The sequence below is a fragment of the Suncus etruscus genome, chromosome 4 (assembly GCF_024139225.1).
Source record: "Suncus etruscus isolate mSunEtr1 chromosome 4, mSunEtr1.pri.cur, whole genome shotgun sequence".
NCBI classification, from domain to species: domain Eukaryota; kingdom Metazoa; phylum Chordata; class Mammalia; order Eulipotyphla; family Soricidae; genus Suncus; species Suncus etruscus.
Genome location: NC_064851.1, coordinates 163305897 through 163450075, shown reverse-complemented (window position 1 = coordinate 163450075; position 144179 = coordinate 163305897). Strand labels below are relative to the sequence as shown.

Genomic DNA, 144179 nt, shown 5'->3' with positions numbered 1-144179 from the left:
AAAAAAAAAAAAAAGCAGACTAGGGCAGTAGCCACAAACTAGAACTCAGAATTAAAGTCTGGCCTGAAGAACTGTGCAAATAAATTTAATTACACTTTGTTGTTTTTAAGCCCTTGTGATGCTTTGTTTAAATTATTTTGGAAGATTGCAAAGTATGCTCATGTTAAGAATACCAGTCCTTGAGAAAACGATCCCATTCACATTAGTGCCACACAAACTCAAATATCTTGGAGTCAACTTGACTAAAGACATGAAAAGAAAACATAAAAGACATAAAAGACATACAAAGAAAAATATAAAACACTGCTCCAAGAAATACCGAGGACACACAGAAATGGAAACACATACCCTGCTCAGAGATTGGCAGGATTAACATCATTAAAATGGCAATACTCCCCAAAGCATTGTGCAGATTTAATGCGATCCCTCTAAAGATACCCATGACATTCTTCAAAGAAGTGGGTCAAACACTTCTGAAATTTATTTGGAACAATAAACGCCCACGAATGGCTAAAGCAATCCTTGGGAAAAGGAATATGAAAGGCATTATTTTCCCCAATTTTAAACTGTATTACAAAGCAAAACAGCATGGTATTGAAATAAAGACAGACCCTCAGATCAGTGGAATAGGCTTGAGTACTCAGAGAATGCTCCCCAGACATACAATCACTTACTTTTTGATAAAGGAGCAAGAAATCCTAAATGGAGCAAGGAAAGCCTCTTCAACAAGTGGTGTTGGCACAACTGGTTAGATACATGCAAAAAGCGAACTCAGACCGTCAGCTAACACCATGTACGACAGTAAAATCCAAATGGATTAAAGAACTTGATATTAAACCTGATACCATAAGGTATATAGAACAACACGTAGGTAAAAACACTCCATGACATTGAGTTTAAAGGCATCTTTAAGCAGGAAACAGCACTCTCCAAACATATGGAAGCAGAGATAAACAGATGGGACTATATTAAGCTGAGAAGCTTCTTCACTTTAAAGGAAATAATGCCCAGGATTCAAGAGCCACCCACTGAGTGGGAGAAACTATTCACCTAATACCCATCAGATAAAGGGCTAATATCCAAAATATACAAGGCACTGACAGAACTTTACAAGAAAAAAAAAACCTAACCCCATCAAAAATTGGGAGAAGAAATGAATAGACACTTTGTTAAAGAAGAACTACAAATGGAAAAAAAAACATATGAAAAAAATGCTCTACATCATTAATCATCAGGGAGATGCAAATCAAAACAACTATGAGGTTCCATCTCACACCACAGAGATTTGTGCACATCACAAAAAATGGCAATAAGCAGTGCTGGTGGGGAAGTGTAGAGGAAGGAAGTCTTATTCACTGCTGGTGGGAATGTCCCCTAGTCCAGCTTTTATGGAAAGTGATATGGAGATTCCTCCAAAAATTGGAAATTGAGCTCCCATATGATTCAGCTATACCACTCCTAGGGATATCCCTAGGAGTTGTATCCTAGGAATACAAAAATACTGTACAAAAATCCCTTCCTCCACCTATATTCATTGCAGCACTATTTATAATAGCTAGACTCTGGAAACAGCCAAGATGCCCTTCAGCAGATGAATGGTTAAAGAAATGTGGTACATATATACAATGGAATATTATGCAGCCGTCAGGAGAGATGAAATCATGAAATTTTCCTATACATGGATGTACATGGAATATATCATGCTGAGTGAAATAAGTCAGAGGGAGAGTGATAGACGCAGAATAGTCTCACTCATCTATGGGTTTCAAGAAAAATAAAAGACATTATTGCAGTAATTTTCAGAGACAAAAGAGAGGAGGGCTGGAAGGTCCAGCTCACTACACGAAGCTCACCACAAAAAGTGATGAGTGTTATTAGAGAAATAACTACATTGAGAACTATCATAACAATGTGAATGAACGAGGGAAGTAGAAGCCTGTCTAGAGTACAGGTAGGGGTGGGGTGGGGAAGAGGGAGATCTGGGACATCGGTTAAATAAATAAATGAATAAATAAATAAATAAATACTATCTACACTGGCCCAGTGGGGCCCGACTGTGAGAAACTGTGAGTGCTGCCTGTGTGTGTTTGTCTCCTAAACTCTTGGGCCCAGAAAATTTGCTCTCCCAGAGGCTCCAGAAAAGCACTTAGCTCTGCTTTGATATGTGGCCATGCGCTCTTTCTAAGGAAAGAATGCCACTGCAACAAGAAGGAAAAAACCACATTAAGAACTGAGCTGGGCACTCTGAGGACTACAAGGGAAACTTCTCCTACCAGTGCCTGTCTGCCTGTGTTTCTGAATCCCTGAAGATTTTCTCAGAGGCCTAGGGAGCACACCCCCAAAAAACTGGGTCTTGAAGCTGCCCAGTAAGTACATTCTGGCTGCGGGAGTCGCTGTCCAATAAGCTGAGGTCTCTGGCCTGTGGAGGCTCTGCCCTGCTGTGCCTTTGTTCACTCTGAGGACTTCAAGGGAAACTTCTCCTGCCTGTGCCTGTCTGCCTGTGTTTCTGAATCCCTGAAGATTTCCTCAGAGGCCTAGGAAGCGCACCCTCAAAAAACTGTCAACTACAGGCAGTAGAAGAGCGCGGCCGCTTCTATTCACGGCCGTGCACTCTTTCTAACCAATGAACCCACCACAACACACAGGAAAAACCGCACTACAAGCATGACAATGGGGAAACCTCGCAGGCAAACACCATCCACAGAGAATGAAGATGAAAGCTTGGATGACCTAATAAATTTCAACCACCTGATTAACCTCTCAGATAAGGAATTTAGAATAAAAATATGGAATATGTTCGTAGAACTCAAAAAAAGCATAGATCGATCTGAAGAGAACACAAAGACAGAAATCAGAAAACTCCAAACCGAAATAACAGATCTGAAAAACACGGTTGCTCAACTGAAAACCTCAATGGATAGGCTCGCCAACAGGGTATCAGCTGCTGAGGAGAGAATCGGAGTACTGGAAGATGTGATGCAGAAAAACTCAACACAACAGAAGAAATTGGAAAAGAACCTTAAGACAAACAAACAAGCAATGAAAAAAGTACTCAAGGCATGCGAAGAGATGAAAGTAGAAGTCTTTGATAAACTCAACAGAAACAACATAAGAATCATTGGAGTCCCAGAAACCCGAGAAGGAGATTTCCAGGAAGAATCAACTGTCAAAGACATCATCAAAGAGATACTCCCAGAGTTAAAGACTACATGCAATCAAATCCTGCATGCCCAAAGAGTACCAGCTAAAAGAGACCCAAAGAAAAATACCCCAAGACACATCCTCATTACAATGATAAATCCCATAGAGATAGAATACTGAAAGCAGCAAGATCAAAAAGGGAAATTACATTCAAAGGAGCATCCCTAAGACTTACAGCAGACATGTTACAGGAAACTCTCAAGGCCCAAAGACAATGGTGGGATATTGTGACAAGACTAAATGAAATGAATGCCTCACCGAGAATACTGCACCCAGCCTGATTCATGTTCAGGTTTGAAGGAAGAATACATAGCTTCATGGATAAACAACAGCTCAGAAACTTCACAGATGATAAACCAGCCTTAAAGGAAAAACTGACAGGTCTACTCTAAGACAAGAGAGACCAACAAACACAGCAAACTTATCTTCAAAAATGACATTAAATGCTATGACAATCATCTCCCTCAATGTCAATGGACTAAATTCACCAATTAAAAGACACAGAGTGGCAAATTGGGTCAAAAAGATGAATCCAACCTTCTGCTGCCTACAAGAAACACATCTGAATAGTCAGAACAAACATAGACTCAAAATCAAAGGCTGAAGGAAAATCATCCAAGCAAACAACACTCAAAAAAGCTGGGGTGGCCATATTAATATCTGATGACACCAACTTTATACTCAGAAAAGTGGTAAGGGACAAAGATGGACACTATGTACTAAACAAGGGATATGTGCAACAGGAAGAAATCAGACTATTAAACATATATGCAGCCAATGAGAGACCAGCAAATTATCTAATACAATTACTGACAAATCTGAAAGAAGAAATCAATAATAACACAATAATTGTGGGAGACCTCAACACGGCCCTATCAACACTTGATAGGTCAACCAGATTGAAACCCAACAAAATCATACTAGCCCTGAAAAGAGTTATGGAAGAAAGAGGACTAGTAGATATATACAGGACACACCATCCCAAAAAACGTGGATACACATTCTTTTCCAATGTACATGGGTCATTCTCCAGAATAGACTACATGCTGACACATAAAACATACCTCCATAAAATCAAGAGGATAGAAATCTTGCAGGCTACCTTTTCTGACCACAAGGCTCTGAAATTATTTGTGAACTATAAATCCACACAGAAGAAAAACTTTAACAATTGGAAATTAAACACCCTGCTACTGAACAACCAGTGGGTCTGAGATGAAATCACAAAGGAAATCAAAACTTTCCTGGAAACAAATGATAATGAAGACATGAACTGCCAGAATCTATGGGACACAGCAAAAGCAGTCCTGAGAGAAAAATTTATAGCTCTACAAGCACACATCAGGAAGGAAGAAGGGGCATACCTGAATAACTTAATGACGCAGCTCAAAGAATTAGAAAATGACCAACGAAAGGAACCAAAAATAGGGAGACAGAAGGAAATAACAAAGCTGAAAGTTGAACTCAATGAAGTGGAAAACCAAAAAACAACCCGAAAGATCAAAGAAAGCAGAAGTTGGTTCTTTGAAAAAAATAAACAAGATTGATACACCATTGACAAAACTCACAAAGAAAGAGAGAGAGAGAAATCTGATAACCCGTATTAAAAATGAAAAGGGGGATAATCACGACAGATATTGCAGAGTTACAAAGGGTAATCAGAGATTACTTTGAGAAACTTTATGCTATTAAACATGAGAACCTAGAAGAAATGGAAAAATTCTTGGACACTTATAACCTTCCACCATTTAAGTAAAGAGGATTTAGCATATCTAAACACCCCCACCTCTACTGAGGAAATTGAAACTGTAATCAAACATCTGCCCAAAAAGAAAATCCCAGGCCCAGATAGATTTCCTAATGAATTTTTTCAAATCTTCCGAAAGGAGCTACTACCAATCCTAGCCAAGCTCTTTCATGAAATTGAAAAAACGGGAACACTCCCAAACAGCTTTTATGAAGCCAACATCACCTTGATACCAAAACCAGTCAGAGACACTGCCAAAAAAGAAAATTACAGACCAATATCTCTGATGAATGCTGATGCAAAGATCTCAACAAAATCTTGGCAAATAGGATCCAATGCATCATCAAGAAGATCATACACTACGACCAAGTAGGTTTCATCCCAGGAATGCAAGGATGGTTTAACATCCATAAATCTATCAACATCATACACAACATCAACAACAAGAAAAATAAATTTCACATGATTATATCAATAGACACAGAGAAAGCATTTAATAAGGTCCAACACCCATTCTTGATCAAAACTCTCAGCAAGATGGGAATAGAAGGAACCTTTCTCAATATAGTTGAAGCCATCTACCACAAGCTAATGGCAAATATTATCCGCAATGGCGAAAAACTAAAAGCCTTTCCTCTAAATTCGGGTACAAGACAGGCTGTCCGTTCTCACCACTCCTCTTCAACATAGTACTGGAAGTTCTTGCTATAGCAATCAGGCAAGAAAAAGATATCAAGGGCATCCAGATAGGAAAGGAAGAAGTCAAGCTCTCATTGTTTGCAGATGACATGATACTATACTTAGAAAACCCTAAAGGCTCTACCAAAAAGCTCCTAGAAACAATAGATTCATATAGCAAGGTGACAGGCTACAAAATCAACCTACATAAATCAATGGTCTTTTTATACACCAATAATGATAGGGAAAAGATGGAAGTCAGGAAGGCAATCTCATTCACAATAGTGCCACACAAACTGAAATATCTTGGAGTCAACTTGACCAAAGACATGAAGGACCTATACAAAGAAAACTATAAAGCCCTGCTCTAAAAAATAAGAGAGGACACACGGAAATGGAAACACATACTGTGCTCATGGACTGGCAGAATTAACATCATTAAAATGGCAATACTCCCCAAAGTATTATACAGATTTAATGCAATCCCCTTAAAAATACCCATTACATTCTTTAAAGAAGTAGATCAAACACTTATGAAGTTCATCTGGAACAATAAACACCCTCGAATAGCTAAAGCACTCCTAGGGAAAAGGAAAATGGGAGGCATTACTTTTCCCAACTTTTTTTTTGGGGGGCCACACCGGGTAATGCTCAGGGGTTACACCTGGCTATGCACTCAGAAGTTGCTCCTGGCTTGGGGGACCATATGGGATGCCGGGGAATCGAACCACGGTCCGTCCAAGGCTAGCACAGGCAAGGCAGGCACCTTACCTCTAGCGCCACTGCCCGGCCCCTACTTTTCCCAACTTTAAACTGTACTACAAAGCAATAGTTATCAAAACAGCATGGTATTGATATAAAGACAGACCCTCAAATCAGTGGAATAGGCTTGAGTTCTCAGAGAACGTTCCCCAGACATACAATTACCTAATTTTTGACAACGGAGCAAGAAATTCTAAGTGAAGTAGGGAAAATCTCTTCAACAAGTGGTGCTGGTAGAACTGGTTACCACTTGTAAAAAAGCGAACATAGACCCCCAGTTAACATCATTTACGAAGGTAAAATCCAAATGGATTAAACACCTTGATATCAGACCTGATACCATAAGGTATATAGAACAACACGTCGGTAAAACACTCCATGACATTGAGACTAAAGGCATCTTCAAGGAGGAAACTGCACTTTCCAAATAAGTAGAAGCAGAGATCAATAGATGGGAATACATTAAACTGAGAAGCTTCTGCATCTCAAAAGAAATAGTGCCCAGGATACAAGAGTCACCTACCGAGTGGGAGAAACTATTCACCCAACACCCTTCAGATAGGGGGCTAATATCCAAAATATACAGGGCACTGACAGAACTTTACAAGAAAAAAACATCTAATCTCATAAAAAATGGGGAGAAGAAATGAACAGACACTTTGATAAAAAAATAAAGAAATACAAATGGCCAAAAGGCACATGAAAAAATACTCCTCATCACTAATTATCAGGGAGATGCAAATCAAAACAATGATGAGATACCACCTCACACCACAGAGATTGGTGCACATCACAAAGAATGAGATCAGTGCTGGCGGGGATGTGGAGAGAAAGGAACTCTTATCCACTGCTGGTGGGAATGTCGTCTAGTCCAACCTCTTTGGAAAGCGATATGGAGATTCCTCCAAAATCTGGAAATTGAGCTTCCATTCGACCCAGCTATTCCACTCCTAGGGATATACCCTAAGAACACAAGAATACAATACAAAAACCCCTTCCTCACACCTATATTTATTGCAGCACTATTCACAATAGCAGGCTCTGGAAACAACCAAGATGCCCTTCAATAAACGAATGGCTAAAGAAACCATGGTACATATACACAATAGAATATTATGCAGCTGTCAGGAGAGATGAAGTCATGAAATTTTCCTATACGTAGATGTACATGGAATCTATCATACTGAGTTAATAAGTCAGAGGGAGAGAGAGCGACTCAGAATAGTCTCACTCATCTATGGTTTTTAAGAAAAATAAAAGTCATTTTTGTAACAATCCTCAGAGACAATGAGAGGAGGGATGGAACACCAGCTCTCTTCATGAAGCTCACCACAAAGAGTGGTGAATATGCTATAGAAATAATTACACAGAGAACTACCATAATCATGTGAATGAATGAGGGAACTGGAAAGCCTGCCTGGGATAGAGGTGGTGGTGGGGTGGGGTGGGATGGAGGGAGATTTGGGACATTGGTGGTGGGAATGTTGCACTGGTGAAAGGGGGTGTTCTTTACATGACTGAAACCTAATCACAATAATTTATGTAATCAAGATGTTTAAATAAAGGAAAAAATGAAGAAAAAAAGAAATAAAAAAGAACAAGTCACAAACAATTAATATGATTTATTAGAGGCATGTGGGATGATGGGAAGAAATAAGTAGGGAGGACAGGGGAAATAGAGATCCTTAGAAAAATGTAGGAGAAGTACAAAAAAAAAAAAAAAAAAAAAAAAGAACTGAGCTGGATCACTGAAGCCCAGCACCTCTCCCCTAACTGTCTTCTCTGCTGCGTGCTCGGGCCTAAGATTTGATCCTGCATGAGGCTTCATCCACGGAGAGCTCCCCTTTCTTGGAGGCAGGTCAACCCACCTAGAAAGTGCAGAGCCTGAGGAGCATGGCCACACACATCATTTAGCCAATGAATACCACCACAACATGTAGAAAAACCCACAATACAAGTGTGACAATGGGGAAACAATGCAGGCCAGTGCCAGACATAGAGAATGAAGATGACAATTCTAATGACCAGAAAATGGCCAACCAACTAATCAATCTCTCAGATAAGGAGTTTAGACAAGCAATATGAAAGATGCTCAAAGAACTCAAAGAAACCGTGGATTGACTTGAACAGGCACTAATAAAAACCAAGAAAATATAAAGACAAAAATCACAAAACTCCAAACTGAAATAACAGGTCAAATAACAGGCCTGAAAAACTCAGTAAACGAATTGAATTGCAAAATAGTTACACACTCCAACAGGCTAACAGAAGCTGAGAATAGAATTGGTGCTGTGGAAGATGACATAACTAACAACTCCATACAGCGGGAGAGATTGGGAAAAAAACTTAAAACAACTGAACAGACAATGGAAAAATTAGTTAGAGAATGGGAACAGATGAAAATAGAAGTCTATGATAAGATCAACAGAAACAACTTAAGAATCATTGGAGTCCCAGAAATTCAGGAAGAAAATTTTCAGGAAGAATCAACGGTCAAGAATATCATTCAGGGGCCGGGCAGTGGCGCTGAAGGTAAGGTGCCTGCCTTGCCTGCGCTAGCCTTGGACGGACCGCGGTTCGATCCCCCGGTGTCCCATATGGTCCCCCAAGCCAGGAGCAACTTCTGAGCACATAGCCAGGAGTAACCCCTGAGCGTTACCGGGTGTGGCCCAAAAACCCAAAAAAAAAAAAAAAAAAAAAAAAAAAAGAATATCATTCAAAGAGAAACTTCCAGAGCTAAAGAATATATGCGATCAAATCCTGCATGCCTGAAAAGTACCAACTAAAAGAGACCTCAAAAAAACACCCCAAGACACATTCTAGTCACAACCACGAATCCCAGAGATAGACAGAATTCTTAAACCAGCAAGATTAAAAAGGAAAATTACATTCAAGGAAACATCCTTGAGATTTACAGCAGTCCTGTCACCAGAAACATTCAGAAAGTCAGAAAGCAGTGGTGAGACATAGTGACAAAATTCAATTAAATAAATGCTTCACCTAGAATACTGTACCCAGCAAAACTCACTTTCAGGTTTGACGGAAAAATACATGGTTTCACAGACAAGCAACATCTCAGAAACTTTACAGACTCAAAACCAGTCTTTTTTTTTTTTTTTTTTTTTGGTTTTTGGGCCACACCCGGCGGTGCTCAGGGGTTACTCCTGGCTGTCTGCTCAGAAATACCTCCTGGCAGGCACGGGGGACCATATGGGACACCGGGATTCGAACCAACCACCTTTGGTCCTGGATTGCCTGCTTGCAAGGCAAACGCCACTGTGCTATCTCTCCGGGCCCCTCAAAACCAGTCTTAAGAGAAAAACTGAAAGACCTGATTTAAAGACTGACCAAAAGACACACCAAATTTTGATATGAAGATGGCATTAAATCTCAGGACAATTCTTTCTCTGAATGTCAATGGACTAAATACACCAGTTAAGAGACACAGAATAGCTAAGTGAATCAAAAAATCAATCCAACCTTCTGCTGCTTACAAGAAATGCACCTGAATAGTCAGAACATAGACACAATATAAAAGGCTGGATGAAAATCATCCAAGCAAACAACACCCATAAAAAAGCTGGAGTGGCCATACTAATATCAGATAATGCAAACTATATACTCAGGAAAGTTGTAAGGGACAAAGATGGACATTTAGTATTAATCAAGGGATATGTACAGCAGGAAGAAATCACTTTCCTAAACATATATGCACCAAATGAGGGGTCAACAAAGTGTTTAATACAATTGTGGACAAATCTGACAAATAATATCAATAACAACACAATAATTGTGGGGGACCTCAACACGGCTTTTCAACACTAGATAGGTCAACCAGACTGAAACCAAACAAGAATATACTAGACCTGAGAAGAGAAATGGAAGAAAGAGGCCTAGGGTATATATAATAAGACACTCCATTCCCAGAAACCTGGATACACATTTTTCTCCAATGTACATGGGACATTCTACAAGATAGACAACATGCTGGCCCATAATACATACCTCCATAATATAAATAAGATAGAAATTTTGCAGGCTACCTTCACTGACCACAAGGCTCTGAAATTATATGTGAATTCCAAAGGGACACAAAAGAAAAAATTTAACACCTGGAAGTTAAACAGCCTCATACTGAATAACCAGTGGGTCAAGATGAAATCAAAGAGGAAATCAAAACTTTCCTGGAAACAAATGATAATAAAGACACAAACTATCAGAACTTATGGGACACAGCAAAAGCAGTACTGAGAGGAAAATTTATAGCTTTGCAAGCACACATCAGGAAGGAAGAAGGGGTCTACCTGAATAGCTTAATGACGTAGCTCATAGAATTAGAAAGTGCTCAACAAAAGTACCCAAAAATAGGGAGACAGAAGGAAATAACGAAGCTGAGAGCAGAAATCAACGAAGTGGAAACTCAAAAAACAACCCAAAAGATCAACGAAAGCAGAAGTTGGTTCTTTAAAAAAATAAACAAGATTGATAGACCACTGGCAAAACTAACAAAGAAAGAGAGAGAGAAACTTGATAACTCGTATTAGGAATGAAAAGGGATAGATCACTACTTATATGGCAGAGATTCAAAGTGTAATCAGAAACTACTTTGAGAAACTCTTTGCCACTAAAAATGAGAACCTGGAAGAAATGGATAAATTCTTGGACTCTTATAGTCTTCCACGGTTGAATGAAAAGGATGTAGCATATCTATACACCCCATCACGATTGATGAAATTAAATCAGTAATCAAATATCTGCCCAAAAACAAAAGCCCAGATGGATTCACTAGTGAATTCTTTCAAACTTTTCAAGAGGAACTATACCAATCCTGGCAAGACTCTTTCATGAAATAAAAAAAAAAAAAACAAAAAAAAACGGGAACACTTCGAAATAGCTTCTATGAAGCCAACATCACCTTGATATGTAAATCAGACAGAGATACTACGAAAAAAGAAAATTACAGACCAATATCACTGATGAATGCAGATGCAAAGATTCTCAACAAATCATGGCAAATAGGGTTCAAAAGCTCATTAAGAAGATCATCCATTACGATCAAGTAGGTTTCATCCCAGGAATGCAAGGATGGTTTAACATCCTCAAATCTATCAACATAATACACATCAACAACAAGAAAGATAAAAATCACATGATCATATCAATGATCATATCAATAGATATGAGAAAGCATTTGATAAGGTCCAACACCCATTCTTGATCAAAACTCTCAGCAAGATGGGAATGGAAGGAACCTTTCTCAATATAGTTAAGGCCATCTACCACAAGCCAGTGACAAATATTATCCTCAGTGGAGAAAAACTAAGAGCCTTCCCTCTAAATTCTGGCACAAGACAAGGCTGTCCTCTCTCCTATTCAACATAGCACTGGAAGTACTCACTATAGCGATTATGCAAGAAAAAGATACCAAGGGAATCCAGATAGGAAAGGAAGAAGTCAAGCTGTTGCTGTTTGCAGATGACATGATACTCTACTTAGAAAACCCTAAAGACTCTACCAAAAAGCTTCTAGAAACAATAGACTCATATAACAAGGTGGCAGGCTACAAAATTAACACACAAAAATCAATGGCCTTTCTGTACACCAATAGTTTAATAAGGATGAAATGGACATTAAGACAACAACCCCATTCACAATAGTGCCATACAAACTTAAATATCTTGGAATCAACATGACTAAAAATGTGAAGGATCTATACAAAGAAAACTATAAAACTCTGCTCCAAGAAATAAGAGAGGACACGTGGAAATGGAAACACATACCCTGCTCATGGATTGGCAGGATTAATTAACATCATCAAAATGGCAATACTCCCCAAAACATTGTACAGATTTAATGTGACCCCTCTAAAGATACCCGTGACATTCTTCAAAGAAGTGGATCAGGCACTTTTGAAATTCATTTGGAATAATAAACACCCTAGAATTGCTAAAGCAATCATTGGGAAAAATATGGGAGGAATTACTTTCCCCAACTTTAAACTTTACTACAACGCAATAGTTATCAAAACAGCATGGTATTGGAATAAAAACAGGCCCTCAGATCAGTGGAATAGACTTGAATACTCAGAGAATGTTCCCCAGAAATACAATGACCTACTTTTTGATAAAGGAGAAAGAAATCCTAAATGGAGCAAAGAAAGCCTCTTCAATAAGTGATGTTGGCACAACTGGCTAGCCACTTGCAAAAATTGAACTTAGACCCCCAGATAATATCACATACAAAGATAAAATTTAAATTGATTAAAGACCTCGATATCAGACCGAAACCATAAGATATTTAGAACAACACATAGGCAAAACACTCCAGGACCTTGAGACTACAGGCATATTCAAGGTGGAAACTGCACTCTCCAAACAAGTGAAAGCAGAGATTAGCAGATGGGAATATATTAAGCTGAGAATCTTCTGCACCTCAAAGGAAATAGTGCCCAGGATACAAGAGCTACCCACTGAGTGGGAGAAACTATTCACCCAGTACCCTTCAGATAAGGGGCTAATCTCCAAAATATACAAGGCACTGACAGAACTTACAGGAAAAAACATCTAATTCCATCAAAAATGGGGATAAGAAATGGACAGACACTTTGACAAAGAAGAAATACAAATGGCCAAAAGACACAAGAAAAAATGCTCCACATCACTAATTATCAGGGAGATGCAAATAAAAACAACTATGAGGTACCACAAGGAATGGAGAGCAGGTTTTATCCCTGGTACAATGTGGTTCATAAACAATGCCAATTAGCCCCAGAACCAAAAACATGGGGAAAAATCTCCAGGTTGTAGCTGGAGCTACGGAAGGGACTTTCCTTTCTTTGCAATTCCATTTTTTTCACCTGTAAAGTGAGTATATTCAGAGTGTCTATCTCCACTTGCATAAAGCATTTAAATAGCTTGCCTAATATATATCATCATTAAGTAGGAATATCAACATTCAATCTAATTTTTCTTTGGAGGTTGTGTGTTGGAATGGTCATATTCAATCCTTGCTATAAAATTCAGAGTCCAAATAAATGGAAAGCACAATTCTCTAAAAAGAGGAGGCTAGAATCATTAAACATCTCTAGGATTTGTATCTAAATTGTTTAGTAGAGCAGAATCTACATACAGATAATTTCTTTATGTTCCATGAAGAACCAGATCATCTAGTGGTGTTTCTCCTGCTCCATTTTATTTTATTTTATTTTATTTTATTTTGTTTTTTGGGTCACTCCCGGCAGCACTCAGGGGTTACCCCTGGCTCTGTGCTCAGAAATTGCTCCTGGCAGGCACAGGGGACCATATGGAATGCTGGGATTCGAACCACCGTCCTTCTGCATGCAAGGCAAATGCCCTACCTCCATACTATCTCTCCGGCTTCTTTTTTGCTCTATTTAAGGCTACTATAAGTTTCCAGTGACTCTCCACCCAATGGAAGTAAGAATTTCTGCTAAACTTTTACCTCATTTAGGCAGTTACAAGAGTACAACAGCAATCTCCAATTCCATCCAAATGAGTCTGTAGTATTCTAAATCTATGCTGTGCATAGATCTATGCTGTGCATACAACTATAACTCTTCTTGTCTCCAACACTGTCTATGGGTAGGAATTAATTTACATTTTACAGACTGAGAAACTCGGGCTCCGAAATGGAAAAATTGATCAATAGCACAAAGCTAGGATGAGTGGCTGGAGAGGATATTGTGGCCAGACTACCTGATTCAGAGTCCCTGTTTTTTCCCCACATGTATTGCTCAAGTATAGTAGGGCTGTCCTCAGGCAGTTAGTCTCCCAGCACCAAGTTTGTTCATTCAAAGTCTAGACAAGCCAGAGAACTCATTCCTAGTATTTGTGTAGCCAGGCTGCTATCCACCGCAGGCGGAGAGTGGGCTTTCAGGACAAATGCAGATCATGGCGGTAGAACTGAATCACTGAGGAATAAGGAATCTTTCCTGGGAAGCGTCTACTCCCCTCTTCACTTGCTACTGTGTAAATGTGGAGGTGCCTCACTGTGGAAGCAAAAGTCTCTCCTTTTGAAAGAACCAGCCTCTGATTGTATGTGATTAATATGAGAAACATATGGGAGGACAAAGTGTCCATTCTTTGTCAGAGCTAAAGCTCACAGGAAAAGTATACTACTTACCTGAAAAACATGTTTTTATTTTATTTTTTGATAATATTTCTTTTTTTAAAATATAAAGGGAAGATTTATTATTTTGTCCCCCAATTCACAATACAGACCAGGCAAAGGGCCTGGGTTGAGGTGTATATGGGTGCATTTACTGTACCTCCTCTTTCTATATAGTCAATGTAAAGAATGATAATAGTTTCTTAATTTAAGAACGGTGGTTACAAAAATATTTGTAGTGTGTTTCATCATTGAATGTATACTACCCTTCACCTGTGTAACTTTTTTTTACTGCCAGTGTTCCCCATTTCCCTCCCCCACCCCGCCTGTCTTTGGACAGGCATTCTATTTCTCATTCTCACTATCACTGTCATGGTAGTTGTTAGTGCAGTTATTTCTCTAACTGCACTCACCATTCTTTGTGATAAGTTTCATACAATGGCTGGTCCTTCTGGCCTATATCTTTATTGTTTCTGAGTATTACTAACCATACTTTTATTTTTCTTAAACCCCACTGATGGGTGATACTATTCTGTGTATATCTCTCTCTCCTTTTGACTCATTTTACTCAGATAATAGTCTCCATGTCCATCCATTTATAGGCAAATTTCATGACATCATTTTTCCTAACAGCTGTGTACTATTCCATTATGTAGATGTACCACTGTTTCTTTGGCCACTCATCTTCTGTTGGGCATCTGGGCTGTTTCCAGATTCTGGCTATTATTGTAAATATTGCTACACACGAACAAAAGAGGCGAGCCTGTAGTCAATCCCATGACAATATGCTTCAGGGTAGAGAAACCCTGTATTTATTAGGTCAAAGGAATTTCCTTTTAATTTGCCCAATGCTTGCTGTACCTATGCAAAAATAAAAAAATATCTTGCCACATCAGTTTCCCTCTTCTCTCTTTCTCTTTCTCTTTTCTTCTCTTCTTTCTTTCTTTCTATCTCTTTCTTTTTCTTCTTTCTTTCTTTCTTTTCTTTCTTTCTCTTCTCTTTCTTTCTTTCTTTCTTTCTTTCTTTCTTTCTTTCTTTTCTTTCTTTTTTCTTTCTTTCTTCTTCTTTCTTTCTTTCCTTTCTTTCTTCTTTTTTCTCTCTTCTCTTCTTTCTTTTTCTTTCTTTCTTTCTTTCTTTCTTTCTTTCTTTCTCTTTCTCTTTCTTTCTTCTTTCTCTTTCTTTCTTTCTTTCTTCTTCTTTCTTTCTTCTTTCTTCTTTCTTTTCTTTCTTTCTTTCTTTCTTCTATTAAATGTATATTCATGGCCTCTTGATAGGGGCTCCTCCATGCTTTTATTTCTTTTTTATTCTCTTTCTTTCTTTTTTTCTTTTTCGACAGAATCTGCTTGTTCTGCCTCTTAAATTAAGGGGAAAAGTGGATGGTAGTAAGATAGCAAACAGCCCCATGAACATTGAGTGGAAGTAAAAAATGATCAGATCTAAATACCCAACCCAAAGTCAATGATAATAGAATTAAGAGACTCAAACCACAACAAGTTATACAAAAAAGAGACCTATTACACTGCATCCAGGGGCTAAGGGTGGAGTAAGTGTGGTGGCTAAGGGAAGCATGCTGAAACAGGGTGTTTACTCCACCCTGGATTTACGTGTAGCGACCTGAGACCCACCCATTTCTGGGAGGGGTCTTGGTACCGGATAATAGTGTGACTTTACCTGCAAACCCAGCCCATTCCTGGGAGGGGTCTTGGAATAGGTAGATAAACCCGGTAGCCAGGGGATTTAAGGGCTTTTGCCTTTTGGCCCTGCTGGGCTCTCTGAGGGAGATGGCTGAAAGAGGATAGACGCAGGGCAAGCCTAGAATGGCTGTATGCTTGAAAGGTTATGAGTAGGCCACACACATGTGGTGGCTAGGGCCTAAATAAAGATGATGCTTCCTGAAGCCTGCCTGTGAGTGAGTCTTGATTACGCCGATTACCTGGGCCTGGAACCCGCCGGCTGCATGGGGGTTGCTGAGCCACGTGGCCTGGGATGGCAAACAGAGAAATCCACCTCCATCCATCGCCATCCAGCACCATCCTTAATTATTTAACTCACACAGGGCAGAGGGCGGTCAACACTGGTGGTGGAATTGCCTTCATTCACTGTCACTATGTACATTAAATATAACTGTGATAGACTTTTAATTCATATTGATCTCAATAAAAAAGAAAGGCTGAGAGGCCATACTAATATCAGCTGACACAGACTTTAAATTTAAAAAAGTTATAAGGGACAATGATGGGCATTTCTTAATAATCATGGGTTAAATACAGCAGAAAGAAATCACATTCTAAACCAAATGAGATATAAGCAAAATATTTAAAACAGCTGCTGACAAATTTGAAGGAAGACATCATTAGCAACACAATAATATTGGAGACTTCAACACTGCCATGTTTGCTTTTTTTTTTAAAGTGAATATTTTACTCCTAAAATTTCTTTTCTTTCTTTCTTCTTTCTCTTTCTTTCTTTTCTTTCTTTCTTTTTCTTTCTTTCTTTCTTTCTTTCTTTCTTTCTTTCTTTCTTTCTTTCTTTCTTTCTTTTCTTTCTTTTTCTTCTTTCTTTCTTTCTTTCTTTCTTTCTTTCTTTCTTTCTTTCTTTCTTTCTTTCTTTCTTCTTTTCTTTCTTCTCCTTCCTTCCTTCCTTCCTTCCTTCCTTCCTTCCTTCCTTCCTTCCTTCCTTGCTTCCTTCCTTCCTTCCTTCCTTCCTTCCTTCCTTCCTTCCTTCCTTCCTTCCTTCCTTCCTTCCTTCCTTCCTTCCTTCCTTCCTTCCTTCCTTCCTTCCTTCCTTCCTTCTTCCTTCCTTCCTTCCTTCCTTCCTTCCTTCCTTCCTTCCTTCCTTCCTTCCTTCCTCCTCCTTCCTTCCTCCTTCCTTCCTTCCTTCCTTCCTTCCTTCCTTCCTTCCTTCCTTCCTCTTCCTTCCTTCCTTCCTTCCTTCCTTCCTTCCTTCCTTCCTTCCTTCCTTCCTTCCTTCCTTCCTTCCTCCTTCCTTCCTTCCTTCCTTCCTTCCTTCCTTCCTTCCTTCCTTCCTTCCTTCCTTCCTTGGTGTTTGGGTCACAGCTGGCAGAACTCAGGGGTTACTCCTGACTCTACACTCAGTATTCGCTCCTGGCAAGCTTGGGGACCGTATGGGATGCCGGGATTTGAACCAATGACCTTCTGCATGAAAGGCAAACGCCTTACCTCCATGCTATTTCTCCGGCCCCTCCTAAAATTTCTTGTTCTAAAATAAAAACTGGCAATGAGAGCCTTCAACCACCCTAATCATCCTTGAACTTTCCCTATTATCCATGATAGTCATCTGGGATTTTTTTTCTTTGGTTTTTGGGCTATACCCAGTAGTAGTCAGGGGTTACTCCTGGCTCTGCACTCAGAAATTACTCCTGGAAGGCTCGAGGACCATATGGTATACCAGGTCCATCCTGGGTTGGCTGCGTGCAAGGCAAACGCCCTACCACTGTGCTATCTCTCTGGCCCAGTCATCTGGGATTTTTACTGGTGTTATTAGATGTCATTGCTTTGTCTCGCAGATATAGATTTTTTTAGAGTGTGTGTGTTTTTGTATGTGAATGTGTGTGTGTCCATGTGTGTGAGAGACAGATTGGTCACAGAAACTGAAACCAAGTAGACACTCATGCTTCTTTAACATGGCAGTGACAAGTGTATGTGGTTGCTGATACACTCAGGGCTACCGCACTGCATGGTTCCAAGAACATTTGCACTACATACAAATATCTAGCATTCACAGGAAGCCAGGTTTTGGGGAAGATTAGGAGGGAATTGAGAGGGAAGGGCTAGAAAGTGGCTAACTTTGGACAGATTGTTTTCTCTTGGCTGCTCTCAGTCCATTTGTTATGATTTTTAATGACCCATTGAGCTTCTGAGGATCTATTATATTCTTCATGGAGGCAAAACAATAAAGGTATATTGTTGTGTTACTGATCCTACCCTAATCAATAATTGTGCCCCACCCTAGGGTGTGACCTGGTGATAGTATATTGGATTATTCATTACCTGATTCTTGTGTATAAAAGCAAGGGTCTGGGGAAGGCTGGGGCTCATGCTGGGGTGAATTCTTCAGCCTTATCCACTGAATAAAGCTTGTATCTGCTAAAGCCTGACTGCCTGTGAATTTTCTACCTGCTGCTATCCTGAACCCTCAGACCCACCGGCTGAACAGGGTGGCAGACGCTGGTCTGACTGGAGGACAAAGGCCTCTCACCCTCCATCACCATCCATCACCATCCAGCCCCATCCAGCCCCATCCAGGGCTATATTCTACAGTATATGTGACTCCCTTGGCAGCAAATATAGAATGCTTCACAGTGGGGAAATCCATGATCTTAGCTGGAATAACTCACATAGACCTTGATGTGGTGATTTCCTAGCCTGGGTGCAAGGGTAGTCTGTTTCTCACCAACTCTTGACCTCTTAGAATCTAATGTCACATGGCTACTAATAGATTTCCAGGTGGGAAGGAACATAGATGTGTGGCAGGAACATGCCTTTTTTTTTTTTAAAGTTATTTTTAATTGAATCCCCATGAAGTACATTCATTTCAACACTGATCACGTCACCAATGTCCACTTATCTCCACCAATGTTCCCTTCCCTCCACCCTGCCCTCATCTCATTAAGCTTCCATAACAGGCATTTTCTTTTTTTCCCCATTTAAGTGCTGTGGTTTACAATATTGTTACTGACAGAATATCATAAATATCACTTTACCTCCTTTCAATACCCAGCCCTTGTCCAGAACGACCAATTCTCTCATTTTCATATTTGTCTCTTTCCTACTTATCTCCCCAACTTCCAGCATTAAACTTTATGCTAACAACCAGGGAGAGGAACAAGAGTTTGGGAATGAGTTGGAAACCCGAATCATTTCCTAATATGTAACAGCAGAGAGGTGCTGTCGACAGCATGGGGTGGAAGCAGGGGTGATTATATCATGAGAACTTCTGGATCTAAAAGATGCAAAGGTAATCCAATATTTGAGAGGTGTGAAGTCTTCCAAATTGCAACAAGCTCCCCTAAGCTTATGAGGTGACTCTAACATGGGCCTAGTCATGTTCTTTCATCAGCCAGCTGTATGTTGTCATGGCACAAGACAGAGCCTTCTCCACTCATTCTTCATGGAGGCATCTTGGTTTTTGTGTTTTCTTTCTCCTGTCTTATCTCCCATTCTCACAGTTAAACTATTGTGGTTTTGTCAAACTCTGACCTTTTGCATTTGATATACACTTTGAACTCTGAGAAGAAAGACTAGTTAGTAGAAAAAAATGGGAGTATACAGCAGATGCCTTGGGATTTTCAGTTTTGCTTTCTCAGATTGAAAACTTGTGCTAGGAATCCTGACTATTAGTGTAAACCAGCTTGGTCTCAAGAAGCCTCTTTCCATGGCCACAGGCAAAAACTCTACCCCATGTGTCCACTCCTTCCTATCTTTGTGTCTACCATTGTGCTACTGGCTACAAGCATCTGGCTATGAGAGAAAGCTCACAGCTTTACTCCTCCTCCTCCGCAATGTTGTTGATTAAGAGTTTTGAAATTTTATAATTTATATTTGGCTTTTGGCTCACACCTGGCAGCACTCAGGGGTTACTCCTGGCTCTGTGCTCAAAAGTCACTCCTGGCAGGCTCAGGGGACCATATGGGATGCTGGGATTTGAACCAGAATTCTTTCTGTGTTGTGTTGGCCACATGCAAGGCAAATGCCTTACCGCTGTGCAATCCCTCCAGCCCCTCAATTTTTTTGTGTTTGTTTTTTTGGATCACACACACCTAGTGGCGCTCAGGGGTTACTCCTGGCTCTGCACTCAGAAATTGCCCCTGGCAGGCTCGGGAGAACATATGAGAGGCTTGGAATTGAACCGTTTGTCCTGGATTGGCTGCATGCAAGGCAAACACACTACCACTGTGCTATCTCTTCGGCCCCCTAGCATATTTTGATTTTTAAAAGTATTACATATTGATGTTTTAGGCAGTATTACTCTCCATTCTGTACTTTGCTCTGTCTCCTGGCAGTTCTGGCCCTGCACATTAGACTGTTCATAATTTTTTTTTTTACTGCTCAGACTATTCATAAATTGATTTATCATTCTTTTTCCCAATCTGTGTTAACCAAACCAAATGCCTGTTTGGTCATTAGGTATGTAAGGTACATAATCTCCAGACTCCGAGACTTCCGAGTTTCCCCAGGCCCAGAAGATTTGGGAATAGTAGTATTTATAATTTTTTTATGTGTGTTTTTCCATGAAAGACATATCTTCTGAGGCTCAACTTATCTCTGCTGGGTGCTTATGCTTGTCCTTACTGTCATTCATCTTCCCACTTTAGTGCCAGGATAAAATAACTGAAGTTGTTCCTTTATTGTTTGTTTTATTTTGTTTTTTGGATACACCCGGTGACATAGCCAGGGGTTACTCCTGGCTATACGCTCAGAAATCGCTCCTGGCTTGGGGACCATATGGGACCCCACCGTCTGTCCTAGGCTAGTGCGGGCAAGGGCCTTACCCCTTGCGCCACTGCTCCGGCCCCTCAAGTTGTTCTTGATTGCTAACCACAGGCGTTCTCACAATGGAGTGAGATTTGGGCTCTGGAATCAAATCAGAGCACAGAAAATGGCACCTCGTGGAGGGTACCACAGTGCTGAAACCTGCTTCTGTGTGAATCATGCTCAGTGCCATCAGCTGCACCTAGTTCTAGTTTTTCACATATTTGTAGAAATCTGAAGATATTAACCCTCACCCTGCATTTTGTGGGATGAATTACCTGGATTTATTTTCTTTGGATTATTATTATTAGTATTTTTTTGAAATATATTTTTTATTTAAGTAACATGATCATAGTTGGGTTAGAGCAAGAATTACCTGGATATTTTTTATGGAAAGCGATATGGAGATTCCTCCAAAAACTGGAAATCGAGCTCCCATACGATCCAGCTATACACTCCTAGGAATATACCCTAGGAACACAAAAATACAATACAAAAACCCCTTCCTTACACCTATATTATTGCAGCACTATTTACCATAGCAAGACTCTGGAAACAACCAAGATGCCCTTCAACAGACGAATGGCTCAAGAAACTGTGGTACATATACACAATGGAATATTATGCAGCTGTCAGGAGAGATGAAGTCATGAAATTTTCCTATACATGGATGTACACGGAATCTATTATGCTGAGTGAAATAAGTCAGAGAGAGAGAGAGAAAAACGCAGAATGGTCTCACTCATCTATGGGTTTTAAGAAAAATGAAAGACACCCTTGTAATAATAATTTTCAGACACAAAAGAGAAAAGAGCTGGAAGTTCCAGCTCACCTCAGGAAGCTCACCACAAAGAGTGATGAGTTTAGTTAGGGAAATAACTACATTTTGAACTGTCCTAATAATGAGAATGTATGAGGAAAATGGAGAGCCTGTCTAGAGTACAGGCGGGGGTCGGGTGGGGCGAAGGGAGACTTGGGACATTGGTGATGGGAATGTTGCACTGGTGATGGGTGGTGTTCTTTACATGACTGAAACCCAAACACAATCATGTATGTAATCAAGGTGTTTAAATAAATTAAAAAAAAAACTTTTTAAAGTTTTTAAAAAGTTTTTAAAGTTGTTTTTAAAAACTTTTCTTTTGATTATACACTTTAGTAGCAGCACAGGGGGCTTAAGAAATTGATAATATAAACTGGTATGTCATGAGCACATTAAATTTTTTTTCTTGTTTTTTTTATTTTATATATATATATTTTTTATTAAATATATTTTTATTTAAGTAACATGATCATATTTGGGTTACAGTCATAACCAGAACACCCCCCTTCACCAGTGCAACATTACCCCTTCCCCCCTTCCCATCCCCTACCTGTATTCGAGACAGGCATTCTACTACAGTAATTTGTTTTTAAGTTCAGTAAGTTGTATTTTTTTCCTTAAAGGATAAGAGTAAAAAAATATAGTAAAGGTGTGATAGTGGCAATCGCCGTTGTTTGCATAGGTCCAGAAAAATGGGGAAAATGGAAAAAAAATCCTTGACCTGATTACAAAAAGGCCTCACCCAAGAAGTTTCTTGGAAAAAGAGTTAACTGGATTTTTAAAAGAGAAAGAGTGGGGTTTTAGATCTGTTCCCTCGAATGGGAAAACGAGGAGAATCGCCGTGGCTCTGTCTCTCTCTAGTGGCGATTTGATGCCACTGTCTCCAAACAGAAGCTGATGCTATTTCAACAGATTGCCTGACTTGAAAACTGGGTTGGTAAAATGTAAATGAGCACTGGGCCTGAGAGAGCACAGATAGTAAAACAAAAGTAGAGCCAGACTACAGCAGATAGGGTGCTTGCTTGCTTGCATGCAGCTGACCTGGGTTCAATCTCTGACAACCTTATGGTCTCCCAAACATCCCCCTACATATGATTCCTGAGTGCAGAGTCAGGAGTAACCGCTGAGCATCAGGGGGTATAGCCCTAAAATCAACAACAACAAAAAAATTAAAAAATTGAAAAGAATTATTAAAGAAAATGAGCATATAGCTCACTCATCCCTTCAATAGATTTAGATACTAAATAGGCTAGAGTGGAAATTGAGGATTAGAGGAGAAAGAAGGCCAACATTTCACCTCCAGCTGAGTGAAACAAAATCAAAAGTGGTATCTCAAACTATACATTCCAGTGTTTACAACATATATATTGTATATAATAGATGTAAAATACATTTTGTATTCTATATATCCTCTCCTCTCTAGTGCTTGGAGGAGACCAAATGCCAGTTGTTTATTTAAATTTTTATATCTTTTATTTAAGCACCTTGATTATAGACATGACTGTAGTTGGGTTTCAGTCATATAAAATACACTCTGCTTCACCTGTGCAATATTCCCTTCACCAATGTTTCCCATTTTCTTTCCTCTTCCCTCACCTCTCCTGTATTTGAGACAGGTATTATAATTCTCTCATTCATTAACATTGCTATAATAGTTGTCAGTGCAATATTTTTTTTACTGGCACTCAACACACTCTTTGTGGTGAGCATCATATCATGAGCTGGTCCTTCCAGCCCTCATCTCTATTGTCTGTGGGCATTGTTAAATATTTTTTATTTTTCTCAAAACCCATAAATAAGTGAGACTGTGTCTATCTCTCTTCCTTTGACTTCATTCAGCATAATAAATTCCATGTACAGGCCATTATAGGAAAATTTTTATGACTTCATCTCTTCCTGATAGCTTCATAATATTCCATTGTGTATACACAGTTTCTTTATCCATTCATCTGTTGAAGGGGCATCTTGGTTGTTTCCAGAGTCTGGCTATTGTAAAATTACGCATGCATTGAATATAGTGTGAGAAAACATTTTGTATTTTTTTGTGGTGATGAGTGATCCTAGGGTATATCCATAGGAGTGGTATAACTGGATAATATGGAAGTTCAATTTCCAGGTTTTTGAGGAATCTCCATATGTTTTCCATAAGAGGCTGGTCTAGCCGGCATTTCCCACCAGTAGTGAATGAGAAGTTCTTTCTCTCCAAATCCCTGTCAGCACTGATGGTTTTTGTTCTTTGTGATGTGTGCCAGTCTCTGTGGCGTGAAATGGTACCTCATCATTGTTTTGATTTGCATCTTCCCTGATGATTAGTGGTGTGGAGCATTTTTCATGTGCCTTTTGGCCATTTGTATTTCTTCTTTGAGGAAGTGTCTGTTCATTTCTTCTCCCATTTTTTGATGGGTTAGATTCTTTTCCTCTGGTTAAGTTCTGTCAGTTCCTTGTATATCTTTGATCTTAGCCCCTTATCTGATGGGGTTATTGGGTGAATAGATTGGGTGAAATAGTTTCAGCTTAATATAGTCCCATCTGTTTATTGCTGCTTAAACTTACTTGGAGAGTGCTGTTTACTCCTTGAGATGCTTTAGGCCTCAATGTCATGGAGTGTTTTACCTACGTGTAAGGTATATAGACCAAATGTCAGTTTAAACTTGAAGTTCCCTTTAAAAATATTCTGAATGGATGGAGTGGTATGCAAGAAATGTGCCAGAAGTACATTCTGGTTTTCAAGTCAAAGAATTTGACAGAAAAATTTAAAGTGCCATGCATAACTTTAGGCTCATTCTCATTAGGTCAGTTGCAACAACTGTGTTGCTTAATAATTCTTGTGTTTGGATAAATTATGGTACTTCAGGGTTAGATGAGGGTTTATGGGCTGAGCACATGCTTTGTTTGGTAGAGGCCTAGTTTCTATCACTAGCATTGCATAGGAACACTGGGAATACCCTGAACATCAACCCTGGTGGTAACGCCTGAGCACTACCTGGTGTGGCCCCAATTACCTAATTCACCCTTAAATTATGGTGTTTCAAAGCAAGAGTTAGATCCTTTGCAGGTACAGAGTCTATAGGAAGTTTCTGGAACTGGCCTGCTACTTGGGCATAGTCATTAATGGTGAAACGTCTAATGTGGTAGTAAGTAGAAATCTCTAAGGCTTCAGTCTCTTCTGACTCTTGATGGAACAACAATCATTTCTTCATTTTGAGTGTGAACTGCACTTATTCACTTGCTTCCATTGAACTAAATGTAATTGAAACAATGGCTCTTACCTTCCAAGAATGGCTAACAAAATTATTTCCATACCTGGAAGCAACCAAATTTTCCTCTTAGTAAATGAATATACTGCAGTATAGGCAGACAATGGATGAGGTGACATTAAGCCAAAAAAAGAGACAGGAACAACTCTAAATGCAGATTAGTAATATGAAAAAAATGATCTGAAAAGGTTATGGGACTGCATGAAATTCCGGTAAAAGGGAGAAGTGTAGAGATGTAAAAATCATTACTGTTGCTAAGAGCCATGGAAGAAGGAGGGGATGAATTAGGCAAAATATGGCAGATTTTTAGCATGTTGAAACTATGTTGTATGATACTATGAAATAATGTATTTTTTATATTGACCCAAACACAGAGAACTTTAAGTTTGTTGTAATGGGGTAGGGTGAGTGAGTGAGTGTGTGTGTGTGTGTGTGTGTGTTGTGTGTGTGTGTGTGTGTGGTGTGTGTGTGTGTAATACTAGAGGGGTCAGTAAATTCTCTGAGCTTTCCACTCAGGTTTTTCTGTAAACCTGTAACTACCCTAAAAAAATAAAGTTCATTTTCAAAAAGACTGAGACTTCTCTCTCAGATGTCCTTATGCTTTTGTTTGCTTATGACTGTGAGGGACCTTCTGGAAAGGCTCATATGCCAATTGATATCTCTAACCAGCCCCAAAAAAGGAACCAGAATAATCAGCTGAGGGGCCAGAGGAGTGCCTGGACGTGGAACATCACCCATCTGATCCTGAGAGAACTGAGTCACAGTGAGCCCCAAATTCAGCCTTGTGGACAGACATTGTGAGAGGCTGCACTCCAGGTTCCCTGCCAAGTATGGTCCAGCTCTTCAGGAGCTGAGGTTGATGTTTGTGATTTTAAACTGTCAAGGTTTTGTGCTAAATTGTTGTGTCAACTCTAGATAACAAAATGTCTATAAAGCTTTATTAGAGACATAAAAATATAATATAATATAAAATATATATTACATAATATAAAATATAATATAATCCTGTGAGTTAGATGAGATGTTCTTAAATTAAGTTGGTTCCACAAAACTGACAACCTAAATATGGTTCCAACAACTTTCACCTATCCATATACCATTCAAGTTATTGTATGTATTATCAGCACAGAAAAATGAGGACAAAGAACTACTAGACTGATGTCAAGTAACAACTTTAGAGGGTCTCCCTTCTGCTTTTCCATATTTCTATCTTATAAAAAACAGGTCCATGTTACTATTAAATGAGGGCTGAAAAAGAAATGGGGGGGGGAACTAGATGAATTAGAACAAAACCAGTGTTTCCTGCTGCAAAAGTAGATTGATGAAGCTGGATACTCACCTAAAGAAATTAAAAGAGTTTGTATAGATATATTCAGAATGAATCAGGTCCACCACCGTATGGGCATGTGTGCAAGGCTCAATGTCTTCTCACAGGCAAGCTATTTTTAAGACCATTGCCTTAAAAGTCTAGAGCATTCCTCATGGATTAGTCATACAGGGGAATGTTAGGCTTGGGTTATTGTCTGGACTCCAACAGTTACAACTACTGCTTCTAGAGTAACCTGCTGATATTCCTTAGAAAGAGGGGCCGGAGAGGTGGTGCTAGAGGTAAGGTGCCTGCCTTGCAAGCGCTAGCCAAGGAAGGACTGTGGTTCAATTCCCCGGCGTCCCAGATGGTCCCCCCAAGCCAGGGGCAGTTTCTGAGCGCTTAGCCAGGAATAACCCCTGAGCATCAAACGGGTATGGCCCCCCCCAAAAAACAAACAAACAGAAAGAAAGAAAGTTAACTTATGGTGCACACTTATTTCCTATGCTTGAAGATATATTTGAGGAGAAAAGTAAAGAAGATTGTCTCTACAGAGCTAGAGGAGATGGGATTGAAACTCAAGTGTCAATTTCAATTAAAATGTGCATTAAGTCACAACTTTCCCTTACACTGATTCCAATCTGTCATAAGCCATATAATAAGTATACAATCCTTTACATATTTCATTGATATGTATACTTGTCTCAGAAACTGATAGAATAAGCAGGCAAAAATTCGAATAAAATAAACTTTAATGTGATCTGCAAATTTAACCTAATAACAACATATAGAGTCCAAAAGTAAATTATTAGGTACCACAGCTCTTTACTAAGTAAAATTGGCAGTAGAGCCAAAATGACTCAGACATTTTGTCATACAAAAAAGCGACTGAAAATTAGTATGTGTAATCTAAACAAACGGAACACATACCCTTCTTTCCCATAAATACACAGAGTTTAGACCCTGCTTGCCCCTGACCCTGGATATCCCACTTCCCATCAAAAAAAAAAGTTCTGTTTCCCCACAACACTGAAGTGTCTCATAGATGGTTTTGGAATCTGTCAGTGCTCCAGTCCACCTTGAAATCTGACCTCACCAGTGACATTTACAAATGGTGCCTGGGAATAGGAACATGAGAACAGGACCTCAACACTGGGATGAAATGATGTATGAAATACGACAGGGTTCTTTGGTGGATAATCGCCATGATGGCCCCTTGTGCTAGAGCTGAAAGTTCCTGTGCCTATTACTGGAGCGAGTAGCATACATGAGCCCCCTTCTGAGCTGCTTCACATTGGTGCATTTACCTCCATTTTCAACTCTGGACAGTAGTGCCATGCCCTCTAGAAATTCTCTCATGCACATGCTCCTTGAGGGAAGGAGTGCGTTCCCAGTAGTGATGTGTTCTCAGTCTAAAGGCCTTCCTAAGGCCAATAATTTATTATTCACTACTGGCTTCATACTGGAGAGAGTTACATCTCCCAAGTATAATAGCCTCCAATACATCAGATGAAAAAGATATATATGGTGAGTCGACTACTGCCTCTTTTGACTTAGAGTCTGAAAACAGTTCAATAGAAATGCTCTCATCCCTTCCCCCATAACTTCTCCACAGAGACTATCCTAGATGCAGTTCCACGTAAAGCTTATGATTAAAATGCATATCAGTCTGTACTAAGTAGTAGGCTAGATACAGAGGGGACCACATATTCTAGCAGCCCTGGGGGTGAGGGAAGAGAATATGAGAGGTAGGACAAAAACGGAGGTGTAGGGAGGACAATTTGGGTGATGGGAATACCCCCTAAATTTTAGTGTAAATATGTACCTAAAATATTATTGTCAACAATATGTAAGCCACTATGATCAAAATAAAAAGTATATTAAAAAATGCATATCAGTCTGTATTCTGCCTAGGCCTCATGAGCTTTGCCTTTTCTTCCCCAACCATCTGGAGGATAATCAGCCTACATCTTATTAAGATCTGAAAATGGACTTACTCTGCCACTTTAAAAAGTCCTGTTCTAGATATACAAAGAACTGATGGAACTTAGCAAGAAAACATTCTAACCCCATTAAAAATGGGGAGAAGAAATCAAAAGACATTTCCTAGAGAAGAAATACGGGTGGCCAAAGACACATGAAAAAATACTCCACATCAATAATTATCAGGGATATTCAAATCAAAACAACAATGAAGTATCACCTCATACCACAAAGAACAATAAGAATCAGGGCTGGTGTTGATGCAGGGAAGAAAGGGACTCTCATTCACTGCTCGTAGGAATGCAGAATGGTCTGCCTTTTAAAAAAAAACAATGTGAATATTCCTCAAAATCTAGAAATTGATGTTCCCATAAGGTCCAGGAATACTAGGAATATACCTAGGGGACACAAAAACACAATGCAAAAATGTCCTCTGCATATCACAGCACTATTACAATAGCCAGAATCTGGAGATAATCCAGGCACCTGACAACAGATGAGTAGCTAAAGAAGCTTTGGTATATCTATACAATGGAATGCTATGCAGCTGTTAAAAGAATAAAGTCATAAATTTGCTTATAATGTCTGCATATAAAGAATATTATGCTGAGTGACTATGAGTTAAAGGGAAAGGATAGCCATAAGATTAATCTCACTCACTTGTGGGATATAAGAAAAAACAAGAAATAGTATGGTATTAATATTTAGATACAATAGAGAAAAGGGTCAGGAGTTCAACCCAGGGTAAGAAACTTAACACAAAGAGTAGTGAGTGCGTTAGAGAAGGGGGTCTACTATGACTGGTGAGTTTGAAACTATTCACTCTCAGTTCAAACTGAGAGTTTGACTATCAAACTATGATAAGAATTAAGAACTCAGTGCTGAAAGGGGAAAAAAAATAACATGCAGGGCACCCTTCCAATAACAAGAGAGCAAACCATGGTGTCAAAAAAGAAAATGGAGTGAGAGAGAGAGAAGCAAGTTGTCTCCCTAGAGACAGGTGGGGCTTGGGGGGTGTGGTGGGATGAAAATGAGAGACATTGTGGTGGAAACGGGTGCACTGATGAAGACTAGTATATTTTTCTATGATTGAAACCCAGCAATCAACACTTTTGTAACTATGGTGCTTAAATAAAACAAACAAAAAAAAGGCCTGTTTCTTCATATGGACATACATCTCCACGCCTGTTATGAATACTTTATAGGGCTGGATTAAAAGTGTTCTCTGGAGTCCCCCAGGATTTTCATGAGGGTTGCTGAAACATACCTAAAGCCCTTCTTCAATGTAAACAGTGTAAAACGTAGTTCACTGATGAGACCAAGACAATTCTCCATGCCTTATGTCACTCTGGGAGAAAATTTTCAAGGTTTTAATTGACTCATGAGATGCTCATAGTCAACGGAGAGTGGGAAGATACAATAAAGCATGCTACCTTGCCTTATGCTTTTTAAAGTCATGTCTGTGAGGCAGCATTGTGGGCTTAGGAAAGGATTGATGCTGATGCTGAATTTAAAGGAAGTAATACAAGGATTTTTTTCAGGGAGTTTCAGGGCCATAAGCAGAATTGTTGGGAAACTGATGGATTTGATTCAGAACAGGTTACTGTAAAGACAACACCTGTTGAGACAAAACAGCTTTGAGAATGTTAATAAAGATTGTAAGGCGATCTTGTGCCATATTAGAGAAAGGGAAGATGTCATGGGTTATTTAAAAGCATGTCAGAACTTGGTTTTATTACAGATCAGGTATAGGTGAATACTGTTGGGGCCTATGCAGATCAGAGACAAGCTCAGGAATCAGGCTATTGCTGCAGAAAATACAGAGCCCCTTCCGATGATGCCATCCCTTCTAGAGCACTATGTAGACCTTGTCTGAGGTGTGACAGAGGAAACTATTGGTCAAGAAATTGTTGCTATGCCTCTATCTCTAGACACCATAAGAGAGGCCCGCCCCAGACCTCACAACTCAAATCACGGTAGATGCTTTTGGTTGCGGTGAATTGGGCCATTTCTGCAGGGAATTCAGGTCCTCTTCTGACACTGCCCTCTAGAAACAGCCATTCATAATCCTTTCGTGGGAAAACTGGGCAAGAGGCCAGCCCCAGTTCCCAAAGAAATCAAGGGACACTCCAGACTGCACCCCCTCTCCTTGATCTGAGCTTACAAAGCTACAATCTACCGTATTTGCTGGCTTATAAAACGACTGGGTGTATAAGACGACCCCCTAACTTTGCAGTTAAAACATAGGTTTAGGCCTATATTCGCTGTATCAGACAGAACGTTCCTGTGCTGCAACTGTATGCACCACAGTGAGCCAATCACAACAAGCAAAGGTTCAAAGATTGTACTGTAATAGACTCCCTCTCTGACTCTGGTCAATCTGAGCCGGCTTTTTACAGTGTAGATTCGGGTCCAGAGCATTGTCTAATTTGCATGCATAAAAAGCCTGCTTGGATTGGCTGAGTTAGAGAGGCAGTCCGAGGAGCCTTGCAGGTACATATTAACGTTGAATCAGGGAAATTCTCATCACCAAATTGTCCTCCCCCACCCCCATTTTCATCCTGCCTCCCATATCCCCCACCTTCACCCCCCCAGGCTGCTAGGATGATTGGTCCCCTCTGTGTCTAGCTTACTACTTAGTGATCGTACAACTGTTTGGTCTTGGTACCCTCCATTATTTCCCCCTCTATTTGAGAGGCGGGACTAAATAGTTCAAGTTATGTGTTTTTTTTTTTTTTGTTTGTTTGTTTTTTTGGAAGAGAAAAGCAATAAAATGGGGGTAAAAATCAAATATGCCGACAATGGGCGAAATCCTTCTAGAGGCTCTCATCCTTGGTTTGAGAGATGAAAGGGAAAATAAAAGTGAAACACCACAACAAAACAAAAAGAAATATCATATAAAATATTCAGTGAACACTACAGCAATAAAGATAAGCACCCCATAATAGCAATGGTCTTGAAATAAAGAATATGACAGAGTGCAAAAAGGAAGAAGAGAAAAGAAGAAAGAAAAAAATAAATAAAAAATGGAGACAACAGGGGCCGGTGAGGTGACGCTAGAGGTAAGGTGTCTTCCTTGCAAGTGCTAGCCAAGGAAGGACCACGGTTCGATCCCCGGCATCCCATATGGTCCCCCCAAGCCAGGGGTGATTTCTGAGCACTTAACCAGGAGTAACCCCTGAGCATCAAATGGGTGTGGACAAAAAAAAAAAAACAAAAAAAGAAAGAAAGAAAGAAAGAAAGAAAGAGAGAAAGAGAGAAAGAGAGAGAAAGAAGAAAGAAAGAAAGAAAGAAAGAAAGAAAGAAAGAAAGAAAGAAAGAAAGAAAGAAAGAAAGAAAGAAAGAAAGAAAGAAAGAAAGAAAGAAAGAAAGAAAGAAAGAAAGAAAGAAGAGGGGCCGGCGGTGGCGCTAAAGGTAAGGTGCCTGCCTTGCCTGCGCTAGCTTGGACAGACCGCAGTTCGATCCCCCGGTGTCCCATATGGTCCCCCAAGCCAGGAGCAACTTCTGAGCACATAGCCAGGAGTAACCCCTGAGCGTTACTGGGTGTGGCCCAAAAACCAAAAAAAAAAAAAAAAAAGAAAGAAAGAAAGAAAGAAAGAAGAAAGAAAGAAAGAAAGAAAGAAAGAAAGAAAGAAAGAAAGAAAGAAAGAAAGAAAGAAAGAAAGAAAGAAAGAAAGAAAGAAAGGAAGGAAGAAAAATGGAGACAACAGCTTCAATATCCACACCAAGACAAAGACTTCAACAAAAATAGATATATAAATAAAAAGTTTTTTTGTGCTTTTTTCCCCCTCCTGCATAGGCACAGTAAATATTGGGGTCATTAGAAAAGAAATCCCCTTGCCTAAGAGTACAGGGTTCATCAAACTTGAAAGTATACTATCATGGGATTAACTATAGACTCCTTTCATGTTCATTACTCTCCCCTTGGTGCATTTGTGATGTATGGAAGACTTATGCTCCATCCTAAGTGATAAAATCTGACCTGTGTATCTAGAGCTCTCAGTATCTTTACAGGTCAGGGATGGGAACTTATGATGAAGTCTTTCTTTGTGGCTCTAGAAGTTCTGTTCCCTCAGTGTCATTTTAATCCATCTCATGTAGTTGATTGTCTTGGTCATTGTGCTGATCCTAGGATGGAGCCTGGGACAGTCTTTTTTTTTAATTTATTCAAACACCTTGATTAACATACATGATTGTGTTTGGGTTTCAGTCATGTAAAGAACACCACCCATCACCAGTGCAACATTCCCATCACCCAATGTCCCAAGTCTCACCTTCGCCCCACCCGACCCCCCGCCTGTACTCTAGACAGGCTCTCCATTTTCCTCATACATTCTCATTATTAGGACAGTTCAAAATGTATGTATTTCCCTAACTAAACTCATCACTCTTTGTGGTGAGCTTCCTGAGGTGAGCTGGAACTTCCAGCTCTTTTCTCTTTTGTGTCTGAAAATTATTATTACAAGGGTGTCTTTCATTTTTCTTAAAACCCATAGATGAGTGAGACAATTCTGCGTTTTCTCTCTCTCTCTGACTTATTTCACTCAGCATAATAGATTCCGTGTACATCCATGTATAGGAAAATTTCATGACTTCATCTCTCCTAACAGCTGCATAATATTCCATTGTGTATATGTACCACAGTTTCTTTAGCCATTCGTCTGTTGAAGGGCATCTTGGTTATTTCCAGAGTCTTCCTATGGTAAATAGTGCTGCAATGAATATAGGTGTGAGGAAGGGGTTTTTTGTATTGTATTTTTGTGTTCCTAGGGTATATTCCTAGGAGTGGTATAGCTGGATCATATGTGAGCTCGATATCCAGTTTTTGGAGGAATCTCCATATCGCTTTCCATAAAGGTTGAACTAGACAGCATTCCCACCAGCAGTGGATAAGAGTTCCTTTCTCTCCACATCCCCGCCAACACTGTTTATTCTCATTCTTTGTGATGTGTGCCATTCTCTGGGTTGTGAGGTGGTATCTCATCGTTGTTTTGATTTTGCATCTCCCTGATGATTAGTGATGTGGAACATTTTTTCATGTGTCTTTTGGCATGTGTATTTCTTCTTTGTCAAAGTGTCTGTTCATTTTCTTCTCCCCATTTTTTGATGGGGTAGATGTTTTTTTCTTGTAAAGTTCATTCAGTGCCTTGTATATTTTGGAGATTAGCCCTTATCTGATGGTATTGGGTGAATAGTTTCTCCCACTCAGTGCGTGGCTCTTGTATCCTGGGCACTATTTCCTTTGAGGTGCAGAAGCTTCTCAGCTTAATATATTCCCATCTGTTAATCTCTGCTTTCACTTGCTTGGAGAGTGCAGTTTCCTCCTTGAAGATGCCTGTAATGTCCTGGAGTGTTTTGCCTATGTGCTGTTCTATATATCTTATGGTTTTGGGGCTGATATCGAGGTCTTTAATTCATTTGAATTTTACCTTTGTACATGATGTTAGCTGGGGGGTCTAAGTTAATTTTTTGCAAGTGGCTATCCAATTGTGCCAAGACCTTTTGTTGAAGAGGCTTTCCCTGCTCCATTTAGGATTTCCTGCTCCTTTATCAAAAATTAGGTGGTTGTATGTCTGGGGAACATTTTCTGAGTATTCAAGCCTATTCCACTGATCTGAGGACCTATCCTTATTCCAAAACCATGCTGTTTTGATAATTGTTGCTTTGTAGTACAGTTTAAAGTTGGGGAAAGTAATTCCTCCCATATCTTTTTCCCAATGATTGCTTTAGCTATTCGAGGGTGTTTATTGTTCCAAATGAATTTCAAAAGTGTCTGATCCACTTCTTTGAAGAATGTCATGGGTATCTTTAGAGGGATGGCATTAAATCTGTATAATGCCTTGGGGAGTATTGACATTTTGATGATGTTAATCCTGCCAATCCATGAGCAGGGTATATATTTCCATTTCCGTGTGTCCTCTCTTATTTCTTGGAGCAGGTTTATAGTTTTCTTTGTATAGGTCCTTCACATATTTAGTCAAGTTGATTCCAAGATATTTGAGTTTGTGTGGCACTATTGTGAATGGGGTTGTTTTCTTAATGTCCGTTTCATCCTTATTACTATTGGTGTATAGAAAGGCCATTGATTTTTGTGTGTTAATCTTGTAGCCTGCCACCTTGCTATATGAATCTATTGTTTCTAGAAGCTTTTTGATAGAGTCTTTAGGGTTTTCTAAGTAGAGTATCATGTCATCTGCAAACAGTGAGAGCTTGACTTCTTCCTTTCCTATCTGGATTCCCTTGATATCCTTTTCTTGCCTAATCGCTATAGCAAGTACTTCCAGTGCTATGTTGAATAGTGAGTGGTGAGAGAGGACAGCCTTGTCTTGTGCCAGAATTTAGAGGGAAGGCTTTCAGTTTTTCTCCATTGAGGATAATATTTGCCACTGGCTTGTGGTAGATGCCTTCACTATATTGAGAAAGGTTCCCTCCATTCCCATCTTGCTGAGAGTTTTGATCAAGAATGGGTGTTGGAGCTTATCAAATGCTTTCTCTGCATCTATTGATATGATCATGTGGTTTTTATTTTTCTTGTTATTGATGTTGTGTATTGTGTTGATAGATTTACGGATGTTAAACCAGCCTTGCATTCCTGGGATGAAACCTACTTGATCGTAGTGGATGATCTTTTTAACGAGGCATTGAATCCTATTTGCCAGGATTTTGTTGAGGATCTTTGCATCTGCATTCATCAGTGATATTGGTCTGTAATTTTCTTTTTTGGTAGCGTCTCTGTCTGGTTTAGGTATCAAGGTGATGTTGGCTTCATAAAAGCTATTCGGAAGTGTTTCTGTTTGTTCAATTTCATGAAAGAGTCTTGCCAAGATTGGCAGTAGTTCCTCTTGGAATGTTTGATAGAATTCATTAGTGAATCCATCTGGACCTGGGCTTTTGTTTTTCGGCAGACATTTGATTACTGTTTTAATTTCATCAATGGTGATGGGGGTGTTTAGATATGCTACATCCTCTTCCTTCAACCGTGGAAGATTATAAGAGTCCAAGAATTTATCCATTTCTTCCAGGTTCTCATTTTTAGTGGCGTAGAGTTTTTCAAAGTAGTTTCTGATTACCCTTTGAATCTCTGTCATATCAGTAGTGATCTCTCCTTTTTCATTCCTGATACGAGTTATCAAGTTTCTCTCTCTCTCTTTCTTTGTTAGGTTTGCCAGTGGTCTATCAATCTTGTTTATTTTTTCAAAGAACCAACTTCTGCTTTCGTTGATCTTTCGGATTGTTTTTTTGAGTTTTCACTTCGTTGATTTCTGCTCTCAGCTTTGTTATTTCCTTCTGTCTTCCTATTCTTGGGTCCTTTTGTTGAGCATTTTCTAGTTCTATTAGCTGTGTCATTAAGCTACTCAGGTAAGCTCCTTCTTCCTTCCTTCTCTTAAGACTGGTTTTGTGTCTGTGAAGTTTCTGAGCTGTTTTTTGTCTGTGAAACCATGTATTCTTCCATCAAACCGGAAAGTGAGTTTTGCTGGGTATAGTATTCTGGGTGAAGCATTCATTTCATTCAGTCTTGTCACAATATCCCACCACTGCTTTCTGGCATTGAGTGTTTCTGGTGACAGGTCTGCTGTAAATCTCAGGGAAGCTTGCTTGAACGTGATTTCTCCTTTTGATCTTGCTGTTTTCAGAATTCTGTCTCTATCTGTGGGGTTCGTCATTGTGACTAGGATGTGTCTTGGAGTGGTTTTTCTGGGGTCTCTTTTGGTTGGTACTCTTCGGGCATGCAGGATTTGATCACATATATTCTTTAGCTCTGGAAGTTTCTCTTTAATGATGTTCTTGACCGTTGATTCTTCCTGGAAATTTTCTTCCTGGGTCTCTGGGACTCCAATGATTCTTAAGTTGTTTCTGTTGATCTTATCATAGACTTCTATTTTCATCTGTTCCCATTCTTTGACTAATTTTCCATTGTCTGCTCATTTGCTTTAAGTTTTTTGTCCAATCTCTCCTGCTGTATGGAATTGTTATGTATCTCATCTTCCACAGCACCAAGTCTATTCTCAGCTTCTGATACCCTGTCCCAGAGCTTATCCATTTTGTCATTCACTTCGTTTACTGACTTTTTCAGTCCTGTTAGTTGACATGTTATTTCAGTTTGGAGTTTTGTCATTTCTGCCTTCATATTTTCTTGGTTCTTATTAGTGTTCTGTTCAACTCGATCCATGGTTTCTTGGAGTCTGTTGAGCACCTTCCATATTGCTAGTCTAAAGTCCTTATCTGAGAGGTTGATTAGTTGTTCAGTCATTATCTGGTCCTCAGAATTGTCATCTTCATTCTCTATGTCTGATGCTGGCCTGCATTGTTTCCCCATTGTCACACTTGTATTGTGGGTTTTTCTACGTGTTGTGGTGGTATTCATTGTCTATATGATGTAGGCAGCACACTCCTCTGGCTCCTCCCTTTCTGGATGGGCTGACTTGCCTCTAAGGGAGGGGAGTCCTCCGTGGATGAAGCCTCACACTGGGTCAAATCTTAGGCCCGAGCATGCAACAGAGAAGACAGTCCGGAGAGAAATGTTTGCTTCTGTGATATAGTGCCGTTCTTAGTGTGATTTTTCCTTCTTGTTGCAATGGAGTTCTTTCCTTAGAAAGAGTGCACGGCCGCGTAGTGAAGCAGAGCGGCCGTGCTCCACTGGAGCCTCTTTTTGCCCCACTTGCAAGAGTTTCACGCAAGAGGACAGTAGACAGACATAGACAGGTCACACTCACAGTTTTTCACAGTTGGGCCCCACTGGGCCGGTGTACTTTCGCGGATTTTCCCCGCCTGGTGTCACACACAGGGAGCCGGCTTTTGCAAAGCTTTGCCGGTTTTCATGCTCTGTAGTCCCTCCCTGAAAAAGGCGTCTGGGCGAGCGAGGTTTCTGGAGCTTCTTTTGCCCCACTTGCAAGAGTTTCACGCAAGAGGACAGTAGACAGACATAGACAGGTCACACTCACAGTTTTTCACAGAGTGAAAAAAAAAAGAGTATGGCCCAAAATCGCTATACAGTGTTGAGTTACTAAGACTTTGGAGTCATAACTCATCTTGGACTTTGTATGATTTTAAAAGAATTGCCAAAAAAGCCTCTCGCCTTCCACAGACCCTTGTTTTTATCCCCCAGAATCAGGTACCACCCATTGGTGGGATCAGATACCACCCAATGGTGTTAGCAGAATCAGGTACCACCCTAGGGTGGGGGCAGAATGTCAGGTCACACCCTAGGGTAGGGCACAATCACCAATCAGGGTAGGGTCAGTAGCATAATAATCCCATAAAATGTTTACATACACAACAGTAAGGTAAAGAAACTTATATATCACCTTTTAAATACATATAGGTTTTGCATCTCGTGTACTAAACATTGTGTTTGTGAGGTCTATCTATATATTTGTTCACCCTATGTAGTATTGTCCGTGGCACCTTATATATCCACTTTTCCTTCCTAAGGAGGAGATAACAGTGTGGTTTTTGACAGGGATTGAATTAATGAACATGAGGAGAAAAAGGTAGAAGAAAAGGCAGGAAATAAGAAAAAAGAAAATAAGATTAAAAAAAGACGTAGTGAGAAGAGAGGAGAAAAGAGCAAGGGAATGTTTGTTTGAATGTGTTCGATGAGTAGGCCCTGTAGTACAAGTCTGTAGGTCACAGTTGCTGCTTCGGTGGTCTGGCTAGTCACTAATTTGTTCATCCATGTATTTCTTGTACTCGGTGACTAGTGTTTTTTTCATTTCCTTTACCTTTGCTTGATTTCCTTTCTCATGGCTGCTTTTAAATCTTCTATTGGATCTGTGCATTTTGGTGGGCTTGGAAACTTGCTAGGTTTTCTCTCTGTATCTCCAGCTGTTAGGGTCCTCCTTAGTTTACCCATATTTCTTTGCATTTATTGGTGTGGCTTGGTGTGCAGTGCCTTTCTATTTCAGTCTGCTTTTTCCCCTTGTGGTGTGGGGCTGGGACTCTTCTCTGAATTGCAGCTCTGGTTGGGGCAGTTGGGTTGGGTGAGCTCTGTGAGGTTTGGCCTCTCGCCCGCCCTCTAGTGGAACTTGGTCAGTTGTTCTCCCTTCTTACTGGCCACAATGGTGGAGGGTGCTTTGAGCATAGCTACCTAGCCCTCTCCCCTACCTGGAAGTCATAGGAGCTCCGCCCCCTCCAGGCCTTCGACCATAGATCTTCCCTTAGCCCGGCAACTTCCCTCTGCCCATGGGAGTTCCAGGTCTTCTTTTGGGGGGGTGTTCTAGGGTACCCAAAGGTCAGGGGTGCTTCCAACACTCCCCTCCGTTCTACAGTCTCCAGCCCATCCCAGAAGCACTGGGGACCCGGGCATGAGGGCAGGCTGGGCTGGGGAGTGTAGTCACTCACCTTCCCTGTCTACACGTGGCTGAGGCTCAGGGGACCTCGGACGTGCAAGGGGGTGAACGGGTGCTGCAGACACTCCCATTTCTTGTCTACACACGGCTGGTGCTCTGGGAACATCTTAAACTTATATTTTAAGGAAGACACTCTGGGTCCAGAGTGATAGCACATTGGTAAGGCATTTGCATTGCACATGGCCAACAAAGAAATTACCCAGGTTTGAATACTGACATCCCATATGGTTCCCAAAGCCTGCCAGAAGTGACTTCTGAGCACAAAGCCAGAGTAAATGTAGAGCAACAAGTGTGACCCCAAAACAAAAACAACAATAAAAGGGAAGATAACTTGTGCTTTCTTTTGTTTATTTTTAATCATATTTTGGTTTCTGGCTCACATCCACAGTGCTCAGAGCTTACTCCTGGTTGGGTCTGTACTCAGAAAATACTACTGGCAGTGCTCAAGGGACTATATATAATATATATTTTCATATGCCCTAGATCAAGCCCAGGTTAGCTCCACACAAGTCAAGTAGTTGCTGTCGCTTGGCACGTTGCTTGACTCCAGCTTCCCTGAACTTTCTAAGACTAAAATTTTGTTTCTTGGAAACTGTCTATACTGGGAAGATTATTGAATCTCCATGTTCCCACCTCTTTCTTTCTTTCTTTCTTTCTTTCTTTCTTTCTTTCTTTCTTTCTTTCTTTCTTTCTTTCTTTCTTTCTTTCTTTCTTTCTTTCTTTCTTTCTTCCTTCCTTCCTTCCTTCCTTCCTTCCTTCCTTCTCCTTCCTTCCTTTCTTCTTCTCTTTCTTTCTTTCTTTCTTTCTTTCTTTCTTTCTTTCTTTCTTTCTTTCTTTCTTTCTTTCTTTCTTTCTTTCTTTCTTTCTTTCTTTCTTTCTTTCTTTCTTTCTTTCTTTCTTTCTTTCTTTCTTTTGGTTTTTGGGCCACACTCGGTGGTGCTCAGGGGTTACTCCTGGCTCTCTGCTCATAAATAGCTCCTGGAGGGCTCAAGGAACTAAATGGGATGCCGGGATTCGAACCACTATCCATCTGTATGCAAGGTAAACACCCTACTGCTGTGGTATCTCTCCTGCCCCTATGTTTATTTTTATATGTATTTTATATTTATTTTTATAATTTATTTATTTAAACACCATGTTTACAAAGTTGTTTTTGATAGTTCTTTCTGGATTTTAATGTTCCAAAACCAATCCTACTGTCCATGTAACATTCCTTCCATCCGTGATTTCTTGTACTTGGTGGCTAACGATTCTTTCATTATCTTTACTATGGCTAGCATTTCCTTTCTCTTTTTTTTTTCTTTTTTACAATTATACTAAATTAAAGTTACACTTTTTTTTTTCTTAACACCACCCATCACCAGTGCAACATTCCCATCACCAATGTCCCAAGTCTCCCTCCTCCCCACCCGACCCCCGCCTGTACTCTAGACAGGCTCTCCATTTTCCTCATACATTCTCATTATTTGGACAGTTCAAAATGTAGTTATTTATCCAACTAAACTCATCACTCTTTGTGATGAGCTTCCTGAGGTGAGCTGGAACTTCCAGCTCTTTTCTCTTTTGTGTCTGAAAGTTATTATTGCAAGAATGTCTTTCATTTTTCTTAAAACCCATAAATGTGTGAAGACCATTCTGCGTTTTTCTCTCTCTCTGACTTATTTCACTCAGCATAATAGATTCCGTGTACATCCATGTATAAGAAAATTTCATGACTTCATCTCTCCTGACAGCTGCATAATATTCCATTGTGTATATGTACCACAGTTTCTTTAGCCATTCGTCTGTTCTCATTCTTTGTGATGTGTGTTGACAAATCTGAAAAATAATATCAATAACAACACAATAATTGTGGGAGACCTCAACACGGCATTGTCAACACTAGACAGGTCAACCAGACTGAAACCCAACAAGAATATACTAGACCTGAGGAGAGAAATGGAAGAAAGAGGCCTAGTAGATATATACAGGACACTCCACCCCCAGAAGCCTGGATACACATTTTTCTCTAATGTACATGGAGCATTTCCTTTCTCATGGCTGCTTTTAACTTTTTTTGTATTGGATCTGTGCGTTTTGGTGGACTTGGGAACTTGCTAGGGTTTCTCTCCGTATCTCCAACTGTTAGGGTCCTCCTCAGTTTACCCATTTATTGGGTGTGGCTTGGAGAGCAGTGCCTTCTGATTTCGGCCTGCTTTTGCTCCCTGTAGTGTGGGGCTGGGTCCCTTCTCTGGCTTGCAGCTCTGGGTGGGATTTTTGGGTGGGCTGACTGAGGTTTGGCCCCTCTAGTGGAGCCTGGTCAGTTGCTCTCCCCTCTAGCTGCCAGCTGGTATAGTACCCCTCCTGGCCACACTGGTGGAGGGTACTGTTGAACCTAGCTCCCTTGATCTCCACCCCTACCTGGAAGTCAGTGGAGCTCTAACCCACTCCAGGGCTCTGCAGGAAACCCCTCCCACCTGTAGTTCCTAGCCCGGTCCAGTGGCATTGGAGACCTTGTGGATGCGTGCTGGGGAGAGGTGAGGGAACAGATGTTCCCCCACCGCTTCTGCCTGTTGGGAAGCTTCAGAGTCATGTGTGGGGGATGGCGGGGACAGCTGAAGTTCCCCTACCATCTGCCAGCCTGGGAAGCCTCAGAGACACGCCAATCTGTGCTTTTTTTAGGCAGTCCTGCTGAATAACATCTTCAACATAAAATTCAAACATTATAATGATCTTCTGAATCTGCTTCGTATTGAAGATTTAATATATTCCCTCTCTTAAATAGAATATTTTCATATTTCCACAGCCAACAACGTTTTTCTTTATTTCAGAGCTCTCTTCATGTTTTTATTTATTTATTTGGCCACACCTAGTGGGGCTTAGGGGTTACTCCTGGCTCTGTGCTCGATCATTCCTTGTAGTGCTCAGGGGAACATAAGTATGCTAAGGATTGAACCTGAGTTGGCTGCATGTAAAGCAAAGGTCCTACCCAGTGGTATTATCTCTCTGATCCAACAGAGCTCACTTCTTAAGGTCTTTTATTAAACTCCTAGAGGAAAGTTTCCTTTTCTGTAAAGAAGGGAGAGAGGTAGTTTATTTTGACTTTATTAACCTACTTATCACAAGTGTCAAGACAAATACAATCTCCAAGTCTACATACAACCAGCTCTAAAGACTCACTCTGTTCTTGAAAGACATGTAAACCAAGCCATGAGAAATTATGGATACTCAAACCACAAAGCTGAAAGCTGGCAGTCTTGGGAGGAAAGCGTGGACCAGGTCTCTGCCCAGCTGAAGCCATGCCAGCTGTACCAATCACCCCCAGTGGCTGCTTCTCCAATGGCCTTCTTCACCACTCCTCTAGGGCCTTCTTCAGAGACTCCAATCTGACCAAAACTCCAAGTATGGTGGTATTCGGACTGATACCACCAGAACTTTTTTGGAGTGACTGCAGGGACCTTCCTCCATCTTGTACTTTTGGAAGCTTTGGCAGACAAAACACACCCCACAAAAGCCTTACTAGTGCTTGGAATTCCTACACTGTGCAACAACTCCAATTTTTTTTTTAAATACTCCTAGGAACTCACCAATTTAGACACCAATGCTTACCTGCAGCCACGCAATGTTCTGAAACAAAAGAAGCAACAGAATGATAAACTAACGACCAAGAGATTATTAAAAATTTGACAATGATTTAATTTTAATCATTGCAAGATAGAATAATTTTCACCAATTTTTTTGTTGCTGTACTTTTTCCTATTTTTTTTTCTTTCTCCCTTTTCTTTTTTCTTTTCTTTTTTTTTTTTTTTTTAATTAACTTCCACTTACCTGGAAATAAATGTATTACTATGTGATACTTGGAGAGGAATCAAAATCTAATAAACAAAAAGCAAAAAGTCTATAACACAGTAGAAAACTTTAAATAAAAGGAGTAGAGCAGATCCCCATGAAGTGATTGAATTAACCTGAAACATCTCAATGTAGCACCAAGCTACACAAGTTCCTCCTCCACACTTGGAACACAAACTTGCATAAGAAGTGAAAGGTGAGTGTTGTGCTGGGGTGAGGAGCACAGTGCATGGAGCCATTCCAGGGCTTCTGCAATCAAAGCAGTCCTACGAATGAATTACCGCATGATCTCAGTATTGCAAAGCCAAACATCATATAGCTAAAAATCGAGCTACTTTTTTTTTTTTTGTTTGTTTGTTTTCCACAAGTATTTTTCCCTCGTGCGAGTATTTTCTGGAAGTCGATGTGGAGGCTCAGATCTCTGCATTTTGGAGATCTTTCTTGAGGACCTTTTGAATTTTGCATTTTGATGACTTTCTTGCAGGAGTTTGGTCAAAGGATTACATCAAAAAATCTTTAGCTTAATTGTGCTATTGTAGGTATTCCATAGCAAACAGGCCAAGGGAGGGAGGGGGTGGGGCGGCCAGGAAGGGGCGAAGTCTGTTGTCAAGAGAAGCCTTCAATCAGGAGGGGTGACATGGAGAAGTGGACACTAGTGGAGGGCTGGGTGTTGCAACACGGTCGGCCTGAAACGTCATTTCCTGGGGACTCAAGAACCCAAAGAGTCACCTAGCATCAGGGTCCCTTCTCATTTTTAGGGACTTGCGTGTTGTTTCTCCTAGAATCCCGTCCAGGCTTGTGGACTGACAAGAGGCCACCCGCCTGCAACCTGGAGCGCGTGCGCGCAGCAGCAGCGGAGGCCGGCCGGACTACATTTCCCAGAAGCCCGCGAGCGGGCTGACGTCTGCGCAGGCGCACTCGCGGCGCTACGGCGGCCGCCTGGGCCCAGACGCCGTCGGGTCATGCCGGCCCCGCCCCGTCCCGCCTGTCATCGCCCTGGTGCCTGTGCTACTTCGCTGCCGAGCAGAGCTGAGCGATGGCCGCGCCGCTGAGATTCGACGGGCGGGTGGTCCTGGTCACCGGCGCAGGGGGAGGTGAGGCGGGGTCTCTGTGTGTGTGTGTGTGTGTGTGTGTGTGTGTGGGGCCGGCTGGGCCGGAGGTCGCTTAGGCCACGATGATCGCTGTTGCTTTGCGTCCAAGCCCGGACCTGCTGCTGCTGCTTTGCAAGGACGACAAATGGCCCCAAGAGGAGCTGGGCTGGTGCGGCTGGACTCTTGCTCCCTTGCCCGGCCTGCCCGCTGCGCCGGACCCTGCTGCCCAGAGGTGTAGAGGCGCCCCGAAGGACCCCCAAACCCACCCCCTGCTCAAGCCAAGAGAGTCCTGTCGCTGCCAACAGCCACCAGCAAATCCAACCGACCAGCCAGTCGCGTCCAGGTTGTGCAATGCGTTGCTGCAACTCCCCCCAACTCTGTGGGACCTTTTGCCTCTTGAACTGACCGGGATCAGGGATCCTTTCAGCTGCAAGTGCCTACCTGTGTTTCTGCACAGGCCTCAGAGCCCCAAAGCCACAGCGATCCAATTGGTGCCAACTGTCCCAAACCATGAGCAGTGGACAGTCCCCCGGACCAAATGGGTTAGAGTGACACCTTGTCGAAATGCATTCGTATTTAATAACCCAAGTAAATGTATATTCTTATCAGGTTCTTTTCTTTTTTCTTTTTTTGTTTTTTGTTTTTTGTTTTTTTTTTGGGTCACACCCGCGGACGCTATCTCTCCTGCCCTTCTTATCAGGTTCTGAATGAGGTTTTTCTAACCTCATTAACTTTGGAGAAAAAACTTTTGTTTATGCTTCACTTTTGATGGCAATAACTGGTTCACTCAAGCTTTTTGTTGTGACAGTGGTGGTGGTGGTATAGATTCCCTGCCAGTAGTGAGACTCACCGGGTTCGATTGCTGTGGCAGATTGAACCCTGGGCCCTGTTCATGCCTGTCATGTGCTTCAGCACATTGAATTGTCTCCTTGGCCCCCATTATTATTTTTTTGTTATGAAATTCAGTCTCCATCAGGGCCATCCAGTGTACATAGATAGTCTCTATATTTGAAATGGTTACGACTTGTTACATACTACAGTGTTCCCCACATTTTTCTGATGTTTTGAGTAAGCAAATACAGATTGCAGCTCTCTTTTGAAGAGCCGTACTTGCAGACTTGACTCAATGCTGAGCACCCCAGGAGTTTGCTCATGAATCTCCTCTGGGCTAGCAGTACCTGAGTGACTCCAACTTGCTCACATTCTAGAAAGGAATAGAAATATTTCTGCACTGTTCAGTTGCCGGTGTTTAGCTTGGGGTGAACTTGCGTGGCTGAATCAGATACCTACATGCTAGGTGTAGAACCACAGGCGTTTGAGAAACAATTTTTCTATGTTTGGTGGCACGGAAATAATCTCTTAGGTGATTATGGTTGCCCATGCAACTGGCAGAAGTGACACTAGGTAGTGTGTCACTAGGTAATGGGAGAGAGGAATTTGGCAATTTTGAACTTGAGTTGGCTAGAGAGTAACAAGGTATGTCTGGATGTCGTGAGAAGTGTGTAAATAGACTTGGAAGACAGGGATTTGGAAGTAGTTTGAATTCCTTTGATTGGCAAACTATTAAGTTGGAGTACAGAGGAATTTAAAAATTACAAGGAGTAACTGCTAAGGAAGTTATTATAAAACCAAACGGAAACAGAGGACAGTTGATAATTTCAGTGTCGAAGAGATTTAATATAGGGTTTAAGACAAAATAGCAATGGGATTATGTGCATGAGAAACCATTATTCATAGCATTGTAAACTACAGAATCTCATTTAAAAAAAGGCAAAGGGAGAAGGCTAGGGAGATGGCTCAAAGATCTAAAACGACTGCTTTGATTGCAGAAGCCCTGGAATGGCTCCATGCACTGTGCTCCTCACCCCAGCACAACAGACGACACTCACCTTTCACTTCTTATGCAAGTTTGTGTTCCAAGTGTGGAGGAGGGAGTTGTGTAGCTTGGTGCTACGTTGAGATGTTTCAGGTTAATGCAATCACTCGATGGGGATCTGATCTACTCCTTTTATTTAAAGTTTTCTACTGTGCTATAGACTTTTTGCTTTTTGCTTATTAGATTTTGATTCCTCTCCAAGTCCCATATTTAGAACAAGTGCTTCATCTTGGATTTAATAAAACTGTGAGAAAGGTTACTATGTTGGCTGAGTTCTTTTGTTCATTCAAAGTGGATTAAATTTTAACCGAAATTATTTGGCATTATATGTTGAGGGAGTGCTGTGTGTGTGTATGTATGTATGTATGTATGTATGTATGTATGTATGTATGTATGTATGGTGGTGAGTTGCTCCTAAGCTGTGTTTGGGATCCAAGAGTCCCCTCAGCATTGCTCAGGGGCCACATGAGACTTAAATCAGCTCAGGTGTATGTTCACTAAGTCCTTTGCCCTATTTTTTTTTTTTTTTTTTAGAAAATTCCAAATAAGTTAGGAAGTTTTGTTTGTTATTAGTATACTTATATATATATATATATATATTTAAAGATTTAGTTTTTTAAACATTTATTTATTTTGGTTTTTGGGCCCACACCTGGTGGTGCTCAGGGGTTACTCCTGGCTATGTGCTCAGAAATCGTTCCTGGCAGGCTCGGGGGACCATGTGGGATACTGGGAATCAAACCCTGGTCTGTCTTGGGTTGGCCATATGCAAGGCAAACACCCTACCACTGTATTATTGCCCCGGCCCTATACACAATTTTTTTTTAAAGTGAGAACTTTATGTAAGAACATTATGTAAGAACAATTTTTTTTTAAAGTGAGAACTTTATGTAAGAACATTATGTGCATGAGAAACCATTATTAACAGTATTGTAAATCACAGAATCTCAATACAGTTTTTTAAAAATCTTTTTCAAACACTAGACATGTTGGAAAATTTTAAAACAATTTAAAGATAAGCCTCCTACCTCTGGTTGCTAATTACACTATTCTATTTCCCACACATAATCACTAATTGCTAATCTCTTGTCTAGTCTTCTGATATAGTTTATACCTATAAGTCATGTTTATATATTTATTCATACACATTTATTTTTAGATGTATACACTTGTTCCTCTTACCTTTGAATCAGAATGAAGTGTTTATTGTTTGTTTTTGTCAAGGTTCAGCTTAACATTTAGAAATCATTGGCTGTTCAGAGGAGGAAAGAATTTAATGTGCCATTTTTCTCCTGGAACGCTATGGGGAGCAATACAGACTGAGAACACCTTTATTTTTCTTTCTGATACTTCTAAGGCCCACACAGACTTTGAACACCAGTGGCCTAGAGAATGGAGGATGATGACCAGGGACTAGGGGGCGCTAGTTCAGAAGGTGTCACCACAAATACCATTTGTGAATATTGTGAATGCTTCCAGAAGTTGGTTTGTTTATTGTTGTTGTTTTTAAATAGAAACCAGTAGTTGGAAGTTGTAGGAAACTAGCTTCTGCCTCCTCCCTAGATTTTTTTCAAATGGACTATTCACATGTAGAGTTCTGTTAGCTCTGTGGGATGCATAATGTGATAGGGGGAATAGGTGGAAATATAGGTTTCAGCATGCTAGTCTGCAGAAAGGTGAAATGGGACATGAGAGTACCAATGAAGACTTTATAATATAATAATGTTATTATAATGTGTTATCAGTTACCTTAAAATAGCGACCTTATTGATACTTTCTCCTTCTCCAATTATGCTAACATTAATAGTTATTTAACTGTATGGTTATTTTGTTTTTCATTAGGATTGGGCCGAGCGTATGCCCTGGCTTTTGCAGAAAGAGGTGCATCAGTTGTTGGTAAGTTGACTTAGGTTTATTTTGAATTAGTAACTGGGAACTAAATTCTAATCTTTGCAAGCCAGTTGCTTTATTACATCACACAACTAATCACAGTCAAATTCTATCAAAAATGTTGCTTTGCAGACTGGAGCGGTGGCGCAGCGGTAGGGCATTTACCTTGCATGCGACTGACCCAGAATGGACTGTGGTTTGATCCTCTGGCATCCCATATGGTCCCCCAAGCCTGTAGCGATTTCTGGGCTCATAGCCAGGAGTAACCCCTAAGCATCACCGGGTGAGACACAAAAACAAAAAAAAAAACAAAAAAAGAAATGTTGCTTCTGCAAACAATTTTTACACCCTTCCTACTAGGCTTACCTTATCACAAATTATTTTTTAGGGTGTGGGGAGGCTTTCCTATACTGTGCTCAGAAGGTCTGGGGCATCTCCCAGCAATTCTTTTTAGCCAATTGGACCAGCATGTGAAGTCCCAACGATGTATTGCTGCTTGGTACTTATACTGCTAGTGCATTCCTGTGCATCTCTCTTGGTGCTTAGAGATCTCCAGGGCTAAATCCAGAGATGCTTGGGGGACCATGAAGTACCAGGATCCCACCAGGGTCAGCTGCATGCAAGACATTGTACCTGAAGTTCCCAGATTGTAATACATTATAATATTTTTTAGCACACAAAGCAATCTAAAGCCATAAAACTTATGTAACTCCTTAAACATTAAAGGCATAGTATTTTTTTACATTTCCATGCACATGCATATTAGTTTAAGTTAACCTAAAAAGTTTAAGTGGGATTATTTTTTAAGGATTAGAGTCAAAGGAGCACAGTAAAAAGGTGTTAGAGTGGCAATTATTATTTGCATAGGCCCACCAAAATATGAGGGACATGGAAAGGAAAAACCTTGGCCTAAATACAAGGAGACCATACCCCTGAAGTTTCCTGGCATAAGACCAAATCTAGGCTCCAATCCAAGACATTGTCTGTAGTGCCAACACACTTTTATTTTTCACACAGTCTGTTGTTGGTATCATGTTTCTGTATTAAAGATCCTGAAATCTGCATATCCTACATTGAAGTCAGGATGTGGAGCATCCTCTCGTTTCCCCTCACAATTAAAGGGCAATGCAGAGAGCACTGTCATGTAAGCAGGTCGTTGTTGTTGTTAAGTCTTCTCAGTGTTAAGGGAATCTCTTGTGAGCAGGTCAAAGTTAGAGCAGCGGTAGGGTCTTCCCTGGTAGAGGATTGCTTCCAGGTGGTGTTATAGACAAACTTGGATGTTTCGTGGGTTCAGGGGTGAATGGAGAATGCCCATTCTTCTGAGGCATGTGCCAGGTCATTATGTCAATGTTCAGGGTGTAAGGTCCCGTTGCACTACAACATTTGTGTGTTCTAATCTCTATTAGATAAGATCTTATTTGTATGTATAGTATTTTCCCATTTTAATGTGCCTATGCAAACAAGAACAATGCCACGTGATGTTATCGGCGCATATGGGGGCCATAAGAATAAGTCCAACAATCCCATGACATGGTTCAATCATAAGCATAAACTGGGAACTCTCACCAAAATTCCTTATTAAACAACTCACAAAGAGAAGAAAAGATAAAAATTTGTTAGAACAGTTACTGTATAAGAGAATATTTAGTAAGACTTACAGCTTTCAGAGAAAAAACACATACAATATTCAAAAGACATACGTGTCCATTTTATGTCTTTTGAAATAGTTGGGGGTTGTTAGTTCCAATGCATGGCTTTGGTCTATGATTAGGATTTTGTGGTACTGAAGTTAAAAAGAGTAATGTTGATTACTAATGGTGGGGGGGTGAGAGAGTTAAGGAGTAAAAATTAGCTTTGTAGGGGTGTGCAAAAGGGCAGAATAAAAAATGGACATTCTGCATACGCAAAACATAATTTAAGGATAGGGAATACTCTTAATATATATATATGAACATGTAGACTGGTAAGAAATTGCCAGTGACAACCTTAGTGCAACCGAGCAAATCTCAGCACACCCCAAGTTAGGACCTACCATCCAGGAGGGACCACTCGACACCCACCTTGTCTGGCCGCCTGGGCTGGCACCCAGGGAAAGAAGGCCTGGAGACCGGGGGCAGAAGAGGGGACGGCTGGGGGCCTATCAAGTCCCTCAGCAACCCAAGTTAGGGAGAAGGCCTTCAACATGGGGTCTCCCCAAATCCCATGCCGGCAAGAGCTAGCCTCCAGATCAAGACAGGATTCCTAAGAGCCGGAAGCAGGATCTGCCCACCCTCCACCCTGGGCCCTTCCCACCTCAAAAAATTGTATTATTATTGAGATAACATGGTTATAATGTTTATGCTTTCATTGTATATATCACAGTACCTCCACCATAACTGAACTGCCAAAGATCCTCCACCACTGTTCTTGTTCACTTCTAGTTTGGCCTCTCTCCTTCAACTTGGTACTGTCTGTTCTGTTGTCAGAGTCTTTGATACACTGTCCATTCCCTTGCTTGACCTCTTTATGTCCACATATTTGTGTAATCACTCTGCATTTATCTTTTTCCTCTGGCTTGTTTTACTTAACAAGTTCACCAAGTTGTAGTGAAAGGTAAGATTTTATCTTAGAGCACAGTGTTTTCTATATTTCATGTTGCTTTTATTGGTTTCATCATGGATATCTGGCTTGTGTCTAGATCTTGGCTTTTGTTAATCGAGCTGTAGTGAATACAGATGTGCATGTGTCTTTACTGGTTAATATGTTCTTGTTCTTAAGATGGATGTCAAGTACTGGAATCATTGGAAGATATAAGGGCATTATTTTTAATTTTTTGAGCAGTCCTCATACTATTTTCTATAGAGGGACAAGGACAGATTTTATCATGTTATTTCACCAAGGTGTGTATAGTATACTTTGTCTTGTAAAATTTTCTAAGCACAATTCATATCAGGGCCTAAAGACCTACTCTTCTTCCCCTCTTTTCTCTCTCATTCCTTTCCTCTCTTCTTCCTTCCCTTTCTCTTTTCTTCCTCTCTCTTTTGCTTCCTTCCTTCCTCCTCCTGATTTTTTTCTTTATTTACTTATATTTTGTTTTGGGGTCATACCTGCGGAAGGGGCTACATTGACTCAAAGGCAGTGGTCGCTCCCAGTGTGATGGGTGGGGGGATCATGCAGTACTGGGGATCACACTTAGGCCTTTAACTATCTCTCTAGTCCTTTATTTTAAACATTTTTACACTAATTCCATAAGCATAGGGATTTTATTTTATCATTTTACTCATTTTTGGTTTTGGGCCATATCTAACAGTGCGCTGGGATTACTCCTGGCTCTGCACTCAGAAATCAATTCTGGCAGGGACCATGTGGGATGCTGGGGATTGAACCTGGGCTGGCCATGTTCAAGGCAAGTGACTCTCCCCACTGTACAATCACTCTGGCTCCTATCTTTGTCCCTGGGGGAACCGTATGGGACACTGGGGGTTCGAACGGCGGTCCTTCCTTGGCTAGCCCTTGCAAGGCAGACAGACACCTTACCTCTAGCGCCACCTCACCGGCCCCTAACTTTTTATTTATTTATTTATTTTGATTTTTGTTTTTTGGGTCACACCTGGCAGTGCTCAGGGGTGACTCCTGGCTCTAGGCTCAGAAATCACTCCTGAGGGCCGGCTAGAGGTAAGGTATGTGCTAGCCTAGGATGAACCGCAGTTCGATCCCCCGGTGTCCCATATGGTCCCCCAAGCCAGGAGCGACTTCTGTGGTAACCCCTGAGCGTTATCGGGTGTGGCCCAAAAAACCAAAAAAAAAAAAAAAAAATCACTCCTGGCAGGCTCAGGGGACCATATGGGATGCAGGGATTTGAACCACTGTCCTTCTGCATGCAAGGCAAATGCCTTACCTCCATGCTATCTCTCCGGCCCCTCAGTTAATTTTTTAATAGAAAATATTAAAGAAGAGTTGGCCAAGGATATTATAATAGCAAGTTTCTTGTTTGTGGAAATGTGAGTTAATAGATGACTTTTGTGACTAGTTCAGAGGCCAATCAGATGGAACCGGAAGAAACAGAATATACTTGTCTCTCACCACTCACCTTTGGTTTCAGTTATGCTAAGTTTAGATGTAGAGAACGAAGAGTGAAAATTTCCAACAAGACAGCTAGCTCCCTTCTGTGACAGTAAGAAAGGCTGCATGCTCTCTATTGTTTGCATAGGAAAAGTCAACTTTTAGTTCAGCACATGATGATCTGCTCAGGTCAGATTGCCAAATTTGCTTCCCTGTACTTCTGTTACTCCCATCTACTAGATCTTTCTAAGGGCCTGTGTGGTATGCGGAGGCCCATGTATCTTAAAAACATTTTTTATTATAATGTCATGATTTGCCAAGTAGTTTATAACACAGTAGTTTCAGGCATTAATTTTTCTAGTACCAGGCTCCACACTTTTGATCCCTCTTGATCTTGATTGCGAGAGGTGAATTGGAGAGGACAGAGTGAATTACCCTGGAATTCAGGGCAGGTTCCAAATTCCAACTCTGCCGCTTGATTCCATGACCGTTGTGACTAGATGATTCAATACTCTGATTTATTTACAGGCTTAAGAGTATTTGAATCTCTGATTCATTCAACACCACAGAATTAAGTAAGCATCTCTATGCCTCCAAAACTTTAACACCATAAACTGAAATTATATGAGGATTTCTGATGACTATAATACAAGTTGGGATATTTTGGTGGTTTTGCTGAAAAGATCATCCTTAACTCTCATCTTAATTTCTCCTCATTTTGTTTAGTGGCAATAATTGTCCTGTTTTTTTAGAGTGAAGGAAACTTGCTTATGCTTCTGAAGGAGCAGCAACATTATTGCTGGTTGTTTCTAGTTTAGATCATGCCAATCTGAAGATTTCCTTTGCTTGGGAGCCTCGGCACTAACCCTCTCAAGCCAGCCCTGGAAGTAGAAACATTACTTCATGTCAGTATTCTAAAAGTCTGTAGGAGATCACATGCAGCCATATACATAATGGTTCTTTGGATGTGCCAAGTGCACACTTTTCACCACTTAATGGAATTTAAAACAGTAGTATTAAAAGATGATTTTATTAGTGTTATTAGAACGTTAGCCATACATTGAAGAGGTGCCAGTGTCATATACTGAAGATACATTTCTCTGCATGTAGGACTGCAAAAATCTCTTATTGACTTGCTCTCTTTGCCCTTCAGTCTACAACCAGTGCTTTTCTAATGAAGTTTGTAATCCCTATCCTTTAATTCTTTGGTACGTGAGATGAGTGAATGGGTTAGTGTGAATAACATGCTTTCTAATGTAGATTTGTCTTGAATAAATCTAGTATTCTAAAGCTCTACTATCTCACACCCTTCTTTTTGGTCTGTTTAGTTTTGAGGTCATGCCCGGTGGTGCTCAGGGGTTGGTTATTCCTGGCTTTGCTCTCAGGAATCACTCCTGGCAGGTCTGGGGGACGAATGGGATGCTGGGGCTTGAACCTGGTCAGCTATGTGTAAGCAAGTGTACTCTTGCTCAGGCCCTTCACATATCATTGATCTCAGTAAATTGTATTCAGATTGCAGAACTTATTTATTTGCCTGCACTTTGAAGTTTCCACCTGGATTGTGTTTTATTGATAGCTCTTTTTTTTTTTTTTAACTTGAATGTATTTCAGCTTTGATTTTCAACTTTTTCTTGCTCAGTTGAAAGGGTGTTCGATGTCTTTCTAAAAATCTTGTGTCCCCCTCCCCACTGGTTGTTTCCTGTCATTTGAATAATTCATGAAAATTAGCCATGAGTAGGCAATTCCTCTCTAGAATCTTAAACTACATCTCAAGGAATAAGCTTTGTTCTATTTTTGCAGCATTTAAAATTTTTGCAGTAAGAATGATATATATATATATATGTATATGTATATATTGCATAATTTTAAAATTTGCATAAAACTGAGCTATATTGTGAAAAAAAATTATCTTCATTCACATTTTGAAAAACTCATCTCCTTAGTTAAAAAAAAAGTTAAGTAAAAACACACTTGACTTAGATTATTTTAAATGGGCCAGGCATTGATTCTTTTCCCCTGTGCCTCAAAATCCTCTACTTGCAGCTGTCGCTAAATGCGAAAAAGCCTTTCCTCAGTAGAATAATACTTGTTTCCCTTTCACATGTGGTAATCACCTTTCTAGTAGTTTTAAGATACTAACTTTCAGTATGCTTTTTACTATTTAACTTTTATGTTCCTCAAAATCTCTGCAGTTTTAAACATTTTCTTTTCTTTTTTTTTTTTTTTGGGCACACCTGGCAGTGCTGAGGGTTCCTCTCAACTCTGTGGTCAGAGGTCACTTCCAGTGGTGCTTAGATGAAAACTGTTTCCTGTGTTGAAAGCAGGTGCTCAGCTCTTTGATCTATGTCTCCCCCTCTGCAAATAATTGTTCTAGATTCCTGATCTTCAATGCCAAAGAAATATTAACTTTTGAGATTGTAAGTTTGTGTGAATAAATACCTGAACTGAATGGATGGATCATAAGGGCAGTGTGTTTTCTTTTTTTTTAAAGGTCCCACTATACTGTTTTCTTCAGGTGGTTTTTATTCCTTTTTTGCTAAAAGTAGTCATGATCTTTTCATCACAAAGTTGAAAAGTTCATGATATGAATCTATTTTATATTATGTTTACTGTTCCTAGTTATATTTCGAAGCAAGTACTGAAATTATATAATATGTCAAACTAGTGAGAAATTACAAAAAGAAAAAGTGTTTAAAATGAGAACAAAAGCATGTTTTGAAAGTGTCTATCTCATGGGGCTAGGGTAAATAGAAATCAGGCAGGTGATTGAAGAAATCAGTTACTGATAGAATTTAATTTCAATTCGTCATTTTGAAGTTCCAAAACTAACTTTTACTTTATTTTTGCCTTGCAGTGAATGACTTAGGAGGGGACATGAAGGGAGTTGGTAAAGGCTCATCAGCTGCTGATAAGGTTGTCGAGGAAATAAGAAGAAAAGGCGGAAAAGCAGTGGCTAACTATGGTATCATATATAGATGTCAATATATACTGTTTTATTTTCCTTTGATGTTTCTGCCCACAATAGGCCTTGAGCATTCTAGTATAATTTGAATTAATATTTATCTAACTCAGTTAAAACTCTTTCACTACATAATATGTGAGGATCTTTTCTTGTTATTATTGTTTTTGGGTATACACTTGTTATTGCTCCAGGATTTTTTAGCCTTTTGATATAGATTATTTCATGAGCTTATCTTATTCTGTTATTTAATTTATTTATTTATTTATTTTTGTTTTCTCACACCTGGTGATGCTCAGGGGTTACTCCTGTCTATGTGCTTAGAAATCGCTCCTGGCTTTGCGGACCATATGGGACACTGGGGATTGAACTCAGGTCTGACCTGGGGCAACCTCGTGCAAGGCAAATGCCTTACTATTGTCTGTTGCTCTGGCCCCATGTTATTTAATATTTTTATTGATGAACACATGGCATGAAATTATTATAGATATGATACGAATATATTCACTTGTTCTTAAAAGATCCTTGTTAAAGAAAAGGGCTTACATGTCTACAAAACAGTATTAAATGATTCTTTTTTTTCTTTGTTGTTTATGGACCACACCTGGCAGTCCTCATGGGTCACCCTGGCAGTGCTTGGGGGAATCACGTGGTATGGTGATCAAACCTGGGCCTCCTCTATGAAATCATGTGCTTATTAGTCCATTGAGTTATCTCTCTGGCCCTAACTAAATCATTGTTCTTTTTCTTTTTTGAGAGGGGCCTCATATCTGGTAGTACTAAGGAACTTTGAGGTTTTATACTTTCCTTTCAAATATTTTTCCCTTTTATTTTTTTGGGCCTCTTCCCTGGCAATGCTCTGGGGATTACTCTCAATTTGGTGCTTGGGGACCAGACTGACCTGGAGATTGAGCCTAGGCCTTTTGTGTGCACAGCACGCATACCTTTAACCTTTTCAGCTGTCTTGCTAGTCCCCCCAATTTTTTTTTTAAAGTATTGCAGTAGGGACCAGGAGATGGGACTCAGTTGGCAGAACACATGTTCAATTTGTATGAAGCCCTAGATTTGGTTACTGGTACTATACTACATGTTCTGCCCTGGCATTTTTGGTTGTTTCCAGCCCTCCCCAACTAAAAATACAGTGTAAGAAGTGAATAGTCTGCTTTTCGATACCTAATGTCTATAGAATATTCTGCGCAAGTAATTGCTGCTATGCATAACTAACTTAATGTTTGTAAAAACACTGTTTTGTGGTGCCCAGGTTCTCACACGAGCAAGCAGATGCTGTACTGCTAAGCTACATACATCCCTGACTCTCTTGTATGCAGGGCCTGCTCTCTGTGGTGTAAGCAGTCCTTCCAGCCCTCTGTGAATATTTAAAATAAACCAGAACTGAAATAAAATTAAATAAAATGTTCAGGCTTTGTTTTGGTTTTAGAACACTCAGGAGCTATACCTGGTGTGGCGTTTCTCACACCGGAAGGCCATGATGTGCTGGGGATTGATGCAAAGCAGGAGCTCCAGCCCTTTGACTTCTCCCCCACCCTCAGTTTGTTTCTTGTACCAGCTTCATTTTAGGTGCTCAGGAATGCCAACAGGTGGATGACCTGTTAGATCCTGAAGACATTTAATGTCATCATAGAAAGGTGTATTGGCTAGCACTATTTTAACACACTATTTGCCAAAAACTTCTCTCCTTTTAGAGATTAAAACTTTTTCTTGGGTGTCATATATTTTTTTTGGTAAGTGATCCATTACTTGTTAGGTGTCTAAAATATAAATATATTTATCTTGGGAGTGATTTATGTTGCAAAACTCTTGTCCGTCAAGGGCCTAGTACATACTTTGCAAAGTATTTATGTAGGATGTTACTGATGACGGCTACTGGTGTCTCCTGTTCTTAGACTCAGTGGAAGCGGGAGAGAAGCTGGTGAAAACAGCGCTGGATGCTTTTGGAAGAATAGGTGAGGTTTCTTTGTACTTTTGGAATAGACACAGCAGCTTTTTCATAAGACATTTTTGATTTTATTTTCTTTGTTGGAAGTACCTGATTAATGAGTTTTATAATTTTGATAGATTATTTATATACTCTATCTTATGCCCTATGGGTATGAGGTGAGTTTTTCTGCATATGCAGGCTACATTTATTCATGTTTTTTTTTTATAAAAAATGAAAGAGGTTTCAAAAACTGTGTAAGCATTTTTTAAATTCCTTTTTTAATTATTATTCAGTTGCACTCCAAATACATACTGGTATTTATCAAAAGTAAAAGACTCAGTGGAATCTTTTGAATAATTATAATGATTCATATGATTGTGATTAAATATCTTATAAATTAATGTGTATTAAAACAGTCTTTTGTTTTCCAGCAGCATTTCAAATATTTTAAGTCACACATTCTTAATTGGAGATTGAATTACTAGTGATTGTTGCTACAGAGAAACTCAACATGTTTTCATTCTGAAATACATTACTTTTTCTAGTTTGTACCATTTAGTTCCACGCATAAATGACTTATGCACATATGGCAGAGAGATAGAAACCCGAAAGGTGGAAACTCATTAGTGAAAATATATACAGATGGTGGTGGATCCTTCAATAGTTATTCCTTTCTTTCCTTGTGAGAATAGGATTTATTATGAGGCCTCTTCCCCTTGTTTTCCTTCTCTCCCCTCCTTTCCCTTCTCATTCCTCCTTGCTTCCCTCCCTTGTATGTGGACCATTGCTGGCAGTGATCAGGGCCTACTCCTGGCTTTGTGCTCAAACTCACTCTGGTGGTGGCAGGAAACCATGAAGTTCTGGGAATCAAGCCTGAGCCTTCAACATAAAAAGCCTTTTTTTCTATGGTTTAGGTCCTCAATTATTAATGCAATTGTATGATGGGATTCTTGCAGGCAGTTTCTGTGTGTTTGTGAGGTGGGATTGTGGTGTGGCTGGGCTACATCCAGTGCTGCTCAGTGTCTACTGCTAGTGGGCGATTTACTTGGAGGACCATGTGTACCAGGGGCGAATGCAGGTTTTGTGCCTGTAACACATGTGTTAGCCTGTTATGTTTGCTCTCTGACCCTCGCTGGGCCTTTTATGTTGTTTTTATATTTGGGGGGGGGCACGGCAAAAGTAGCCTAGCAATGCTCAGTGGTTACTCCTGGTCTGTACTCGGGAATTACTTCTAGCAGTGCTCAGGGACTACATGGGATGCCAGGGACAGAACCCAAGTCAGATTCATGCAAGTCAAGTATTTTTCCTGTTCTCTTTCTCCAGCCTTTGCTGGATTTTTGACTTTTGAGTGGTAAGAAAAATAAATACTTGTTTAGTTTTGCTTTTGGGCTACACTGAAATATGCTTAGGGACTATAATTCTGTGGATCATTGCTCAGAGGGTGCTCGTTGGTGGTGCTCAGGGGATCATTTAGTACCTGGGATTGAGCCCAAGCTTCCTGCATACAAAGCATGAGTCTAAGAATGGACCTAAGAGTTGGGCATCAGCTAGTACTGTATAATTTCAGCAAAAGAAGGTAGAGAGGTACATTTGAGAACAAAATGCTGGTAGAATGTGATACCTGTGCTTTGTGATTTAGATATGTTTTTGCTATTAGTATAAAAATTCTCTCTTCATGGCACTCTCTGTGTTATATTTACTTTTTCTGTGAGGCAGCAAAATCCTCCAGTTTTGACAGAATGTGAGTTAGAACATGCAAACTGAAATACTTTTACATTTGTGGTTTGTGACTGGGATATTTTTCTCTTGTAGATGTTGTTATCAACAATGCTGGGTAAGTCTTTATATTTTTTAATTGTAGTGAAGTAATGTGCAAAAGTTACCCTCCCGCCCCAAGTGTATAATACCTCTTCATCTAATCTAATCTAACACAATTTTTTTTTAGAATTCTGAGAGACCGTTCCTTCAGTAGAATAAGTGATGAAGACTGGGGTAAGTCGTTTTGAATATATCTCTATAAACTGTCTATCCATTTAACCTTCTGATGAATTTATACCTTTATGAAAACTTATTTATAACAAGCAATATAAAATGAATTATTTTGTTGCCTGCTAAGAGGGCAAGCATGGGGTTTGGGTGGGAAATGCATGCTTGGTAAAGGGAAGGTCACGCAGAGAGTAGGATTGGTGTTGGAACATGGGATGCCTGAAACAACTGTATTATGAACAACTTGATAAACCATGGTGTTTAAATAATGTTTTTGTAATTTCAAAAGGTTAAAAAAAACAAGCTACCTTTCCCTGCTTTTGCTTCTGTTGTCATAAGTGATAAATACACTTTATGTATGAAGACAAATAATGGGAGTAGCCTAAGTTGTTTTTTTTTATTTTATTTTATTAAAACCATTATTGAATTTTTTTTAAAGAATTGATTAGAACTGTTTCAAACCTGTTTGCAGCAGTTACTCAAAACTATTTTGAGCCTTTCAGCTGGTTTCCCTTGTTTTCTCCTTGAGAAGTTGTCAGCATTTTCAACTTAAAAAAAAAAAAACAAACAAAAAAACCCCACCAGGCTTCAAATGCTTATTTATTTGTATGGGTTTTGTTTTAAGGGCAAGAACCAGACTTGGGAGGAAGACTGGGGCAGTAATAATGAAGACCTGAAAAGTGGGTAATAGGGAAAACCTACATGTGATTCTGAAGCTTTCAGCAGCAATGACTTTCATTAAGAATGCCACTTTGGTGCTCGCTTCGGCAGCACAAATACTAAAATTGGAATGATACAGAGAAGATTAGCATGGCCCCTGCTCAAGGATGACACGCAAATTCGTGAAGCATTCCAAAAAAAAACAAAGAATGCCACTTTGGGGGCCGGAGAGATGGCATGGAGGTAGTGCATTTGCCTTGCATGCAGAAGTGCGGTGGTTCGAATCCCGGCATCCCATATGGTCCCCCGAGCCTGCCAGGAGCGATTTCTGAGTGTAGAGCCAGAAGTAACCCCTGAGCGTTGCCATATGTGACCCAAAAACCAAAAAAAAAAAAAAAAAAAAAAAAAAAAAAGGGGAGGGGGAATGCCACTTTGGAGAAACTGAGTTTAGGAATCAGAGATCACAGTTTTTGTTTTTGCTCTTGTTGGCTCTTTCATTGGACATGAGAACTTAAAACAACCAGGCTGAATCAGATCACTGACTGTAGCCTGTGCTGCTGGACTATAGCCAGAGGCGCTTTAGTTCTTTCTGTTAGAAGCAATAATATCCACCTGTGACTTAGAATGAGGGAAAGGAGCTTTTTCGATTTTCCTTTTAACAGCTGAGGAAGAAAGCAGCCCAAGAAGGTTTGTTGTTGACCAGCTAAGCTTAGCTTAGCTTCATTGACTGAGATCTGAATGGGCTGGGTATACTTTCCCTCTGGTTTCAGGCAGAACTCACCACTTTCTATTCTTTCTCTTGGTGTTTCAGATATATGTTCATATGTACATGTTTTGACAAAATATGCTAAAACAAGAATTTCTTGTTCTAGATATAATCCATAGAGTTCATTTGCGGGGCTCCTTCCTGGTGACGCGGGCAGCCTGGGATCACATGAAGAAGCAGAAGTTTGGAAGGTAGTTACATACAACTGTGAAAGAGTCGGGAGTTTCGTATGTGAATTCTTGTGTACTAGCAAGGATTATGGCTATGTCACTGTGGAAAACATCTTCAGATAAGCATAGATCTTTAAAATGTAATTTTTGGCAGATAGCCTCATTATTGGTATCTTTTTTTAATGATTTAAAATATGGCATCATTGACCTGATTATTTTATTTCTCTATTTGTATTTAAATTAGAGACAGGACAACAAATTGAGATGAGTGAAAAAAGAGCAGGAGCTTACATACAGCATGAAAATGGTACATATTTCATGTAGCTCCTCCACAAATTTACTAACACACACACAAATATATTTATAATCATGGTGCTTAAAGACACTATTATAAGAAAATAAATAAAAAATAAATCTTCAGTCCATTTTCTTTTTTCCTTCTCTTTTTCTTCTTCCTTTCTCCTCTTTCTCTTATTCTTCTTCCTCATCTTCTTCCTCTTCTATTTCTCTTCCTTTTCTTTCTCTTCCTCTTCCCCTTCTTCCTCTTTTCTTATCTTTTTCTTTCTTCCTTTATCCTCTTCCTCTTTTTCTTCTTCCTCCTTTATTCTTTCTCTTCCTCCTTGTCCTCTTCTTTATATTCTTCCTCTTCTTCCTTTTTCTTTTTATTCTTCTTCCTCTTCCTCTTCTTCCTCTTCTTACTCCTTTTCTTCTTCTCACTCTTCCTCCAACACATCTTAATATTCTCTTATTGGGTCTCTGGGACTCCAATGATTCCTATGTTGTTTCTGTTGAGTTTATCGAAGACTTCTATTTTCATCTGTTCACATTTTTTGAGTAGTTTATTCATTGTCTTATCATTTGATTTAAGGTTCTTTTCCAATCTCTTCTGCTGTATGGAGTTTTTCTTCATCTCATCCTCTGGCTCACTGACCCCGTCCTCAGTTTCTGTTATTCCTTTGGAGATGCTTTTCATTGAGGTGTTCATTTCACCTACTGAGTTTTCTTATTGCAGTTTCGACTTCTTTCACTATGGTCTGTTCAGATTGATCTATGCTTGCTTTGAGTTCTTTGAGCATCCTCCATATTAATACTCTAAACTCCTTATCGGAGAGGCTAACTAGGTAGTTGGTACTTTTCATGTCATCTTCATTCTTTATGCGGAGTGTTGTTCTGCATTGTTTCCCCATTGCAACATTTGTATACTGGTTTTTACCATGGGCTGTGTGTGGGGTTCATGGGTTAGAAGATGTGTGTGGTTGTGGAGCGAAGCGGAGTAACCGCTCTTCTGGTTCCACCTTAATGGGTGGGGCCCTTACTGGGTTTGGGCCCTAGAGATTGTGTTCCATGATGTCTTCTTGGCTGTTTTGTGCAGGAAAGCAGACAAAGAACAAGGCAGCAGTCCTTTACAATTGCTCTTCGGGTTTAAGCCCTGGAGATTGTGTTTGATGGCGTCTTCTTGGCTGTTGTCTTGTGCAGGAAAGCCTACTGGTATCTTTTAATAAGAGATTAACTGAACTAGGCAGCTTTCTATTTATTTTTCCCTCCTGCTTTTCATTCTGATGATTTTTCTGGTCTCTGATCTTTCAGCAGTATTCTCTGTGAGGGTTAGCTGTACTTGATCTCAAAGTATCCTTATGGTGACTTCACCTTAGAGTAGGTATCTCCTGCTATCAAGTTCAGTCATACATGAGTTAGTCTTTATAAATTTCAAGATCCATAGACTTCTGGGAACTGGAGAGATGGCTCAAGAGGTTGAACATGAGCCTAGCATGTGCAAGACCACGAGTTCCATGCTGGCCACCGCAGGGCCCATGTCCTAACTTAGCACCACTACCCTGGTGGTTGTGGAACATTGTTGGATATGGTTCCTTTAACAAAAAAATGAAAAGAAATTTGATTCTCTAATTAGAGTATAGCTGGTAAGTAGGTTCATGTTCTTAAGGTTACTCAGTGTGAAACAAGTTCTTAGTAGAGATTTCTAGTCTCTTGATCCCTTAAGTTTGTAAAAGTAAATGAGATTTCCTTTATTTAATTTACTAGAGTAGTGTAAGAGTAGGTCAGATTATGAAGTAGTATTGTATAGTATGAGGCATTTATTTGATGCTATTTACTTCTTTTTTTTTTTTTTTTGGGTTTTTGATATTTTTGGGTCACACCCGGGAGTGCTCAGGGGTTACTCCTGGCTCTATCTATGCTCAGAAATCGCTCCTGACAGGCTCGGGAGACCATACGGGATGCCAGGATTCGAACCACTGTCCTTCTGCATACAAGGCAAATGCCCTATCTCCATGCTATCTCTTCGGCCCCTATTTGATGCTATTTAGAAAGGAAGAAGGAAGAACAAAGTGAAGATGGCTGAAATATGCAGTGTTTTTAATCTGGTAATTTCTGAAAAAAAAAAAAAAAATCTCTTCATTTTTGGGGTTTAGGTAGTGCTCAGAGGACCATTTGGAAAAACAGGACTCCTGTGTGCATTGTTGGCTTTAGTCCTTTCAGTCATTCCTAAACTCCATAAAATTTTGACTGCTTATTTTTATATTTATAATATTTTTATATTGTCATTAGGCTCTATATATTTTTTCAGTTTGCATTTATTATACGTTACAAACTCAAATTCATTTGGTCTAGATCAGGCATTGTTTTTAAAAACCATGAAAAGACTAGAGATTCTTTTTAGCTAAATATTATAGTTGACTTTTTTTAAAAATAATATTTTATTTAAATACCTTAGTTACAAACATGATTGTGGTTGGGTTTCAGTTATAAGAAGGACACCCCCCATCACCAGTGCAACATTCCCACCACCAATGTCCCAAATATCCCTCCTCCCCACCCTGTCCCGCCTGTACTCTAGACAGGCTTTCTATTTCCCTCATACATTCTCATTGTTAGGATAGTTCAAAATGTAGTTATTTCTCTAACTGAACTCATCAATCTTTGTGGTGAGGTTCATGAAGTGGGCTGTAACTTCCAGCCCTCCTCTCTTTTGTCTCTGAAAATTATTGCAAAAATGTCTTTCATTTTTCTTCAAACCCATAGATGAGTGAGACCATTCTGCATCTTTCTCTCTCTCTCTGACTTATTTCACTCAGCATAATAGATTCCATGTACATCCATGATTAGGAAAATTTCATGACTTCATCTCTCCTGACAGCTGCATAATACTCCATTGTGTATATGTACCACAGTTTCTTTAGCCATTCGTCTGTTGAAGGGTATCTTGGTTGTTTCCAGAGTCTTGCTATGGTAAATAGTGCTGCAATGAATATAGGTGTAAGGAAGGGGTTTTTGTATTGTATTTTTGTGTTCCTAGGGTATATTCCTAGGAGTGGTATAGCTGGATCGTATGGGTGCTCGATTTCCAGTCTTTGGAGGAATCTCCATATCGTTTTCCATAAAGGTTGAACTAGATGGCATTCCCACTAGCAGTGGATAAGAGTTCCTCTCTCTCCACATCCCTGGCAGCACTGCTTATTCTCATTCTTTGTGATGTGTGCCAATCTCGGTGGTGTGAGGTGGTACCTCATAGTTGTTTTGATATGCATCTCCCTGATGATTAGTGATGTGGAGCATTTTGGCCATTTGTATTTCTTCTATATCAAAGTGTTTGTCCATTTCTTCTCCCCATTTTTTGATGGGATTAGATGTTTTTTTCTTGTAAAGTTCTGTCAGTGCCTTGTATATTTTGGATATTAGCCCCTAATCTGATGGGTATTGGGTGAATAGCTTCTCCCACTCAGTGGGTAGCTCTTGTATCCTGGGCACTATTTCCTTTGAGGTGCAGAAGGTTCTCATCTTAATATATTCTCATATGGTAATCTCTGCTTTCACTTGTTTGGAGAGTGCAGTTTCCTACTTGAAGATGCCTTTAGTCTCAATGTCCTGGAGTGTTTTACCTACGTGTTGTTCTATATACCTTATGGTATCAGGTCTGATATCGGTCTTTAATCCATTTGGATTTTACCTTTGTACATGATGTTAGCTGGGGGTCTAAGTTCAATTTTTTGTAAGTGGCTAGCCAGTTGTGCCAAACCACTTGTTGAAGAGGCTTTCTTTGTTCCATTTAGGATTTCTTGCTTCTTTATCAAAAATTAGGTGATTGTATGTCTGGGGAACATTCTCTTGAGTACTCAAGACTATTCCATTTATCTGAGGGTCTGTCTTTATTCCAATACCATGCTGTTTTGATGACTATTGCTTTGTAATACAGTTTAAAGTTGGGGAAATTAATGCCTCCCATATTCTTTTGCCCAAGGGTTGCTTTAGCTATTCGAGAGTGTTTATTGTTCCAAATGAATTTCAAAAGTGTTTGATCCATTTCTTTGAAGAACATGATGGGTATCTTTAGAGGGATCGCATTAAATTCTGTACAATGCTTTGGGGAATATTGCCATTTTAATGTGATGTTAATCCTGCCAATCCATGAGCAGGGTATGCGTTTCCATTTCCGCGTGTCCTCTCTTATTTCTTGGAGCAGAGTTTTATAGTTTTCTTTGTATAATTCTTTCACATCTTTAGTCAAGTTGACTCCAGGATATTTGAGTTTATGTGGCACTAATGTGAATGAGGTTGTTTTCTTAATGTCCATTTCTTCCCTATTATTATTGGTGTATAGAAAGGCCATTGATTTTAGTGTGTTAATTTTGTAGCCTGCCACCTGCCTATATGAATCTATTGTTTCTAGAAGCTTTTTGATAGACTCTTTAGGATTTTCTAAGTAGAGTATCATGTCATCTGCAAACAGTGAGAGCTTGACTTCTTCCTTTCCTATCTGGATTCCCTTGATATTTTTTTCTTGCTTAATTGCTATAGCAAGTGCTTCCAGTGCTATGTTAAATAGGAATGGTGAGAGAGGACAGCTTTATCTTGTGACAAAATTTAGAGGGAAGGCTTTTAGTTTTTTTTTTTTTCATATTGATTATAGTATTTGCCACTGGCTTGTGGTAGATGGCCTTAACTATATTGAGAAAGGTTCATTTCATTCCCATCTTGCTGAGAGCTTTTATCAAGAATGGGTGTTGGACCTTATCAAATGCTTTCTCTGCATCTATTGATATGATCATGTGATTTTTATTTTTCTTGTTGTTAATGTGTATTATGTTGATAGATTTACAGATGTTAAACTATCCTTGCATTCCAGGGATGAAACCTATTTGCTCATAGTGGATGATCTTCTTAATGAGGCATTGAATCTTATTTGCCAGGATTTTGTTGAGGATCTTTGCTTCTGTGTTCATCAGGGACATTGGTCTGTAATTTTCTGTTTTGGTAGCCTCTCTGCCTGGTTTAGGTATCAAGGTGATGTTGGCTTCATAAAAGCTATTTGGAAGTGTTCCCATTTTTTTTCATTTCATGAAAGTCTTGCCAGGATTGGTAGTAGTTCCTCTCTAAAAGTTTGAAAGAATTCATTAGTGAATCCATCTGGGCCTGGCCTTTTGTTTTTTGGGCAGACATTTGATTACCATTGTAATTTCCTCAATAGTGATGGGGGTGTATAGATATGCTACATCCTCTTCATTCAACCGTGGAAGACTATACGAGTCCAAGAATTTATCCATTTCTTTCAGGTTCTCATTTTTAGTGTCATTGAGTTTCTCAAAGTAGTTTCTGATTACCCTTTGAAAATCTGCAATATTGTTAGTGATCTTCACTTTTTTATTTGTTTCTTTCTCTTTCTCTCTTTCTTTGTTAGTTTTGCCAATGGTCTATCAATCTTGTTTATTTTTTTGAAGAACCAACTTCTGCTTTCGTTGATCTTTTTTATTGTTCTTTGTGTTTCCACTTCATTGATTTCTGCTCTCAGCTTTGTTATTTCCTTCTGTGTCTTTATTTTTGCTGGGCCCTTTTCGGCCCACTCAGGAGAGGTTCAGGACACAGGGCAGTAGAAAAACACGCACAGGTGACACTCACAGTCTCTAGCAGTTGTTAACCACTTGGGCAGGGGCAGATTCCTCGCCCATTTGAATTTGTCCATGATGGCTGGGTGACAGATGAAGATGCTGCAGCCCACAGACTCTTATGGAAGGTGGGTCCTGAAGAATTGCTGAGACACAAGGCAGGTCTGACCACCTGGGTTCGGAGCAACACAGCTTGGCCTCCTTGGGCACTGCAGAGGACACCTAGCTGCCAGAGGACCGCCATGTTGCGCTGGAGAGCTCTAAAGTTGACATTTAAGAAATCATTTTTAATATTATTTAAAATATGTGAATCATGACTTAAAACCTAATGATAATATAAATTGTTGCTTTTTTTTTTTTTTTTTTTTGGTTTTTGGGCCACACTCAGGGGACGCTCAGGGGAGACTCCTGGCTATGTACTCAGAAATCGCTCCTGGCTTGGGGGCCATATGGGATGCTATGGGATAGAACCGTGGTCTGTCCTAGGTTAGCTCATGCACAGCAAAAGCCCTACCGCTTGTGCCACCACTCTGGCCCCAGATAAATTGTTGCTTTTGACATGTCTAATACTAGTGAAAAAGAAGAGAAGAGTCGTAACAGCATTATCACGGCATAGAAAAGGTGATATGGTGCTATTGCTGTTTTCTTCTTTTTTTTCCAGAATCATCATGACTTCATCTGCTTCAGGAATCTACGGCAATTTTGGCCAGGCGAATTATAGTGCTGCCAAACTGGGTCTTCTTGGCCTTTCAAACACTCTTGCAGTGGAAGGCAGTAAAAACAACATTCACTGTAATACCATTGCCCCAACTGCTGGATCACGGTTGACGCAGAATATTCTGCCTGGAGGTAAGTAGGATTTATGGTGCTGTTACAAGTTTGTGTGGAATGAACTATACTAAAAGCAGTTGATTTTCAGAATAGTTAAAAACTTATTTTCTCTCAAAGTCAAGTAGGTATTATGCATAATTTAGGTTGCTTATGGAACATTTCGAAAAGCTCAAAAGGAAAAAATTCAAAATGACCCATTATTCTGTCACACTCAGATAAATTTCCATTTCGCAAGGTAAGTGCACTCCCCACTGTATTATTCCTCTGGCTCATGTTTATCATTTTAAAACTATTTTTCTTTCTTGTGTCTGTGACCATCCTTTGGGGTCATTTCTTCATCTTTCTGGAATATGCCCTTTGGGTGCTCATAGGGGCTGGCTTGTTGTTGTATATGAAAATATTTCCACAAGATTATTCTTTGCCTGTTGTCCCACCTTGACCTTCCAGGTGGGCGCTGTGAGAGCCGAATAAGTAGTTTGGGAGCGAGGTTTTCGAGGTCTTTTGCCAGAGTTGGCTGGCTGGCTCATGGTGTGTTTGGGAGCTAGCAGCAGGCTGACAAAGGACTCCCTTCTCCCAACCTTTTAACCCTTAACCCTCCTGGCTGCGTGGATTATTTGCGCGGATAAATATTACCAAGATCTCGCCCCAAAAGGGGACAAGAGGATGGGAATCAATTTCTCATTCTGGGAGTTCTTTGTGGATACTCAAACAATCCACAAAGGTGTAAACGGGACTCAACAAATGGGACAACAGCTTGTCTTTCTTATATTTTCTTAGTTTAGTTGAGAGATACTTGCTTTTTCTCATTAATACTTTATCAGTTCTTCAAAAATCTAGTTTCTGCAATAACTGTTCTTCAGAGTGTTAGACTCACAATAATGAGATAAATTTTGTCTTGTACTACTGTGGAAAATAGCAGTTGACTGAGTAAATAATCAAATTCTAGTTTTGATTTCACAGTCCTTTATTTTTGAAAAAGTATTACTTTAAACACTGTGATTTACAATGTTGTTTATAATACAATTGGTCCTGTCAGTGTTCCATTAGTCCCATCACCAGTGTAACATTTCCTCCACCATTATCCATCCCCAAGCCTGCTTTGTTTGGCACACTCACAATCACTTACTTTATATTGCTTTTTACAATTAAATGATAAAGGAATTATTGAAAAAAAACTTCTGTAAATGTTGTGAAAATTGTTATATCTCACAAGTGATTCTGAAGGTTTACGAAGTTGTTTCTTGCTAGTTGAGCATTATGGTATTTTGTTTTCGTTTTTGCTTTTGGGTCACACCTGGCAGCGCTCAGGGGTTACTCCTGGCTCTATGCTCAGAAATCGCACCTGGCAGGCTTAGGGGACCATAAGGGATGCTGGCATTCAAACCAACGTCCTGCTGCAGAGCTTAGGAGGCTTCTGTGATTTTTTTGTTTTAAGTTAATTATTTTCTTTAAGCATTGTGGTTACAATGTTGTTCATAACAGAGTAGGGCTTTTTTCACACACAACTGCAGAATTGTTCATGACCGAGTTTCAGTCATACAATGTACACTTCACCACTGCACATTTTCTGCCACCAAAGTCCCAGTTTTTCTACCATCCTCCTACTGCCTACCTCTGGGGCAGATATTTTTCTTCTCTCTGCCTCTCTCTCTCCTATTTCTCTCTCTCGCTCTTTTTCCTTTAGACACTGTGGTTTGCAATATAGTTGCTGCAAGGCTACCAGACCTTTATCTCCTTTCAGCACCTAGTTCTTGACAAGAGTGACCATTCCATATCAACAAGTGACTGTCATTACAATTTTCAGAGCAGTTTTGTAGGTTTTGCAGCTTCCCGGTTAAGTAGCTGGAAGAGGAGATTCATTTTGGGCGTGAATGGTGCCTAGGTTATTTCTGCTTATAATTTGTCCTTTCCTTGTTTTTTTTTTTTTTTTTTTTTGCCAGACCTGGTGATACTCAGGTTTACTCCTGGCTATGCTCTCAGAAATCACTACTGGCTTGAGGATTATATGGGACACCCGGGGATCAAACCACGGTCTGTCCTATGTCAGCTGTAGGCAAACACCCTACCACTGCAGTGGCCCCAATTTGTCCTTTCCTCAATAGTATGTTCCTCATTGTGGAAATGGTTATTTGATTGCTTCAAGTTTCAGAGCTTGACAGAGCTTGCAGAAGGCCTCCATGGAAATGAAAGGACTTTTTCCAAAAGCCTTGAGTGTTTGACTTACTAGTATTTTTAATTGTATTCTTAAGTCTCTGAATTATGATGTTGTGAGGAAGTTTTAGAAAGTGTGATGGATAAGTTAAGTGTTTTTGTTTATGAACTTTAAGTTTTCTACTGATTTCAGATCTTCTGGATGCTCTGAAGCCTGAGTATGTGTCACCTCTGGTCCTTTGGCTTTGCCATGAGAGTTGTGAGGAAAACGGTGGCTTGTTTGAGGTATTCTGCCCCTTTCTGCTATCTCTCCAGTCAATATCCATGTAATTCAGTTAAAAGTGCTAAAAAATGAGTATTTCCCAGTTGCTCATTTTGCTCAAATCACTATTTGTTGATATCCGTCTGTGTATTTGGTCATATTGCTTATAATTGAGGAATAGTTCTTGAATAATATCCTTTATCCAGAAATTAACAGCAGCTTTATAAATTGTGCTTAGTTCTTCCTTTTGATGTTTCTTTTTTTTTTTTTTCTTTTTTTCTTTTTTGTTTTTTGGGCCACACCCGTGATGCTCAAGGGTTACTCCTGGCTATGTGCTCAGAAGTTGCTCCTGGCTTGGGGGACCAGATGGGACACCGGGGGATCGAACCTCGGTCCATCCAAGGCTAGCGCAGGCAAGGCAGGCACCTTACCTCTAGCGCCACCGCCCGGCCCCCCTTTTGATGTTTCTTATACATGAAAACATGTCTGGTTTGATCTACCCAGTCAGATACACAAAGTCTCATTTGATTTGAGAAGCTGAGTAGTAAAGTGTGAGGATAGAGGTTGGAATTGAGAGACAGCCAGCTCAGGTCATTGGTTGCTTACTGATGTATGTACAAATTTATCTCCTTGATCTTTAGCTTTTTTGTGGAAGCAGAATGTTGTGACTATTAGAAAATGATATTGAACTATTAGTATAGGGCCTACTTCATAAATGTTATCCAGTAACTCATATTAGTGTGACAGGAATTTAAGTAGACCAAAACACAGCCTATCTTTATCTTAATCTTAAAAATATTTTTCTATTTTTCCTTATTGCAAATTTTTCAGTGTTTCTTGTAAAATATGAAACCTCACATAATTCTACCATACATTAAAATCTGGTTTTCATTTTGTAACCTGAGCAGTTTTAGATCTCCTTTGCACATTTTTCTTCCTCGCTTAAGTTTGAGCTCTTGTTGGTGAAGTGCTCTAACCTCCGAGTTTTAGTCTGTTAGTGATGAGGCTGTTGGATAGAAAATACTGTAGCATCCCAAAATTACTTCTTGGTAGAAAAATGACCTGGGTAGCTTTAAAGTGAATAATTAGCCTCATTTATTTTTATTAAAAAAAAACAACTGATACATACATATAAAATAGTTTCTGAGTATCTCAGCAGAGCTATGCGCCTCACTTCTTAATCACTGCCATTAAATGTGAATTATAGAAAATCAGGTGGAAGAACTTAATAAGTCTCATTGATAGAAGAGGAATCCTGAACATCATTCCATCTGGAGCTTAAAAATTGGTCTCACACTTCGTATTTAATTAAGGAATCTTAAAAACATCATCTATCTTAGATTTTCTTTTTCTTTTTTCTTTTTTTATTTTTTTTGGTTTTTGGGCCACACCCAGTAACGCTCAGGGGTTACTCTTGTATATGTGCTCAGAAGTTGCTCCTGGCTTGGGGGACCATATGGGACGCCGGGGGATCAACCCGCAGTCCGTCCAAGGCTAGTGCAGGCAAGGCAGGCACCTTACCTCTAGCGCCACCGCCCGGCCCCTATCTAAGATTTTCAATTCCATGAATAAATGCAATACATACTTTTACAAAGCATTTCAAATACAAACAAGTATGTGGGGGAAAAGAATAATTCATGTCGTCACTCTCCAGAAATGACTATTACTAATATTTTAATGTTCCTACTGGTATTTTATTGGATAAATATTCCTCATAAATTAATAATCTTTGTTTTAGGTACTCATTTTACAACATCCTTGACTTCCTTGGGCAGTTAATTATGTTGTGTTCTTTTATAATCTATGAATATTTTTAGTGCGGTCCATTTGGTTTTGCCTGATTGCTAAAAGATGAGGTCTGTAATAGCCAGATTGAAACCTTGAGCCTTAATTGCCACATGGTAAAGGTTCGATAGATTCTTTTTTTTTTTTTTTTTTTTTCCACACCCGGCGGTGCTCAGGGGTTCCTCCTGGCTGTCTGCTCAGAAATAGCTCCTGGCAGGCACGGGGGACCCTATGGGACACCGGGATTCAAACCAACCACCTTTGGTCCTGGATCGGCTGCTTGCAAGGCAAACGCCGCTGTGCTATCTCTCCGGGCCCTCGATAGATTCTTGAGTGTTAGGTGTCAATCATTTGACTCAGTAGGAACAATCGTTTCTAGCACCTGAGAATAACAAGCTGTCACCATCTTTGGAGAAATTTGAGGGCTCTTCTTGACAGAGCTTGGGATCGGACCTCTGTACGTTTCGGCCCTTTGAACTGTCTTGTTGGCCCAAAGGATACATTTTTCCTCCTGATTTTTGGGTGATAGTCGCAGTGCTCCAGGAGGGCGCAAGGGATCAGATAAGATAGGGAGCCTATGATTGACCCCAGGTTGGCCCTGTGCAAGGCAAACACCCTACCTGCTGTACTATTGCTCTGGCCATAAGATGGTATCTTTCTTGCCTGTTATCATATCATGCCTGCTTTACAGCATCAAGACTAATTGGTCTTTCGTAAAGGGGTGGGCATGGTAATTGAAAGGAAACAATGATGTAAGGCAGATTCTGATGCCACTATGATGTGTGCCCTCTACTGACAGTGGACTGTGTGCTGAATTCTACTCATTTCTGGCATACTGTGGTTGTAATTGTTGATACCATAAATATCATTTTCTTTACATCAGGTACAGATGAGCTATTCTCTATTAAAAATTTCTCTGTGTGCTGCTGTTAAATATATTTAGCCATTTACCTTATCCCCCTTTTTGTTATGGGACGGAGGAGAGAGCTCATAGGGCTTAAGCACATGCACGAAGCCCTGCAGGGTCATGCAGCACTGTTGCTGAGTTTTGCTCTGGTGGCCACTGCCTCCCTCTTGCTCACAGCACCTCTGGGCCCAGTCAGGACCTGATCACTGGTCCTCAGTACCTTACTCACTACTGGACTCACTTGGCCTGGGCTCCAGAAAAGGGCTAGGAGGTCTCCTTTGGGTCCTCCTCACCCAAAGTTTCATTGAAATGATTCTGTACTGAAAACATTAATATTACATTCTGTCAGGAAAAAAATAAAATGACTCTGCTCTACAGTAAGTCAGACCAGATTTTGTTTTCCTTTGATTTTCACACTATTCACTAATTAGATCTTTTTAGAGGAGCATGTAGTTTGAGCATGTAATGTGCTAGACCATGACCCCTGGAAGTGTAATTAATTGTCCTGATCTTCCAGAAGAGGCTACTCCAATTTAGAGAAATCGAATTATTTCATCAGGACCATAGTGAATCAACAGACTGCTCTCTATCTTGCCTTCTAATGTCCGGGTTATATTTGCTTCTTATATATCTTCTAAAGCTGCTGCGTTGTTGTTGTTTTATCTTTTTTTGGCAGTGTTCAAGTCGTACTCCTGGTTCTGCATTCAGGAATCACTCCTGGCAGTGCTCAGGGGAACATTTGGGTTGCCGAGGATTGAAACTGGGTCAACTGCATGCAAGACATGCACCTACCCTCTGTCTTATCGCTCTGGCCCCCAAAAGCTGCTGGGCCTTTTTTGGTTTCTATCACAGACTGCCCATTTATTTTTTAGAGCTCTGCCATGCTCATCACTTATCATCCAGTATTGTAATATCCTAGAGTTTTCATTAAAGATATTTGTGAATATCACTTATCATCCAGTATTGTAATATCCTAGAGTTTTCATTAAAGATATTTGTGAATATTATGCACATTAGAAAGTATAACTACCCTCTCCTCTCTCTCTCTCTCTTTTTTTTTTAGGTTGGAGCAGGCTGGATTGGAAAATGTAAGTGTTTTAATTTTGCACTATGTTGTTGCTCTCTCTTTAAGCCTGCATTTCCCATTAAGAACTTTGGGAAGAGCTTGTCAGAACCTTTGAATTGTTTTGCACATATTCAAACCTGGATATTGTTAGAACAGCAGAGATACACTAAAATCTCTAAGTACTGTGTAAAAGCTGTTTCATTTTCTTAACAAAGACTAGCCTGTCTTGGTACTGAGTGTTTTTCAGATAGCACAAACACTCTTTATGTGGATGTTTGTCTTCCCATGTTTCTAGTCTCTTCAGTACTTGTTCTTTCTGTCTTAGCAGAGAAATGAGTGAGAGGGAAGGCACATTTGAGAAGGGAAGACTCCTATTCTAGAATGCATAATGGCCTGGTACTCCAAATCTTTATGTTTTCCTTGGCACATTAGATATCAAGAAGATACTTTGTGGAACTCCCTGGGACAGAAATTAAACTGCCAGAAATTAAACATAATTTTCTTTTAGCCCAACATTAAAGTGAAGTCCAGCTTCAACCATCCCTTGTGCCATTTCTCATATCTTGTGAGTTCCAAATAGGATCATTATCTTTTGTGACAATGCCAGTGTTTTGGGTCATGGTTCTGTTGGCGGCTGCCAGTTAAAAAGTTGTCATCCATGAAAGAATTGCTACAGCCTACTGTAGATTCTATTATTTTCATTGTGAATTTTCATATAGTTAAAATATGCTGTTCACTCTTGAGTATCTTATGATGTCTATTTTACAGAGAAAGATGAATTTGCAGTGGAGAGTTTGTCTGATATTTCATTAGTAGGTGTGCTGTTCTGTTCTTTGTATGGTTAAATTTTAATAGCCTTCAGGATCTTATTATGATAAATAAGGCTATCAGTAGTTATTTGTATTTCTGAATTTTCAAAAAGAAAATGGTCTTTTTGTGGTGCTATTCAGCACTTACGTTTTTTTGGTATTTGTTCATCCTAATTGTGATTTCCTGTGGAAAAGCAAGCTCAGAGAGAAGGTTGAATCATGTAGGATTAGTTCACATGTACACTAATTTTGGATTATTTGAAGTTTAGATCTATTATCCCACGAAAGATGTTAAGTTAGCTGCCCAACAAAGTTCTCTTCTGCAATCTTGAGTGATTTGTGGTCATACAGTCAGTATCTGGAGCAATTCTGTATAGTGAAAATGATAATGTTTCTGATTCAGCATTTTATTCTACCTCTGCATCTATCTGAGTCAGAGAGGAGGGGAAGGTTTTCTCTTGGTATCAAATAATAGAGAGAAAAAATTTGATATCCTAATGGAATTTTTAATTTAGAAAAAATGCTTGCTAAGTCTGGTAGTGTAACTCACTAGGAATTTAGAACCTGTCTCCACACCCTTTCCCTTCTTTTGAAAGTTAGGAAACAATCCCAAGGGTATTTATAAATTTTCCTTTCTTGGAAACTCAGTCTTTTAGTTTTGTTTCTATAACCAGTACGTTGGGAGCGGACCCTCGGTGCCATTGCCAGACAGAAGAATCAGCCAATGACTCCCGAGGCAGTGAAGGCTAACTGGATGAAGATATGTGACTTCGATGATGCCAGCAAACCTAAGACAATTCAAGGTAAACAAGTTCAGTGCTCTTTGGTGAAGCAGAAGCATCAGGCATTCTCTTCTCTTAAGAAGTCATCTCAACCATCAAGAGCACATTCTCTGCTCTAGTAGGTGTCAGAACTCTTTAGATTGCAGATAGTGGTGTCGTTCCCATCACCAGTCTTCCAGTTGTTTTATCACCTTTTTGTGTGGTTGGAGGGTTGTGAGTGTTTGTTCTCGTAGAGAATGCACAGGTAACTAGTTTCGCAGACATGGACTCAGCCTGCCTAGTGAATAGATAGGCACTCGGGTTCAGTGCTTTTTCTCTCAGTCTCTATTCATCTTTGGACTCCTTTAGGAAAACCCAAGCCCTAGATGTTCATCAGAACTTCCCCCTGTAATCTTGGACTACCTCAGTTCTGATTGCTCTAATCCTAAAGTGCCTTCCACGGCTTTTGTTTCTTAAGCATGTGGTCTCAGAATTGTTCTAGTAAGTTCTCTTATAGGCTATAAACAGTGTATCTCTTTTGTATTTATTGCTAGTATAGTGCTGAACTCCTAGGAAATATTTAGTTTACTACCTTGAATTGTTGATTCACTTATGAGATTCCAGAGATGATAAGTGAAAGTTATATTTTTTCCCCTGTAGAAATTCACACACACACACACACACACACACACATATGTGTGAAATTTAAAATATCCTTCTTGGAAAGATACATCAGGATGATTTTAGAGAAAAGGCTTTCTTTTTCTGTATGGATAATTTTTTGTTTAAAATGTCGTAGAAGAATATATACTTTCCACTTCCTGGAACACACTCACTGAAATTTTCATTATACTTTCTCTCAATCAGTTAATAGCATGATGCTGTGTCCTTAAAGTCAGTATTTTCTATAAATTGTATTGTGATAATTGAGATAAGTTCAGTCTCATGAATAAGTCACCTACCAATTGAACATGAATGAAAATAAAAGAAAGAAATACATTAGAAGTCTTTGTATTGATGTTAATTTCAGTCTTTTGCCTTAGCAATATTAGACTGAAATGTGAGGAGAAAGAGTGGACGGAATCATGCGATTCTAAAGGAAAGTATACCTCGAGCATTGAAGTATGGCTTAAAAATATCATCTTCCTTTTAGAATTGGGACTTTGCAGACACTTGTCCAGTATGCTTGTTTTATAGATGTTACTACTTAAGTTCCCAAAATTCTCACATTTTTTGAGCTCTGAGCAGATTATGGAGGTCTGTCGCTGTGTGCAAAACTTTCTCTTCCCTGGCCACCACCTCTTACAGTGTCTGGCTGGGGCGGCCAAGGATTAGTGGGCTGTGAGTCTGTTGTTTCCTGCTGCCAGGATTGGTGGGTATTCCTGCTAATCTTTCTCTCTGTGGGTGCTGATTATTTCATCTGAGTTTGGATGGAGGCTCACAGCTAAGTTTCTTAGAAAGACCCCTGAGTCTTCAGACTCCTGGGACATATATCGCTGTTCTAGGAATCTCTTTTCTTAACTAGAAATTTAGGACCTAGAACAGTAGCTTTCGAATCCTGCCCTAACTCCCTGGCTATGATAGTTTTCTGTAGTCTAAAATTTCAGTACTGTCTTTATGCCTTGTCATTGTTCTGTCCCAGAAAAGAGAAGGGCAATTTTGGTTTCTCTCCCAGCATAAAGAGCATGGATCCTGAAGCAGAGTGATAAAATTGCTTTAAGAACAGCTGAGGCTCAGAGCCACTGTAGTACCATAATCTTTGCAGGGCATGTTCAGCTTTTGGCATCTGTTTCGTCTTTTTCAACCTTTCTCAGTTTTTTGTCTTGATGATCAGAGAACATCCAGCCCAGTATGGGGTGACAGTTAGGATCGCAGCTGGCTTGCTAGATAGAGTTATAGGAGTAATTTTTCTAGTCTATTGTCACATTACTATAGCTTTAACAAAAGTATAATTGTTCTTGTTTTATTTATTATTATTATTGTTATTATTATTGTGTTTTAGAATCAATGAGTGGTTTGGTTGAAGTTCTCAGTGAAATCAATGCCAATGGGAGAGTGTCCACCAATAATACCAGCCACACAGCAACAGCTGCTACATCTGGATTTGTAAGTGTAGAAACTAAAACTAGCCCAAGTCTGAAGATTTCCCCTTGTCTCTGGTCTCTTGCAAAAATTTTTTCCAAAGCTTTTAAGTGTTAAGTAAGAGAAAACAGTAACCACACATCATTTTTATATCAAATATGTATTAAGAAGGTGTAGAATTGGATTAAACTAAGACCAAACTATTAATAGTAGCTATTCTTTTGTATTCTTCCACACAGATGGACAGATGTCCCTTTATTTGAGCATTATTTGATAACTGTTTTACCCCCTGTATCTCTGCCTAAAAAAAACCTTATTAAATATTTTTTTGTTTTTGTTTTGGGTCATACCCTGCAATGTTCATCACTTAACTCTGGATCTGCGCTCAGGGATGACTTTTGAAAGTATTCAAGGGACTACATACAGTGTCAGAGATTGAGCCCAGGTTATCTGCATGGAAGATAAGGATCTTACCCTCTTTGGCTTCTTTTAACATTTTAGGGAAAAATAGTCACTTTAGTGACTCTTCTGACTCACTTCTTTTAAAGGAAAATATTGATTGTATTTTGAAATATTTCATCATGACTGCAAGTAAAAAGTTGCCTGCCCTATTAGAAATTCTGATAAAATTGTGGTTATAGCTTATGGGAATTTTGCTGACTTACAGTCATTATATTTACCCTTAAAGAAATGTAGTTTTTTGATAGTAAAAAGGAAATCATTTGTCATCTTTGAGTTAGGTGTTTGTGGTTCAGGGCAGTAGGCTTGGCTTAGTACTACCCCCTCAAGAAAAATATTAGAATTTTAATGCAAGAATACAATCAGTTTACAATTGTAATCTTAACTTTAGGGATTGGCAGGTTTTTGTTTTTTGTTTTTTTGTTTTAAATGGGCCAGATGGTGAATATTTTAGACCCTCCAGAACATGTACCACTTTCTGTTACATAGTTTCCCCATGTTTCTTTATTATTTGGCCTTCCAAGCATTGCTTGGGGGCCAGGAACCACTCTGGATAATATGTGATTGATTGCAGTGCTGCTAGGATTCTGCAGGTCTGAAGGTCATCTGGGCCACATGCTGTAGAATTTACAAGCCTTCAGGGCTAAAAATGGTGGTGCTGGGGTCAAACACTAGACTTGATGCACTTTAGGCATGCTCTCTCGTCCTTGGTGCTGTTCTTTTTATTTGATTTATATTTTACCATTCTTTAAAATGGTAAAAGCAGTCTTATCTCTGTTATCATTTGCCAATTCTTGCTTTAGAATGAAAGTGAAAATTCGGGCCGGAGAGATAGCATGGAGGTAAGGCATTTGCCTTGCATGGGGAAGGACAGAGGTTCGAATTCTGCCATCCCATAGGGTCCCCTGAGCCTGCCAGGAGCGATTTCTGAGTGTAGAGCCAGGAGGAACCCCTGAGTGCTGCCAGGTGTGACCCCAACAAAAAACCAAAAAAAAAAAAAAAAAAAAAGGGAAAATTCTGTTGTTCTTTAATACCCTCATTTATACTTTATGTATACTTTATGTAAACTATATAATCCCCAAATAGAAAAATATAATATTCAGTTAATAAAGGAGACCCTTTGGGAGGAATTGCAGGTAAATATGTATTTTTTAGAAATCCTTTATGACTCCAGTCTTACTTATTTCAGGCATTAAGCAGTGTTTTGCTTATTTAGTTATATATTTTACAGTAGATTTTATAGAGCAATTTATTCTTATAGCAAATTATTATTTCTTTTTTTTTTTTTTTGTGGTTTTCTTGGGTCACACCCGGCAGTGCTCAGGGGTTACTCCTGGCTCCATGCTCAGAAATTGCTCCTGGCAGGCACAGGGGACCCTATGGGACGCCGGGATTCGAACCGATGACCTTCTGCATGAAAGGCAAACACCTTACCTCCATGCTATCTCTCCGGCCCCAAATTATTATTTCTTGTATTTTTGTTGTTGTTATTTTTGTCCACACCTGGTTGTGCTAAGGGCATATTCCTGGCTCTGTACTCAGGGATTACTTGTGGTGGTGTTTAGGGGATCATAAGTAATGGCAATGACAAAAACTGGGTTGTGGTACTGGAGAGATAGCATGGAGGCAGGGTGTTTGCCTTGCATTCAGAAAGATGGTGGTTCGAATCCCGGCATCCCATATGGTCCCCGAAGCCTGCAAGGAGTGATTTCTGAGTGTAGAGCCAGGACGAACCCCTGAGCGCTGCCGGGTGTGACCCAAAAACCAAAAACCAAAACAAAACAAAAACAAAAACTGGGTTGTCCTGTGTAAGCAAGTACCTCACCTACTATACTATATCTCCAGCACCTGCTTTTTAAGAAGCATCGAGATAGTAAAGTTGAAAATGAAACAATATTTGCTAGCAAGAAGAAGCAATATAAAGCACTTTGTAAATAAAGTCCCTTTTTACTTACTATTGAAAAATAGGGGCCAGGCTAGAGGTAAGGTGCCTGCCTTGCCTGCGCTAGCCTTGGATGGACCGCGGTTCGATCCCCCGGTATCCCATATGGTCCCCTAAGCCAGGAGCGACTTCTGAGCGCATAGCCAGGAGTAACCCCCAAGTGTCACCGGGTGTGGTCCAAAAACCAAAAAAAAAAAAAAAAAGAAAAAGAAAACAAGAATTATTATACTCCATCAAGTTCACTAAAATAAGTTATTTCTTTTTTCAAAGCAAAGATTGGGTATGTAAACTGTTAATAGTTTTGAAAAGTTAAAAATGTAAAGATTTGACAGAAATATCAGAGAAAATTGCTATTGAAATGCTAATGAAAATATTATTTTCTCTTGCAGACTGGTGCTATTGGCTATAAATTTCCTCCATTTTTTGCTACGTATTCAGAATTGGAAGCCATTATGTATGCCCTTGGAGTGGGTGCCTCGGTCAAAGAACCCAAGGACTTGAAATTTATTTATGAAGGAAGTTCTGATTTTTCACCTTTGCCTACCTTTGGAGTTATCATAGCTCAGAGTTGTCTAATGGGTGGAGGATTAGCAGAGATTCCAGGCCTTTCAGTCAACCTTGCAAAGGTAATGCACAATGTTAGACCATATTTTGCATCTCTTCTGTTTCCTTAAATTTGATCAATAAATGTTACATTATGTGTGTGTGTGTTTGTGTGTGTGTGTGTGTGTGTGTCTGTACTAATGAAGTAATTGATGGTGATTAATTTGGGAATGAAAGCTTAGTGTAGCACTTGCACAAAAAATAATAGTGAAATGAAAGGTTAGCAAAGAAGAGGAAACATTAGTTATGCACAGGTCTTCAGACCTGGCATAATGTCTCAAATTCTCTTCCTGGTGTTTATTTTATATTTGATCAAGTTTTCTTTTTAACTTCTTTAAGTTTCAGTATCATCATTTGTTAAAAGGTGAGAGTAATCCTTGTAAAACTGGTAAAGGAACAGGTCAAATTTTAAAAAAAATACATAAATTATTGTATTTAAGACCATGTATGACATAGTTGATAATGATGCACTTATTTCCAGGTCAGTGGGAGTGAAATTATTTAAAAAAGAAAAAAAAGTACATCAACAAGAAAATTTATGAAAATTGTTGCATCCTGCATGTTGCATCCTGCATATTGCATCAAGTCATTGTCAGAAGGTTACTAAGTTCTTGCTAGTTGATCTTTCTGTTACTTCATTTGTGTCTGAACATTAGATGGCTTCAAATACACTGTTGGCTTCTAAATTGGTGTGTTTCTACTGGGATGAAAGTATTAAAAGATTTGGAATTGTTGTGTGACTACATATGCAGAATTCCAGAAATTCCAAGCACTATTGTTGATACTGTGGCTTTCATGGGCCTTTAGGGCTTCTGAAAGTAAGAGAAGGCTTGGGAGGGTACTCATACTCCAGAAAGTTTTGGTGATTTCAGCCCAAATAGCAGCATACCTGGAGTTTTGATTAGAATGGTATATATACCTGCAGAGAGCTGCAGATGAGTGGTGAAGCAGGGCCATTGGCTAAGCTATGATTCTGGGTGGTGGGTATAGTTGGCATGGCTTTGACAGGGCGAGGACTTCAACCGGCCTCTTCCTGAAATTGCCAGTTTATAACTGTGTGCATGTGAAGTTTTATCTAGTTGAAGAGTATTTGAGGGGTGTTGAATATTTGTTAAATATGAAAACACACATGTAATCCTGCCACGCCTCCCCACTTCACCTCATTGTCAAGGGGGCCACTATATCTGTAGGGGGATTGTAGAGATAGTGGTAGGAGAAGAGAACCTTGTTGCTTTTAGTGGGGTTTCAGCTTGTTCTCTGAACAATAAGGAGGGACTGAAGCATTTTGAGCTGAGCGATGAAAAGGCTGGTTATGTTCCCCAACCAACTCTTTCTGTTACTATGTGGAGACTAGTTTGTATGGATGTCAAACCTGGAAGAGGCAAGGAGGCTGCCCAGTGACAGAGAGCTGGTGATTTGTAGAGCTAGGACCCTGTTTATATTTCTCCCAGTATTTCTGGGGGATTGATAAAGTCATGAGAACTTTCATGACTAGTAGAGTGATGTCTGGCAGTTGTGGTTTCATTCACTCTCTTGTGACATTTGCCACATATTCTTCTTCTATTTGGGTAATGTAAATATAGAACATTAAAGTGAATGCTCCCAAAATCTCCCATCGTGCTGGGAGGCGTTAGAAATCATCAACAATGTTCAGAGTGTGACATGGGACTGATGAGCACTGGGGAAATCTGAACCTGATTTTCCCAGCCTGAAGTTTTAAAGCCTCAGGTGCATGGCAGCTGCCCTTCATTTATGTCCTTTTGTGCCTGATTTGTTGCTGGTGCTATCTCCCTGCTCTTCTTATTTCCACACTTCTCTGAGTCCACTGCCCTCTGGAATCTGAGAAAGACTTGGAATTAATCTGTTTCCGAAACAAAGGCATTTGGCCATTTCAGTAAGGGGTCAAGTTTTTTATTTTTCCACCCTTCTGTTTTCAAACATTTTTCTGTGGATTGTTGCTTTGATTGAGGTTGAGCAGTGCCCTTAGTAGGCAGCTTAACTTGAAGGATAGGTGTATGGATAGTGTTTTTACTTTGAACAGGATTCAGGGTTTACGCTGGTGTTTTGACTGAGTCATTAGTGTTTGGTGTGTGTGACCTGAAATAACTTTATTAGTTCTAAATAGTTTTTCATTTTTATCCACTTGATACATATTGAGTACTCCAATGTTCCAGGCACAACAGCGAGCTTTGGAAAAACAATGCAGCATAGCTTCTCTGTTGGTATCTAATCTGTAGGTATCAAGGAAAGATTAATGAAAGCCTGGTGTCTAGAATGAGAGCCACATGTATTATCTCTTCTGTGTTGCATGAGAGCTGACTGACAGATTGAGGGATTGCTGATTTCTATATTAATAAGAAGTAGGAGCAAAATTGATATATAATTTTGGGGTCATAATGATAGGAGCTATCGGCAGTGCAGTATCATGTATGCTTAGTAATGTCTATACAAAGGAAGTCTGGAAGAGAGAAAGTGGAAATAGGAAATCTAATAGTAAAGTTTCATTTCTCTTAACAGATTCTCCATGGAGAGCAATATCTGGAGTTGTATAAGCCACTTCCCAGATCAGGTGAGTTCTTGATACACTAATTCTAGAATACTACTACAAGCTTTTTTCAGACCAGCCTTCCAAATATGTCATTGTGTTAAAATGGCATTTATCTGTCCCTTCTGCAGACCACCTCACTGTGATTTTTGTTTAAGTCAGCTGTTAGATTGAAACTTAGCTGTTTTAGTGATTTGACCCTGTTCTTTAGTAGTATGATTTAATAAATTACTTCAAAATCCCAACAGCTTATTGAGGTTCTGTGTTCTTAACAACCAGAGGGATGTTTGTGTATGTTTTAATGTATAATATATAAAAAGTTGTGATTCCTGTTTTATTTCAGCTATTTTTTCTCATTTCTCCCCAGCTATTAATTTTCATTAAATAAGGGTAAATATGTTAGTCAATTTGTTGATTATAATTTTTTTCTTTTGTACTCTTGTTAATACTTGCTTGGGTCAGGGGTATCTGGCTAAACCATGTTGGATTTAGAACCTGGGCCTCCCACATGCTTCAGTCCATTGAAATATCTCTTCAAATTAAAATTTTTCCCTTCTTTGTGGATCTCTGGCAGTGGGGCCTTACGATCACCTTGGTAAATCTCGCACCGGGTATTAAACTCACAGTCTTATACTTGCCTCTGTGTCTTCTTTTGGTCCCCAGAATTTTGAATTAGAGAGAATAAAACCAAATATATTGGAGTATTCAACTTTGTTTTTCTCAATAATATCTTCTTGCTCAATAATCCATCCTTCTCTTTTTTCTTTCACTAAAATTTGGCATGTTTGTTTCATTTCTCTGTTTGGTTGTCACAGTATCGTGTAATTATATACGGACCATCCTAGATAGTTTGGTTATATAATACAGAGGTTAGCAAGTAGCTTGAAACCTACTTTCATTTTTAAAGCATTTTTATTTTCCCAACAAACTTGTGGGAGTTTCAGTGCTACAGGTTTAATAATGTTAATGGTGTTCAGTCCATGACATTCATAGAAATTATTGATATAAAACACTGTTCTCATTTTTTCTTTTTTGGCTGCACATGGTGATATTCAGGGCTTACTCCTGGTTCTACACTCAGAAATTACTCCTGGCAGGTCTAAGAGTCCATATGGAATGCCAGGGATTGAACCCAGGTTAGCCTCTTGCAAAGCAAGAGCCCTACTTGCTATACTATTGTTCCAGTCTCTGTGTTGCCATTTTTTGGGTTTAGGTTTTTTTTTTTTTTTTTTTTTTTTATAGTTGGTTTTGTTTTTAGTTTACACCCGGCGGTGTTCAGGACTGACTTCTAGTTGTGCTCAGGAATCTCTCCTGGTAGGCTTTGGAGACCATATGGGGAGCTGGTGATTGAATCCTGGTCAGCTTTGTGTACAGCTTGCTGTACTTTTTGCTCTGGCCAAGTCTTATTGGTGACCTTTCATTAATTATTGCAGGTGGGTTAAGTTGTAGCAAATCTTTTCATCTCTTTGTTTGTCTAAAAAGATTTTATTCACTCTCAAATCTAAACAACAACTTTGCAGGACAGTGGAATAGATTGGAAGTCTTTAAAGTAATTTTAATGTTATGCTACTATTTTGTTGCTTGTATGGTATCAAATGGGAGAGGTTTTATTTTTGTTATTTCCTTTGTAGTTGAATTTTTTTAATGCTTTCAATGGTCTGGCTCTTTGTATTATTATCATTTTGATTGCTGTCTGTCTTGATGTTGTTCTGTTTGAGTGTTTTGTCTGATACACTTTGGGCCTCCTGAATCTGTGCAAAGCCTTTCTCCAAAGACCAGAGAAGTTCTCAGTTATTTCTGTCACCAATCATTCTTCCCCCTTTTTTTTTTCTCTTCTCATATTCCTATAATTTGGAGATGATTCATCTTTATTTACCCATTAAGTATACCCATTAATTATCTTAGACTCTTTTTTATTCTTTTACTTTTATTTGCTACTTCTTTTTGCTGCTGACTTGTATTTTGTCTTCCAGTTCACTGATAAAATTATCTGCATTAAGAATACTGTCTCAATGGTTTATTGACTATTGTCTTATTGAGCCCTTTCAATTTCATTTACTTGGATTCTTTCATGTTATGAAGCAATTCTTTTTGCAGTTGATTAAATTTTATTTCCAGTGATTGCTTAATTTCTGTTGGAATTGCATGGAATGTTGATTTGAGATCCTCCTCAGTGAGCTCTGAGTATTTTGCTGAGTTTGAGGCCTTTCTTGAACTTTTGTCCTTGTCTGCCACCTTTTTGTCTTTCCTATGTCCTTAGTTTCGTGGTGTCGACAGTAGAGTTTTAGATTCTTGATTATCTGAATACTGATCTAATTCATTATTTTATACAAGGGGATACTGCTTATGACCTGCTAATTGACTATTTCCATTACCCTATACTGATATTTCAGTGTGATGGGCCGGATTTAGGTCTAGTTCCCCTGTTTAGTTACCAGGGCTTCAATAGAGGAATTCTGAGGCCAAATTAAGACCCTGCAGTTTTCCACTAGCCTGAGAGTATGTGGATAGAGTAGAGTTGTCAGTACATCTGATTGGATGTAGAGATACCAGGTTCCTAGGGGTAGTTGAAGGGCAGAGGATGGTGTGAGGATGCCACTCTTCCTTTCATAAAAGTCCCGAGTTTCAGAGAGAACTCATTATTTTTCTTAAACAGTACTTGGACTGTGGTGATTATAAGCTTAAATGTTTAATTCTTGAAAATGTTTATTTAAAAAAGAAAAAACAAAAGCCGCATTTGCTATGCATCTGCCATGCTGACCTGGGTTAACTCACTGGCACCCCATAAGGTCTCCCAATCTCAACAAAATCATCCCTGTATGCACAGCTAGGTATGACCCCCAAACAAAAATTGAATACATAATTTACCCCTGAGCATTGCCAGGGGTCACTTCTAATCAAAGAAATAGGATGGCACATGACTATTGTTAGGTTCTAGCTAAAACCCCTTCTCCTGCCTCCCAAATCTAGCTTATCAGAGTTATAGATGTTTCAAATTTAATGGCTATTATTCTGATGGTTTTTAATATTGAATGACTTTTCAGACAAGTCGAGGAAGATTAGCGAACCATAATTTTTCAACTTTACTCAACAGTGAAAATAGGTGTTAAATTCTAGTGTGTAATAATGGATGGCCTTGAAAATATTTTGATTATTTATTTTACTTTTTGTTTTAGGAAAATTAAAATGTGAAGCAGTTGTTGCTGATATCCTAGATAAAGGATCCGGTTTAGTGATTCTTTTGGATGGTAAGTCATTTCTTGTTCTTTTTTTAAAAATTAATATTAAAATGATAGGCTTTGTAACATTGAAACCTATTCAACATAGAAACCCATTAGTGAGTGTATATTTATCTTCCAGTTTGTGAGAAAAAAAGATAAAGGTTTTAAAAATGTATAAACTTAAAAATAATGGTGACTCCCTGCGTGAGGCCACTGAGGACGACCCCAGTGCACTTAATCCCGTCAAGGCGCCTCAGCCAGGTAGGTGGTCCCAGGACACAGGGTTATACCAGTCTCCTGCCTGGAGCTTTTAAAAAGCCTCTGTGTTCCTCCACTGTTGGCTTCCTGACTCCTCTGGGAGGCAGCTGAGGATGATTGCAATGAACTTAATTCCATCAAGGCTCCCAGGTTGGTGGTCCCAGCTCACAAGGGTGGTACCAGGGGAGCACGGCAGCCGTGTGCATCTTCTAGCCAATGAACTCCACAATTACACATCAAAAAAAACAATACTACAGGCGAGACAATGGGGAAACAACACAGGAAAAGTCCATGCATAGAGAATGAAGAGGGCAGTTCTGAAGACCTGAGTAGATCCAACCACCTAGTTAGCCTCTCAGATAAGGAGAAGAAATATGAAGGATGTTAATAGAACTCAAAAAAAGCATAGATCGAGTTGAATGGAACACAAATAAGAATCAAGAGGATATGAAAGTAGAAATCAGAAAACTCCAAACTGAAAGAACAGGTCTGAAAAACTCAGTAAATGAACTGAAAACAGCAGTGAAAAGCCTTTCCAACAAACTATCAGCAGCTGAGGACAGAATCAGCTGGAAGATGAGATGCATAACAACTCCATATAACAGAAGAGATTGGAAAAGAGCCTTAAAAATAAACGATCAGACAGTGGAAAAAAATACTCAAAGAATGTGAACAGATAAAAGTAGATATCCTTGATAAACTCAACAGTAATAAAATAAGAATCAATGGAGTCCCAGAGACACAGAAAAAAAATCCGCAGGAAGAATCAACAGTCAAGGACATCTTTGTAGAGAAATTTTCAGTGCTAAATACTGCGTGGAAACAAATTCTGCATGCACGAAGAGTACCAGCTCGAAGAGACCCAAAGAAAAGCACCCCAATACACATCCTATTCACAATGACAAATCCCTTAGATAGGGATATAATACTGAAAGCAGCAAGATCAAAAAGGGAAATTACATTCAAAGGAGCATCCTTAAGATTTACAGCAGACCTGTCACAAGAAACCCTCAAGGCCAGAAGGCAGTGGTAGGATATGGTGACAAAACTCAACCAAATGAATGCTTCACCTAGAAGACAGCAACCAGCCAGACTCACTTTTAGGTTTAGAGGAAGTGTACATAGCTTCACAGACAAACAACAGCTCAGAAACTTTACAGACTCAAACCAGCCTTAAAAGAAAAACTGAAAGGTTTCCTTTCAGACAAAACAGACCAACAGACACACTGAACTTCTACACAAAGATGACACTAAATCCCATGAAAATTATCTCAAGGTGAATGGACTAAATGCACCTAGTAAGAGACACAGGGTGGCAAAATGGATCAAAAAGCTGAATCCAAAATTATGCTGCTTACAAGGAACACACCTGAATAGTCAGAACAAACATAGACTCAAAATCAAAGGTAGGAGGAAAATCATTTAAGCCAACAACTTTCTTTTGTTTTCTTTTTAACTCCTTTTTTTCAATTTTTATGTGGCCAAAATGAATTACAAATCGTACACAGTGACAACAAATGAGGGCCTTTCCACCACCAGTGTTGTCCTTTCTTCATCCCTGTTCCCAAGCATATATTCCTTATCTCCCTCCTTTATCCCCCAGAATGCTAGTGTAACTAAAAGCATATATGTTAACACTAATGTAAACCATTTTTTTTTTGCAGTTCCAGATATTTTTAGTAGTGTTTTCTTAAAGGTTTAGAGTCAAAGGAGCACTGTAAAAACAATGTTAGAGTGGCAATTATTGTTTGCATGGGCCCACCAAAGTATGGGGGTTATGGAAAGGAAAAACATTGGCCTAAGTACAAGGAGACCCTACCCCTGAAGTTTCCTGACATAAGACCATTTCTAGGCTCCAGGCAAACTAGTTTGTCCAATCCGGTCATTGTCCATAGTGCCCACACAGTTATATATTTCACAGTCTCTATTGTTGGTATCATGTTTCTGTATTGAAGGTCCTGGAATCTGTATATCCTACATTGAAGTCAGGATGGTGCAGAGTGGCGTCTAATTTCAACTCACAATTAAAGGGCAATGCAGAAAGCCCTGTCCAGTATGCAGGTCTTGTTTAAATCTTCTCAGTGTTAAGGGAAGACTCTTTTGAGTAAATCGATGTCAGAGAAGCAGTACGATCTTCCCTGCTAGAGGATTGCGTCCAGGTGATGTCATAGACAACTTTGGATGTTTCATAGATGGCTTCCCTGGTTCAGGGGTGACTGAAAAATACCCAAACCTCTGAGGCCTGTGCCAGGTCATTATGTCAATGTTCAGGGTGTAAGGTCCCATTGCACTACAAGATTTGTGTGTTCTTATCTCTATTAGATAAGAACTTATTTGTATGTATAGTATTTTCCTTTTTTTTTTTTTTGATAGTTTAGAGTTTTTTTTTTTAGTTAAAAATTTTTTTTCTTTATTTAAACATCTTGATTACATAAATGATTGTGATTAGGTTTCAGTCATGCAAAGAACATCCCCTTCACCAGTGCAACATTCCAACCACCAATGTCCCAAATCTCCCTCCATCCCACCCCACCCCCACCTGTACTCCAGACAGTCTTTCCAGTTCCCTCAGTCATTCACATGATTATGGTAGTTCTCTGTGTAGTTATTTCTATAGCTGCACTCACCAATCTTTGTGGTGAACTTCATGAAGTGAGCTGAAAGTTCCAGCCCTCCTCTCATAGTCTGAGGATTGTTGCAAAAATGACTTTTATTTTTCTTAAAACCCATAGATGAGTGAGACTATTCTGTGTCTCTCTCTCTCCCTCTGACTTATTTCACTCAGCATGATCAATTCCATGAACATCCATGTATAGGAAAATTTCATGACTTCATCTCTTCTGACGGCTGCATAATATTCCATTGTGTATATGTGCCACAGTTTCTTTAGCCATTCATCTGTTGAAGGGCATCTTGGTTGTTTCCAGAGCCTGGCTATTGTGAATAGTGCTGCAATAAATATAGGTGTGAGGAAGGGGTTTTTTGTATTGTATTCTTGTGTTCTTAGGGTATATCCCTAGGAGTGGAATAGCTGGGTCAAATGGGAGCTCAATTTCCAGATTTTGGAGGATATTGCTTTTCATAGAGGTTGGACTAGATGGCATTCCCACCAGCAGTGGATAAGAGTTCCTTTCTCTCCACATCCCCGCCAGCACTGATTGTTCTCATTCTTTGTGGTGTGCGCCAATCTCTGTGGTGTGAGGTGGTATCTCATCATTGTTTTGATTTGCATCTCCCTGATGATTAGTGATGAGGAGCATTTTTTCATGTGCCTTTTGGTCATTTGTATTTCTTTTTTTATCAAAGTGTGTTCATTTCTTCTCCCCATTTTTTGATGAGATTAGATGTTTTTTCTTGTAAAGTTCTGTGAGTGCCCTGTATATTTTGGATATTAGCCCCTTTTCTGATGGGTGTTGGGTGACTAGTTTCTCCCACTCGGTGGGTGACTCTTGTATCCTGGGCACTATTTCTTTTGAGGTGCAGAAGCTTCTCAGTTTAATGTATTCCCATCTGTTGATCTCTCCTTCCACTTGGCAAACAACTTTCTTTTTTTTTTTTTTTTTTGGGTCACACCCGGTAGTGCTCAGGGGTTACTTCTGGCTGTCTGCTCAGAAATAGCTCCTGGCAGGCACGGGGGACCATATGGGACACCGGGATTTGAACCAACCACCTTTGGTCCTGGATCGGCTACTTGCAAGGCAAACGCCCTGTGCTATCTCTCCGGGCCCTCAAACAACTTTCTTAAAAAAGCTGAAATGGGGGCCGGCGAGGTGGCGCTAGAGGTAAGGTGTCTGCCTTGCAAGCGCTAGCCAAGGATCAGGACTGCGGTTCAATCCCCCCAAGCCAGGGGCAATTTATGAGCGCTTAGCCAGGAGTAACCCCTGAGCATCGAACGGATGTGGCCAAAAAACCAAAACCAAAACCAAAACCAAAACAAAAAAGCTGAAGTGGGGCTGGAGAGATAGCATGGAGGTAGGGCCTTTGCCTTGCATGCAGAAGGATGGTGGTTCAAATCCTGGCATCCCAAATGGTTCCCTGAGCCTGCCAGGAGCGATTTCTGAATGTAGAGAGAGAAACTTAATAAATTGGATTAGAAATGAAAAGGAGGCGATCACTTCAAATACTGAAGAGATTCAAAGGGTAATCAGAAACTGCTTTGAGAAACTCTATGCCAAAATACATGAGAATGTGGAAGAAATGAATAAATTCTTGGACTATCTTCCACAGTTAAACGACGATGATCTAGCATATCTAAACAGACCCATCATTACTGAGGAAATTAAAATGATCATAAAAAGTCTTCCCCAAAAGAAAAGCTCAGGTCCAGTTGGATTTACTAATGAATTCTTTCCTACCTTTCTAGAGGAACTACTACCAATCTTTTTCTGACTTTTTTAATGAAATTGAAAAATCAGGAACACTCCCAAAAAGTTTTTATGAAGCTAATATCACTTTGATACAAAACCAGACAGAGATGCTGCAAAAAAAGAAAACTACAAGCCAATATCCCTGATGAACACAGATACAAAGATTATCAACAAAATTCTAGCAAATAGGATCCAATGCCTTATCAAGAAGGTAATAAACTGTGACTAAGGAGGTTTCATTTCAGGAATGAAAAGGTGGTTTAACATATGTAAATCATTCAATATAATATACCATAACAACAAAAAGAAAAAGAAAAACCATATGATATATCAATAGATGCAGAGAAAGCATTTGATAAGGTCCAACACCCATTCTTGATAAAACTCTCATCAAAATGGGAATGCAAGGAACTTTACTTAATATATTCAAGCCAATTTACCACAAGCCAATGGCAAATATTATTCTTACAGAGATAAACTAAAAGTCTTTCCACTGAAATCTGGTACAAGACAGGGCTGCCTGCTCTCACCACTCCTATTCAACATAGTGTTTAAGTTCTTGCCCCAGTGATTAGGCAAGAAAATGATATCAAGGGCATCCAAATAGGAAAGGAAAAAGCCAAGCTCTCACTGTTTGCAGATGATATACTACAATTAGAAAACCCTAAAGCAGGGGTCTCAAACTCAATTTACCTGGGGGCCGCAGGAGGCAAAGTCGGGGTGAGGCAGGGCTGCATAAGGGATTTCACAAAAAAGTCCTCAAACGTCATTATTAACAGTTTTAATTATTTCTTCTGAACATGAATAGAACATTGAGTGAAGATCATAAACAGTTCTTCTGAACATGGCATCTTTTGCCTATTCCTTGCTGCCAGAGACATGACAGCGCTTCTCACAAATCTGAACCACATTTGGTTTTAGAGAGGAAGCATTTAAGACCCTCATTATGGCTTGAAGATGATCATCATTAAGTCTAGACCTATATTTTGACTTATTGAAGTTCAATGTGGAGAATAACTTTCCACACAAGTATGTGCTCCCAAAAAGGCACATGGTGTGCTTGAACATTCGGGAAAGCTCAGGGAAGCTGGGGGGCAATTCTCTCAAAAAATTGCTCATGCATGTCTGCTTTTCCACTCATCTCTCTGAACTTGGCCTTGAGATCAGAGTTGCATTGCAAGTCAGTGAGCTCCATTTGAAGCACAGGAGGGGCATCTTGCACATCAAAAGAAAAGAGGTCCACAAAAATTTGGAAAGTAGCTCTGCTTTTTTTTTCTTTTTTTCTTTTTTTTTGGGTTTTTGGGCCACACCTGGTAACACTCAGGAGTTACTTCTGGCTATGCGCTTAGAAGTTGCTCCTGGCTTGGGGGACCATATGGGAAACCGGGGGATCGAACCTTGGTCCGTCCAAGGCTAGCGCAGGCAAGGCAGGCACCTTACCTCTAGCGCTACCGCCCAGCCCCCGTAGCTCTGCTTTTTGAAGTCTGCAACTCTGTGATCAAATTCCTTCTCTAGCTTAAAAATAGCATCAACATATTTCTCACCACTGAATGGTATGCCTGCATCCATGAGTTCCTTGCATGCTGGGAAATGGCAAAGGTTTGTCTGAGAGAGCTGGGATTTCCATAACACAAGTTTTGTGGAGAATGCTTTCACGTTGTCATAGGCAGTACTGATAAGCAGCCTCGGGCCTTGTAAAGTCTTGTTTAGTACATTCAGCTTACCGTATTTTCTGGTGTATAAGATGACCGGGCGTATAAGACGACCCCCTAATTTTGCAGTTAAAACATAGGTTTAGACCTATATTCGCTGTATGAGACAGAATGTTCCTGTGCTGCATGTGTTTCTATGCTCATGTAGCACAGTGAGCCAATCACAACAAGCAAAGGTTCAAAGGTTATACTGTAATAGACTTCCTCTCTGACTCTGGCCAATCTGAGCAGGCTTTTTACAGTATAAATTCAGGTCCAGAACATTGTCTAATTTGCATGCATAAAAAGCCTTCTTGGATTGACTGAGTTAGAGAGGCGGTTCGAGCAGCCTTGCAGTGATTGGTGCAGGATCGAGTTGGAAAATTCATTTTGTGGCAATATTCAGACAATGTTCGTTTAGTGGCATATTGAAAACTTTTTCGGAAAATACTTGGCATATAAGACGACCCCCGATTTTCGTTTGACTTTTTTTTTGTTTCAAAAGTCATCTTATACACCAGAAAATATGGTATGTATGATGTCAACAAGAAAAGCTAAGTCCATGAGCCATTTGTGATCACTCAACTTAGCAACAGCATTCCCATCCTTCTCCATGAAGGCTTTCACTTCTTCTCTCAACTTAAAAAATCTTTTCAGGACATTTCCCCTGCTGAGCCAACATACGTAGGTGAAATGGAGCACATCTCCATATTCTAACTCCATTTCCTCTAAAAAAGCACGGAACCTCCTGTGCTTTAAGCCCCTGGATCTGATTTGGTTGATGCATTTCACAACAACAGACATCACATTGTCACATGGCAGGCATTTACTGCAAAGGGCCTGCTGATGGATAATGCAGTGAAGAGCAATGGCCTTCTCTACACCCTCCTTTTCAAGTATTTTTTGAGCAAGTGCCACTGTCCATTTTTCCTCCCTGTCATTGATGGCGCTCCATTGGTTATTATTCCACAAACCTCTTCCATGGCAAACCTGCATTCTCAATGGCATCACACAGATGCCGAAATATGTCATTAGTGGTGGTCTGGCCATGCATTGGAATTATTGTGAGCAGCTCCTCTGTCAATTCAAAATTGCAATCAGCACCACGGACATAAATTGTGAGCTGCGCAGTGTCTGTTATATTTGTGCCCTCGTCAAGAGCAACTGAGTATGCATCAAAACATTTGGCTTTCTCACACAGTTGATGATAAATGTCACTTGACATGTCAGAAATGCGCTCTGCCACAGTGTTGGCAGAAAGGCTGTTTTTGCTAAACTGACCTTTCTTTTCCGTACAGATAATACTTGTAGCCTGTAACATGCATTTTTTTTTTTTTAACAAACTCTCCTTCTGTGAATGGGTTCCCTGCCTTAGCAATCATCTCACTAACCATGGAACTAGCTTCGACTGATGCAACATTCTCTGGTTGCTTTCTTGAAGAAATATTTTTGCCTCATTAGACATGCTTTAAGACTGGCAACCCACGTAGCTCTCTCATTTCCTTGATATTCTGCACATTCCTCAGCATGTGTAGTTGAATAATGGTGTTTCAAGTTGTATTCCTTGTGCACTGCAACTTTCTCTGAGCAAGTAAGACATGTGGGGATGCCCCTGTGCTCAACAAAGAAATACTGCGTCTCCCACTTTTCCTGAAATTGTCTCTGCTCGTCATCAATCTTTCTCTTCACTGCAGGCTTTGATGAAGTCATGATGAAGGTATGACAAAATCTGATTCTATAATAAACTCTACCATAGGCCTCCGATAATGCAAGGGACAGCGGGCAGGAGTAGCGGAAATGAAGTCTGTGCTAGGTGCAAAGTATTTGTGATTATTCGCTTACCGAATATTCACAATAAAAATCGCATTAGTAAGAAAAAGAATTGCATTAATCATTTGCATACCCCGAACGGAGCTGCTCGGGGTATGCGAATGTTTAATGTGATTTTTTTCCTACTAATGCGATTTTTATTGTGATAATTTGGTAAGCGAATAATCGCAAATACTGCGATATTTCATGGCTGGCTGCAGCCCACAAAATGTTGTACGGAGGGCCACAAACGGCCCGCGGGTCGTGAGTTTGAGACCCCTGTCCTAAAGACTACCAAAAAGCTTCTAAAAACAATATATTCATATAACAAAGTGGCAGGCTACAAAATTAACATGTATAAGTCAATGGCCTTCTTATACACTAATAATGATAGATAAGAAATGGACATTAAAAAAAATCCCATTCATATTAGTGTCACACAATCTCAAATATTTTGGAGTCAACTTAACTAAATATATGAAGGACCGATACAAAGCAAACTACAAAATTCTGCTTCAAGAAGTAAAAGAGGACACAAGGAAATGGAGACACATTCCCTGCTCATGCATTCGCAGGATTAACATCGTTAAAATGGCAATACTCCCCAAAGCATTGTACAGATTTAATGTGATCCCTCTAAAGATACCCATGACTCTCTTCAAAGAGGTGGATCAAACACATCCTGAAATTTATTTGGAACAATAAATACCTGAGAATTGCTAGAGCAACCCTTGGGAAAAAGAATATGGGATGGGTTGTCACTTTCCCCAATTTTAAACTATTACAAAGCTATAGACATTAAAACAGCATGGTACTAGAATAAAGGCAGGCCCTCAGATCATTGGAATCAACTTGAGTATTCAGAGAATGTTCCCCAGGCATACAATCAATTAATCTTTGAATAAGGGGCAAGAAATCCAAAATGCGGCAAGGGAAGCCTCTTCAACAAATGATGTTGGCACAACTGGTCAGCCACTTGCAAAAAAGCAAACTCAGACCTCCTTCTAACACCATGTACAAAGGTCAAATATAAATGGGTTAAAGACCTTGTTATCATGCCTGAAACCATAAGGTATATAGAACAACACATGTAAAACACTCCATGACATTGAGACTAATGGCATCTTTAAGGAGGAAAGAGTACTGTTCAAACAAGTGGAAGAGATAAGTAGATAGGACTATATTAAACTGAGAAGCTTCTGTACATCAAAGAAAATAGGATATTCCTAGGATACAAAAGCCACCCACAGAATGGGAGAAACTATATACCCAATCAGACAAGGGGCTAATATTGAAAATATACAGGGTACTGACAGAATTTAACAGAGAAAAACATTTGACCCTGTTAAAAAATTGGGAGAAGAAATGAACAGACACTTCCTCAAAGAAGAAATACAAATGGCCAAAAGCCACATGGAATAAATGCTCCACATCACATCAGGGAGATGCAAATCAGAACTACAATGAGGTACCATCTCATGCCACAGAGACTGGCATACATCACAAAGAAAAGAACAATTAGTGCTGGCAGGGGTATGGGGAGAAAGGAACTCTCATTTATTGATGGTGAGAATGGCATCTAGTTCAGCCTTTATGGAAAACAGTATGGACATTCCTCAAAAAACTGGAAATTGAGCTCCCATATGATCTAGCCTGTGGATATACCCTAGAAACACAAGAACATAATAAAAAAAATCCCTTCCTCTCTCCTATATTCGTTGCAGCGCTATTTACAATAGCCAGACTCTCGAAATAACTAAGATGTCCTTTAACAGATGAATGGCTAAAGAAAATGGTACATTTACACAATCCAATATTATGCAGCCATCAGGAGAGATGAAGTCATGTAATTTTCCTATACATGGATGTAATTGAAAACCATTATGCTGAGTGAAATAAGCCAGAGGGAAAGAGACAGAATAATCTCACTGATCTATGGCTTTTAAGAAAAATAAAATACATTATTGTTATAATCCCCAGAGATGAGGTCCAGAAGGACCAACTCATGCTATGAAGGTTACCAAAAGCAGTGGTGAGTAAAGTTAGAAAAATAACTACACAAACAACTACCATGACAATGTTAATGAGTACCAGAGTAGAATGCCTGTCTTGAATACAGGCATTGGGTGGGGGACGAGAGAGATTGGGGGCATTGGAGGTGGGAATGTTACACTGGTGAAGGGGGATCTTCGTTTGACTGAAACCAAAGTACAATCATGTTTGTAATTGCAGTGTTTAAAAAGAAATAAAAAATATTTAAAAACATTAATGGTGGCAGGATTAGAATGGGGTGTGTGTGAGGGAATTTGAATCAACATAACCAAAGCTAGAACAGAGAACAATAGAGGGGAACAACTTATGTGGGATTGAATGTATTTTGGGCAGGCAGGAATATGTAGAAAGTCTCATCTGATAATTAGGCAACACTTGTTCAGCAGTGTAGATTGTAGCGTGATCCAAATCTTTGGGATCTGACTCTTACACTGAATCATAATTATAACTAAGAGCTTGGCTTCTATTCTTATACATTGAAACTTGTTGAACTCCTAATGTGATTTAAACACCAGAGCAATATTTTATTTAGAGTGGAAAGGGATACATGAAGTTTAATAAATGGTGATCTAATAAGTAAGCATATGCTAAAGGTACATTGCTTATAATTTTAAAATATAACAAAAAAAGAAATAATGTATTGTCTGAATTTTAGAAACAACAGTGGCAAATTGAATATCAGCTATGTTGGCTTTATCACTTTTGTTCATTAGAGAACATTAACATAGAAATCATGCTGAATTTTCCATTTTAATCTTGTTTTATTTGAGAACATTTTTTGATGCTGTTCAATATCCCACAACATTGCTTGGATGTTTTCTTTTTTCTCTTTCCCCTCTTCTAGATTTTTGTGTTTTATTGTCATTCTAGATTCTAATTTTTCCAGTTTACTTTGGTTTTCTCCACAAATGTAACAGAGCAAAGAAAAGTTGCACAGTTATCTCAGCTTTAATTTGTCCTTTTTTTTGGGGGGGGGGGATTCACTGAATTTACTTAACTGTAACTTAGTAATTTTTCATAGTATATAAAAATTTTTAGATGAAGTACAAATTTTATTAGGAGTCCAGCTTTCTGTGTTATAAAGATACAAATATTGTTTTAAATATAAAATTGCCATGCCTTTCTTTTTGTTCTAGTTATTTTTTGTTTTTGTTTTTTTTTACTGTGCAATTCAAGTTTCTATTCTTAGTTTTTTAGTACAAGAAATAGAGTTAGTATTCACTCTAGTAATCTGTAGAAAAAGGGATGGCTGTCTTACATTTATTTATGAGTTGTATTTGTTAATTTGCTCATTTAATTTTCATTTTTTGATTTGGGTCACTCTGGTGCTCAGCCCTGCCTGGTGCCATATATATTCAACTAAATTGCAAAGCAACATTTTAAACCCCTGTACTGTTTCTCACCCCCTTATTACTTGATTCATTAATTTGATAGCTATTTATTAGGTACTTTTATGTAACAACTACTATTTTATATCTGAGAATATAATGGATTAGCAGAACAGCTGTAATCCTGCTCTTGGGAACCTTCTACTGACATTCCAGCTTATTTTCTCTCAAGACTTTCTATGCTTTTCTTGATTTTTTTGGCAGTGTACTTGGAAGTTTTGAGACTGGGAGTTTATGAAATATTTGAAAAACAGAGAATAGAAATGTGAAAGATATTTTGGGTGTAGGAGGAAGTCTTAAAATGTTAAAAATTGCTATTTCCTAGTCAACAAATTATTTTTTTTAATTTTTAATTTTTAATTATGAGAACAAAGATGCAAAGAAAGAGGACACAAGGTAAACTTACAGTGGAAGGACAATCACCCATAAACAATTATCAGTAGTCCCATTGCTGATATCTTAACTTTGAACTTTCAGCCAAAGAACATTAAGAAAAATAAAACAGAACTCATGTACAATTACTTTGTCCCTCAAGTCCCCAGATTGTAGTACAGAATATTTCTTAGCAGCACACAAAGCAATCTAAAGACATAAAACTTATGTAACTCCTTAAACATTGAAGGTAAAGTACTTTTTTACATTTCCATGCACATGCATATTAGTTTAAGTTAACCTCAAAAGTTTAAGTGGGTTGTTTTTCTTAAGGATTAGAGTGAAAGGAGCACAATAAAAACGGTGTTTGAGTGGCAATTATTGTTTGCATAGGCCAACCAAAATATGAGGGACATGGAAAGGAAAAGCCTTGGCCTAAATACAAGAAGACCCTACCCCTGAAGTTTCCTGGCATAAGACCAACTCTAGGCTCCAGGCAAACTAGTTTGTCCAATCCAGGTCATTGTCTGTAATGCCAATACACTTTTATTTTTCACATAGTCTGTGTTGTTGGTATCATGTTTCTGTATTGAAGATTCTGGAATCTGCATATCCTATATTGCAGTCAGGATGATGCAGAGCGTCCTCTAGTTTCACCTCACAATTAAAGGGCAATGCAGAGAACCTTGTTCTGTAAGCAGGTCGTTGTTGTTGTCAAGTCTTCATAGTGTTAAGGGAAGTCTCTTTTGAGCAGGTCAATGTCAGAGCCGTGGTAGTGTCTTTCCTGGTAGAGGATTGCTTCCAGGTGTTATAAAAAATCTTGGATGTTTCGTAGATAGCTTCCCTGGTTCAGGGGTGAAAGGAGGATGCCCATTCTTCTGAGGCCTGTGCCAGGTCATTATATCAATGTTCAGGGTGTAAGGCCCCATTGCACTACGAGATTCAACAAAGGATTATTGAAGACCCTCTTTATTTTCTAGAGAGAGGTGATGAATGTTTGATGATCTTTTTTTCATCTTTTTAGTATCTTTTTTGTGTGTGTGTGTGTGTTTTTTGGGTCACACCCGGCAGTGCTCAGGGGTTATTCCTGGCTCCAGGCTCAGAAATTGCTCCTGGCAGGCACGGGGGACCATATGGGGCGCCGGGATTCGAACCAATGACCTCCTGCATGAAAGGCAAACGCCTTACCTCCATGCTATCTCTCCGGCCCTTTTTAATATCTTTATTTAAACACCTTAATTACAAATATGATTGTAGTTGGATTTCAGTCATATAAAGAACACCCACCTTCACCAGTGCAACATTCCCATCACCAATGTCCCAAATCTCCTCCCCCACCCCACCTGTGTGCAACTTTCCTGGGAGACCCCCGACCCGCGGGGGTGTGGAAATGAAGGTTGCTAGTTATTAGTGGGTTCACTCGAGCAGAACCGACCTGTAAAGAAGAACTAGAGAAATTAGTAAGAGAAGCCTTCAAGACAACGCATGCTGTTCAAAAAGGGAAGTTTATTGTTGGGGGATCAGCTTTTAAGGGCTGAGATACATCAGAAGGTGTTACAAGTTTTACACCAATCACAGTTACAAGCATTCATTAGCATAAACTGGGGCAGATAATAGGGAGGGGCAAAGAGGTAGACCTGAGCACGTTTTACTAAAAGGCATAAGATTCAAACAGAGTTCTATAAATTATACTCAACAAGTATAAATAGAACCTCAGCTGTAATCTTAATAATGTTTGCTAACACAAAGGCAAGTTGCTCTATATCTTTCTTTCTGTCTGGATATATTGGGCTGCTCTGAATTACTTTATTTGTCTATTTCCTTTGTCCTCAAGGCATGGGCGCCTTTGGTCACGTGGGTGACCAGATTAGGAATTACTGAGGTGTCTTTATGTTCTAGGTTTATCAGCTAGGCTCCCCACACCTGTGCTTGATAATCTAAACTGGGTTAACTTTAAATTAGGAAATCTCTCAGAGCTGAATTTTGCTTATGAATTTATTTAAAGAGATTGTTGATAATAAACTGATAACTACTGTGTCTTCTTATAATGACTTCTCCCCACCCCCCTTTCTTTTATTTTTCAGTCTATGCTTATTCTGATAAGGATCTTGTTTGTTACAATCAATTTTCTCTCTTCCTTGTTGGAGCTGGAGGAGTTGGTGGAAAACGAACATCAGATAAAGCCAAGGTAACTTAGGAGCAACCCTTCAACCCATGAAAAACTACCTAAAAGTCGGGAGTCGTTTTATATGTCGGTATATGGCAAGCTGAAACTTATTCCAGCTTCAGGGTCAAGTGATTTTGTCCCCCCCCCCCTTACTTGTAAGAAGTAACTTACTTTTAAGACTTTTAGGAAGTTTGTCATGGGTTGAAGGGTCGTCTTATATGCCAGAAAACACGGTAGCCACCCATATCATGTCATAGAGGAGAGCTTTAGTAATCTTCATTTGCTGAGTCAGAATATGCTTCTTGCATTTGAAGTTGTTTTTATATGCATATTTTAATAAAAAAACTATAGTCAAAGTAAAATATTTGAGATATTATGGAATATTCTTATTTTCTCATGTATAAATTAAAATCTTTAATTCATGATTTAAGTACTTTTTGTGAGTTCTCGAGTTCTCAAATTGCAAGTGTTTTATAACTTATATCTTAATTAAATTCAGTAAATTAATATCTATTTTATTATTACACTAATTTAAATGAAATATTTTTATTTGGCCTAACCTTTACTTCTGATTTATTTGAGGTAATAAAATCATGCTGTAAAAAATACTTCTAGAGCAGTACTAGAGACTCTTATTGGAATGAGGGTGTGATACCACTGGACTCTCTCACCATTGAAACAGTCATAACTGGTAAAAACTGCAAAAGAAGTATTTAGTCTCTGGAATTTGTTATAAAGATTTTTAAACAAATAAAGAGAGATTTATTTGGGGCTGGCGAGGTGGCGCTAGAGGTAAGGTGTCTGCCTTGCAGGCGCTAGCCAAGGAAAGATTGCGACCGCAGTTCTATCCCCTGGCGCCCCATATGGTCCCCCCAAGCCAGGGGCAATTTCTGAGTGCTTAGCCAGGAGTAACCGCTGAGCATCAAATGGGTGTGGCCTAAAACAAAACAAAACAAAAAAAGAGATTTATTTAAGAAGTTAGGAGAAAATTGAAAGGGCCAGAGCACATGCCTTGCATACTCAGGGTATAGTACTTAGCACTGTCTGCCTCCATATCAGCAATCCCATTTCACTTTACCTTGAGTATAGCCATGATAGCCTCTGAGCAGTGACCATATTGCATTTGTTGTGTATTGCTGGGAGTGGTCTCTGGGTCCTCTGAGTGCTGCTTGGAGGTACGCTCTACCATTAAAATGGTACCATTGTCTTGGTAAAAACACTGAGCATCAGTGGATATGAGCTAAAGTTCTCTACGCCCTTCTTCAATTGATGCATCATGACAGATTTCCCACTTGAGGTGCCTGAGTGGACCCACTGACTCTCTCTCTCCCCCTCTCTCTCCTCTCTCCCCTTTCTCTCTCTCTCTCTCTCTCTCTCTCTCTCTCTCTCTCTCTCTCTCTCTCTCTCTCTCTCTCTCTCTCTCTCTCTCTCTCTCCTTTTCTTCCCCCCCCTCTTTCTTTCCCTAAGGACGGCCACACTTATCTTAGAGTGCAGGTTACTTGCTAGCCCTTCCTCAACCAGCTCTTTACTATGGTAGCACTACTCCAATAAAAGGAATTTTACATTTATGGACTCTCCTTAACATGAAAGAAAGAGGAAAGAAGGGCTTGGAAGATGTTTTAAAAGGCTGGAGCGGAGCACAGACTGTGCATGCAGGAGAGGTTTGATTCCTCAGGTTTGATTTCTGGCACTGCTGGTGCAAAGCCAGGCTTTAATGCCTAAAACCAAAAGAAGGAAATAGGGGAGACTGATCTAGAGGCAGGAAAACAAAACAAAACAAGCAATGGAAATTATCTGAGTGGACTTAAAGAAGATTTCAAAGTAGATATCATAAATACGTTTTAAAAGCTATATGCAATCAACCATCCTGAAAAGAAGTAGAGGAAATAATTATAACAAAAATGAAATAGAAAAAGTCAGTAAGTAGAAGTTATTTAAAAAACAAAAAAGGAGGCTGGAGAGATAGCACAGCCTTGCATGCAGGAGGACAGTGGTTTGAATCCCAGCATCCCATATGGTCCCCTGAGCATAGAGCCAGGAGTAGCCCCTGAGTGCTGTCGGATGTGATCCCAAAGCCAAAACAACAACAACAACAACAAAAACCACACACACATACACAAAAAAAAAACACAAAAAAGTTATTACTAAAAGTACAATGGACTTTGATTGGATCCTTGGTGTCCCATATGATCCCTCGAGCCAGGAGTGATTTCTGAGCCCTTAGCCAAGAGTAACCCCTGAGCGCTGCGGGGTGTGGCCCCAAAACCAAAAAAAAAATCTAATAAAACCTGATTGTTTATAAAGTGAAAGGAGTGACAATGGCTTTGTTAAACGCAAACAATGCCTTTCTGATTCTAGGCCTCTGCAGCCATCCCCAGCAGACCCCCTGATGCTGTGGTTACTGACACCACCTCCCTCAACCAGGTAAGGCCATAACTTTGGGAAATGCTTCAAGTCCTCTTCCCTGATCTTTTTCAGGTGATGTCTCAGTCACTTTGTGAGTCCTAGCATACTGACTGTGCCCTTTATTTTTTTAATTCCTTAAACTTTTTTTTATTTAAACACTACTTTACAAGGTTGTTCATAACACAGTTTAAACATTTTTAAAATTGCTAATCTTGTCTTCACTGGATAGTAAAAGCCAAAAAGAAGAAAGCTTTTTAGTAAGTAGTTCGTTCAGAAACACAGCATGCCTTGTTGGCCATGCAGTGAGGGACAGGCTGAAGAAGACTGGGGGACTTCCTTGAAGAATTTTACTTTAAATGGCAGGATTAAAAGAACTAAAGACACTTTCAATCTGCCTTTCCTGGGGATAGAGATAGGTCACAAAAAGCTGTGTTACTTGGTTTTGAGACTTTTTATTATGCTAACTTGAAGAGACTAAGTGTTTCAGAAGGGCCCCAAATCTGGTAAGGCTGCTTTGTTTTCTGGTGGAAAAGATAAAATGTTTTGTTCTGTAGCAGCTTCTGTTCTCATGCAAAGATTTATTTAAGAAATACTTTATGAGAAAAGCAATTTTGTTTTGGGAGACCTAAAGATGACCAAGAGACCACCAGGCAGAATAGCAAACTTTTGCCATCAGCTTGGAATGAGTATTTTATGACAGCTGATGATTTGACAATTCACTTGTTTTGGGACGCTAATTTTATTATGCTTAATAAAAGAACCTATGTAGAATTATAGTGTGCTGACAAGTAGAAATTTCATGAGCTAGAGAATTACAAAGTTGGTACTTATTTTTGTTATCCTCCTATATAAGCATATAAACAATGCTGTTTTCATCAGATTAGCTTTTGCCTTTAAAATTTTTTCACCCATCCCCTATCCCTTACAGGTTCTTATCAGTTTTCTAGGAATACATCCATATTTATGCTTAATTAAGACTTTACGTAGTACTTTTATCAGGGCACTAAAGAAAAGGCTTTGTGTTTTTATAGTTCAGAAAATCCAGCTGCTCTGTTATTATTCTTGGGTTACTGATATGATATATCTGCTGCAGATAAAAAAACTAAAATACCGGTAGTTTTCAAGACTTGAATTTCTTACCACAGTATGGAGGGAGATTTGCTTTCTTTGATGCTATTTGAGATGAATGGGAAGTTTTGTTACCTTCAGCATAGTACTTTTTAAGTTAACATTTCTTTTGTGTGTGTGTGTCATCTATCATATGACAATTTTTTGTTTTTTTGGGCCATACCTAGCAGCACTCAGGGGTTACTCCTGACTTTGTGCTCACAAATAGCTCCTGGCAGGCATGGAGAACCATGTGGGATGCTGGGGGATTCAAACCAGCATTGGTCCTGGGTTGGCTGCTTGCAAGGCAAATGCCCTACTGCTGTGCTATCTCTCCGGCCCTCATATTCTTGACATTTTCTATCATAAAAGAATGTCGCAAAAACTACAAACTACTTTTTCCAAAGCCATTGTTTATTAAAAAAAAAAAAAGGCAGCATCAATTACAGGCTATTTTAACCTGCATGGTGGGTAGAAGAGGGAGGGATCAAGTGGAAGAAACCTGATGCATCATCAGAGATTGAAAGGACACTTGGATACTCAAGGAGTGGCTGTTTGATTTTTTTGATTCAATATAAGGCTCTGAATAATGTAGACCTTGCTATAGGCTTCAGTGAGGGCATACTAGGAAGTGAGGTTTTGTAGGATCAATAGACTTGCTGATGAAGGGGATAAAGAAGAACAAATGCCAATTGGGGAGACAGATCAGGATGTATGTGCAAGGAGGGATAATTAGAGCTTTCACATTGGAGAGTAATGGGTGCCACCATGTTCATATGTGAGCCACCAATGGTATGTCAGTGGTATGTGTTTGTCCCTCTGTGACAGTGTCTTAGAGACACTTCAGCATGCAGTTTGTCCTCTGTCTTTAAGTTGAAGTAATTTCCAAGAAGAAAATTGGCCATTTCCAGAAAGAAAATTTTCAAGGAAGTGAATTTTTTAAATCTCTACCAATATTACTTGAGATGTGCTCTTATTTCTTTAGGAGATATTCTTTGTCTTCAGTGCATACTTTAGTGTATGACATTTCAAGTATACTTTTATACTTTTTCACAATCATGAAGGAGAGAATTTATCTCTAGTAATTTAGAAATACCAAAGGATAAATGGATATTAGATGCTAGTCTCTTGTTTGGGGAGAATGGAGATAAGCAGTTGTGGTTCCCTCTAGTTCATATTTCACATTATCTAACAGTATTTTAGCTATAGTTTCTTTATCTAATTATTTCTTTTTGAGCCCTTGGGTTTCCAGGTTTTGGCTATTGTGAATAGTATTGTTGCGAACACAGGAGTACAGATGCCTTTTCTGCATTTTGGACTCCTTGGCAATTCCAAGAAGTAGAATCACCAGGTCATTATGGAAGCTTGATTCCTAGTTTCTTGAGAAATGACCATATTGTCTTCCAAAATGCTGGACCAATCAACATTTCAACCAGTAGTGAATGAGAGTCCCCTTTCCTCCATATTCACATAAACACTGATTATTGTTCTTTTAGATGTGTGCCAATCTCTCTTGGGTGAGGTGATATCTCATTATTACTTCGATTTACATTTCATCGATGATTAGTTATATAGATCATTTTTATTTGCTCTTTGGCTATTTCTCTTCATCTCTTCTTCACAGTTTTTTGATAGGGTTGGATGTTTTATCCTCATAGAGTTCTACTAGTGCTTTATATATACCTTTGATATTAATCCTTTATCAGATGATTCAGGGGGCAAATAATTTTCCTCATCTGTGGGCTATGTATGTATTTTGGTCATTGTTTCCTTTGAAATACAGATATAGTTACATTTGTTCATTTTCCCTTCCATATTTTTGCATGATCAGTGGCATTTCGTTAATTTTTTTGGGGGGGGGGCACACCTGGCATTGCTCAGGGGTTACTCCTGGCTGTCTGCTCAGAAATAGCTCCTGGCAGGCACTGGGGGACCATATGGGACACCGGGATTCGAACCAACCACCTTTGGTCCTGGATCGGCTGCTTGCAAGGCAAACACCGCTGTGCTATCTCTCCAGGCATTTCATTCTTTTTTTTTTTTTTTTTTTGGGCCACACCCGGTGTTGCTCAGGGGTGACTCCTGGCTGTCTGCTCAGAAATAGCTTCTGGCAGGCACGGGGGACCATATGGGACACCGGGATTTGAACCAACCACCTTTGGTCCTGGATTGGCTGCTTGCAAGGCAAACGCCACAGTACTATCTCTCTGGGCCCCACATTTCATTCTTAAATATACTTTTAACTTCAATCTTACAAAGTTTCTTCCTTTATCTTTCTCTATAGATCTTATGGTTTCGACTTTGTTATTGAAGTCTTTAATGCATTTTGATTTGATTTTTGTGCATAGTGTTAGAGTTCTGAGTTAAATGTCTTTTTTTTTGTTTTGTTTTGTTTTGTTTTGTTTTTTTGTATGTGGCCATCTAGTTTACCCAGCACCATTTGCTGCAGAGACTTTTCTTGTTCCACTTCATGCTTTTTACTCCTAATTAAAAAGATTAGCTGAGTTTTTATCTCTGGATTTTTAATTCTATTCCTTTGATCTGATGCTCTCCTTATTTTAAGTGAAAAAATGATATAATAATTTGGTTCAGTTTGCTATCACAGTGATTAAGAAAAGTGAATTCTTTAATTTCTTCTGAGGTAGTGGTAATACTGTTATATCCTGACCTAACTCTTTTTATTTTATTTTTTTTTTTTTTGGTTTTTGGGCCACACCCAGCGGTGCTCAGGGGTTACTCCTGGCTGTCTGCTCAGAAATAGCTCCTGGCAGGCACGGGGGACCATATGGGACACCGGGATTCGAACCAACCACCTTTGGTCCTGGATCGGCTGCTTGCAAGGCAAACACCGCTGTGCTATCTCTCCGGGCCCCTGACCTAACTCTTAACTCTTTGTCTTATTCTTTGACAATTTCCTCTTTACCCACATTTGGTGGCAGGTATTGAAAAAGCATTTGATTTATGGCTAATTTTTTCCTTTGGTTAGAAAGAGTCATCACACCTGACCATAAACACGCATAGATTTTAGATGAGGAAAACAAGAAAAAAATATTCTAAAGTAAATGTTGTACTAAAATATTTAATAAATATAATATGAGACACCATCAGGAGATGGTGGCAGGGAACAACGATCTTGCAAGGCTGAAGTATATTTACAATATGCCTGTCCACGGCTGCTTAAACACATTTACCTAACTCTCCACAATGAAGGCATTTAAAAAAAAGTGCCTCTCTCCCAAACACCACAAAAGCACCACTGGGAGAGTAAATGATCCTGAACAGAGTCTATAGTTAATCCCATGACAATATACTCCAAAGACGGAGAAACCCCATATCTCTTAGGCCAAGTGAATTCCTTTTCGAATGACCCCAATATTTACTGTGTCAGGGCAGGAGGGAAAAAACAAAAAAACAAAAAGCACAAAACCTTGGTTATTTTTATATATTATTTTTTATCTTCATTTATTATTATTATTATTATTTTTATTTACCTATCTATTTTTGGTCGATTTCTTTGTTTGGGTGTGATTATTGAAAGTGTTGTCCCCAGTTATACTTATTTTTTTCTCTTCCTTTCTTTTCTTTCTTTATGTGCTATGCCATGTTTCTTATTTCAAGACCATGGCACTCTTTTTTTTTTTTTTTTTTTTTTGTGGTGCTTATCGTTGTTGTTGGAGTCCTCACTGGATATTTGACACTTCTTTTTGTACTGGTGGAGTGTTTCACCTTCTTTTTCTCCTTCGTTTCTCAAATCGATGATGAGAGCCTCTAGAAGGATTCCGCCCATTTTCGGCGTATTAGACTCTTACCCCAGTTTATTATTTTTTTCTCCTTCAAACAAAACCACGCAACTTGAACTAGCTAGTCCTGCCTCCCAGTTAGAGGGGGAAATAAGGGAGGCACCAAGACCAAACAGGTGCAAGACTACTAAGTAGTAGGCTAGATACAGAGGGGACCACATATTCTAGCAACCCTAGGGGTGAGGGAAGAGGATATGGGAGGTAGGACAAAAACGGAGGTGTAGGGAGGACAAATTGGTGATGGGAATCCCCCCTGATTTTATGTAAATATGTACCTAAAATATTGTCAATATGTAAGCCACTATGATCAAAATAAAAATTATATTAAAAAAAAGTGCCTCTTGTAGAGTGAGTAGGAGGCAAACAGGATTGTGGGAAGTGAACATGAGTGAAGTGATTGGTGTTGAAACATTGTATGCCTGAAACACAATCGTTAATAACTATGTCATTTCATGGTGACTTAATAAAACTTTTTTTTTTTTTTTGGTTTTTGGGTCACACCCGGCAGTGCTCAGGGGTTATTCCTGGCTCCAGGCTCAGAAATTGCTCCTGGCAGGCACAGGGGACCATATGGGACGCCGGGATTTGAACCGATGACCTCCTGCATGAAAGGCAAACGCCTTACCTCCATGCTATCTCTCCGGCCCCTTAATAAAATTTTTTAATAAGAAGTTAGTTTTTTTCATCAGGGCCTCAGTTAGGTACAAGTAAGTACAGACTCATACACTTAAGTAGATATGCATATTGCATTTTCTCTGTGTTTCATGTAAAGGATTCTAAGAAAGCACTGAGTACGAGTTCCTCTTTGTTTCTTTATCTGCAGGCTGCTTTATACCGCCTCAGTGGAGACTGGAATCCTTTGCACATTGACCCTAACTTTGCGAGCATGGCAGGTGAGTGACTATCTGAAGGTCTATACCAATGACAGCTTTAGCTTAGCGACTTATATAATGTACTTTAAAGAAATTGCTGCATATTGGGGCAATTTTAATAACATTTGAAAAACAGCCTTTCCTAATTGCACTATGGCAATGACAAGGAAAGGGAGGAATGTGGTATTGAGAAAATGTTGTACTTGAAATTTAGTGTATGGGGGAGGGAAGCCCCTGCCAGTGCAAGGCCAAGGATAGAAGCATGGGTTGGGGGTAGTTAGTCTGAAGGACAAGGGCATCGGAGCAGGGGGCAAGAAATGGAAAGGCTAGAGAGGGAGCATCTCCACGTGGAGACTGAAATCACCAAGTTTGATATCATGTTTACAACCGAAGCCAGACGGATAATTCTTTATATAGCAATAATGTAGAGAATAGCAATAATATATAGCAATAATGTACATAATGTAATAATGTATATAAGAATAATGTATATAATGCAATAATGTGTAGCAATAATGTAGATATAGCAATATATAGATAATTCTTTATATAGCAGTAAAGCATTAGAAAAAAATTGCTGAGTTCCCATTCTTTCACATTCCTTTTCTTGTTTTTCTTTCTGTCTTTCACACTTATCTCTCAGGAGGTTTTTTTTTTTTCCTCCTTACTCCTTAAATTTCTTTTTGTAAGAGAGGGGGAAAGGGAAAGAAAAGGAAAGGAGAAAGAGAGGAGGAGAAAGAGATATGAAGGGGATAAGGAGGAGAGAGGTAAAGGGAAAAAAAGAGGAGAAGAGAGGGATAGGAGGGGAAATGGAGAGGATGAGGAGAGAGGAGATGACACTCCTTAAAATAGTAAAAGTCATGGTAAGGGAAATGTAAAGACAATTTTTTAAACCCTGAGTTAACTATTTGTGGTTTTTCAACATGAAAACGCCTCTATCTAACTACATTCTCTCTTTTTCCAGGTTTTGACAAGCCCATTTTACATGGATTATGTACATTTGGATTTTCTGCTAGACATGTTCTGCAGAGATTTGCAGATAATGATGTGTCAAGATTCAAGGCCATTAAGGTATGTGTGTAAGTGATATTGCATGATGGGAACATTGTTCCTGTTTTGTTTTTAGAAAATAAAAGGATTTTAATGAATATTTAAAACAGTACTAAAACGTAAAAATCCCTATTTTGCTTCATGGATCTTGTATCTCTAAATACCCATATTAAACATGCATATGAAAAGATGGAGTTATAATTTTACCAGATTCCTTGGGTTATTTTATGAATTAATTGGGATAATATGCCTTCAGCTATGTGTTCCTTAAATACTTGAGAGCAGGGACTGGAAATTAATTCAGTGATGAGTCTATGTTTCATATGAATGATGTTCTGATTCAAATACCAGTTTGCTAACCCCCTAAAAATTCTCAAAGACAAAGCAAAATGATATTTTTTGGTTTTATGTTAATAAATGATTTTTGTAATTGTTTTCAATTTAATGGAAAAATCTGAAGTGGTTATATTTGAATTCTAATAAACACATCTATATCAACCTGAATTACATTATTATTTTTTTGTATTTCTTAATTGGGTTCAAGTTGGTAGCTATGAGTAATGACAAAAATATCTATGCATGTGATATCATTGTTTACATATATGTTAAATTACATACACTAAAAATGTTTAAGACAGTATCAAATAGCTCCAACAGCTTTGATGAATTTATATTCTATGCAGCAATAAAAATGCATTTCTTGGTGTCTTTTCCTTGGTAACACTTTAATTTTAAGCTTTGTAAATATGACTTGTTATTAATATCCATAGAATATAAAATATACACAAAACCAGAAAGCAGTATAGCTAATTGTGAAATAAAAACCGTAATAATCTCATTTATATCTGATGCATGTTTCATTAATGAGATTTACCTAGAACCTCTGTGTTTGGTTTGCTTTGGTTTGAGGAACATCCCTAGCAGTGTTGGGGTTCACTAGAATTATAGTGGCTGATGCTAGGGAAGCCAATACAGCTGTGCTAGGATTTGTGAGGATCAATACAGCCTACTCTGTTCCAGGTATGTGTTACGGTCCTGCAAGCTGGAACCCATCTCCGTTGATTGTACCACTTGTAACTACTTAAGTCTCCATGATCTATATAATTTCACTTAAGATAATTATACCTTCGTTTCTTGATTTATCAGCATTAAGCACTATGTACTAACTCTCTACTCGAAAGACAAAGAATTAACTTAGTTTTGCTGTGACCTTTATTGATTTCATAATTATTTTTGTAAACAAATTTAAGAAATTTGAAATGACCATGTTCTTTTGTTTTCTAGCTTTGAGTCTAGTTTTCTAGTTTGTTCCTCCAAGTAGAAAGGTTTCATGTTAAAATATTTTTAACTCTAATATCTTTTTTATTTTTTTGACAAAGGTTCGTTTTTCAAAACCTGTATACCCAGGACAAACTCTACAAACTGAGATGTGGAAAGAAGGAAATAGAATTCATTTTCAAACCAAGGTATGGAGAATGTAATTGCAGTTGTTGTGTGAGCTCTTCACTTTACCCTCCAATTCTTTCCATCTTAGCATTTAGGTTTCGTTTATTCTGAACCAGATTGGCATTGGCTACTCAGAGAAATCTAGTCAATTAGATTCATTTTTTTTGGCTCATTCAACAGTCAAATGATGAAAACAGAATCATCAAAAACCACATGGCTTGAAGACAGATATAAATAAGTCAAATATTTAATATTTAATTAAATATTTGATATTTAATTTCAATTCCTTTGTGAGCAGGAATGCTCCAAAGATCATTACAACACCAGTGGTTAGATAGTTTAATAGAGAGGTTCTGAAATAATTCTGCTGAATTAAAGCTAGTTAATGTCCTTCTATCCCTTTTATGATGATCTTTTTTTACTGGGCAGAAAGGCTGTGCATCTTTATCATAGAAAAATTGTCAAATTAAATTTTATTTTGGTTTTGGCGTCATACCTGGTGATGCCCAGGGATTACTCCTGGCTCTGTGCTCAGATATTGCTCCTGGTAGGCTTGGGGAATATATGGGATGCTGGGAATCAAATCTGGGCTTGTCCCGGGTTGGCCGTGTAAAGGCAAACCACTGTGCTATCACTTCAGCCCATGCAAATTAGCATCTTATGTCACAGGATTGATACCTAATTAATAGGAAATAACAAAACAGATAAGAGTAAATCTCCCTGTATTGTATAGTAATTTGGGTAGGAGACTTTAACCAGGCTCCAGAAATTCCTTACAGGAAATGTGATTATCCTTTCGTTAGTAAATTTTTTAAAGATCATTCTTATTAGTGCAGTTGTACAAACTTTCTAACCTACTCATTTGTATGACAATAGATGGTTTGTACTGAGTAGTTTAAACTTCATTAGCAATATAGCAACTGTTTGGAGCCAGGTGGACACTTGCCTTGCACATAGATCATGTGGTTTCAATCTCTAGCATCCCATCTGGTCTCCTGAGCATTGTGAGGAGCAATTCCTGAGTGTAGAGCCAGGATTAACCCCAGGGCACTGTTTTGGGTCTGGCCTGAGACAAACAGAAATAATATATACCTATATTCTGCAACCCTCTGATTTTTGGATTGTTCATGTAAGTTTTGTTTTTTGAATAAGAGGATGAATTCTAAAAGTGTTAAAGATTGTGACTAAATTACAGGGTTTCTTCTTCTCTCTCTTCTCCAATTCTCTTAGCAGAATAGTACAAAAAGAGTTTCTAGGATCCAAACAAAAAGGGTAGAAAGATAACTTAAATACAGTAAAATTCTTGTCATTGTGCTCAGTTCTATATAATTCTTTGTATCTTTTCGGTATATTTGTAATTCTCCCTTAGTGATTACTTCAAACTTTTTAAACAGGGGACCAGTTCACTGTCCTTCAGATTGTTGGAGGGCCAGATTATAGTAAAAACAAAAATTATGAACAGATTTCTATGCACACTGCATATATCTTATTTAGAAGTGAAGAAACAAAATGGGAATAAATACAATATGTGGCCTGTGGGCCGTAGTTTGAGGACCATTGGCTTAGAAGTACTTTTTCCTGGGGACCTGGGGAGAGTGCTTACATTTCACACTGCTGACCCCGGTTTCATCCTCCACGCTAACATGGGTTAACATGGGTTCCCTGAACCCACCTGAACTGATCCTTGATCTCAGAGCTAGGAGTAGACCTTGAGTATTGCCATGTGTGGCCCCAAAATAACACCAAAAAAGTACTCTCAGGGGCCGGAGAGATAGCATGGAGGTAAGGCATTTGCCTTGCTTGCAGAAGGTTGGTGGTTCGAATCCCAGCATCCCATATGGTCCCCCGAGCCTGCCAGGAGCGATTTCTGAGCATAGAGCCAGGAGTAACCCCTGAACACTGCCGGGTGTGACCCAAAAACCAAAACCAAAACCAAAAAAAAAGAAGTACTCTTTTCTGTTATTCATAGGAATTTTCTCCCTTCTCCTTTTAAACCAATGATATTGTTGTCTCAATCATAAAAAATAATTTATTAAGGTATATTTTGTTCATAAACTGTATCTTTCTTTGCTTTTCACTTTATAATTTTAAATAAAATGAATGGTTTGAAAGATCTTTCTTTTCTCCTCAAGTATTATGGAAAGTAGTCACTTCTTGATTTTTAAAATTTACTTTAATAAACTGTGCATTAATTTTTAAACAGTCCTACATATTTAAAGCAGTGTTCTACTTCTTTGAAAATATAGCCACTGAAATTATTTTAGTGAAATATTATAAATTTGATATAAATTTCTTTCATGATCATTTGATAAAAGATTGATTTACACATTTAGTTTGTTCTATGTATATGTACTGTTTGAAATAGAACTAGAATGATTTAAAATGGTATGCTCTGAGTTAGTTATAATTTTTGTTTGGTTTTTGTTTTGGGGCCACAGCCAGCTTGCTCAGGGCTTACTTGTCTCTGTACTCAGGGATTACAGCTGGTGGGCTTGGGTGATTTTATGGGGTGCTAAGAATGCTAGGATGGGGTACTACTTCCTATTTTTAAAAGCAAGTGCCTTCCCAACTGTGCTGTTTCTTTGGCCCTGCCAGTTATATTCTATATTAATTGAACAAGTGCATTTTGATTATCTCATGTGTCTTATAGTCCCATAACCTCAACTGCTTACAGTAATTTAGCAGTTCCCACTAAAGTGCCCCTCCATTAAATATACTTATGCTCTTACAAAATCTTCATACCATTTAAATTGGATTTGGAGTTGGGACCTAGTTCATAGGTTTTTCTTTTCTATTTCTCTTCTCCCTCCTTTCCTTTCCCCTCCTCTCCTCTCTCTCTTCCCTTTCTTCCCCTCTCCTTTCTCTTTCTTTCCTCTTTTCTTTCCTCCCTCCCTCCCTCCCTCCCTCCCTCCCTCCCTCCCTCCCTCCCTCCCTCCCTTCCTTCCTTCCTTCCTTCCTTCCTTCCTTCCTTCCTTCCTTCCTTCCTTCCTTCCTTCCTTCCTTCCTTCCTTCCTTCCTTCCTTCCTTCCTTCCTTCCTTCCTTCCTTCCTTCCTTCTTCCTTCCTTCCTTCCCTACTCACTGTGCTATCTTTCTAGCCCCATAGGTATCTTTTAAAAAGGGCTCTGGCTGATTCTGTAGACAGAGTTAATACAATAAAAATCATATTAAATTAGTAAGCCTTTCTGTTTGCTTACCTTAATAATTTATAAACTCTTTAATTTGGGTTATTTTCTTTTTCAAGGAAAATATAAATTTCTTTCAAATAACTATATAGTTTTACATTGAAAACATGTTTTTACTGGAACCTTCTGTCTGAACTTCTTTCCTCCCTTTTAAGAATCTGGAGACTGGAGACATTGTCATAGCCAATGCATATGTAGATCTTGTGTCATCATCTGGGACTGCAGCTCAAGCTCCTACTGAGGTGGGTTTTTATTAACTGTGTTCAAGTAATTTTCTAATATCTAATTTTCAGGTCAGGTCACTATAAGAACTTTTAGTATATTTTAGAAAAATTTTAATTCAAGAGATTCATATTCTTGAACTAGAGAAGAATGATTCAAAATTTCTTGGAATAAAAGGAAAAGTATGATATTAAAAAAAATTAAGGTATTTTTTTGGGGGGGAGTTTTAGGCCATATTTTAAGTAAAAAAAGCTTTCCAGTTTTAGAGTAATTGAATTTTTTAATGAGAAATCTTAGGCAAATATATTTTGAAGGAAAATAGATTAAACAATTAAATATACTGTGCGGGCCCGGAGAGATAGCACAGTGGCGTTTGCCTTGCAAGCAGCCGATGCAGGACCAAAGGTGGTTGGTTCAAATCCCGGTGTCCCATATGGTCCCCCGTGCCTGCCAGGAGCTATTTCTGAGCAGACAGCCAGGAGTAACCCCTGAGCACCACCGGCTGTGGCCCAAAACCAAAAATATATATATACTTGCATGTTTCTGTAAAGATTATGAAAAATGTAAAAGGTATCAGTTGTTTAAAAAATGAAAAAAACTCACATTTTAGTGTTAGAGAGAAATTTAAACTTCAACATTTTAGTCCCACTTTACAAATAACAGAGACGACTGACTTCTCTAATATCTTGTACTGAAGTGAGAACATAATTTGTTGTCCAGTTCCTAGTTTAAAACATTTTTTCTAAATTATGGTAAAAGTGAAGTCCTTTTGTTAGGATGACTGAGGCTGTGCTTGATCAGTTAATGTAAGGAGAATGTGAAAAAAGCTGAATGTGAAATTTTTACATTTCTTTTCTTGTGTACATATAATCTGTAATAATTGTTCCCTCCAGTACTTTGAAAATTCACTTGTTTTCTTTACACTAGGATGGGAAGCTTCAGAGTACCTTTATATTTGAGGAAATTGGTCGCCGCCTTAAAAATATGGGCCTTGACGTGGTGAAGAAAGTGAATGCTGTATTTGAGTGGCATATTACGAAGGGTGGAAACACTGCGGCTAAGTGGAGTAAGTCTTAGCCCTGATGTTACTGAACTTGAGTGAATCGAGTGCCCCTTTTCTGGTGAAGCTTGTCTCTTTGAAGTGAGATAAATCCTTCCTTTTTAGGAAAGTTGTTTTTCATGGGAAATAATAGGTTTCAGAGCGTCCAAAGACATGTGGAGATTTTAGAAATGTATCAATTCAAAAGAAAATAGCTGTTTTAGTGTCTAAAAGGAAATAAAAAGGAAGAGAGAAAGTGAGAAAGAAGAGGAAAATGCCTGCCTCAGGTATGACTGACTGAACCTCAATCATTAACAACTTTTTAACTGTGGAAAAATGTTTTATTATGAACAACCTTGTAAACCATGGTGTTTAAATAATTTTTTTAAATTAAAAAGAAAAGGAAAAAAGAAAATAGCTATTTTAAAAACAAGGTACTGACAGAACTTGACAAGAAAAAAAAATCTAACCCCATAAAAAATGGGGAGATGAAATGAACAGATAATTCCTCAAAGAAGAAATACAGATGGCCAAAAGTCAAATAAAAATATGTTCCACATTATTCATCATTAGGGAGATGCAAATTAAAACAATAATGAAATATTCCATGCCAATGATACTGGCATACATCACAAAGAACAAGCAACAATCAGTGCTGGTGTGGATGTAGGGAGAAAGGAACTCTCAAACTCACTGCTGAGGGGAATGCAGTCTAGTCCTGCCTTTATGGAAAACAATATGGAGATTCTTTAGAAAACTGGAAATTGAACTCCCATATGATCCAGCTATCCCACTCCTAGGGATATACCCTAGGAACACAAAAATACAACATAAAAAGGCCTTCCACACACCTTTATTTATTACAGTGCTATTTACAATAGCCAGAATCAGGAAACAACTCAGATGCCCTTCAACCAATGAATGGCTAAAGAAACTGGTACATATACACAATGGAATACTAGGCAGCTGTCAGAAAAAAAAATGAAGTCATGAAATTTTCTTATACATGAATGGACATGGAAACTATTATACTGAGTGAAATAAGTTAAAGGGAGAAAGGTAAGACAGAATAGTCTCACTCATCTGTGGGATTTAAGAAAAATAAAAGACATTAATATAATGCCAAGAGACAATAGAGATGAGTTCAGGAAGAATCGGCCCCATGATATGAAGCTTATCACAGAGTGGTGAGTTGAGTTAGAGAAATAACTACACTAACAAGTATCATGACAGTGGTGGTGAGTGAGAGAAATAGAGTGCCTGTCTCAAATACAGGTAGGGGTGGGGGTGGAGGGAGCTGGAGGGTATTGGTGGTGGGAAGGTTGCAGTGGTGAAGGAGGGTATTCTTTTTCATAACATGTTTGTAATAATGGTACTTAACTAAAGATACTATTTAAAAAGAAAAACAAACAGGGCCAGAGTGGTGCCATAAGTGGTAGGGCATTTGCCTTGCACATGCTAACCTAGAATGGCAGACCGAAGTTCTACCCTCTGGTGTCCCATATGGCCCCCCAAGCCAGAGTGATTTCTGAGTGCATAGCCAGGAGTAACCCGAGTGTCACAGTTTGTGGCCCAAAAACCAATAATAAAAAAAACCCACATATATATATATAAAGAAAAAAAAAGCAGTCCTCTTTAGTGGTAAGCTGCTTTAATACTTGAATTTCTATGAAAAATAAAACAAGTACATTGAAAGTACTTTGTTTGTATTTTAGGGCCCCCTTAGCAGAGCTCATGCTTATTCCTAACTATAATCAGGGGTCATTTCCGAGGTGTTCAGGTGTGGTGGGGACCAAACTTGTATCAGTCTCACGCAAGACAATCTCTCTAGCTCCCAGAAGTATTGTAAGTCATTATATTTTGATAATTTGAAAAATGTCTTCTTTATTTCAAAGCTGTAAAAATTGAATCAGTATGTGGGAGTCACTCATGTCTTGTGCTTGGGAGACCATGTGATTCAGGGATCAACCCCCCAAGCCTTCCTTCTACATGTAAGGCATACACTCACTTTGTTATGCCTGAATTCATAATTGGCCAAGACACAGAAGCTTAAGTAGGATACACATTTATTTCATTTCCATAGGCCCAGTGGGTTGTGGCCTCCTATGAAATTGAGGTTGCACTCTCAAACTACATTCCAAAGTGTCAATTAAGATCATGCAAGATTATCTATAATTTTTACTTATGTTTAAAACAAGGTGGAGTTTATAGACATTCATCAATAAACCTTCACTTCGTTATAGCCACCCCTCTCAGAGGAGCAAACTCTTTGTTGCTTAGGACCACAGGTGCTTGCAGTCTCCAGGGTCTGTGAGGCATTTACACAGCCAGCAGATGCTGACAGTTAGGTTTTAGGTTCTGACTCATATGAACTTTTAATTCTTTCTTGGTCCATCAGTATGTGGACCATATTTTCATAAACTATTACAATATTATATAACAAATAACTTAAATCAGTACATAACTCCATTGATCTAGCTATGCTGCCAGAAATTTTCTCTTTTTTTATATATGAAATGAATATGAAATTCATTTCAGGGAGGGAGAAGGTTGGACATATAGCGCCTCACTAGAGCACTTGCCTTGCTCACTCGAGCTACTGGGTTCAATTCATAGTACAGTAAAAATTGATCAAAAGCATCTCATAACAATGGACTTAAGACATTTTTGTGAATGACATTAAATATATAAAGTAGAATAATTGATGTGTTGGCTGCCTGCATTTTTATTGGTTTATTTTACTTTCCTATTAATAGTGAAGAGTAAATGATTCATATTGGATTCTTCTTCTTTTTGTTTTTCAGCTATTGACCTTAAAAATGGTTCTGGGAAAGTATATCGAGGCCCTGCAGAAGGCTCTGCTGATACCACATTTATACTTTCAGATGAAGATTTCATGGAGGTAGTCCTGGGCAAGCTGGACCCTCAGAAGGTAATACTTCATCTTTGATGGTTGAAATCATATCACATTCTTACTTGGAAAACATTTCTTAGAACTCTAAGAAAACGTTGAACCTCCCACACAATTGTAAATCTGTGTATAAATTTTTATTCTTTAGAAAAATTAAACTATCTTGTTGGTCAGAAATTCTGCTGATGGCATCAGTGATCAATTAATACTCATTTTTTGTTGTTGCATGTATTAAAATGTGTTATTTACACAGAGAAAGCTAGAGAAAAAGAAACAATTATTAAGAACATTTTTAATAGTAATTATAAATAATTATATTAAAATTATAAATATGTAATATACATTATAAATTGTAAATATATAATTATACATACTTATTACTTTTAGGATGTAAATATTTATATTAATATTTATTAATGATGAGGCTTAATATTAAAATAAGTATTATTAATATAAATAGCATACCTATAGTAATTTTATAATGTTTATATTTGGTCCATACTTGCTGGTTCCAGTGGAAGCAGTGTTTGCTGCTGGCGGTCCCTGCCAGTTGTGCTTGATGGGTCAGGTGGTGCTGGAGATCAGATCTGGGGCTCCTACATGTTACACATGTACCCTGCCCTAGGAGATACCTTGCTGAGCTCCAGTTATAGTAATTTGAGTTTATTTATCAACTATATATTTATTTTAAAATGTTGACATAGGAGCAGACCTATACAGTTTAAGCCTCTGATGTCAATTGAATTTGAGTTGGCAGATCATAATTGAGAGTAATAATAATAATTTATATTGATATAATAAATTATATTATTATTATTATTATATTCTTTGGTAGTTCCTGGGATAAAAACCAGGGCCATACAAAAAGAGACATGTGGTAAACAATTGCCCTACATTCCTAGCTACATTTAATGCATTTAGATGCAGTTTTTAAAAGTACATTTTTATTAAATATAGTTTTATTGGCATTTTTGAAACTGTACTGTGGTTGAAATTCTTCAACATACAGTAAAACAGTATAAATCTCATATCTAGACCTTTTAATATGTTATCAGTTTAAAGGAGAAAACCATGTGTTCTAAGGTATTTCATAAAGTTAGTTATTACATTTTGATATATAGAATCACAAACTTCCCTTATTATTGAAATTTGAAATAGGATGGGTTAAAACAGCCCGTGTCCTACCTGATGTGGACCATGTAGTGAGATTTTAGTGGGAAATCATGCTTCAGACAAGAATGACCTCTTTGACCATTCTTCACTAAGATTGCTCTGAAACTTTGGCTCATTAAATCAATACAAAATAAAAATATTGCATAGTAGTTACAATAGAGGAAAATAATTCTTGTTTCCAAGTCTTAATTAGGAAGCTAAAAATTTCAAAAGAATCCGCTGCTTAATTCTTAGTTTGAATGATTTTATTTTTTTTTATTTTTTTATTTTTTTTGGTTTTTGGGTCACACCCGGCAGTGCTCAGGGGTTATTCCTGGCTCCAGGCTCAGAAATTGCTCCTGGCAGGTACGGGGGACCATATGGGACGCCGGGATTCGAACCGATGACCTCCTGCATGAAAGGCAAACGCCTTACCTCCATGCTATCTCTCCGGCCCCAGTTTGAATGATTTTAAACAAAGTTGTTCAGTGCACAGTTATTAGCTGAAATAGTTTTTACTCATCAGCAAAACCATCTAGACTATAAAGTGGAAAAAATTGTTCAGGGGTCAGAAGACCTCTCACTGGACAGAAGAGCACAAGTGTTTCGCATGCTGGGGCCTAGGTTTAAGCCCCTGTACTAACTCGTCCTTCCAAGCATAACCAGAGTAAACCTGAGTATGGATCTAGAAATCCCCCCTGGGCCCTTTTTTATGACGTCCCAAACAAAAGAAAACAAAATTTATAATTATAAGAAGAACACACACAACAAACTGAATACATGAGAAAATGAACATTTTCTTGCAAGAAAGATGAAAACTGTAAAGTCATATAGTGCTTAACTGTGGACATCTGATAAAACTAAGTTTTTCTCCTTGTTCTGCATTCTCTCTTGTAACCTCATTGGTGATGTGAAAATAGTAATTATTCGATACCAATGAGTGTTGGGATAACTAAGGCCAGTCATACATGTGAAGAGCTGACTTACTCTCTACATGGTGCCAGCTGAATCCTCAATTGATTCCTTCCCAGGGATCTGCTTAGCACCTACTCTGATGTGGCTTAGAAATTCCTGAACAAGACATTGCCTCTACCGTGTAGAGTTCAAGTTGCTGTTGATGCATGAATGGATGTGGCTGTGTCTTATAGATGGATAGATATGGCTGTGTTTTGGTGACAAAAACACCAAGTGTAGATCCTTAAGCTTGTTTTATTGGAAATATTTTTTTTAAAAAGAGATCATCCAAAAGGGCTTGGAAAGACTCAATCAAGTGCAGGAGTGAGCCACTGTGCCTGTAAATGAAGGGGTCGAGAGGAGGATGTGAGACCAGGTCTCAGGGAAAAACCGCAGGGAGGTTAGACTTCATATGTGATAAGGAGTTGCACACAAATAAACGTGGCTACATTTCCTTTGAAACATTGGGTGCCATGCATCAGGCAGTAAACTCTTGTTTACAGGAGCCTACATGCAAGTCTCATTGCCAGCTCCAGCAGCCACCATTTTTGTGGGACTACAGTGGGTCATATTAAATATGCATTCTTGTTGTTTTTTTACTTCATATTCTTTGCAGAATCTTCTCAGTGGTAACAACCACCAACTTTAAGTGCTAGGATTTAGACTTCAGGTTCCCCCCGACAGTGAGAGGAAATGAAGCAGTTTGTATGTGTATCTGCCAGGTCAATGCAGTTTGGTACAGAGTTTGGTACTTACGCAGCTTTTGACCAATTGTTGAGCTTCCTATGCTCTTATTGTAGCTCAGAAACTAAGTGTTTACCATCTTTTCCTTTAACTTACTCACCAGAGTTGTAGCCATTAGATTATGCTGCTATTATTCTTTATCTATGAGGAGGATCAGAGAGGGTAAGTGCTTTCCCTTGCTAGGATAGTGGCAGAGCCTAGATTTTAAAATTCTTAGACATTCTGGGGCTACAGACCAGCATCTCTTCATCATTTACACTGCCCTTTTTTGTTGAATAGTGTTTTGTTTTGTTTTTGGACCAAACCTGGAGGTGTTTAGGGCTTACTCTGGCTCTATACTGAGGGTCTTGGTGAAGCTCAGGGTGCTGGGAATTGAAATTGGGTTGGCTGATTTACTTTTTAAAATTTTGAATTAAGAAGCTAAGGAGATAAATCTGCTCAGAGAGCTAGAACTCCTGCCAGGGTTGTTTGAGGTCCCAAGTTAGATCCTTAGCACCACTTGGCTCCTCAGAGCCCTGCCAGTGCAGCATCATCAGGACTGAGTGCTGAGCCGTCGGGCCTGTGCTGCAGGACTAAGTGCAGCTGGAAGTGGCCCTGGGCCTATGAGTATCACAGAAGAGGCCTCCCTCTACTCCCAGAACATTCAGAACTGATTATTGTTAGGACTGTAGGAAGGCCTCCGTTCATAGGGTCTCGACCTCATATTTATGGAAAGAAACTATTGAAGCAGAAGAGCCAAGTTGAAGGAGAACTTTGAGCTCTGTCAGCCCACATTATTCTGGTTTTAAAAAGCATATAATGTGTCTTTTCCCTTATGTACCTGAAAATATAGATGCTATCTATAAGCATTAAACTATTGTGTGATAGAAAAATTGTATTTACTGTCTAAGGTTATCAACTCAGTTGTATTCATTTAGAACAAGCAAAGCACTGTACCATATTCAAGGCTGGCGCCCTCTCTCTCTTCTTTGCAGGCTTTCTTTAGTGGCAGACTGAAGGCCAAAGGGAACATCATGTTGAGCCAGAAGCTTCAGTTGATCCTTAAAGACCATGCCAAACTCTGAAGGACACACTGCGGCATCAACAAAAATAAGAAAAATCTAATGCTCGCTTCACAGAATTGATCGAAAGGAAGATAATGGAGAAATTGCTTCATACTCTCAGATTTTAGATAACTATTCAGATGTTTATTTTCTACTAATTTTTCATGTCGTTATTTTTACAAGGAACTTTAAGCAAGCATTAACTATCCTCCTATTCTTAGATCAATGACTTCAAAATAAAATGTAATCATCTAGCATCTATAGCATTTGTGAAAGTATTCTAGGTTGAAAGGAAAATTAAATAGATGAAGGCTACTTGGATGTCTTTTTTAAATATATTTTTAATTTAAGTAACATGATTATATTTGGGTTACAGTCATAACCAGAACACCCCCCCCTTCACCAGTGTAACATTACCCCCTCCCCCCTTCCCATCTTCCTGTATTCGAGTCAGGCATTCTACTACAGTTATTTGTTTTTAAGTTCAGTAAGTTGTATTTTTTTTTCCTTAAAGGATAAGAGTAAAAAAATATAGTGGGGCCGGGAAGGTGACGCTAGAGGTAAGGTGACGCTAGAGGTAAGGTGACGCTAGAGGTAAGGTGACGCTAGAGGTAAGGTGTCTGCCTTGCAAGCGGAAGGACGGTGGTTCGATCCCCCCTGGTGTCCCATATGGTCCCCCTAAGCCAGGGGCAATTTCTGAGCGCATAGCCAGGAGTAACCCCTGGGTGTCAAATGGGTGTGGCCCAAAAACAAAAACAACAACAACAACAACAAAAATATAGTAAAGGTGTGATAGTGGCAATCGCTGTTGTTTGCATAGGTCCAGAAAAATGGGGAAAATGGAAAAAGAAAAATCCTTGACCTGATTACAAATGGCCTCACCCCAGAAGTTTATTGGCATAAGACAGACTCTGGGTTCCAGGCATACCAGTCCATCCAACTCCAGTCATTCTCAAGGTCCCGGTGACACTTTTTCACACTTTAGCTATTGTTGGTATCAGATTCTTATATTTAAAGACTCTGGATTCTGTGCATTTCTTTCATCAATGCCAGGCTGATGTGGAACATCCTCTAGTTTTAGCATACCATTAAATGCGGAGCGATCTGCCCTGCATGCAGACTGTTCCTGAGTCGTCTGGGTGTTGGGAGTAAGTTAATGTCTTTGGAGTAAGTCAATGCCAAAGCAGTGGTAGGTCTTCCATGGTAGAGGCTTGGATCCTGGTAATGTTAAAGACAATTGTGGTTGTTTCCATAGATGGTATCCATTGTTCAGGTGTGTGTGGGCGATGCCCATTCTTCTGAGGCCTGAGCCAAATTATTTTTTTTTTATTTTTTCAGTTTTTTTCTTTTTTTTCCAGTTTTATAATTTTTTATTATGAATTATGAGAACAAATGATGTAAAGAAAGAGGATAAGGTAAAGTTACAGTGGAAGGACAATCACCCATAACATAATTATCAGAAGAAGTCCCCTTGCTGATATCTTAACTTTGAACTTTCACCAAAGAAAGTTAAGATAAATAAAACAGAATCCATGTGCAATTACTTTGTCCCTCAAGTCCCCAGATTGTAGCCAAATTATTATGCCAATGTTCAGGGTAAAAGGCCTAATTACATTACCAAATTTGTGTCCCCATCTCTATAAGAACTTGTTTGCTTATGTATTATTTTCCCATTTTACTGTGCCTATGCAAAAGAGAAGCAATGCCACAAGATATTGTTGGTGTATCTGGGGGCCAACGAATAAAGTCCAACATTCCCCGTAACTTGGTACAAACATGAAATCTATACAGAGATACTCTTCTACCAGTATTGCTTATAAAATAGATCTCAAAGGGGGGAAAATCAAACAATCAAATAACAAATCCAGTGGGCAAAATTGTCACTATATGAGGATATTTGAAAAGAGTTATAGATGTTAAGGGAATACATCTGAGATATACAAAGGAGATACACGTGACCCTTTTATGTTTTAGAAATAGTCAAGAGGTAGGGGGGTGTTTCCGAGACACCATTTGGTCTGTGATTGGACAAGCAGAGAGAGCATGGAGCCATGTCTTCCCTTTGTTGCCTGCTGAAGCTTCCGACTTCCCAAGAGGCGTTTGCTTCCTAATTGCTAGAAGTTGAAAGTTCAGCAGTCCCCTCCCAGCCCCTTGCAGGAACAAGGAAGCCTGGGGTCTCTTTTAAATTGCACCTCACTGGAACCCACTTGCTGGGTCCCTGAGCAGGTGCCCATGAATAACCCTGGGGACAGGGAGGAAGGAGAGAGAAGGCTGTGGGGGGCAGCTGAGGCTGCATCTTCACTTTATCTTGCCAAAAAGCCTACAGCATGGAACCTTGTCATGATATGTTGCCTGCTGAAACTTCAGACTCCACCCAAATATTACTGTGAAGATACGCAATCCACCTTGCCCAAAACAAAAATCACTAGTACAGAAAATGGTTAAATGTGGGGTAACAAGAGATGGGAGTGAGGGAGTAAAGGAATAAAACGAGCGCCTGGACGGCGTTCAGATAATGACAAGCAGATGATACACAATGATATCCATATATTTCTCATAATGTGCCCCCGCAGGGTTTCACAATGGACAGGTTAAATAAGGAATCTTCCCTGATAAGTCCTAATGCCAGAACCTATTGTGACCCATGTCCCACACCCCTTCCTAGGGCTGGTTAAAGCAGCCTTTGGCATGGCGGAGGGCTGCCAAGCACCATGCTGGCTGGACCTCCCGGCTTGGCTCCCAGGAAGGAAAGAAAGGAAAGAAATCCTTCCCAAGCCAGAAGGCCGGAAGGTCGGAGCCCCCACTCCCAGACCCTCCCTTTGGAGCCGGGAGGGAAATGGGGAAAGCCTAGGAAAACCAATAAACTCCTCCAAGGGACCCACCTCGATGGCTTGTCCAGCCATGAGGCCAGAAAAAGCCCTGGAGTACTGGAGGAAGGAGGTAGGGGGTGCTGGGGTGACCCATGTCCAGCACCCCTTCCTAGGGCTGGTTAAAGCAACCTTTGGCATGGTTGGCTCGGCTCCCAGCTGATATCTTTTATGTTTCATTTTGGTATTTTCTCATTACACACCACTTTTTTAAATTTTTTAAATAATATCTTTATTTAAGTCCCATGATTACAAGCATGATTGTAGTTAGGTTTCAGTCATAAACAGAACAGTGCAGGGGATGGGAATGGGGAGGGGGTAATGCTACACTGGTGAAGGGGGTGTTCTTGTTACGACTGTAATCCAACAATGATCATGTTACTTAAATAAAAAATATACTAAAAAAAAAACACAACAAAACAGAACAGTGAAATATTCCCACCACCAATGCCCTCTTTCTTCCTCCCCCATCTCTACCTGTATTCAAGATAGACATTATACTTCTCTCACTCATTAACATTGTCATGATAGTTTTAATGTATTTATTTCTCTAATTGCACTCACAACTCTGTGTACACACCACTTTTAATATGAATTTTTTTTATAAGCACTCAGGTTTTGTACTATGCTATTAAAGACAGCTATTCTTCTTTAAAATAGGGAAAAGTCTTTTTCCAGTCATATCACCATTTCTATCTTTTCCCCCTGTTTTTGCCATAAATTCTTTACTTCATGTGATGCTTGTTAAGCAAATACCTCTTATATTGCTTTCATGCATAAATGATAAAGATGGTCACAAACAAGAATTGCCATGTGACTTTCTCAGCCTTTAGCTCAGATCTCATGTGCTGAAGAAATGTTTTTCTGGTAAGTGGACCTTAGGGGTGATCAGCAGTGGGGGGGGGGGTCATAGATGGAGCAGATTTTATAAGGGGAGCTAAGGAGATAGATATATGCACTTGGGCAGATGAGTTTAGGTTAGGTTGAATTTCTTGGAAAGGAGAGCTTGAGATGATGAATGCACAGGGAATTTATTTTGAAGTGCCTCGGGGATCAGTACTTGTGGGGTAAAATGGAGGGGATGTGTTAGGAAGCCACCCTTGCACTTAGCATAGGCCTCAGTTTTTCTTTTAGAGCATTAAAGCTGGGATGGCCAGTTAAAATTGTCCCTGGGGACATCTGTCTATTGGGATAGCCCACCTCTCAAAAGGCCTTGGGCAGAGTACAGAAAAGTTCCTAAAATGTGTTTTGAATCAGCTGAGAATCTTGCCAGAATTAAAAGACAATGTCTTCATTCCTGAATGGGATTTCTGGGGCTAGCCCAGCACTTTGCTGGGAGAACAAGATGGCAGTAATCAGAGTTTAGGAATCAGCATTTAGTGTGGTGATATTTGGAACACAGTTCAGGACTTTCACATACTTTTGTTGGTTTAATGAATGATTGGGAGATGTGGAAGGTATGGAAGATAAGTCACATATCTTTTGGGGGTGAGGTGGGGTGAGACATATCTAGGACTTACTCTGGACTCGGACTAGACTAGGACTAGGCTCTGTACTCAGGGATTATTCCTGGTGGGGCTCAGAGAATCATGTGGAGTGCAAGGATTGAAACCAGATTGGCTACATGCAAGGCAAACTCCTGACCCATTGCAGTACCACTGGCCCTGTAAATCACATATTTGTCAGCTCTGCCTAGCTTAGTTATTAGCTCACTGGTAAGAGATGAACTCTATCTTAATTGAATTAAAATAAACCAAGGGCAGTCTTTTAGTGTTGGCCTTTCATAATCACCCTCATTCTGGCGGACTCAGAAGAGCTTAGTGTTCTTCCACATAGAAAGAACATATTAAAGTTAATCAAACACTACCACATGTTAATCAAAGTGTGTTGACTTTATACCCTGGAGAAATTAAGAAAGTAATGCTTTAATTATCTTGCTCCTCTCTGTCAATCTTCAAGGTCAGAGAGCTACAGATGACTAGATTTTGTAACTTTTTATTAATCCTCATGCTCCTTAAGCTTTCTGCAATATTTAATATCATTGAGTGCTTGTCTCAGCTTATCTATTGTACTTTTAGCTCCCAATAAGAAATACATTAATATCTTAATGAACTTATGGGTTAATCTTCTTGGCTCCTACTTATCTCTTTTGTAATTTCCTGTTTCTGTCATTATAACATTTTTGATTGAGGTTTCAGTCCTTTCCACTTTAGGGTGGATATTTTTTACCTCGATTTTTTTCCCTTGTCAGGTCTTCAGCCGTTGTTTGAGTGCTGGCAATTTTGCTTCTATATCTTTAGCTCTGCTCTTCCCATAATCCAACTACAATTCTAAGTTGTAAAGTTTCTGCTCAAGTGTGCTATTTAGGCTACTAAGAGCAGAATCACAAATGTCTGCCCCAACGGTTTTTTGAACTTTCTTGAATTGATTTTTGTTGTTGTTTGTTTTGTGACGCTCAGGGATTACTTCTGGCTCTGCCCTCAGGATTACTCCTAGGACCATATGGGATGCTGGGAATCAAACTCTGGAGTGGTCACATGCAAGGCAAGTGCCCTACCAGTGCTCTCACTCCAATCCCTAAATTGCATTTTTATCTCAACACCTGGTAATGCCTCTGTATTCTGAAGCCTCCAGAATGTCACTTAAGAGCTGTTCTTTTTTTCTTTTTTCTTTTTAATTTTTATTTTGACCAAAGTGGATTACAAATCTTTCACAGTAATTTTTTAGGTAAATCGTGATATTGAACAGGGGCACTCCCACCACCAATGTTGTCCTCCCTCCACCCCTGTTCCCAACGTGCATCCCACATCCCCCTCCTTTACCACCTGGGTTGCCAGTATAAGTGGTCCCTTCTGTGTCTAGCATGTTTGATCATTTTTGATTTCTACTTAATGTTCATACGACTGTCTGGTCTTGGTACCCTCCATTATTTCCCCCTCAATTTGTGAGGCGAGATAAGACGGTTCAAATTATGTGGTTCTGTTTGAAGAAAAGGAAAAAAAAACATAAAAGTCCTTCTAGGGCCCGGAGAGATAGCACAGCGGTGTTTGCCTTGCAAGCAGCCAATCCAGGACCAATGGTGGTTGGTTCGAATCCCGGTGTCCCATATGGTCCCCCGTGCCTGCCAGGAGCTATTTCTGAGCAGACAGCCAGGAGTAACCCCTGAGCATCGCCGGGTGTGGCCCCCCCCCCAAAAAAAAAGTCCTTCTAGAGGCTATAAATAACAATTTAAGAGAAGAAAGCAAAAAAGGGAGAAACCTAACAACAATACTAAAAACATTTTAAAAAAATCAAACAAAAACTCGAAAAGCACAACAGCAATCTTAACCACTATTGGAAGAACAATGTGTGGCTTCTCACAGAGCTTTACATAAACATTTTGATACCAAAAATATGAGAAAGATTTCTTGTTAAGAGGATTAGATTTGAATAAGAGTGTAATTAATGCTGCTCTAGTATTATTTGCATCCACAAATAAAGCTGCAAAGCTAAATGTTTCACTATGAAATACTGTAATTCATAAACTTGACAAGTTGAAAGTTGGGGCCTGGATTAGCTTCTGCCTCGCAAGTGAGAGACCCTGAGTTCAGCTCTAAAAGCTGTCTGCATTTGCTGGGTTCATCCTAGTAACTCTGCTGTTTGGGATTCCTGGTGAGGGGAGAAAAAAAATGCTGGGTATTAAGGAAAGTGATTTTTTTTTTTTTTTGAAGAGAAGAACATTTTGTTTCGTTGGTGGTGAAGAGGACACTCAGAGAGGCTGGGGCTATTCAGGGTTATACTCTGCTCAGCTGTGCTCTGGCCCAGCACTGGGGTGCCAGAGAGACACAATGTGGACATGTGGACAAAGCTATTTAATTGGGGAAAGGGAAGAAAGTAGATTACTTTTCAAAGCCATTAAGGAGGCAGAATAGAAAAAGTGCAGATCATTGTAAAAGGTAATCTAGATTCATATTACTTATCTATACTGTGGTCCTCAAACTTTTTAAACAGGGGGCCAGTTCACTGTCCCTTGGACAGTAACCGTTGGAGGGCCGGACTATAGTAAAAACAAAAACTATGAAAAAATTCCTATGCACACTGCATGTATCTTATTTTGAAGTGAAGAAACAAAATGGGGACAAAGTGGCCTACGGGTCCTAGTTTAAGGACCACTAATTTATAGTACTTCGGCTGAAACTGCTTTATAAGTGACAGCTGAGTCAGCATGACTTTAAACTAAGTTGTCTGAGCTGATAAAATGTGGAGGCATGGGCCAGAGCAATAATAGTACAGTGGGTAGGTGTTTGCTTTGCATGTAGCTGACGGGGTTCTATCCCTGGTATACCATATGATTTCCTAGCCCCAGAGCACAGAGCCAGTAAGCCTGAGCTTTGCTTGGTGTGGTCTAAAACAATCTTCCCAAAATGTTGTGGCAACTACATTTCCAAATTTTCTCCTGAATGCCCTTATAGCCTCTAGAGCCATCTTGTAAGTAGCTTGGTTGCATGCTTTTGAGTCCACAGATGACTTTGGAAGAAAATAAAAGGGTAGCAAGAGCCCATTTGTTGGGGAAGGGCATTGGCTGCGGGAAGTTTCGAAGTCTTCAGCAAGAGGACAGAGTACACCAGAAAAGACTGAAGGTGTCCTGTTCTTTGATGGAGGGTTGTACACTGTGTTTCTTAAACTCCTTGATGTTGCAACATTCTCAGTGAAGAACAATGAGGCCTTAAGTAAGTGTTCCCCAAATATTTCTGTAAAGAAGATAGTTAACATTTTAGGCTTTGCAGGCCATGCATTTTTAAGAACAAACATTTTTTAAGAGCTTCGCAAAAATGGGTCAAAACTTGTTGCGGAACAGGCTGAGGGCCAGATGTGGCCTCTCCTGGTAGGATCTCCTGTAGGCTTGAGATTGCTGGTTTTGAAAACTCAGTTCTACTTTGTCCTTTTTATTCGCCTTCAACGCATCTGAACATGTGAATTCCTGTGAATTATGCAACTGGGCCTGGTTTTCACAGCATGCATACAGCTACAGCCCACAGTGCCCTTACCTCCCTGGTGTCCAGGGAGCGGACCATCATCCACTCTGGTTTCCAGACGAGCAATGCAAATGTCAGCTGGGTCTTCCCTGAATCTCCCCACTCTAAACACCAGTGTTGTAAAATTTCACTTCTTCCAGTGGTTTCATTAAATTAAAACTGAACGACGTGACTTGGTTGTAGAGCTGCATGCCTGGCATGTGTGTGGCCCTGGGCTCAAATTCCGGCACTGGGTTTTAAAAAAGCCCCAAGAATAATAAAAAAGGAAACAAAGGTGTGAAATGATGGGGTCTAAGGGTGAGAGCAGCTTTAGGGCAGGCAGGAGTGGCCTCAGCTTCCTGTGCGTTGACCTCCCAGGGGGATGTGAGGGAAGGGAGCAAGGGGTCTGTTAGAAAGGGAGAGCCTGCCTCTGTGTGTCAGTCCCTAGTGTGACTGATTGTGTATGATGAAGCAAGAGCAAACCACAGGAGCAGTGAGACTAAGATCTTGAATTCAAGTGAGGGGTTGAGTATGTGTCTGTGTACGTATGTGTGTGTGTGTGTATGTGTGAGAGAGAGTGTATGAGAGCGAGTGAGAGAGAGAGGCGAGAGAGAGAGAGAGAGAGAGAGAGAGAGAGAGAGAGAGAGAGAGAGAGAGAGAGAGAGAGAGAGAGAGAGAGAGAGAGAGAGAGAGAGAGAGAGAGAGAAGCTAAGGAATAACAGAATAGGCTGGAGAAAGTGGGACAATGCTGTGTGTTCATATGATTGTGTCATTGCCTGGAGTTGGGGCATTGTGGCAGCCAAAACTCAGTTCAGCAAGCCACTTCCTTTGCCGTGTTTCCCGGTAGGACATTGGGCCTATGAAACCATCAACCTAGATTTCACATTAGATTAATAATGAGTTGTTCAGTACTACTACCTCCTGTCTTTAAATGGACCTCAATGAGAACAGGTCTCACTGCTTTCACCTCTGCTTGCCTGAGAGTGTTCCATTTTATTGGTCTGTGGAGGAGAGTTTAGACACATTGGAACAAACTGTTTCCCCTTTTCTTTACCATTTGGCTTAAAATGGGAGATTTTTTAGAAATATCTTTTTGGCTACACCTAAACATTGGTTATCAGATAATAATTTTTAAGCTTAGTCAATGAGTATTCAGCTCTTTTGGGGGGGGGTCACACCTGGAAGTGTTCAGGGGTTTCTCCTGGCTCTAAGCTCAGAAATTGCTCCTGGCAGGCTTGGGGGACCATATGGGATGCCGGGATTCAAACCACCATCTTTGTGCGTGCAAGGCAAACGCCTTATCTCCATGCTATCTCTCGACCCCTTCCATTCCGTTCTTGATGTGTCCAGAGCATAAGGAAGGGAGACCAACTTTAGGCTGCTGTGTTCATGGAATGAATCAAAGTTTCGTTACTTGTTTCCATTGGAGGTTGTTCTGGACAATTTCAGCCTGATGCTGAGAGTGCTTCTGTGTTTTGGGTCAAGTAGTGCTGGGCTCAAATCCCTGGTACCAAAATACAAAGGTGACCTAGGCTTTAGGTCACCTCTCTAACTGTTACTTCTTTTTTTTTTTTTTTTTTTTTTTTTGTTTTTGGGCCACACCCGGCATTGCTCAGGGGTTACTCCTGGCTGTCTGCTCAGAAATAGCTCCCGGCAGGCACGGGGGAACCATATGGGACACCGGGATTCGAACCAACCACCTTAGGTTCTGGATCGGCTGCTTGCAAGGCAAACACCGCTGTGCTATCTCTCCGGGTCTAACTGTTACTTCTTAATGAGTTATTCTTACTGAAATTATTATTAGCAGGTGGTCAGTGCTTTTTAAGTTTTAATTTAAATATAATTTACAAATAAATATTAAAATTTTTCTCCATGTTTTTTAAAATTTTTATTTATTTGTTTGTTTGTTTGGGCCATATCCGGTGGTGCTCATTGGCCATGTGCAAGGCAAACAAACATCTTACTTTGTGTACTATCACTCCAGCCCCTCCCCATGACTTTTATAAAGGAATACACTCTTTGCCTACATATGCACACACTCAGTTTATATTCTCAAGAACTGAAAAAACAACATCACAAAGGCTTTTTGGCATAAAATGGGAATTCTGGGAAGTAAACAAGTTGTCTGCTAGGAGAATCATCTCGGAAGTAGACTGAGAATCGAGGTCACCAGCCCTGAGGTGGTTTTTCTACAGCACATTACAAGATGAATCTCGAAGCAATATGTTCTTTCCTGGTTCTTAGGGCAATATAATTTGCCTTAATTAAGGCAAATGAGGCTCTGAGAAGAATGATTTCTATTAAGTCAGTGATACTTTTACTTTATAATTTTGGAATTACAGAAAGTAATATAATATGTCAAAATAAAGCTCTAATGGTGAAATAGGATCCTGGGTATGGTCCACGGACCCTTCATCTCTGACAAGTTTTCTTCATGCCCCATTTCTGACTTTTTATAAAGACTTAAAAATGCCTTTCATTTTATATTGAAGTTCCATTTCCCAAGATTCTTTTGTTAAAACTTTTCTGAAGTGCCTCTAACATCCAAACCAATTACTACCATCCTTTTTCTGATAAAATCTTTTACTAGTTAACCAAGTTGAATTCTCTCTTGAACTTAAGTGTATAGCTATAACTACTATAATAAAATAATTCCTACAAACTGAAGACATTTTTCTTTCAGTTTCTGTACTCATACAATTGCTCATTTTTTTGGTAATTGTTTGTGTTGAGGCCACATCCGGCAATGCCCGAGGGTTACTACTGGCCCTGCATTCAGGAATCATTCTTTGAGGACTCTGGGATGCTGAGGATCAAACCCAGGTTAGTTGTGTGCAAGGCAAACACCCTACTCTCTGTGCTAGCATTCTAACCCCGCAATAGCTTATCTTTATATTCTCTATATTCTCAAAAGTGAAATTATTTTATTTTTCACCAACATACTGAATTCTAAAATTATAACTCGATCATTTGGTCATTAAAAATAGGGGCTTCAAATCTCTAAATAGTTAATTAAAATGTTGCATCTTTATTTCATAAAGTCAATGAGAATTACTTATTCAATAATACAATTACAACAATTATTCAGACTCCACATTTGTAACTACTTACATTAATTTTGTTCAAGACAGGAGATAAAAGAACAACTTTTGAAATTCTCATATATTTTTTTTTTGCTTCCTTGTCAAAATAAAGTTTCATTTTGGCATTTTGTTCTTGGAGAGCATTGATTTATTACTAGAAAGTTGTCTGATCTAGTAACATCGTGACAATTGACTGTTTTCTTTGAGATAAAGGGATTATCCATTGTTAAAATGGATTAGTCAAATCTCAACTCAAAAACAGACAAGTAGTAATAGCTCCCTCCTATTGTGAATGACCCTACTTACTCAGATATTATTTTCAATGTTTTTTTTTTCTGAATAATATACTGGTAATGAGGAGTGACATGATTGTCTTTAGCTGAGCTGAGTAAGTTAAGTCCTTTTGCTGCTTCCATGTGACCAGACAAATTATTCTCAGGACTGGTAAGAATTTGCGCTGAGTCATTGTCAGAAGTTCCCAGATTGCCTTGGAATTAAATATCTAACTTTACCAAGTTTTACTGTCAATGTATATTTGATGAAAAGGGAGAAAATGGCTTTAAACAGAATTGAGGAGGGGTGAGGGTGGTACCAACCAGCTTCTATTGAAGAAAAAAAAACACCAATAGTGTGCCTACAAAATACCAGTTATATATATCCTTGGCTGTTGAGGGTGAGTCACCTAAGAAGAGGGGATGTTCAAGGCTTCTTTAGCATTGCATCAGTAGTTTCTCCTCAGCTTGCTTGCTTGTTCTATCATTGCATTCAATCTGAGTCACACAGCATTGATTTTCTTTTTTTTCTTTTTTTCTTTTTTTTTATTTAAACACCTTGATTACATACATGATTGTGTTTGGGTTTCAGTCATATAAAGAACACCACCCATCACCAGTGCAACATTCCCATCATCAATGTCCCAAGTCTCCCTCCTCCCCACCCGACCCCCGCCTGTACTCTAGACAGGCTCTCCATTTTCCTCATACATTCTCATTATTAGGACAGTTCAAAATGTAGTTATTTCTCTAACTAAACTCATCACTCTTTGTGGTGAGCTTCCTGAGGTGAGCTGTAGCTTCCAGCTCTTTTCTCTTTTGTGTCTGAAAATTATTATTGCAAGAATGTCTTTCATTTTTCTTAAAACCCATAGATGAGTGAGACCATTCTGCGTTTTTCTCTCTCTCTCTGACTTATTTCACTCAGCATAATAGATTCCGTGTACATCTGTCCTCTCTCACCACTCCTATTCAACATAGCACTGGAAGTACTTGCTATAGCGATTAGGCAAGAAAAAGATATCAAGGGAATCCAGGTAGGAAAGGAAGAAGTCAAGCTCTCACTGTTTGCAGATGACATGATACTCTACTTAGAAAACCCTAAAGACTCTACCAAAAAGCTTCTAGAAACAATAGACTCATATAGCAAGGTGGCAGGCTACAAAATTAACACACACAGCATTGATTTTCATTGATATTAGCCCCAAACCATATACATTCCATGAAATTATGCATATTAGACTAGGTGTTCCTAGGTTTACTTGATCTACCACCCCCTTATTCTCCTTTTTTTTTTTTTGGTTCTTTGGGCCACACCCATTTGATGCTCAGGGGTTACTTCTGGCTAAGCGTTCAGAAATTGCCCCTGGCTTGGGGGGACCATATGGGACACCGGGGGATTGAACCGTGGTCCATCCTTGGCGAGCGCTTGCAATACTGACACCTTACCTCTAGTGCCACCTCTCCAGCCCCTTATTCTCCTTTTTCTTCAAGTAACAACCTACAAGGGAGAAAGACTGACTGACCATTTGTTTAATGCAAAGATTAATTTAGAGGATTGACTCCAGTCTTACTAGGGATCCTCAAACTTTTAAGCAGGGGCCAGTTTATTTTCCTGAGACCATTGGAGGGTCAGACTATAGGTTAAAAAAACTGAACAAATTCCTAGGCACATTGCACATATCTTATTTTGAAGTGAATAAAAAAGAAGGGGGGAACAAATACAATATTTAAAATGCAGAACAAGCCTTTTTTAGATCACCAAACTTAGCAGTATTTCAGTGGCAATTATGGGCCAGATTTTGGCGGGCTATAGTTTGAGGACCCATGCCCGAGACTGAGAGGAATTGATAAAGAGAAGGAAGGGAGTTAGAGAATGCAGCACACATCCACACATGCACACTGCAGACCCAGGAGGAGTTGGCTGCTAAGCAGGACAGGCAGTGTCATCAAAAACATCCAGCGGGCCAGATAAATGACCTTGGTGATCCACATGGTCTGTGGGCTGTTGTTTGAAGACCCTGGTCTAGACTGTGACTTGTGAAAAGTATTAGGTCACTCCCACCATTGGATAGTGGGAACAGACTGGAATCTTTCACTTCTGTCCTCCTCACTTCCACATCTAGAAGGTCCTCATACTTCCTCTTTATATAATATATAAAATCTTTATTTAAATAAAGCACCATGATTACAAGCATGATTGTAGTTGTTTTTTTTTTGGTCATTAATAGAACACCCCATTCACCAGTGCAACTTTCCTAGCACCAATGGCCCTCTCACCCTTCCCAATCCTTGCCTATATTTGAGACAGGCATTCTACTTCTCTCACTCATGGTTGTCATGATAGTTGTTAGTGTAGTTATTTTCCTAACTGGACACTTTGTGGTTAGCTTCATATTGTAAGCCAGTCCTTTCGGCCCTCATCTTTATTGTCTCTGGGGATTATCACAATAATGTCCTTAATTTTTCTTAAAATCCATAGATTAGTGAAACTATTCTCTGTCTATCTCTCTCCCTCTGACTTATTTCACTGAGCATTATAGATTCATGCATAGGAAACTTTTATGACTTCATCTCTTCTGACAGCTGCATGATATTCTATTGTGTATATGTACTACAGTTTCTTTAGCCATTCATTTGTTGAAAGGCATCTTTGTTGTTTTCAGAGTCTGGCTATTGTAAATAGTGCTGCAATGAATATAGGTATGAGGAAAACATTTTTGTATTGTGTTTTTGTGTTCCTTGGGTTTATCTCTAGGAGCAGTATAGCTATATCATATAGGAGCTCAATTTCCAGTTTTTTGAGGAATCTCCATATTGTTTTCCATAAAAGCAGGACTAGACAACATTCCCACCAGCAGTGAAAGAGAGTTTCTTTCTCTCCACATCCCTGCCAGCACTGATTGTTCTTGTTCTTTGTGATGTTTGCCAGTCTATCTGGCATGGGATGATATTTCATTATTGTTTTGATTTGCATCTCCCTATGATTAATGGTGTGGAGCATTTTTTTCACGTGCCCTTTGGCCACATGTATTTCTATCTGTTCATTTCTTATCCCCATTTTTTGATGGTGTTAGATGTTTTTTTCTTGCTAAGTTCTGTCAGTAACTTGTATATTTTCAATATTAGCCCCTTATCTGATGAGTATTGGATGAATAGTTTCTACCATGCTGTGGGTGGCTTTTGTATCCTAAGCACTATTTTTTTTGAGATGCAGAAACTTCTCAGCTTAATCTAGACCCATCTGTTTATCTGTGCTTCCCCTTGTTTGGAGAGTGCTGTTTCCTCTTTTAAGATGCCTTTAGTCTTGGAGTGCTTAATCTATGTGTTGTTCTATATACCTTATTGTGACCCCCTGGGACCCCTGCCCGCAGGAGACTAGGGGAGTCACGAAGTTATTCATAAGTCACGAAGAGGATCCGACCTAGAAGAGAAGAAAAAGGCTGGGAAAGAAATGGGCTCAAGACAAAAATCTCTGATCAAGAGCCAAAGTTTATTGAAAGGGGGCTAGTTTTTATAGCATGAGCACATTTTCAGACAAAAGAGGGGAAGGGGTGGTTCAGTACTTTTCCACCGTAACATTCCCATACATCAAATATGTCAGGTTTTTTTTTTTAGCGAGTTATACATTTACTATAAGTGGTCCAGGGTGCTTTGTTCTGTTAACAGTGCTACAGATCTAATCTTAACTTGTAGCCTTTACATAGCATGTTTGTTCTTGCTTAATCATTGACTTCTGGTAATGGCTCTCATTATGGTCAGCTCTTTCTTTTAGGTTCATGGGGGAAGCGCCACCAGCAGCCTGTCACGTACACAGGCTTTGACTTCTCAGGCATCAGAGACTCCATTTTGCCCTCTAAGTCTTATAGCTTCCAACACCTTATGGTTTTAGGCCTGATATTAAGGTCTTTAATCATTTAGATTTGATCTTTCTGCATGGTGTTAGCTGGGGGTCTGAGTTCGTTTTTTTGCAAGTGGCAACCAGTTGTGCCAGCACCACTTGTTGCTCCGTTTAGGATTTCTTGCCCCTTTATCAAAGATTAGTTGATTTTATGCCTGAGGAACATTCTGTGAATACTCGAATCTATTTCAATGATCTGAAGAGCTGTCTTTATTCCCATATCATGCTGTTTTAATAACAATTGCTTTGTAATACAATTTGAATTTGGGGAAAGTAATTTATTGTTCCAAATAAATTTCAGGAGTGTTTGATCCACTTCTTTGAAGAATATCATGGATATCTTTAGAGGGATTGCATTAAATCTGTACAATGCTTTGGGGAGTATTGCTGTTTTAATGATTTTAACACTGCCAATCCATGAGCAGGCTATGTATTTCCATTTTCTTGTGTCCTCTCTAATTTCTTGAAGCAAGTTTTTGTAGTTTTCTTTTTATAGGTCCTTCACCTACTTAGTTAAGTTGACTTCAAGATATTTCAGTTTGTGGGGCACTAATGTAAATGGGATAGTTATTTTAATGTTCATTTCTTCTCTATCATTATTAATGTAAAAGAAGGCCATCGGTGCACATTTCATTGACCTGCTTTCTTCTGTTCGTGTGAGCAGTGTTATTTCTCATGTGCTATAATAGTTGAAGGCTAATTAGCAGTATGACTCCATAGTGATTCTGCCAGTCTCCTTCAGACAGTTCTGTCAGATTGTCTCGACAAATTACAAATTAGAATGTTACCGGCACTTGGTTGGTCATTTAGTGCTTCTTGTTAGTCTAGTGTTACTTCCCATTTAAGGAAAGCACGCACCAGACGTGGTTTTGCCCTTCCCTGGTGCAGTGCCTTCTTCTAAAAGAATTATTTGCCAAAAGACCCGCTTAGTGAAGTCGATCATTTGACCATTTGCGTGGATCATTGGCAGTAATTCCAACATGGCTGTAACATTACATTTTTCTCTCTATTTGGCCACTATAGAAATTTAGCCTCAGCTCTCCTACAGACAAAGAAATGTCAGTACTAAAATCACGCCAAACGTTTCCTGCTGGCTAGTTCATATAACCTGGAGCCAACAGTTTTGTTTTTCTGATGATAAACAATTATTTCCATCCCCCCACCCCCTAAAATCTATTTTGCGGCTACTACATAGACATCATAAATATCTCTGTCTCTCTCCTCCTGGTATCTTTAAAAACCTGCTTTTTACTAAACCAGAAACATCTCTAGTTCTGGTTTCACTGACCTCCAGCAGAGTTCTCTCTCACCTGAAGAATGGTCTTTTAATATGTAAATTTAAGGCTTGGTCCCTCATTGTACTTTCTCTGGAACATCTCCCACTCTTTTGTTCTCCCTGATGACACCCTGCATTCCAGAGCCTGTGCTTAAAATGTCATCTGCTGAAAAATAAATTTGTCTTTTGTCTCTTGGACATGAGTCCCCATACAATGCATTTTGTATGGTCTCATTTATTTCATATTTCATATTCATCCACTCGTGCTCCCACTTCTCTCCCCATGAAAGGTTCCCGGACTCCACGAAGGTTCTGCTTAGGAATGCTAACCCATCTGCAGCAGTCTAGGATTTAAAAGATTGGGGCCCAGAGAGATAGCACAGCGCATTTGCCTTGCAAGCAGCCGATTCAGGACCTAATGTGGTTGGTTCAAATCCCGGTGTCCTATATGGTCCCCCATGCCTGCCAGAAGCTATTTCTGAGCAGACAGCCAGGAGTCACCCCTGAGCACTGCTGGGTGTAGTCCCCCCCACCCCCCACCCCCAAAAAAGATTGTGTATTTGAGGAACATGGGTAATTCTCTGTCACTAGTTAAAAACATAGGATTGGGGGTTGGTAGCTTTGGATTGGACTTCCAGCTCCATATTGTACATGTTCTGAACCATCTCTCTCCGCTCCCCATGAAAAATGCTTGTCCATGCGTGTGTGTGATTCTCTGTTCCCAAATGGGCCTATTTTTATTTCTCATGGTTGACATTAATTATCATCTCATCAGAAGTACCAAATAAATACCATAAAATAAAAGAAATGACACCCCCCCAAAAAAAGAAGGCCATTGACTTTTGCATGTTAATTTTGAAACCTGCCACTTTGCTACATGAATTTGTTTCTAGACGTTTTTTGAAAGTATTTAGGGTTTTCTAAATATAGTATCATGTCATTTACAAACAGTGATAGCTTGACTTTTCCTTTTCTATCTGGATGCCCTTGATATAATTTTCTTGCCTAATAGCTAGGGCAAGTACTTCCAGTACTATGTTGAATAAGAGTGGTGAGAGAGGGCAGCCTTGTCTTGTACTAGATTCAGAGGAAAGATTTAATTTATCTCCATTGAGAATAATATTTGCCATTTTCTGTGGTAGATGACCTTGACTATATTGAGAAAAGTTTCTTTTATTCTCATCTTGATGAGTTTTTTCTTAAATCAAGAATGGGTGTTGGACCTTATTGAATGCTTTCTCTGCATCTACTGATATGATCAGATGATTTTTCTTTTTCTTTTTGTTGCTATGGTGTATTATGTTGATTGATTTACATATGTTAAACCATCTTTGCATCTTTGGGATGAAACCTACTTGGTCGTGGTGAATGACCTTGATGAGGCATTGGATTCTATTTGCCAGAATTTTGTTGAGGATCTTTGCATCTGTGTTCATCAGGGATATTGGTTTGTAATTTTTTTTTTTGTTGACAGCATCTTTCTGGTTTGGGTATCAAGGTGATGTTAGCTTCATAAAAAGTATTTGGAAATGTTTCTGTTTTTTCAATTTTATGAAAGAGCCTGTAAAGGATTGATAGTAGTTCCTCTTGAAAGATTTGAAAGAATTCATTAGTGAATCCATCTGGGCCTGAACTTTTGTTTTTGGGAAGACTATTGATGACCATTTTAATTTCCTCAATAGTGATGGCGCTTTTTAGATATGCTACCTCATCCATATTTAGCTGTTGAAGGTTATAAAAGCCCAAGAATTTATCCATTTCTTCCAGGTTCTCATGTTTCTTGGCATAGAGTCTCTCAAATTAGCCTTTGATTACCCTTTGAGTCTCTGCAATATCCCCCTTTTTATTTCTAACCCAGTTTATCAAATTTCTCTCTCTTTATGTCTTTGTGAGTTTGCCAGTGGTTTATCAATCATGTTTATTTTTTTCAAAGAACCAACTTTTGCTTTTGTTGATCTTTCAGATTGTTTTCTGTATTTCTATTTCTCTCTTCAGAGCTAGTATATTTTTGTTGGATTTCAGTTTGGTTGACCTATCAAGGGATGACAGGGCCATGTTGAGGTCTCCCACAATTATTAAACTATTATGTTGCTATTGATATCTTCTTTCAGATTTGTCAACAATTGTATTGAATACTTTGCTGGTCCCTCATTGGGAGTATGATTTCTTCCTGTTGTACATATCCCTTGATTAGTACGAAATGTCCATCTTTGTCCTTTATAACTTTTCTGAGTATAAAGTTTGTGTCATATGATATTAATATGGTTACTCCAGCTTGTTAAGGGTGTTGTTTGCTTGGATGATTTTCCTCCAGCTTCTGATTTTGAGTCTATGTTTGTTCTGACTATTCAGATGGGCAACAGAAGGTGGTATTCATTTGTTTTTTTTTTTTTATCCCTTTGCCACTCTGTGTCTCTTAAATGGTGCATTTAGTCCATTGAAATTGAAAGAGAGAATTGTCATGGGATTTAGTGCCATCATTGTGTAGAAATTTGGTGTGTCTGTTGGTCAATCTTATCTTAAAGTAGACTTTTTAGTTTTTCTTTTAAGGCTGGTTTTGCATCTGTAAAGTTTCTGAGTTGTTGTTTATCTGTGAAGCTATGTGATATTTCTTCAAATTTGAAAGTGAGTCTGGCTGGGTGCAGTATTCTGGTGAAGCATTCATTTCGTTGAGTTTTGTCAGTATGTCCCACCACTGCCTTCTGGCCTTGAGGGTTTCTTGTGATAGGTCTACTCCTTTAAATATAATTTCCCCTTTTGATCTTTCTGCTTTTAGTATTCTATTTTTATATGTGGGATTCGTCATTGTGACTAAGATGTGTCTTGGTGTGCTTTTCTTCATGTATTTTTTAGCTAGTACTCTTCTGGCATGCAGAAGTAGGTTGCATGCATTCTTTATCTCTGGGAGTTTCTCTGTAATGATATTCTTGACTACTGATTCTTCTTGGGGATTTTCTTCCTGGGTCTCTTTTGATTCCAATGATTTTTATGTTTTTTTTTTTTTTTCTGTTGAGCTTGTCAAAGACTTCTATTTTTATCTGTTCAATTTCTTTGAGTAACTTTTCCTTTGTTGGATCATTTGCTTTAAGGCTTTTTTTCCAATATCTTCTGCTGCATGGAGTTGTTATGAATTTTATCTTCCAGCTCATTGAGTCTATTCTCAGCTGCTGTTATCCTATTGGAGAGGCTTTCCCTTGAAGTTTTCAATTCGTCTGCTGAGTATTTTAGACCTGTTATTTCAGGTTGGAGTTTTCTGATTTCAATCTTTATTTCCTCTTGATTCTTATTTGTGCTCCATTCATTTCAATCTATGTTTTCTTTGAGTTCTATGAACATCCTTCATATTTCTTCTCTAAACTACATATCTGAGAGATTAACTAGGTGGTTAGCAGTTTTTAGGTCATGAGAGTTTCCATCTTCATTCTCTATGCTTGGTGTTAGCCTGCAGTGTTTCTCCATTGTTATGTTTGTATTGAGGGTTTTTCTATATGTTGTGGTGGTATTCACTGGCTAGAAGATGCACGTGGCCAAGAGCAAAGAAAAACAGCAAAATCCCCTGGCTCCATTGTGGGCAGGATGCTCACCTCTGATGAAGATGTGCCCTCAGGGAATAATAGTGGAGAGAATCTAAATCCCAGGCTGAAGGACAGCAGAGAAGAGGGGCCAATATGTCTGCTGTGTTTCAGGTCTCACAACAGAAAACACATAATTCCTCTTTTTTATGATACAGAACAGTTGAGCTCAGTTCCTCAACTAAACCCTTAAGTTGTTTCTTTACCAGGATAGAGATTCAAAGATTTCTCTATTTAATAAGAATGTGACCTCTAACCAACACTTTTTTTTTGTGCACAAAGTAAGATGGCAAATTAGGGAGAAGTGAGTGGAGAGATCTTGAGGTACATCAGGCAGAAAAAGGCAGGAAATAAAGTTAAGTGCCCAGCCTTGCCCCAACCCCTTCATGAGCACCCCATGCCAATGGGGGTTCTACAAGGAGTACCTCTACTACTCTTCTTTATAAGCCAGCAAAGGAGTGATATCACTAGCCTCTGTAAAGGTAGAAGACACAGGCTTGGGAGTTCAATGGAATGGCTCAAGATCATATTGTCAAATGGCAGGTCTGGAGTTTGAATTTAGTCTATCTTTATGCTTCATCTATTTTGTAGTTTATCTGTAGTGCTAGTGCCCTGCATACATGGTTGCATACTTGTTTTTTGGGTTATGTACTATTTCCTTTCTTTCTTTTATTATAGAAAAATATAAAGAAAAATATTTCTTCCTGTTCCAGGGTTAACTTGAAATGGAGCCAGAAGTTCAATACAATGCACTTAACCTCAACATTTATGGAGCATAATGACTGAGAGTTTTCCAGTCACAATATGAATTTATCTATACCTTTACTGGAGTTAAATACATATTTAAAAAGGTTTATTCTAATTTTCAATATGCATAGTATGCCTGACAGAGTACCTACTTCGGGGATCTATTTTTTTTTTTTTTACAGTTTACAATGTGAGCAATAGAAAAAAAGGGAAAATGTATGCCTAAAAGAATAATAAAGAAAAACATACATGCACAATAATGATTATACTGGGAAGAAGTGAAACACTTTAGACTGAAATTCTAGTCATGCAGTTCCAAGCTGATGGATTCTGGTGAGAAAGCTTAATTTTACTGCAACCTTGTAGAAATTATCGATTGAGTATGAAAAAAAGCCTGTTGTCATTTATATTTAGTGTTTCAGGGTGAATACAAGGATTTCATGGTGTTTGTAGTGACATTGTCCATATACAACTTCGCATATATAAACATTATATCAAGTGTTAAGTATATTGTGAATACTTAAATGGTGAATCTAACAGAGCAATGAAGATACTTGAGAATTGGTATCTCTATATAATTCCCATCCTTCCAGATACTCTCATTCTTTTGCTGTATGATATTTGCTCAGATACATCTGGTGATGGAGAGAGGTGGGGAGGGACTTCCACGAGAGAATGTGCTGTGATGAGTTAGAACAATTAGTACAATGATATGTGTTTCCTGGTGGGATCTGCTGGTCTGGATTTTGGCTTAATGAAACAGGAAAGACCAGGGCTAAAGAGATAGCATGGAGGTAAGGCGTTTGCCTTTCATGCAGAAGGTCATCGGTTTGAATCCCGGCAAGTGCTTGAGATCTGCAAACTTCATCTTTATACAGTGACGGGACTGAAGGCTTTTCGTGATCTTGAGAATCCCTTCTATAATCATGATGGTTCCAATGGAGGGTTGTTTTAAGAGAGAAACTACAGTGAGTATGAAAGTTTTTGCAACAGTGCCTAATTGTTCTGTGCTTTGAGGCTCATTAAATAGCTGTAGACCATGACCACATTCAGGCAAATGAGCAGTCTGGGAGTCAGACTTCTTTCTTGTTTGTTTTATTTAGTTGTATAGTCAAGAACATGGTTTTTTTTTTTAAATTTTATTTTTGTTTTTTTTTTTGGGTTACACCTAGTGATGCTCAGGGGTTACTCCTGGCTATGCACTCAAAAATTGCTCCTTTGGCTTGGGGGACCATATCGGACGACAAGGGATCGAACCACAGTCTGTTCTAGGTTAGCGCTTGCAAGGCAGATGCCTTACAGTTTGTGCCACCGCTCTGGTCCCTTTTGGTGTGTGTGTGTGTGTGTGTGTGTGTGTGTGTGTGTGTGTGTGCGCGCACACATGTGCATAGTAGGGTAGGAGGGAATTCTGACACTCAGAAACTCAGTGCCAGGAGAGAGAATCTGTGTCCATCTTCCTGAGAGGATGGGAGGTTTCCAAGCAACTAGGCCTGCAGCTCTTCTCTGGCTTGATTCTTTCCTCAGTCGCAGGACCTACTGTCATGAAGTTTTGGCCCCCCTTTTTTTCTTTCTGTTTTTGGGCCACAGCCCCAGTGTCGCTCAGTAACTATGCACTCAGAAATCGCTCCTGGCAGGCTCGGGGGACCACATGGAATGCTGGGGATCGAACCCAGGTCCGTCCTGGGCAGCTGCATGCCAATCAAGCGCCTTACCTCTGTGCTATTGCTATCCCCAACTTTTGATCCTCTTAAGCTCCTGGATCCTGGCCTGATTCCAGCAGGTGGATCTTGGTGCAAGTCCCACCTCTAGCCTCAGGGGCCTGTTGTTGACAGGCTGATTCCAAGACTTCACTGTTTCCGGCTCACTTTTCCTGCCCTTGCTGCCATAGATTTTCGACCTTTCTGGATTGGATTCTCCTAATGCCAAATCATTTCCTAAATCATGCCATGGTTTCTAAAGCTCTGCGATGATGTCTGGGTCCAGTGTTTGACCCCTGATGGACTCTGAGCTAGCAGAATCAGCATCTCTGGGAAGTTTGCGAGAGGCAATGTTGAGGAGCCAACTCCAGGTTATTTAAGGCCAGGGTTCTATAGTCTATGCTAGGACAGGCTCTCAGTGGGTTCTGAACACATACAGACCTGTCCTGGTTCAGCTGGTCCCACATGTGAAAGCAGATCAGGCATGTC

General features: G+C 39.3%; 1 protein-coding gene and 3 non-coding genes across 4 annotated transcripts; 3 read left to right on the top strand and 1 right to left on the bottom strand.

The window, feature by feature from the left end:
- Positions 1-14601: 14601 nt before the first annotated feature.
- LOC126008003 (small nucleolar RNA SNORA51) lies at positions 14602-14738 on the bottom strand. Its single transcript, XR_007495451.1, has one exon. It is a non-coding gene; the product is annotated as a small nucleolar RNA SNORA51 (small nucleolar RNA).
- A 28836-nt stretch (positions 14739-43574) lies between these two features.
- Positions 43575-121542, top strand: HSD17B4 (hydroxysteroid 17-beta dehydrogenase 4). The gene is made up of 24 exons (XM_049771390.1): positions 43575-43643; positions 47359-47412; positions 54302-54409; positions 56311-56370; positions 58158-58179; positions 58291-58337; positions 59864-59948; positions 66486-66673; positions 69000-69091; positions 72824-72848; positions 74310-74438; positions 76399-76502; positions 79269-79505; positions 82000-82051; positions 85204-85275; positions 99270-99373; positions 101711-101776; positions 107489-107558; positions 108502-108608; positions 109967-110053; positions 113372-113458; positions 114366-114504; positions 117282-117409; positions 121213-121542. The coding sequence occupies exons 1-24, from the start codon at positions 43586-43588 to the stop codon at positions 121300-121302; spliced, it is 2211 nt and encodes a 736-aa protein (XP_049627347.1). The 5' UTR covers positions 43575-43585; the 3' UTR covers positions 121303-121542.
- Positions 59087-59193, top strand: LOC126008520 (U6 spliceosomal RNA). Its single transcript, XR_007495847.1, has one exon. It is a non-coding gene; the product is annotated as a U6 spliceosomal RNA (small nuclear RNA).
- Positions 121543-137019: 15477 nt separating the features above from the next.
- LOC126007728 (small nucleolar RNA SNORA19) lies at positions 137020-137146 on the top strand. The gene has a single exon (XR_007495218.1). It is a non-coding gene; the product is annotated as a small nucleolar RNA SNORA19 (small nucleolar RNA).
- The last annotated feature ends 7033 nt before the right edge of the window (positions 137147-144179 follow it).

What these genes read in the sequence shown, in the direction of transcription:
- HSD17B4 (XM_049771390.1), top strand. Translation starts at nt 43,586, where the DNA reads ATGGCCGCGCCGCTGAGATTCGACGGGCGGGTGGTCCTGGTCACCGGC. An exon ending in CAGCTCAAGCTCCTACTGAG is followed by an intron (nt 113,459 to 114,365) that starts GTGGGTTTTTAT and finishes TCTTTACACTAG; the next exon opens with GATGGGAAGCTTCAGAGTAC. An exon ending in AAACACTGCGGCTAAGTGGA is followed by an intron (nt 114,505 to 117,281) that starts GTAAGTCTTAGC and finishes TTTGTTTTTCAG; the next exon opens with CTATTGACCTTAAAAATGGT.